The sequence below is a fragment of the Pongo pygmaeus genome, chromosome 1 (assembly GCF_028885625.2).
Source record: "Pongo pygmaeus isolate AG05252 chromosome 1, NHGRI_mPonPyg2-v2.0_pri, whole genome shotgun sequence".
Taxonomy (NCBI): Eukaryota; Metazoa; Chordata; class Mammalia; order Primates; family Hominidae; genus Pongo; species Pongo pygmaeus.
Genome location: NC_072373.2, coordinates 121,307,939 through 121,452,117, shown reverse-complemented (window position 1 = coordinate 121,452,117; position 144,179 = coordinate 121,307,939). Strand labels below are relative to the sequence as shown.

The window sequence follows — 144,179 nt, the reverse complement described above, 5'->3', positions numbered from 1 at the left end:
GAACTTCCCTGAACTTCCAGTCAGCCTGGGGTGCAGGATATAAGGACCCCACCTATGCCCAACAAGCAGTGGGGAACATCATCCCCTTTCCTCCTGATCCCCTCTGTCTGGAGCAGAGTGATGGCTTTCCTCCCAGTGAGCATGTACTCAGCATCAATCATACATGCTAAGAAACAGAGGGCTGAAGAAGGAGAGGAGCCTCTGCAGAGAAACCCACCCCCTTACAACTCCATGTCCTTGTCTTCTAGGGAGGAATGGGAGGGCCATGGGAAGAACCCTGGATATGAGAAGCAGCAGAAACCTCAGACAACATCCACGTCCAGGTCCACATTTTACAACAGAGAAGTAGTGATGCCACAGGGATAAGACTGAACTAAGGCCACATGGGTTGCTATTGACAACCCAGGAATTAGAATCCACCCACTAAGGCCTTTCAATAAAGATCGGAGAAAGCGAGAGGAAAGGCTCCAATCTGGAGGTCTCAACAGTCATGAGTGGTGGTTGGGTCACCTTGGCTAGGATAGGAATAAGGTTTTACAGATAAATATGATGTTGCTGCTGCTTCTTTGGTTGGATAAAAAAATAAAAAATATGTATAATTATAAGTATTTGTCCAAAGGTCAGCAGGAAAGAAAGGGAGTTTAAAAAAAGAGACTCAAAATGGAGTTAGCAAAGTGAGACCAGGGACTGTAACCATGGCCCAAGTTATTTTCCCTAATGCCCTGAAGTTGATTCCACATCTGGTTCCACTTTAAGGCATTTCTAGAAATATTCTCAATATCTAGACCAAGAAAACTCTGAAGTACAAAGTGAAAAGGATTGGTTTGTGTTTTACTACAGTCTCCCGTCCCACTTATTGTTTTCCCCAACTACATTATGGGAAAGGTTTCTTCTTAATATTTTATGCCAGTGTGAAGAGAGGCATGAAGAAGTACTCAAATACAATTTCTCACAGCATTTCAGTCTTAATTTGTTATTGTATGCTCTTCAGGACAGGGAGACCAATGAGTTCTCTTTGGGGATTTTGTGGAAGGACAATAATTGACCAAAAGTAAAATTTTCATGTTGCAGTGGTGAGACCATTCGTGGGCTATAAAATGGGTTTGGGGAAATGTAAACTGGAAGTTTTATTTTAAAATGCAAAAGAAAATACTAAATTCCACTATATGTAATATGGCAGGTATTATTTCTGTACATTAGGTGTTAATATCATGACTATTTCTTACTTATCTTGTATTCAAAATTCAGTAAGTGTGCTTCAAGCAGAGGCTAAAAGTCTAATCTATTAATTTTCTTGTTTTTCTTCTTGATTTTTTTCTATGCTACGCAAAGAGTACCATTGAGAGGGGACTACAGATCCCATCAAAGGCTGATAGAGGCTCAGCCTTTTCTGTGGAGTGCCACAGAATGTGGCACTTCCATGCTGGTAACCTGAGGTCATAGTAGACCAGGGGTCCTGCTCATCTTTAGCCACATATTAGAATCACATGGGAGCATTTTGAAACTACAGATTCTCAGACCACACCCCAGGCCATGTAAGTGAGAATCTCGAGGTATGAGTTGAAGGCATTCATCTTAATTGAAATCTCACCAGGTGCTTATTACATGGCAGCAGGATTTAGAGATACTAAATGGACCAGCCCAATTTCCCATCATTTTCTTTCCTTTCCCCGTTTATCTCATGACTGGCTTTGTTCCCAGTGGTTCTATGGATTTTAACCTTCTCTCTGACAATTTCAGTTAAATCTCTGTCTTATCAATTGGGCTGCACCAAAGCAAAGACTGTCCTGTAGACAGATTCTTGTCATCTAGTGTATGCATAAAGCTGGTCCTGGAGTCACTTTTCTCAAAGTTAATTCATAAAATGCTCTCTCATATACAATGGCCTCAAGATTCATCTGACTTGCATTTTAGACCCTTAACTGGACTTGTAGAAGTGGAAATGAGAATAAAAAGGAGAGAGGTTAGAATGATGTACCTCATGATGTATGCAGTTTTCAAGTCCTGCCCTCTGCATGTACTTTTGGAGTGATGTCCCTTTAGAATGTCATAAATGTTTCCCAGTTAACGTCAGCTCAAGTGAGTCCATGAGGTGAGAACACTGAGACCCTGGCAACTCCATCCACGTTGGCACTTGGCTGCACATCTTGGGCTAAAGACAAACCTGACTCCAGGCCAGTAGGGAACTCCCACCTGTGACCCTGGTTCTAGTTTAGTTTCCTAGGGGGACTCTTAGTGCTTAGTTTTAACACTTCTCATTCAGAGGAACAAGTGATGATTAAGAGTTGACTTAGCTGAGTTGCTCAAAAGAAGACTCAAGAGGAAAACCTATGTGTAAATGATGTATTAAAGCAATGATTTCTGCAGAAAGAGGCAACGAGTTGGGGATGCAGTGAGGAAAGGTAAATTTCCCAAAGGAATGTGTGATTCCAGGCAAACAACCCTGTGTTCCACAGCTTCAACTACGCACTTGGATGGGGACAAGGAGGCCTGGCTCTCCTGTGGCCATGAGAGGGACTCTCAAGACAGTCGAAAAAGGAATAGAGCAGAGTTCAGAGAGTAAAGAGGAGATGGGTACAGAAAGGGCCTGTCAGGGTGGGAGCCCATGGGACACAGAGGTAAGACCAGACAGAGGTTAGAGCAGCTGTTGGAGGGAACAAATGGGAGAGAAAAAGCAGTGGGAGAATGAGCTGTCACCATAGACAGAGAAATAAGAAGTGAGTGCAGCTATCAGCCATAGATGTGATTACCTCTGCACTCTAAGTGTGCAGGCCAGGGAATCTGAACGCCAGTCTCCACTTGCTGAACGGGAGTCTTCTTTTGATGATCTTCAGTATCAGGACAAGGGAGGCATGAATCTGGCCAATGACTTGACGCCCTTGTGTGTTGCTTGCTGAGCCTTCAAGTGCATCATCTTCCATCTGGGGAGGGTTCTTTATCCCCAGAGAGGGCTCTAAAACCAGCCCTGAGAAAAAAAAACACAGCCAATGGGATCCGCTGGCATCCATGATCTTACTGTGACTTTCTCTTCCACCCAGAGGACATGAAATCAGGAAAGGGGCCTTGGACAAGAAAGTCCAAAGGGTGAGGGGAAGCCGATAGAGTCACTTTAATACTTTCTTTTTTGTTGATCTTTCCTACATTACTCAGTAACGACAAGATTGCCAGGAACCAAAGGCACTGCCAATTCACAAAAATATTCAAGAAACTTAGGATTAAGAAACACAAATAGCTTCCAGGTAGATAAGGCAAAGGCAAGGAAATAACACTGTATGTAGGCTATGCTTTGGGGAGAGAAGAGATTACAAAAATCAAAGTTAAATCAGAGCTGGGTTCAAACAGGAGATGGGAACGGAAGGGCCTGGCAGGGTGGCAGCCCATGTGTCACAGAGGTGAGACCAGACATAGGTGACAGCAGCTGATGAGAGAAAAGAACCAGGAAGACTAAACCTAGAGAATTTACAAAAGTTGCATCATTATATGATCTACTACATATATATATACACCCTATATAGCATACACACCAGATATACATAGTCACACATAATAGGACAAATGATGCAAACACATATATCTGTACACATTAATTTAAAGAAAAAAATAGGGATTTGGGAGGGATTGAACGTAACAGTAGAGTCACTATTCTGGTCCATTGAAATTGGAAAAATAATTGGAGACAAAAGAAGAATGAGAAAGAATAGGTATGGGAGAAACAAATGACCTGGTAGACAGCAGGGAGAAATCACCAGGTGAAGGAAAATGCTAATGAAACGAAAGGCATTCACTCTGTCCTCTTACCTGGAGCCTGGTTCAGGCTCCGGACTCCAGGGAAAGTGAGCAAGAGGGAGTGTGTCTGAGCCAGTGGGGTGAGTCTTGGCTGGGGGTGTGAGAATCCACAGAGAAGCAAAAGAGAGTTCAGTGCTAAGAAATCAGTTTAAATAAGTTATCATGGCATGTGTCAGGGACTGCGCATCCCCCAACACTCCCTGAGCACCTTCCATGTGTCCTCTCCACGCGCCCAGATGGTGCTCGCTGTCTCACACAACCCTCCCTCCCCCTGAGGACAGGGGTTCCCTCATTCCTCAGCTGAGGGCATCGCCTGACAGATGAGCACCAGGCGGCCCCAGGGGCTCCAGGAGGAGATATTGAGTGGGATGGAGAGTGAGAAGGAACACGACCCAGGATTTTAAGGAAATCTGAGCAGAAATGGATCCCTGTGAGATGGAAACTGAGGACACGGCCACGGACATGAGTGGAGAATTTGAACTAAATGGAATTTCATAAAAGAGACTGATGTGAACACTTTCCATGTGAAAGTTGCCCTTTTATTTCAAAAAAAGCAGAAAAAACAGCAGAAGAAGCTGGACATGTCAGGAGACTGAGTGTGGGCCCAGGATTTACACTGTTACTCAATGTGCCTCATAGGTTGTTATTGAAAGTGCCTGACGGGAAAATTGGCTTCATGAGGGATGGGGAAGGAGAGGAAGAAAACTGGCAGAGGAGTCTGTGTGAGAAAGGAAAGGAAGAGGGGCCCTAGAAAGCAGAGATCTTCATAACTGCTCTACCTCAGAGGAGACATCGTCCGTGAAGTCACTTTCTAAGTGTAAATTTAGCAGAAAGATAAAAGGATTAGATAAACACCTACTCGTAGGTTTATTAGGCAATTCTTATGGAATCAGGCCCTTTGGAAATTATCATAATTAATATTCCCAACAATGATTGCTGGTAGATATTATTTTTCAGGTACCTCAGATGAGGGAACAGAGATATAAATAGCAAAAAGACAAAAACCTTGGCCAAAGTCAACAAGCAGAAAGTGGCAAACCCAGGACCTGAGAACAGATTTGGTCCGAAGCTCCAGGCCTTTGCTCACCTCACTGGGTTGGAGCATCGTGGATTTCAACTGGACCCTGAGGAAGCATGGGAGGCCCCATTCTCTCCTCCACCCACAGCACCGTGACCACCAACACCTGGATTAGAGCTTCATGACGCCGTTTCCTTCCCTACCTTGGAAGGGCCATTGGTTCCCAGAATCAGCATTGGCTGAGAAGCTGCAGGTGGTGGAGGAAAGGCCCCGCTGGGGCAAGCCATTCCCATAGTGGAACCCTTGATCCAGCTGTAGTCGCAGACAATTGGGCACCAGGGTGCTTGGTTCCAGCTGTGCCTGTGAAACTTGCACCTCTGACAGGTGGTGGCTCAAGTCTCCACTCCAAGTCCCTTGGGGACAGGCTGCCTCGGTGGGAGCTGAAAGGAGAAGAGGCTTCAGTAGGAACCATCTCAGTTTTCCCTTTGTTAAGCACTCCCAGAACACCCATCCCTGATGTCCTTGCTCTCAGTGAAGCCACCCAGTGACCCACGCCACACAGACAGACATCATGTAAATGCAGGCGATGTCACCTCTCCTGCCTGTGCCTGGGGACGCTGACATGGTAGGGGCCCAGGCTGGGGTGTCCCTGAGGTGAAAAACCTCTGCTTCAGCCCAGAGGGTTTTGATTGTCTAACAAGACCATCCTGATTATTCTGTTATTATTTATCTCTTTCCTGTGCCCAGAGGGAAAGTTCTAGAGAGGCCTCAGAGCACAGAGAGGAGTGGTTATTTTTCTCCACAGACAGGGGTGTAAGAACAGGTCAAGAGTTAGAGCTGCGAGGCTTTGAGAAAGAACCACGAAAAAGGGGGCTGGGATGCTACAGACCAAACACTAAGTGAGGCAAACTTTTCTGGGTTCGGGGACATTTTGAATTTCCCATTGACTATAATGGTTTGACCCCCTACACACATATCCATCCTATTGCCATATAGTGGGTGTCAGCAGACATAGGCAATGTAGGAGAGGGACCAGTCCCTTCCCGCAAATTCAGGGGCCACAAGTGCTACAGATCAGCATGTGCGCGGTTCCTTAGGAAGGCAACACAGGACACGATCCTCACATTACCTACTCCTCCAGTGGGGTTTGGGTGGCACCCCTTAAACAAATTATTTCCATTTCCACAGGGAGAGGAATACACATTCTGAGTGGACTAAGAAAAGACTTCCAATGACCTCACGCCAGTCCAGGTCGGGCTCAGGATGCGGACAGGGCCTGCAGACCGGATCCACGTTGCTGTGGGGCTCCTCTCTCTCCTCCCCTCTCTACATCTGCATTCTCTCCAAGGTTTTCTAAGTTTTCTTAAAAATGCCTCATTGTTCTCAGCTCTAACATGGAGATGCCACTGCCCACTTGGGAGTGTCCCTTGATCCCTGAATGGGTTATAGCAGGACAGAGCTTGCTTGCAAAGGGGCAGGGCATACAGCAGGTGCAAGGTCAGTGTGTATTTTAATTGTTTCATGAATCACTGTGATGCTAGAAAAGCATTTGCTTTTTTGAAACTCAGGGAGAAATGCAAAACGGGAAAGGGGATGGTCCCAGTATGAAAGGCACTTACTGACCAAAATAGAATAGAGGCCAACATTTTTGTTGCTAGTTTCTTTCTTTGTGTGTGTGTGACACAGGGTCTCACTTTGTTGCTCAGGCTGGAGTGCAGTGGTGCAATCGTGGCTCACTGCAGCCTCAACTAACCAGGCTCAGGTGATCCTTCCACCTCAGCCTCCCAAAAAGCTGGGACTACAGGTGTGTACCCCCATGCCCTGCTAATTTTTTTTTTACAGATAGGGTTTCACCATGTTGCCCACACTGGTCTCAAACTCCTGAGCTCATGCGATCCACCTCCTTAGCCTCCCAAAGTGCTGGAATAACAAGCGTGAATCAACACATCTGGGATTTTTGCTAATCTCATTACAACATAATCCAATATACTGGGGGACATCACAGAGTTACTTGCTCTTACTAGAAGATCATGTAATGTGTAAAACCCCTAACGATCCACATGAAATTCCCAGAATTGAAGTAAAAAAAAAGAGAATGAGCAAGAAGAAATGAAAATTGGATTTTCTTTTTACACATCCTGTGAAGCTGCTATCTCAAGGGGCGATTGCTGAGAGGATGGGTTTTCTGGACATCATGGGGACAGGAACCACTCTGCTTTGCTCATCGGTTAGGCCAGAACCTCATGAGGGACACTAGTTGTCGATGGTTTTCATGAGAATAGAGCACTGAGACCAAAACTTGATTGACACTACAAACCCCCACATGGAGAAAACCACTGGGGCTCTGCAGGGGATGCAAGCCTAGCCACACATAAACGAAGGGTCGCTGGACTGCGTCAGTGGAGGGAAGACACCTCAGAGGAAGTAGAGCCGCAGTCCCCAACCTTTTTGACACCAGGGACTGGTTTCATGGAAGACCATTTTTCAGGCACCAGGTTAGGGGGGATGGTTTTGGGATGATTCAAGCACATTACATTTACTGTGCACTTTATTTCTATAAATATTACATTGGAATATATAATGAAATAATTATACAACTCACCATAATCATAGAATCAGTGGGAACCCTAAGCTTGTTTTCTTGCAACTAGATGGTCTCACCTGGGGGTGACACTTACTGGGAGACAGTGACAGATCATCAGGCATTAGATTCTCATAAGGAAAACACAATCTAGATTCCTGGCATGCACAATTCACAATAGAGTTCAAGCTCCTGTGAGAATCTAATGCCACTGCTGATCTGACAGGAGGTGGAATCCAGGCTGAAATGCTTTCCCACCGCTCACCTCCTGCTCTGCGACCCAGTTCCTAACAGGTCATGGCCCCATAATGGCCCATGGCCCCAGGGCTGGGGGTCCCTGAAGAAGAGAATCTAGCTTGGGACACAGGAATCAGGAAACAGGCCTCCAAATAATTGGGCAAAACTCCCAACATATGTGGATGGCCAGAGAAGAGATAAGGACATGGAGTTAGCAAGATAATTTCAGAAAAGAGAGATGCCCTATCTTAAAGAAGGGGGTCTGTTATATAAATTTCTCCAGCTGAGCTACTGTGGCCAAGAATTTGCAATAAGCCCTCACCACTCCCTTCTCTGGCCTGTTTTGATAGCCACAGCCTGCTCCTGTGAGAAGGAGCCAGGTGACAGAGGAGGCACTTGGAACAGGAGAAGAGGAAGTTCTACCCAGTGGATGTCTGTGCTTAAAACTGGATCCAAGAGCCAGATTCAAAACAAGCTCAGTGTATAGAGCCTGCTGCAGAGATGGTCTGTCTCAGCTGCACAAGTTGCAGGAAACAAAACATATAGAGGCTGCCTGGGAGGACACTGGAGCTTTGTGACCTCCAGGGTGAAGTACTCACAGGCTACATCCAGAGCAAAGCAGGCAAGCTGATCCTCCAATGCGGACACGGTGCTGCTATAAGGCTGGTGGCAGTCAGACATGTCATGGTGAACTGAGGGAGTCAAGTAAACTTCATTCACGGAGTCCTCTGGGACTTCCTGCTCCTTCACCTCTGGCAGCTCCTGGCTGAGCCTGGGGTAAAGAAGACAGAAGATAAACACCAGAGAGAACCAACACCCAGCTGGTTCTATAGGGAGGCCCTCAGAAGGCCCAGAGGAAGCAAAGTACATTCCCCTGAGAGAGATACAACCATCCTTCCCTGTCTCGAGCAGGAGACAGAGCATGACAGGCTCTCAGTGCACTGGGCAGGCAATGAGCTGGGGAGGAAGCAGATGGAGGGATTCCTGTGGGGAACTGCCAGGACACAGTGCGTTCGGCACTTTTGCATACATTTTGTTGAAATTAGCATCAGTGGCCAAATGAATACAGGCTCTTGAGTCTTCACAGAGTTCCTGTATCCTCAACAGCTCTTGTTCTCAACATTGTAGCATGACATGATTTCTTTTCATTCACTTCCCTGCTATCGAATACTTGCAAACATGGTAATGCCAAAGAGGCAGACATCAGATGTACAACTCAACTTCACTTTAAACAAAAAGGACAGAAAAGGGGACTGCAGAAAATGTCTGTGACTGATCAGTTCAACAGAGTCAACTGAATGCAGATTAGAAGAATTGAAAGGAATTAATAAGGAGGAACTAGAAATACAGGTGTACAATGAAAACAGTCAACCTTATGAATATGGCATTTCATGGTTGGCTGAACAGATGGAACAGGTATATATATTCAGCACACTCTGATTTTCCCTGCATCTGAGACTCCAGATATCAACACTGAATTAACTGTGCATGATTCCTCAGAGTTACCTGGGGCATGGTGGGTCTTGGTCTTCTACCTCCTCTTGATCCTTTTTAATTTCTGTAAATAAATTCACAAAGGGACAGACAGATTAAGCAGGTTCTCCTACACATATAAACAATCCACTGTGCAATCCTAACATAGAAACGTCAGTTTCCTCAGTGGGAGAACAGGACACCGTGAGAGAAATATTCCAGGAGGCCTGAGGTCCTGTCATGAGAGATATGCCTTGGTTTTCTTCCCTGAGCCTAGGAATGCAATCTCCCTGTTCTCCCAGATCATTATCCCAACATCTGTCCTGATTTTGTGCAAACAGTTATGCAAATTTTTCACACCAGTTGAAGGCAAATACCCCAGCTGCTTTCTAGAAGGAAAACTGCAATATTCAGCCTTCAATCATCAAATACTCATGTTGTTCATGGTTACAAGGATTTTAGACCCTGAAATTAGAATGTAGGAGGGAATCTACAGACCCTTGAATGAAAATGAATCTTTGGTGATACAAAGAGACATTGGCTATTCATGACATCTAGGAGTGACAAGGCCCAATCTTGTTTCTAGAAACATAACAAAAGGTAATGGACTGCTCAGCTAAAACAGGATAACATCAAAGACATAGAGAATGAGGCTAGGTTCTTTGAAACCTGGGTAGTATCTTTAATGAAAAGTAGACAGAAACGCCACTGGCCTTGAGCAGGCATAGAATCTCATAGGACATGGTTGGGGAAAGAAACTTGTAAGGAACACAATAGCTGGCAAGACAAATCTTATTCAGATTAAGGGGCCTGACAGACACCTGTTGGGCACGTGCTGCATAGGTTGGTGTGAATTTGTCAATGTCGTGACAGTGGGCACAGGGTGACACAGGCATGGTCTGAAATGAGGAAGAGAGCAAAGCTCACTGACCCACCCCATGTCTGTGCTTCCAACTTGATTTTTGATGCTGATGCAAATCATCCTGTGTCTGTGAGTCATGCCCACACCAATGACACACCTCACTCCAGCCAGGGATGTGAGATGCAAGGATTACGGAGTCTACCTGGGACACCAGTTGGGGATTTATCATGTTCACAATGGAGTACTCACTGTCTACAAGAGCCAAGCTGACTTGCTTGTCTTCAAAACAGTACAAAGTGCTCCAGTAAGGGTGGTAGGAATGAGTCAGGTCAGGAAGGATGGAAGGAGTCAAGTAACATCCATCCAGTGACTCCTGGGGGACTTCACGCTTGTCCACTCTCAGTGGTCCTCTGCTGAGCCTGTAGGGTAGGAAGGACTAACAATTAATCCAAGGAGTTTCAGAGCCCTAGCTGGATTTCATGTGAGGCATGAGGGAGTGATCGCAGAAAACAAATGGGTCAACCCATTAAAGAGTTAAATATTCTCTTCCTCTTGGTGGGCACAGTGTGGTTGCCATGGGTAGGTTGCAATACAGAGAGAGGGAAAGAGAGAGATGAGAATGAGAAAAGCATCAGGTGCTCAGCAAAGTGGCCAGATGATGATTTTCTGAGGAAGGAGACTGAGTCTCTCTGTATGACTTACCGAATATCATGTCCCATAACAGTCATGACTTACTGAATATCATGTCCCATAACAGTGGCTTCATTCCTTTCTTTTAAATGATGTTAAATTTTATGTGTAGTGGCCAAGTAAACATAAGTTATGAGGCATAATCGTATCCTCAAAATCGCATGTCATCAAGTCCTCTTTCTCTCAATATCATGCACGGTATAACAAAAATTTTTTCTACCTAATTTCCTTGCCTTGAAATGCTCACCACTGTGCTAATGCAAAACAAGCAGAAAGCAGATATGGGTCTCAGGCTGGTTGACACCATAAGAAGAAGATACTCACTTTAAGGAAATCTGTGTGATTGATTAGTTGTTCACAAGGTGAAGTGGTTTTATGTACTGAACTTGCGAAGTTAATAAGAAATGGCAAACATTACAAGTTTCACAATGAAAATGTAAAACATGGTTAAAAAGGATCATTTCCGGTTGGCTGCAGAGATGAATTAGGTATATTCAGGACTTTCTGGTTTTCTGTGGAGATGAGTTTCACAGATACCAGCCCTGAATAGACAGCCCCTGATTTTTCTCAATTACCTGGGAGCAACTGTTTCTTGTCCTTTCACCTCTTCAAGATCATTTTGCTTTTCTGTAAATAAATTAAGAGAAGACCCGCCAGATGAACTTGATCACATTCATACATGCACAACCTTGTGTCCAAACCTACATAGGGGCATAAATATACTTGGTGTGATCACAGGCTATTGTGAGAGAAACTTCCCAGGAGGTCTCAGGGTGAGCCTTGTAAGAAGTCACTAGGTTTGCTTTTCTGAGTCATGGAGAAAATCTCCCTGATATGAAAGGTCATCATCACAGTCCCTTCTGTCTTGAGTCACAGCAAACTGTTAACCATAACCTGTTTACTAACAGATCCTGGGGATCTACTTTAATGCTTCCTGGCAGGTTACTGCAGTATTCAGCATGTTTCCTTCTGATAAGCTGTTGTCAGTGTTTTTGTAGAATTTACATTTAGAGGGACAGATTAAATCAAAAGAATCTCTAATGCTACATGGAAACATTGGCCTTTCATATGGCAGGGAGTTCCAGGGCCCAGCCTCCTTTCAGAGAAACATACAAAATTTAATAGTGGTGTTCATGTTCTGGTACTCAGAGACTTCTTAGCTAAGACAAGCCTACTAAAAGCGGAGGGAGTCCAGCCTGAGAGAAGTGAACGAGGGTAATGACAGCTCCAAGAATATAGATAAGGCTGCCAGTGGCCTTGGACAGGCAGAGAAACTCAGGTTGTTTGGGAGGGAAAATTAGATTTCATGTGAGATGACAGATTAAACCTAAATCAGGAGGACTGGTGGATATATCCTGCACCCATGCTACAGAGGTGGGTATGAATTTGTCAGGTCAACCTTGGGTACAGTGATTTGGCAATGGGGCAAAGATGAAAGACAATGTGTGGTTCTGGACTAGGATGGAGCAAAACTCTGACTTATAGGATGCCTTCCTTCAAACTCAATCCTAGAGCCTGGTTCTAACCAGTATATAAGCATAGAGTCTTCCTGAAGGTATGACATCTGTCATTATGGACAAATTGTGGGGTGCAAAGAATACGGAGCCTACCGAGGAAGCCAAGTGGGGTTTCATCCCACTTGGAATTGGAGTCATCCCTGGCAACATCCTGAGCAGAGCAAACTTTCTGTTCATCCAATGCCAAGAAAGAGACTTCAGGATGCAGGTAAGAGTTGGACTTCTCATGGTGTCTAGAATGAGACAAAACACATTTCTCTGGTAAGTCCCGCAGGACTCCCTTCTCTTCAGAATCCTGCAGCTTTCTGATGTGCCAGGTAGGATAGAATGACAGAAGATTAGACCAAGACAGATTCAACATCATAGTATCTCAGGTGATCTGATAGGACATAAAGGGAGTGGTCACAGAAAGCAAAGGGGGATCTCCTCCAAGAGAGAAAAATCTATCCTTCTAAATGTGGGGTGGAGTGTGACTGTCCTGGAGACACAGCAAACATGAGCAGCAGGTGCTCAGTGCACTTGCCACAAACGAGCGGCTGCAGGAAGACCCACAATCTCCCTGTAAACTAGCATCAAGCATCATGACTTGCAGCACTGAGAACTAACCCGGGACTTCACTTCCTTTACACAAATTGCGTTGACATTACATGCAGCATCCAAGTGAACACAGCTCTTGAGGCATTCCCAACACACAGATCCTGTGTTTTTAAGGTCCTCCCCCTTTTTTTTTCAATATTTTGACATAGTATGAAATTTTTATTTTTAATTTTCTCGACTGCATTCAAATACGTGCCAACATGCTGTGAGAAAACATACAGAAAGCATACACGCATCTCACCCTGGAGTAACCTCATGGGGGACCACAGGTGAGATCACGAAATCCCTGAGTTTGGTCAGTTCACCTGGTTCAACTGATTGTAGGTTCTTATGCTTGAGAGGGATTAAGAAATTGAAACCTATTCAAGTACCACAATAAAGAAGACAACATTGTTAAAGGGGTAATTTGCAGTTGGATGAATGGATGAGACAGTTCTGTTCATCACTTCCTATTTTCCCTTGATCCGTGGTGTCCAGATGTCACTATTGAACTAACAGCCCACAAATCCACAGTTACCTGGGGGGCACTGGTGGTTTCCCCTCCTCTTCCTCATGATCATTTTGATTTTCTGTAAACAAATTCAGAAGAGCAGGTCACAGTAAGGAAATCACACTTCCCACAAGAGCAAATAAGTGTCCAGTCATAGCACAAGAACATAAATATCCTCAATGTAAGAATGTGACATTTTGACAGGATCATTCTGACTTATTTTCAGAAGTAGATGTGCCTGCTTTCCAGACCCATAGGACAAAATCTCCCTCATCTGGTAGATCATAATCACCTGTCCTCTGACCTAAGTCTGTGCGAACAATTAAACAAAACTTTTTCCCCAAGATTTTCAGAAATTGCCCTAACCACTCTCCAGAAGTGTTGTTGCAATAGTGATTTATCTCATCATATATCATGGTCAATGAATGGTTAGAGAAATTTATATAGGACACTGAACTGATGGATAAATTCTAACAGTCCTTGCATAAAAAAGAGTCTGCGGTGCTACACAGAAACCTTGACCACTCATGGGGTGAAGAACTCAGGGCCCAGCCTTGTTTAGGGAAACTTATAAGCAAGATAAAGGTAGAAGTGTTTCTGTCCTGCTTTCAAGGTGACTGCTTAGCTGGGACAAGCTGACCTAAAGGAGACCAAGCCTGGGGCTGAGAACAGTGAATCCACAGAAACATCTCCAAATACATAGGCAAGACTGTCAGTGGCCTGTGACAGGCATAGAAACTCCATGGACATTGTTCAGGGACACACATCATTATTGCATGTGACAAGAGACATAGGAACCGAGCCAGGAGGCCTGACAGATACCTCCTGTACAAAGGTGGCTATGACTTTATCACACCTGCCTGTGGTCCAGTATGCTGATATTAGGGCCAGGAAGACAAAGTCCATGCCATGGGCCTAGGAGGAGAGGAATGTTCTCTGACCCTCAAATAACTGTGTTTAATATTCCATCATAGTTTCTCTCTTTCTTTCTTTTCTTTTCCTTCTCTCTCTCTTTCTTTCTCTTTCTTTCCTTCCTTTCTCTTTCTTTCTCTATCTTCTTTCTTTCTTTCTTTCCTCTGTCTCTCTCTCCTCTCTCTCTCTCTCTCTCTTTCTTTTTCTTTTTTTGAGACAGAGCCTCACTCTGTCACTCAGGCTGGAGTGCAATTATGGCTCACTGCAGCCTCTACTTCCTGGGCTCAGGTGATTCTCCCCCCTCTGCTGCCTGAGTAGTTGGGATGACAGGCACGCACCACCATGCCTGGCTAGTTTTTCATGTTTTTTGTAAAGATGGGTTTCATCACATTTCCCAAGCTGGTCTTGAACTCCTGAACTCAAGTGATTCACCCACCTGGGCCTCCCAAAGTGCTGGGATTATAGGTGTGAGCCACCGCACCCGGCTCCATTATAGTTTGTGATTCAAACCAATATGTATGTATATAGTCTGTCCTCAGAATTGATCTTCCTCAGCCTAGACAGAGCTAGGACGGACAAAGAATAGAGAGGCTACCTGGGAGAATGTTTAGATCTTCCTCCTCTTCATCATGAGAGTGTTCACTCTCTGCAACCAGAGCTGAGTCAACTTCATGTTCCTCAAATGTGATTTTGGTGCTCCTGTGAGGCTGGTTGGAGTTAGAAGGGTTGTGACTATTTGAACAAGTGACAGCACATTCCTCCAGTGAGTCCTGAGGGACTTCCTTTTCTTCAGTCTTCTGCACCTCCCTGATGAGCCCAATGGGATAGAGATGACAGAAGATTAATCCAAAAGGCATTGTACCCCAAGAAGTCCTAGCTGGTTTTGAAAGGAGGCTTAAGAGAGTGGTCCCAGAATGCAAAGGAGAGGTTCCTTTTAAGAGGGAACAGGCAATCCTTTTCTGTCTGCAACAAAGTGTGGCTGCCATAGGAACCAGAGCGGAAGACAGCAGCTAGTGATCATTGCACTAGGCAGATAGGAGCTGAGGAGGACGGAGACTCAGCTGTCTCTGTATGGTACAGTCTTGACAGCACACACAGAGAACCGAAACAGCTGCCACATGGTGTGTCTAAGCTGGGTTGTAGTTAACATACTGTGGCCATGGCTATACAGGAGTTTGAGCCATTGTAGACTTCACAGATGGTGTGCCTTCTAGAATTTTTTTAAATTTTAATATTGTGACATGAAATGTAAATTTTTTTGTCTAGGTACTATACTTTGTGTTCAACTTTGCTAGGTGCTTCCTGTTTCCTCTGCTTGTTGCCTCTCTGCTATTTATCTTTCCTAAAAAGAACCTAAAGACAACAGTGTAGAAAGCAGCTTTACATCTCATCCTGGCTTTCACTACAGGGGAGAACAGGTCTCCTCTGTGTGTGTAGGAAGTCCCTAGGGATGGCGAGTTCATCTAGGGTCATGCTTACAGGCACCATGAAGACGATGGACAAGCATGTTAACAGGGCTATTTCCTTGTTGGGTGAGCACATGAAATCAGTGCCCTCTGCAGCTTTCTTTATCCTGCATCTGGAATCTGTGACTACCTTCACCTCTCTTTTATTCTTTCTGAGACCTTTTTCATATTTTACCATCCATTACCTGCTCCTGATTATTCAGTGTTACCTAGGGGCAGGTGATTCCTGTACTTTCTCAACCTCTTCATCTTTGTCGTCTTCATCTTCGTCTTCATCTTCATCATTTTCTGCAAATACAGATGTGTCCATTGAAATATTTCCCACTTCACCCACTGCAAGCAGAGTGAGCCCTATGTGCACAGAGACATAAACATCTATATGTATAAGTCCACACTGTACTGAAAGCTCTCATGTTTTATCTCTAAAAAAATGCCCTGGCATGTTTTCCTGATCCATGAGGCAATGCGTTTCTGATCTGGAGGGTCACCATCAAGATGTGGCCAAATATTGAAAAGACCTTTTCCTCTTCATATCACTGGAGGCTTGTCCAGCCTGTCTCTGAACTCCAGCAGCTGTCTCCCCAATCCTGCTACAGATCTGATTCCCAGGCACAGGCTTTGTATACTGTCACTGCTTGCATTTAGAACCTATATCTTTCTCTTAGAACAGGACAAACAACCTTGTCCCACAGTATTCCATACATTAGGGACTTCATGGGCCCTCCAAGTGGCTTCCATTGTGTTAACCAGGGACAATCTCTCCATGGGGACTGCTCCAGTCTAAACCACTTCCTACCACCAAATGCTACCACATCCAGTGCCTTCTCCAACACCACAGAGCAAGGGGCTTTATCTCATTGTGAAATATAGTCATAAGTGTTCCCACATTTGAATGTGAGGGACAATTTGTTTGCCTTTACAGATTTAGAGCCAGAAACCTAGGAAGGATAAATTAATCAGTTGCCCACAGTTGCTAAAGACATTGCTGAAGATAGAGCCTGGGAACCTTCATTGTTAGTCCAGGGCTCTTTTCACTCTAACAAGCTGCCTCCTGTCACAGCCTCCTTCCTGTCCTTTAAAACTGGACGGATGCTGCCTCTTGCTCCAAAGACCACATTCTGTCGAGAAAGGAGGATACATTTGCCATTCTGTAACCTACCCCCTATGGGTTTCCCATCTCTGTTCCTACCCAAGAAATTCTGGTCATGTCATGGCCACAAATGTTTACTGGAAAGAAACACTACCCATAAAATTGTCATTGTGGAGGTGTGGAGGTCCGGGGACTTTCATAAGCCTGGAGCTGTGTGTCATCAGGGCCCGTGGCCACCTTACCTGGGCTCAGCTTGTGAACAAGGTGCTCTGCCAGCCTGTGCCCCTCAGCCAGCTGCTCTCAGAGGTCCTGACCCTGGGACTTGTCAGGGTCATCAGGAGAGAGGAGGGTTTTGAGATGCTTGTTCAGCCAGCGGGAGGCATCTCTCCCTTCCCGTAACTTCTCCCGTAACTGGGTCAGCTCTTTTGCCTGAGAGTGAACCAGGGCTTTATATTGCCTAAGGTGAGATATTAGAGAACATTTAATAATGGAAAGGGATGAGTGATCAGTTCTAATACTGCAACAGAGGTTTCTGTGAGAATGTCCTCAAGGAGACCTTCAAGCAGAAGGTCAGAACATGTTTTGGGAAATGCCTGTGGCCAAGAGAAAAATATATTAATAAAAAATATATATTACTAAATTTTATACATATATGTGTGTGTGTATATGTATATGTGTGTGTTACACACACACACACATATATTTTAAAGGCTCCCTCTATATAAGAAAGTGCTCCTGTAAGATCTTCAATGATGTTCCATTCATCCTTTTTTCTGCAAACAAAGCTGGTGTCTTCCTAGATCGTTTCCAAAAGGATGTCCTTCACTTTGGCCATGGACATTTCTATATGGAAATTCACACAGCGCATCTTGTCGTGACTAGAACTAAAGCCATGCACAGAAATGTGATCAGGTGTAAATAGGGTGGATTGGAAAGATGTAGGAAGAAAAAAATGACAGGGTCAAGAAGGCAAAACTGATTGAACGAATGACATGCCACAGGCAGTCAGGAGGTGATTCTAAGTAAGAGTGAATGGGGTGGTGATCACACACCATTTTGAGTGTGCTAAATGCTGCTGGGTGGTTCACTTTCTTTTAATTAACTTTGGTTATGCAAATTTCACCTCAACAATTACTTGTTTTAAAAAGAGAAAACAAGGTTCATGAAACAACTGCCACCCATAACTTACTAAGATGAGTGTTCTGTTTTATAAATATTTGTGTGACATGTGCCTGCCATGTAAATGTCTGCCCTTGTCCTGGCCCAGCTCAGCTCTTAGTTCTCGCAGCTGAGTTGCTGCACTTCAGAGATTCCCACCCCTGCCCATCTGCCTGCCCCCAACAGGGCCCACTCACCTGAGCTCCTCAGCTTGCCTGAGCTTCTCTGCCAGCTTCTCCATGAACTGCAGTTCATCCCTCAGCACAGAGTCTATGATGTCTTTGTACTCTTCACACTCTGAGAAAAGACAGACACGCCTGCCTCAGTGGAAGGCTGGATATGCTGCTGGGGTCACTACCTATAGGGCAGGTGGCAGCATCTATCCCAAGGATGAAAGCAGCCCCAGTACCAGGCTCCAGGCAGGCATTTCCACATCTTTATTTATCAACCTCTCAACTTTCTGGCATCTGATACTCCCCAACTTAGAGATGGGGAGAAAGAAACTCAAGGGCACATCAAGTAACTTGACAAGATGATTCACCTGGAACAAGGCAGAGTCATAATTTACAGCCCCTGAGGTCTGATTCTGAATCCTGGGCCACTTTCCCAAACCTTGCAGCCTCTCCTGTAAAACACTGCCCTGGGGCATGAAGTAATGATATCCTGTACAGTTGGAAAGACCCTTAGCACTATGGGACTCATGGTTTCCCTGGTACTGGATATTTCAATCACAATCATGTCAAATATGTAAAAAATCATATCTGAATATAATTGCATAAAATATGAGGCATAAAACCCAGAGGCTATAATAGAACTATGCCCAAATACTAATAAACTTTGAATTAAGTTAGAAACAGTAGAATGAAGAACTAATAGATAGTGTTTTCTCTGTGCCAAGAACTGTTCTAGGAGACCTAGAAGAAATAGATCATGTGAGTCATTGTAGCAATTTTCTGAGGTATGTATTGTTATTGTACCCAATGAACAGATGAGGAAACCTAGGCAAAGAGAAGATAGGCAACTTGGATGGAGCCCAGGAGACTGGCCCAGGGTCCCTGCTCTGCACACTACACTGCTACCTCCACAATGTCTCATGTGCCATCTTTCTTCCTCTTTAGGAATAAGAGCCTGTGCCCCAGGAAGCAGGACTTCCCTCTCACCGTGGTACTCCCTGCTCTTGATGCTGTCACTTATGGCTGCCACAATTACTATTAGGAGCAGTCTCCTCTTTAAACTCCTTAGAGCGGATGCTGTGTACTGTCATTATTTCCCCAGGCTGCCCAGAACAGAGCTCTGCCTATTGGGCCTAAAAGAAGCTTTAACTGAATGGAAGTTCATTAGTCCCAGACAGTTAGATGAACAGACTAGAGGTTATTTGTCTGCAGCATCTTACATGGTACAGAGAAGATTCTCATAAACATGATTTAGCCTCTTACTGAGGAAAACAGGTGGTTCCGTGCCTGTGTCAGCAGTCAATATGTTGGATTTTAAGTCTACTCTCACCTCACACCAGAATGCAAATGTGGAAAAGTTGCTAAATACTTTGTGCCTCTGTTTTCCATCCTTAACACAATGAAGTTAAAAACCCATTTCTATTTTCCTAGAAGTATGGGAAGGATGAAATTAATTTTGATGAAGAGATCATTCAGTTTCTCAGAGAGAAGACAGGTGATCATTCATCACGTTCCTGATGGTGAATCTATAGAACTTACTGTGTTTCTTCAGCTGGTTGGCCAGGGAGTAGGCAGTAGCTTGAGTCACAAGGAATTTCTCTTTGAGGTCTCGGAACTGCTGATTGCTCTCTGCCAGCTGGGAGCACAATTCCTGGTTGATTTCTAGGACGTTCATCTCTACCCTCTCGCTGGACAAAGGGTCGGCAGATACCACCATGCTGACGTTTGTGGCAGAAGAGGTAGAGCCAAGGACTGGGGAGAAGAAACCCAAACACATGATGGGTCAAAAACTAGTGAAATCAATTAGGTTTAATCAGGACTGAGAGATGACAACAACTGGAATTGTTAACTTACGGTTGAGAAAAAGTTGATGAACACGCCACAACACTTTAGAGTCCTTAACCGCAAAAACAGGGACCAGGATGCCTGAGCTCAGAGCTGAAGGCACTGCCTGTAGCTCCGACTCTGACAAGAGTGAGGGAGGTAGCAGCCAGCGTGCCAGGTAACGGTCTGCAGTTGCAATAACAGAATTAGAAGGTGGAGGTGTCATGGAATCTTAGGAGCCCTGCATTCCAATTGCCCAGGCTGTGCTGAAACACTAGGCCCCCTGGTCTCACCTGAGGGTCACTGATGGGGACCATTTCTTCAGCAGTCACTCTCAGTATTTGTGCACCCTTGTGACAATGCCACAGGCCCACCTCTTTCCCAATACGTCTAAGCATATTCCTCATTGTTCATCTCCTGTGTGTATAAAATCATCAAGGTAGGGATAGTTTCCCAAAAGGTTATATTTTCTTAGTGGTAGTCACGAAGTCACTTCACCTTCTCTAAGTTAAATCAGATCTTAAGGCTTTTCCACAAGCGAAAGATATCAAACTTTTAGACTGCCATGATATCCTCTGGGTCTTCTGCATTTTTTTCTGTAGCTACTGACAAGTGAATGAATAATTCATTTTTAAAAATATTTTCTCTCCTGGCTCAGTATTCCTCTTGCTGCATCCCATTGTTATGTTGTTTTCTTTTCTCTTACTGGGGCAGCATCTTGGCTTTTCGTTACACTTAAGACCAGTTTCACATCCCTACATCCATAGCTCTTCCTCTGTGTGTAGGTTGATTTGTTTTTTTAATGTCACTGAACACTCGTTTCATACTTGTCACTTACGAATGTCATTCTGGTCCCACAAGAGCTCTTTTCAAGGTATCAAGTGATCAGAATCATTTGTATATATCCCCTGAAAACATGTGTGGTCATGTATCTTGGGAAGTCTTGTAAACCTGATGGTATTTTGTTGTTTTTAGTTTTCCCACATATTGAAAAGAACAGGGCATTGAATGCTTCTCAGGGAATATTGTTGGAGATATATATATATATTGAGTTGCTCTAACACTGTTGATGTGTAGTTGCATTCCCCTAACAGAGCCTGGCAAGATCAAGCTCATGGTCGGGGTGGTTGGTGATCCTCAGTGTTCCTGTGTGGCAGAAGGTGAGTTTGAGATGAGAGGGATGAGTAGGGGAGTGTGCTCCCCCAAACCACCTCCTCACTTTCTCAGCTTCCATCTTCAACTAGGTTTTGTGAGGCTAGGACTTGGGAGATTGTCCTGTAGCCCAGGTCTCCTAAGTGTGGCTGCTGGACTTGCCTGAGTTGAGGGTGTGATGAGTGTGACCATGGACCCCCCAGCATTCATGTGGAAGTGAAGGAAGACGACTGGATCAATCCCAGTGGAAAGCGCGCCTCTCAGCAGCCTGCACCATCCTCCACCTACACTGTGTAATGACAGTGCTTTGAGATGTAGCAAGGGCTGTAAATTTATCTATTCTCTGGTGTCTCAGAGACCTGACATTCTGTGTCAGAATGAGAATCTGTCTAGTTTCTTCATTTTAAAAATGATGAAACTGCAGGTTCACAAAGTTACATGGCTTACTTGAGGTCACACAGGGATGTGTTTTGAGCCCTGCCAATAAAAGGAATCACAATAATTATTCAGTAATTATTTATAGAATCCATGTAATTCAGTAAATAGTCACATAATTCTTTATTGACCAGTTCGTACTAGGCATTTTGTTCAAAACTGTACACATACTTGGATATCATATTTTCATCATAATCCTTAAGGCAATATTATTATCCATAAGAAACAGGTAAGAAACCTGAAGAAGAGGGATAGCAAATCATGTATTTGGCCATATTTATATTTTTTGGTTTCTGTGATGCTGGAAGAATGACCAGAATGAGTCATGGGAAGAGCATTCATTCCTGTGTCATTTTCCAGGACAGAGGTGTGCCCTCCTTCAGCATTGGGACCAAAATTCAGAAGTGTCTGCAACCTTGCTTTAACAGTGTGGGAAATAACCTCTATTACCTGGACTTTCACTGGAACTTTGGAATATACAAGAGAAACATGAGACTTGGGTCTTCCCTTGGCTGTTTTAATTCACTCTTCTATTGAGTACCAATGATTCTCATTAAGACTTTTGCCTTTTTATAACCACAATATATATTTTATGGAGAAGTTTTTACTCTTAGCTCTATTTAGAATGAATAAATCTAAGCTCTGGTTTAGGTTTCATGCCCTGGACTTAATATTTTTTCTGATTTCTGTTTTGAGATTAAATTCTCATGTAAGTAGAAAAATGCTTCTTATTATTTATAAGAGCAAATTAGTTATTGGTTTGAATTTCTGAAGTCGAAGCACAAACTTTTGTTTTCAACCTTTTTCTGTCCCCATCAGCGCCACTCATTGTCTCTCAGTATGACCTGGCCGTGCTCCTGCACTTACCCTCGCCTTGCTGAACCATTTCCATGCACTGTCCAATTCCTTCAGTGATTCAGGCTTTTCCCAAAGCTCCTTGAAATGGGTCCAGGTCTCAGGGTGTCAGATACCTTCCAGACACAAAAGCAACCCATAGCATAGACAGCGCAGCTGGGTTCCAACCTCCCTAAAGTTGGCAGGGATGTCTCAGGGCAGGAAGGAAGGCTTTCCCTTTTTAGCGGGTCTTTTCTTCATGTCTCAGTGCCTCTGATCTAGTGAACACAACTGTCCTGAATGTGAAAGAACTTGCTAAATTTCTGGTTTATTTTTAGGTGGCTAGAACAGATTTATAAGACTTCCTTACTTACCCACGTCTGCTGAAGTTTGAATTCGTAGTAGTAGGATTTTGTTTTTTTCCTTGTAAGGTGAGCAGCTTGCAGAAGGCTGTACAAAAAGATGTAAACTTAATTTCTACTCAAAGCAAGCTTGAATTTGAAACTAGGGCTTCCACTGTTCCAAAGTTGGACTGTCACTGCCTCGGGCATGTGTCCCGAAGGGCTCGTGTCTCTGCCGTACTCAGGATCAAGTTAAGATGGAGCTCAGCAAGCCAGCTCTCCTTCACTTCTAGGTTCCCCCAAGAGTTTTCTCTGCTTTAGAGACTGCATTGAATATATTCTTGTTCTGCCTTTGTGTTTGGGCTTTGGAATGATGTGATGCAGCTCAGTGGTTCCCACCCCCAAGTTGATCAGAATAAGAAACACCTGGAAGGTCAGTGCAAATACAAGTTCAGTGTCCTCCTTGTAGGGATTCTGATTCAGCGCGCTCAGGTGGGTCCTGGAATGTTTGTTAACATGACTCAGATGTGCAGTCAGTTTGGGGACCCTCTGATACCATGGACCTGAAATTTTATGGGATGATTCTGTTTTGCTGATGAAGAAACCAAGGCACAGACAGTCTGTAACTCGCCCAAGTTCCCTTTGCTGTAAGTACTGGAGCCAGATCTCAGGTAGAGTCCCCCTCCCACAAGCCCCATTCCAAGTTTTCCAATTCAGTTGTGTGGTTCTTTCCAAGTAGGTGTTTCTCTCCCCTGTACCTCATTTCTGCCCCCAGTCTCAAAAAAAGTTTTTGAATTTAATTTGTTTCATCTAATAAATTTCCTCTTGACATGCTGTCAGCAACCTATTCTGGCCACTTACTATGTGGCATGCCTCTTTTTGAGACAGGGTCTCATTCTGTTACTCAGGCTGAAGTGCAGCGGTGATTACTGCTCACTGCTACCTGAAACTCCTGGGCTCAAGCGATCCTCCTGTCCGAACTTCAGAAGTAGCTGGAACTCTATGCACACATCACCATCTTGGCTAAGTTTTTAAATTTTTTTTTAACTTTTTTTTATTATTATTATACTTTAAGTTTTAGGGTACATGTGCACAATGTGCAGATTAGTTACATATGTATACATGTCCCATGCTGCTGTGCTGCACCCATTAACTCGTCATTTAGCATTAGGTATATCTCCTAATGCTATCCCTCCCCCCTCCCCCCACCCCACAACAGTCCCCAGAGTGTGATGTTCCCCTTCCTGTGTCCATGTGTTCTCATTGTTCAATTCCCATCTATGAGTGAGAACATGCGATGTTTGGTTGTTTGTCCTTGCGATAGTTTCCTGAGAATGATGATTTCCAATTTCATCCATGTTCCTACAAAGGACATGAACTCATCCTTTTTTATGGCTGCATAGTATTCCATGGTGTATATGTGCCACATTTTCTTAATCCAGTCTATCATTGTTGGACATTTGGGTTGGTTCCAAGTCTTTGCTATTGTGAATAGTGCCACAATAAACATATGTGTGCATGTGTCTTTATAGCAGCATGATTTATAGTCCTTTGGGTATATACCCAGTAATGGAATGGCTGGGTCAAATGGTATTTCTAGTTCTACATCCCTGAGGAATCACCACACTGACTTCCACAATGGTTGAACTAGTTTACCATCCCACCAACAGTGTAAAAGTGTTCCTATTTCTCCACATCCTCTCCAGCACCTGTTGTTTCCTGACTTTTTAATGATTGCCATTCTAACTGCTGTGAGATGGTATCTCATTGTGGTTTTGATTTGCATTTCTCTGATGTCCAGTGATGATGAGCATTTTTTCATGTGTCTTTTGATGGCATAAATGTCTTCTTTTGAGAAGTGTCTGTTCATATCCTTCGCCCACTTGTTGATGGGGTTGTTTGTTTTTTCCTTGTAAATTTGTTTGAGTTCATTGTAGATTCCGGATATTAGCCCTTTGTCAGATGAGTACGTTGCGAAAATTTTCTCCCATTTTGTAGGTTGCCTGTTCACTCTGATGGTAGTTTCTTTTGCTGTGCAGAAGCTCTTTAGTTTAATTAGATCCCATTTGTCAATTTTGGCTTTTGTTGCCATTGCTTTTGGTGTTTTAGACATGAAGTCCTTGCCCATGCCTATGTCCTGAATGGTAATTCCTAGGTTTTCTTCTAGGGTTTTTATGGTTTCAGGTCTAACGTTTAAGTCTTTAATCCATCTTGAATTAATTTTTGTATAAGGTGTAAGGAAGGGATCCAGTTTCAGCTTTCTACATATGGCTAGCCAGTTTTCCCAGCACCATTTATTAAATAGGGAATCGTTTCCCCATTGCTTGTTTTTCTCAGGTTTGTCAAAGATCAGATAGTTGTAGATCTGTGGCGTTATTTCTGAGGGCTCTGTTCTGTTCCATTGATCTATATCTCTGTTTTGCTACCAGTACCATGCTGTTTTGGTTACTGTAGCCTTGTAGTATAGTTTGAAGTCAGATAGCATGATGCCTCCAGCTTTGTTCTTTTGGCTTACGATTGACTTGGCGATGCGGGCTCTTTTTTGGTTCCATATGAACTTTAAAATAGTTTTTTCCAATTCTGTGAAGAAAGTCATTGGTAGCTTGATGGGGATGGCATTGAACCTATAAATTACCTTGGGCAGTATGGCCATTTTCACGATATTGATTCTTCCTACCCATGAGCATGGAATGTTCTTCCATTTGTTTGTATCCTCTTTTATTTCACTGAGCAGTGGTTTATAGTTCTCCTTGAAGACGTCCTTCACATCCCTTGTAAGTTGGATTCCTAAGTATTTTATTCTCTTTGAAGCAATTTTGAATGGGAGTTCACTCATGATTTGGCTCTCTGTTTGTCTGTTATTGGTGTATAAGAATGCTTGTGATTTTTGTACATTGATTTTGTATCCTGAGACTTTGCTGAAGTTGCTTATCAGCTTAAGGAGATTTTGGGCTGAGACAATGGGGTTTTCTAGATATACAATCATGTCATCTGCAAACAGGGACAATTTGACTTCCTCTTTTCCTAATTGAATACCCTTTATTTCCTTCTCCTGCCTAATTGCCCTGGCCAGAACTTCCAACACTAGGTTGAGTAGGAATGGTGAGAGAGGGCATCCCTGTCTTGTGCCAGTTTTCAAAGGGAATGCTTCCAGTTTTTGCCCATTCAGTATGATATTGGCTGTGGGTTTGTCATAGATAGCTCTTATTATTTTGAGATACGTCCCATCAATACCTAATTTATTGAGAGTTTTTAGCATGAAGGGTTGTTGAATTTTGTCAAAGGCCTTTTCTGTATCTATTGAGATAATCGTGTGGTTTTTGTCTTTGGTTCTGTTTATATGCTGGATTACATTTATTGATTTGCGTATATTGAACCAGCCTTGTATCCCAGGGATGAAGCCCACTTGATCATGGTGGATAAGCTTTTTGATGTGCTGCCGGATTCAGTTTGCCAGTATTTTATTGAGGATTTTTGCATCAATATTCATCAAGGATATTGGTCTAAAATTCTCTTTTTTGGTTGTGTCTCTGCCCGGCTTTGGTGAGGTCATGCTATGTTTCTCAGGCTGCTCTCAAACTTCTGGCCTCAAACCATCCTCCCACCTAGCCCTCCAAAATTGCTGGGATTACAGGAGTGAGCCACTGAACCTGGCCTTAAAAAGCCTTTTTTTTTCTTTCTTAATAAAAATACAGGACATGGAGGTGTGGAAAGATACCTCTCTTTATTACTGCTGTTATTATTACTTCTAAAGTATAATTCATATATCACAAAATTCACCATTTTTATGCATATCATTCAGCGTCTTTTACTATATTCCGAAGGTTTTGCAACCATCACCACTACCTAATTTCAGAATACTTTCACAATGCTGGAAAGCATACCTGTACTTACTGGCAGTCACTCTCCAATTACCCCGTTTTTGCAGTCCCTGACAAACACTAATCTACCTTCTGTATATATAGATATACTTGATCTGGGCATTTCCTGTATATGGAATAATGCAACATTGCCTTTTGCATCTGCATCTCTTACTTAGCACAATGTTCTCAGGGTTCATCCTTGTTGTAGCATGCATCAGTACTTCAATCCTTTTTGTGTCCAAATGATATTCCATTTTATAGTTAGACCACATTTTGTTTACCTGTTCATCAACTGATGGTGGTTTGGGATATTTCCACTTTTTCACTATTATGAATAATGCTGCTATGAACATTTTTGTACACGTTTTTGAGTGAATATTTGATTTTAATTTTCTTGGTTATATACCTAGGAGTGCAATTGCTGCATCATATATGACTTTATGTTTAAGTTTTTGAGGAACTGACAGACTGTTTTCCAATCTCAGTGGCTACAGCATTTTACATTCCCACTAGTAATATATGAGAATTCCATTTTCTCTGTAACTTTCCAAACATATGTTGTGTTTTTTTTAAAGTCACCCTTGTGGGTCTGAAGTGGTATTTCATTTTAAGTTTACATTTTCCTAATGAGGAAAAACATTGAACCTCTCTGTATGTGCTTGTTGGCCATTTGTATGTATCCTTTACAGAAATGTCTATTCAAACTTTTTTCCCATTTTTAAATTGTCTTTTTTTCTCACTTATATGAATTCTTTATATACTCTAGATACTAGAGCCTTGTTAGGTATATGATTTGCAAATAGTTCTCCCATTACATTATCTTTTCACTTCCTTGACAGAGTCCTTGGAAGCATGAAAGATTTTTTATTTTAATGAAGTCCGTTTATCTTTCTATTTTGGAGTTGCTTGTGCCTACTTAAGAAATGTCTAATCCAGAGTCACAAAGATTTGTACCTATGTTTTCTTCAAGACATCGCTTTTGGAATGAGAACTTTCCTGGCTTTTAGAGGAGGACAGACATTGTTTATTTATGCCTCTTGTCTATTACCAATATTTCCCCTGATTGGTGTTGATATGCCCACCACCCCCCCAGGGAGTATCCCGTGGCCTGGAACAGAGCTCTGGGGACTGGCATCCTTCCACTGACTTTGATGCTGATGAGAGCCCTGATCATGTGATTCAGCTGGCCTTAACCCGACCCACATGCACGTATTCCTCGGCGCATCTAGAGCTGAAATCGAGAGCCTCTGTGGGAACGCTTGGCAGCCCATGCTGTTCTAAGGCTGGAGCAGACTTTCTTAGTCTATTCCAGGTTGACAGGCCTGCAGGGGGTCCAACCCCTACAAGCCCCTCTGTCTGGAATAGACTGCTTTCATCTCTGATGTTAGAAAGCAGACCTGTTTCAGGGTTTGGGGAAGGTTGTTCGATATGAACTGGGTCCTCTCTAATTATTTTTACTGTATGTGTGACTTCTTCCTAGAAAGAATGGAAGAATGTTTACGTTAGAACATTTTATCTATTCTTTGTCAAATGTTGTTTGTCTGCGATTTTAAAGTAAATAAAGGATAGCTCAATGTAAATATATTCTTAATAATTAATTACGGTTGAAGTCCACTGCCGTGAGATCATATTTACTTCTATATAGGATCTATTACTTAGGAATTGTCCTGCTCCTGATGAGAAAACAGACTCAGAAAGATTACAAAATTTACCCTAGGCCACAAGTCTAGTGGGGAGAAGAATACGAATTAGAAACTAGTTTCTTTTGGCCTTCAAAGCTAACCTTATACCATTAGATTGAACTGAATGACAATACTTTTGCTAGAATAAGTCTCAGAGTTTGTGGTTCTGCATTGTGTTTCCAAGGAAACAGTATGTTGCTTTAATATTATTTCAAACTTTTAAATGTCAAACTCTTTTTTTTAAATAAAACTTTTTTGTGTTTGTTCTATTCCATTGTTTTTGTTTTTCTTTTTTTTCTCAAGGGATCCCTATTATTTATCTGCTGAATATCTGTTACCTATCTTCTGTCAATTTTTACTTTTTTGAGTGTTTGTCATCTGTCACTTTGTTTTATGCTACCAGCTATTCACTAAGATATAATTTGCATGGAGTAAACTACAAAAAAACCTAAGGGTACAGATTTATGACTTTTAATATAATTATACCTTATATAATAACACCCACATCAAGAGAGGGAACATTTTCCTCTATGCCAAAAAGTTCTGACATGCTCCTTGCCAGTCAATACTCATCCCCCAAATGAAGAATATATTCTAAATTTTGTCACTATCTTAGTCCTTTTGTCCCTTTGTGTTGCTATAAAGGAATACCAGAGGCTGGGTCATTTATAAAGAGAAGAGGTGTATTTCGCTCATAGTTCTGTAGGCTGCAGAAGAAGAATGGCACCAACAACTGCTCTTAATGAGGGCCTGAGGCTGCTTCCCCACCCTGCAGAAGATGAAAGGGAACCAGTGTGTGCAAAGATCATATGGTGAAAGAGGAAGCAAAAGAGAGAGGAAAAGCTCAAGACTCTTTTTAATAACCAGCTCTTGCAGGAACTAATAGAATGAGAATTCACTCACTACCTTCTCCTGAGGAGGTGATTAATCTATTCATGGGGGATCCACTCCCATAAGCCAAACACCTCCCATTAAGCCCCACCTCCAACACTGGGGATCAAATTTAAACATGAGATTGGGAGGGGACAAATATCTAAACTATAGCAGCCACAACAGATTAATTTTGCTTAGTTTTGTGCTTCATAACAATGAAATCATTCAGTATCTTCTCTTGTTTTGACTTCTCTTAATCAGTTGGATATATCAGTATGCTACCAATTTGTTTGTGTTTTTCTTTCATTTCATTTTGTTTTGGCCTAGTAATATCCTATTTATTGTATAATTATCACACAATTTGAAATCCATTTTTGTGATGGTAGACAGGTTTACTTGCTGGCTCTTATGCATAAGTAACTGAATATTCTTATACACTTCTTTCTGTGAATATACATACTCATTTCTCCTCGGTATCGATAGCTAGGGATGGAATTTCTTGGTGAAAGGCTGAAAATGGACACAGAGTTTTGCAAAATGGTTATATTATTTTACATTTCTATGAAAAATGTAGGCTATTTCCAGTTGTTCTACATTCCCACACACTTAAATTTTAGCCCAAAAAGACCCACAGTCTTTTAAATTTTAGCCATTCTACCAGGTATGTAGGGATACTTTGGTTTTCACATGCTTATTGGTCATTTGGATATCTTCTTATGTAAAGCACCTTTTCAGATTTTTCCACTCATTGATATACTGGGTTGTTTGTCATTTTCTTTGTGATCTATTGGAGTTATTTACATATTTTGAATGAGTCCATTGTTTCATATATGTACATGTGAAGCGTTGAAGTTGAGACCCTCTCTGAGAATGCCTGGCAGCCCATGCTGCCCAGAGTGGACTTCCTCAGCCCATGCCAGACAGAGGGGACCATAGGGGTCGGACCCAGTCAAGACTAATACATATATATATTTATATTAATATATATAAATATATTTATTTGAAACATGCCTATATGTTGCAAATAATTATTCTTGGTCTCCAGATAGGTTTTGCCTTGTTAAACACTAACCTATAATAAGCAGAAGCTTTTTAAAAATGAAGTACAATTTAATTGATTTCTTATTGTGGTCAGTGCTACAGTCTAAGAAATATTTTCTGGTCTAAGAAATATTCTCCTGTGTCAAACTATTCATGAGAATAGTTTGTATTTTTTCCTTTAGAAGGTTTCTAATTCTAACTTTCACATCTGAAGTTAATTTCAATGTATGGTAGAAAGTGGTTGTTACTATTAACTTTTTAAAACAACAAATATTATTTCATTCAGAAACTTTCTATTGAAAAGTCTCTCATTTCCCCAATGAAGGGCATTGGTGTCTTTGTTTCTAAAAAAATTTAAATAACTGTACATAGGGAGCGTATTTTTTGAATCTGTATTATTTTATTTTATTTATGTATACTTACACCTGTACCATAGCTTTTAAATTATTGCTCTAAAATGAGTTTTGAAATCTAGCAGAGTAAATCTTCCAACTTTTTCAAGACCAACTTGCCTATTCTAGATTATTTGATTTTCAAATACATTTTTAAATTAGCATTTACATTTCTCTAAAACTCCTACTAGAATTATTAATCAGAATTATGTTGATGTGATATCCTCACAAAATTGAGTCTTCCAATCCATGAACATGATATACATTTCTCTATTTACTCTTCTTTAATTTCTCTCACCAATAGCTTTCAGGAGCTTTGTATCTGCTTCATTATACGTATTCTTAGGCATGCAATGATTTTCGATATTAATCTCTATTATGTTTTATTGAATTTCATTTTCTATCTGGTAATTGCTAGTATGGAGATATTAAGATTATTAAATCAATGTTATAAAGGTATAAATTAAGTACAATAGACTGCAGCACTTTAAAATGTATAATTAAGTGCATGTTTACAAATGTATACACAAATGGAACAACTGCTATAATCAAGACGTGGGAATTTCCATAAGCCCAAAGTTTCTTGTAAGGCTTTGCAGTTCATCACTCTTTAAACCCTCAGCCCCAGGGAGCCAGTGTCACTTTAGGTCACTTTGCGTTTGTAACCATTTTCTGTAAATGAAATTAGACCTGTGTTCTTTTGTGTCTGCCTTCTTTCATGCATCATATTAATCCATCCGTATGAGCATTTTCATCAACAGTTAATACGCTGTAATTGCTGAGTAGTATTCCTTTGTGTGGCTACACCATGTTTGTTTCCTAGGCTGACTAAGAATCCCTAAGCCTAGTTGTGACGGTGACCGCATCTACCTTTAAACAAGGGGCTTGCAACTTAGCTCACACCTGGCCAATCAGGTAGTAAAGAGAGCTCACTAAAATACTAATTAGGCAAAAACAGGAGGTAAAGAAATAAGCAATCATCTATTGTCTGAGAGCACAGTGGGAGGGACAATGATCGGGATATAAACCCAGGCATTCGAGCCAGCAACAGCTACCCTCTTTGGATCCCCTCCCTTTGTAAGGAGCTCTGTTTTCACTCTATTAAATCTTGCAACTGCATACTCTTCTAGTCTGTGTTTGTTACAGCTCAAGCTGAGCTTTCACTCACTGTCCACCACTGATGTTTGCCACCGTCGCAGACCCACCGCTGACTTCCATCCCCCCAGATCCGGCAGGGAGTCTGCTTTGCTCCTGATCCAGTGAGGTGCCCATTGCCGCTCCCTAACGGGCTGAAGGCTTGCCATTGTTCCTGCATGGCTAAGCACCTGGGTTCATCCTAATTGAGCTGAACACTAGTCACTGGGTTCCACGGTTCTCTTCCATGACCCACAGCTTCTAATAGAGCTATAACACTGCATGGCCCAAGATTCCATTCCTTGGAATCCATGAGGCCAAGAACCCCAGGTCAGAGAACACAAGGCTTGCCACCGTCTTGGAAGCGGCCTGCCACCATCTTGGGAGCTCTGGGAGCAAGGATCCCCCCCACTCCCTGCCCCCTCCCCGCTCCCCGTAACAGAAAGACTGCCCATCTGATTTGTATGTGTTTAAACTTAGAAGAAACTGTTATCCAGATTTTCAAAGAAGTCGGACCATTTTTCATTCCCACAAGTATAAGACTTCCAAGTGCTTTATATCCTCACCAACGTGGTATTTTCAGCCTTTTTAACTTTATCGTTCTCCTGAATATGTAACAGTATCTCATCATTGTATTGATTGATCTCCCAGATGACTAAAGAGTTGAGCATCTTTTCATGTGCTAATTGACCGTTCATGTATCTTCTTTTCTGAAGTATCTATTCAAGTCTTTTGCCAAATCATTTCATTGTGCTGTTTATATTATCAGACTGCATTATATACATACTATTAAAAAATCCTTTGTTGGATATAAATATAGTATCTCCTATATTGTGGCTTCTTTTTAAGTTCTCTTAATGTTCCCTATTTTGGAGGTAAAGATAGATAATCATCAAAAAGGTGATTATATATATACATATAACTATATTCATGTCTAAGAATCATTAGTTAAACATATATGTAAGGATCTATTTCTGAATTCTCTCTTCTCTTCCACTGATATATGTTCTATTTTTTTCAACAATACACGTGATCTTTATTTCCATAGCTGTATAGCTTCTCCTGCTGGTGTAAAACATTCCTTCAGCTTCTCAGACTGCAGCAACCCTTTCCAGTGTTGACCTGCATCCTGTGTGTGTGAAAGGAAAAGGAGGTGACAGGACATGGGGGAGCAGGAGCAGAAAGAGGAAGGAGGAGTGGTGACAAGAAGGCTGAAGGACAGAATGAGGAGGAAGGGAGGAGTGGGGAGGCAGGATGAGTAGGACCAGGAGAGGAAGAGGACCAGAGCCTGAATACCAAGGAATCCATATTCTCAGCCCCAGAAGGGCAACCCTATCTCTCTGGAACTCCACTAACCTCATCCTGGACACACACAGACACACACACAGACACACACACAAACACACACACACACACACACACAGAGTTCTCTGATCCTCCAGCCACCTTTCTTTCTCTAAGAAGAGCCTCTCACCCTTCCTCTCATTCCTCATCCTGGGGATCCTTTCCTTTTCCACTGGGTCTTCCAGGGCTGGTTCACATCCTTCACCTGCAGCCAAACCCTTGCCTTGTGGTTCTGGAGAGTCCAGAGCAGTGAAAGCTCTCGGGAAAAGGAAGTGCAGGGCATGTGAGGTCACAGGGTCACCCTGCAGAATCTGAGTGCAGTTGTCCAAGGTCAGATGTCAAATTTTTCCCAAAGAAAATCAAAGAAGATCCTTGATCCAGGTCATTCTTTCTTGTGGACAATTAAGCTATGAAACCATAAACTCATGACCAAGTTTCTTTCTAAAGACCAAGATCAGCCTTAACAAGGGTAGAGCAAGTGTGGATGCAGATTACAGAAACTGAGCACTGAGCAAAACTTGGGCAGCTCCCACAAAGGCCCATGTAGAAGCTGACTAGGACACTGTCTAAGAAACCTTCTGAGGCAGTTCCAAGATGGCCGAATAGGAACAGCTCCAGGCTACAGCTCCCAGTGTGAGCGATGCAGAAGATGGGTGATTTCTGCATTTCCAACTGAGGTACCGGGTTCATTTCACTGGGGCTTGTTGGACAGTTGGTGCAGGACAGTGGGTCCAGCCCACTGAGTGTGAGCTGAAGCAGAGCGAGACATGGCTTCACCTGGGAAGCCCAAGGGGTCAGGGAATTCCCTTTCATAGCCCAGCAAAGCTGTGACAGATGGCACCTGGAAAATCAGGTCACTCCCACCCTAATACTGCACTTTTCCAATGGTCTTAGCAAATGGCCCACCAGGAGATTATATCCCATGCCTGGCTCGGAGGGTCCCATGCCCATGGAGCCTCACTCATTGCTAGCACAGCAGTCTGAGATCAAACTGCAAGGTGGCAGCGAGGCTGGGGGAGGGGCGCCCGCCATTGCTGAGGCTTGAGTAGGTAAACAAAGGGGATGGGAAGCTCTAACTGGGTGGAGCCCACCGCAGCTCAAGAAGGCCTGCCTGCCTCTGTAGACTCCACCTCTGGGGGCAGGGCATAGCTGAACAAAAGGCAGCAGAAACCTCTGCAGACTTAAATGTCCCCGTCTGACAGTTTTGAAGAGAGTAGTGGTTCTCCCAGCACAGAGTTTGAGATCTGAGAACGGACAGACTACCTCCTCAAGTGGGTCCCTGACCCCCGAGTAGCCTAACTGGGAGGCACCCCCCAGTGGGGGCAGACTGACACCTCACACAGCCGGGTACCCCTCTGAGATGAAACTTCCAGAGGAACAATCAGACATCAACATTTGCTGTTCAGCAATATTTGTTGTTCTGCAGCCTCTGCTGCTGATACCCAGGCAAACAGGGTCTGGAGTGGACTTCCAGCCAACTCCAACAGACCTGCAGCTGAGGATCCTGACTGTTAGAAGGAAAACTAACAAACAGAAAGGACATCCACACCAAAACCCCATCTGTACGTCACCATCATCAAAGACCAAAGGTAGATAAAACCACCAAGATGGGGAAAAAACAGGACAGAAAAACTGAAAATTCTAAAAATCAGAATGCCTCTCCTCCTCCAAAGGAAAGCAGCTCCTTACCAGCAATGGAAGAAAGCTGGACAGAGAATGACTTTGACGAGTTGAGAGAAGAAAGCTTCAGATGATCAAACTTCTCTGAGCTAAAGGAGGAAGTTCGAACCCATCGCAAAGAAGTTAAAAACCTTGAAAAAAGATTAGACGAATGGCTAACTAGAATAACCAATGCAGAGAAGTCCTTAAAGGACCTGATGGAGCTGAAAACCATGGCACAAGAACTACATGACGAATGCACAAGCTTCAGTAGCCAATTTGATCAACTGGAAGAAAGGGTATCAGTGATTGAAGATCAAATGAATGAAATGAAGCAAGAAGAGAAGTTTAGAGAAAAAGAGAATAAAAAGAAACGAACAAAGCCTCCAAGAAATATGGGACTATGTGAAAAGACCAAACCTACATCTGATTGGTGTACCTGAAAGTGACGGGGAGAATGGAACCAAGTTGGAAAACACTCTGCAGGATATTATCCAGGAGAACTTCCCCAATCTAGCAAGGGAGGCCAACATTCAAATTCAGGAAATACAGAGAACGCCACAAAGATACTCCTCGAGAAGAGCAACTCCAAGACACATAATTGTCAGATTCACCAAAGTTGAAATGAAGGAAAAAATGTTAAGGGCAGCCAGAGAGAAAAGTCGGGTTACCCACAAAGGGAAGCCCATCAGACTAACAGCGGATCTCTCGGCAGAAACCCTACAAGCCAGAAGAGAGTGGGGGCCAATATTCAACATTCTTAAAGAATAGAATTTTCAACCCAGAATTTCATATCCAGCCAAACTAAGCTTCTTAATTGATGGAGAAATGAAATACTTTATAGACAAGTAAATGCTGAGAGATTTTGTCACCACCAGGCCTGCCCTATAAGAGCTCCTGAAGGAAGCACTAAACATGGAAAGGAACAACTGGTACCTGCCACTGCAAAAACACGCCAAATTGTAAAGACCATCGATGCTAGGAAGAAACTGCATCAACAAACGAGCAAAATAACCAGCTAACATCATAATGACAGGATCAAATTCACACATAACAATATTAACTGTAAATGTAAATGGACTAAATGCTCCAATTAAAAGACACAGACTGGCAAATTGGATAAAGAGTCAAGACCCATCAGTGTGCTGTATTCAGGAAACCCATCTCACGTGCAGAGACACACATAGGCTCAAAATTAAGGGATGGAGGAAGATCTACCAAGCAAATGGAAAATGAAAAAAGGCAGGGTTGCATTCCTAGTCTCTGATAAAACAGACTTTAAACCAACAAAGATCAAAAGAGACAAAGAAGGCCATTACATAATGGTAAAGGGATCGATTCAACAAGAAGAGCTAACTATCCTAAATATATATGCACCCAATACAGGAGCACCCAGATTCATAAAGCAAGTCCTTAGAGACCTACAAAGAGACTTAGACTCCCACACAATAATAATGGGAGACTTTAACACCCCATTGTCAACATTAGACAGATCAACGAGACAGAAAGTTAACAAGGATATCCAGGAATTGAATTCAGCTCTGCACCAAGCAGACCTAATAGACATCTACAGAACTCTCCACCACAAATCAACAGAATATACATTCTTCTCAGCACCACAACGCACCTATTCCAAAATTGACCACATAGTTGGAAGTAAAGCACTCCTCAGCAAATGTAAAAGAACAGAAATAATAACAAACTGTCTCTCAGACCACAGTGCAATCAAACTAGAACTCAGAATTAAGAAACTCACTCAAAACCAGTCAACTACATGGAAACCGAACAACCTGCTCCTGAATGACTACTGGGTACATAACGAAATGAAGGCAGAAATAAAGATGTTCTTTGAACCAATGAGAACAAAGACACAACATACCAGAATCTCTGGGACACATTTAAAGCAGTGTGTAGAGGGAAATTTATAACACTAAATGCCCACAAGAGAAAGCAGGAAAGACCTAAAATTGACACCCTAACATCACAATTAAAAGAACTACAGATACAAGAGCAAACACATTCAAAAGCTAGCAGAAGGCAAGAAATAACTAAGGTTAGAGCAGAACTGAAGGAGATAGACATGAAAAACCCTTCAAAAAAATCAATGAATCCAGGAGCTGGTTTTTTGAAAGGATCAACAAAATTGATAGACGGCTAGCAAGACTAATAAAGAGGAAAAGAGAGAAGAATCAAATAGACGCAATAAAAAATGATAAAGGGGATATCACCACCGATCCCACAGAAATACAAACTACCATCAGAGAATACTATAAACACCTATATGCAAATAAACTAGAAAATCTAGAAGAAATGGATAAATTCCTGAACACATATACCCTCCCAAGACTAAGCCAGGAAGAAGATGAATCTCTGAATAGACCAATAACAGGCTCTGAAATTGAGGCAATAATTAATAGCTTACCAACCAAAAAAAGTCCAGGACCAGATGGATTCACAGCTGATTCTAACAAAGGTACAAGGAGGAGCTGGTACCATTCCTTCTGAAACTATTCCAATCAATAGAAAAAGAGGGAATCCTCCCTAACTCATTTTATGAGGCCAGCATCATCCTGATACCAAAGACTGGCAGAGACACAACCAAAAAAGAGAATTTTAGACCAATATCCCTGATGAACACTGATGCAAAAATCCTCAATAAAATACTGGCAAACCGAATCCAGCAGCACATCAAAAAGCTGATAAGCCCACCATGATCAAGTGGGCTTCATCCCTGGGATCCGAGGCTGGTTCAACATATGCAAATCAATAAACATAATCCAGCATATAAACAGAACCAAAGGCAAAAACCACATGATTATCTCAATAGATGCAGAAAAGGCCTTCGACAAAATTCAACAACCTTCATGCTAAAAACTCTCAATAAATTAGGTATTGGTGGGACGTATCTCAAAATAATAAGAGCTATCTATGACAAACCCAAAGCCAATATCATACTGAATGGGCAAAAACTGGAAGCATTCCCTTTGAAAACTGGCACAAGACAGGGATGCCCTCTCTCACCACTCCTATTCCACATAGTGTTGAAAGTTCTGGCCAGGGCAATCAGGAAGGAGAAAGAAATAAAGGGTATTCAATTAAGAAAAGAGAAACAGTACTGGATTCTAAACGTTCAAGATCAAGATTGGATCCCAATAAGAGCTCTCTTCCCAGCTTGTAGATGCACACGGACTCTGTGTCCCCACATGGCCTTCTCACTGTGTGTGATTTGTGGGAGGAGGGGTGGTGTGAACAAGCTCCCTGAGTTTCCTCTTAGAAGGACACTAATCCTATCAGATCAGGGCCCCATGCTTATGACCTCACTAATCTTAATCACTTCCTTAAAGGCCTTGTCACTATGTAAGTCACCCTGAGGTTAGGGCTTCAACATGTACATTCTGGAAGGCTATAAACCTTCAGTTCTGGATCCTCCTCAGCCTGCTCCCCACATTTAGGTATCAGCAGCTCCCAGCTCTGTGGGAGCCTCACAGGCACTGGATCATCAGGTTCTTCTCCCTCAGAGTTTCTCCTCCTCTCTCTGTTTCAGATCCCTCTGCAGTGGCACTTGCATTGTATTTCTTTATATTTTCCCCCTTCCTTGCATTCTTTTCTTCTTTCTGTTTTCTTTCTATGTAATTCTATACATGTAACATTAAGGCATTTGTCAAATGAAGAGACCACCTCATAATTTCTGCATTAATAAACACAAGTCTGCATTTATTGCTTCTTAAAGGGAGGGAGCTATGCTGATCATTCAGTCTCTCTGAGACTGGACTTAGAATTTGTGGAAAGTGTGTGGTTCAGAGACTGGTTAAGGGAACAGACATCAGTGAGCTTGTGTTGATTGGTTGGCACTCGGAGCTGCTCATTGGACAGAGTTGCTCTCATCTGGCTTACTTTCAGAAGTGAGGGGCAAGCACTGACTGAGGGGCTTGCGGAAATATGTTCACCGAGGTGAGTGGCTGTGGTAGGCAGAGTAAACTCCCCTAAAGGGTTGCTGCAACCTCTATAAGTAAGAGGAATTGGATTTCACTCTCCTGCCTGGTAAAACAAAGAAAAAAATAAAACAGACAAAATACACGAAAAGAATATTTTCAAAATTATGGATATCAGGCGAAAAAGGACATCAGGCAAAAAAGTAATCCCTGAAGAAGGGCCCCATACAGGTGAGCCCTATAATTGCTCTAACTTACTGCCTTGAGAGGGTTTCCAATTTAGGCACAGGGAGGGGAAAGTGAAGAGGAGCTCAGTGAGCCTTTTGAGTTGAGGACACTGAGCTGAGAGTCCAGGGAAGCCAAGATAGCATAGAGTCCATAGAGAGAGTAGCAGGGTGGAGCAAGCTGTGGAAACTAAATCAGAAAGAACTGCAGAACATGACCCAGCATGCAGCACAGTGCTGATCCATATGAGGACGCCACTCAGGTTCAGAGGAAAAATCATTTGAAAAGATTAGAGAGAACAGTGCCTGGAACTCATACAGAGCTAGAATCATGCCTATTTCCCAAAGGATGACTGAAAAAAAAGGCCTCATAATTCACAAGGCATAGAGTAGCGAACTCAGGAAGGTTTTGTCTCAGTATAAGAACTAATTACCCCTAGGCTGAGCACTGCTGTGGACCTCTTGAAACAAATCGTAAAAGCAAGACCTGAAATGATCAAACTGTTTGACAGTAACTTGACTGCCTTCCTTAACAAAACTCAAAGTTATAGCGACACAAAAATATGCAGCAACCAACAAAGTAAAATTCACAGTGTCTAGTTTTCTATCAAACTTTTGAGCCACACTAAAACAGGGAAATGACCATAATGAAGGGACAAATCAATCATGTTAAACTGACTCAGAGCTGACACAGGTGTAAGAATTACCAGAAAAGAACATTAAATCAGTTTTTTTTTTTAATATAACACAAAAAAGTATGTATTTCACTCTATGTGTATATATTTACCATTTTAACCATTTGTAAGTGTACAATTCAATGGCATTAAATACATTGTTGTGCAACTAACATCACCATTCATCTCCAGGACCTTTTTGTCATCCCAAATGGAAACTCTGTAGCCATTAAACAACAATTTCTCATTTCCCCTTCCCTCCAGCCATGGGCAAACACCATGCTACTTTCTGACTCTATGAATTTGACTGTTCCGGCTACCTCATATAAGTGGAATTGTACTGTACTGGTCCTTTTATGTCTGACTTATTTCACTTAGCATAATGTTTTTTTTTTTTTAATTTCTGAAGTATCTATTGATCATTCTTGGGTGTTTCTCGGAGAGGGGGATATGGCAGGGTCATAGGACAATAGTGGAGAGAAGGTCAGGAGATAAACACATGAACAAAAGTCTCTGGTTTTCCTAGGCAGAGGTCCCTGCGGCCTTCTGCAGTGTTTGTGCCCCTGAGTACTTGAGATTAGGGAGTGGTGATGACTCTTAAAGAGCATGCTGCCTTCAAGCATCTGTTTAACAAAGCACATCTTGCACCGCCCTTAATCCATTTAACCCTGAGTTGACACAGCACATGTTTCAGAGAGCAGGGGGCTGGGGAAAGGCCATAGAGCAACAGCATCCCAAGGCAGAAGAATTTCTCCTAGTCAGAACAAAATGGAGTCTCCTATGCCCACCCCTTTCTACACAGACACAGCAACAATCTGATATCTCCTTCCTTTCCCCACACTTCCTCCCCTTCTCTTCAACAAAACCGCCATCGTCCTCATGGCCCGCTCCCGATGGTCGCTGTCTCTTCGGAGCTGTTGGGTACACCTCCCAGACAGGGCAGCCAGGCAGAGGCGCTCCTCACCTCCCAGACAGGGCGGCTGGGCAGAGGCGCCCCTCGCTTCCCAGACGGGGCCGCCCGGGCAGAGGCGCTCCTCTCCTCCCAGACGGGGCGGCCGGGCAGAGGCGCTCCTCACTTCCCCGATGGGGCCGCCCGGGCAGAGGCGCTCCTCACTTCCCAGACGGGGCCGCCCGGGCAGAGGCGCTCCTCACTTCCTCCCAGACCGGGTGGCAGCCGGGCAGAGGCGCTCCTCACCTCCCAGACGGGGCGGCCGGGCAGAGGCGCTCCTCACTTCCCCGACGGGGCCGCCCGGGCAGAGGTGCTCCTCGCTTCCCAGATGGGGCTGCCCAGGCAGAGGGGCTCCTCACTTCCTCCCAGACCGGGTGGCAGCCGGGCAGAGGCGCTCCTCACCTCCCAGACGGGACGGCCGGGCAGAGGCGCTCCTCACTTCCCCGACGGGGCGGCCGAGCAGAGGCGCTCCTCACTTCCCAGACTGGGCGGCCGGGCAGAGGCACTCCTCACCTCCTAGACGGGGCGGCCAGGCAGAGGCGCTCCTCACTTCCCAGACGGTGTGGCAGCCGGGCAGAGGTGCTCCTCCCTTCCCAGATGGGGCAGCCGGGCAGAGGCGCTCCTCACTTCCTCCCAGACGTGGTGGCGGCCAGGCAGAGGCGCTCCTCACTTCCCAGAGGGGGCGGCCGGGCAGAGGTGCTCCTCACTTCCTCCCAGACGGGGTGGCAGCCGGGCAGAGGCACTCCTCACCTCCCAGACGGGGCGGCCGGGCAGAGGTGCTCCTCATCTCCCAGACGGGGCAGCCGGGCAGAGGTGCTCCTCACTTCCTCCCAGACGGGGTGACGGCCGGGCAGAGGCACTCCTCACCTCCCAGATGGGGCGGCCGGGCAGAGGCGCTCCTCACCTCCCAGACGGAGTGGTCAGGCAGAGGTGCTCCTCACTTCCCATATGGGGTGGCCGCCGGGCAGAGGCGCTCCTCACCTCCCAGACGGGGCAGCCAGGCAGAGGTGCTCCTCACTTCCTCCCAGACGGGGTGGCGGCCGGGCAGAGGCGCTCCTCACCTCCCAGACGGGGCGGCCGGGCAGAGGCACTCTTCACCTCCCAGACGGGGCGGCTGGGCAGAGGCGCTCCTCACCTCGCAGAAGGGGCGGCTGGGCAGAGGCGCTCCTCACTTCCCATATGGGGTGGCAGCCGGGCAGAGGCGCTCCTCACTTCCCAGACGGGGTGGCGGCCAGGCAGAGGTGCTCCTCACTTCCCAGATGGGGCAACCGGGCAGAGGCGCTCCTCACTTCCTCCCAGACGGGGTGGCGGCCAGGCAGAGGCGCTCCTCACCTCCCTGACGGGGCGGCCGGGCAGAGGTGCTCCTCATCTCCCAGACGGGGCAGCCGGGCAGAGGCGCTCCTCACTTCCTCCCAGACGGGGTGGCAGCCGGGCAGAGGCGCTCCTCACATCCCAGATGATGGGCGGCCGGGCAGAAGCGCTCCTCACTTCCCAGATAGGGCGGCTGGGCAGAGGGGCTCCTCACATCCCAGACGATGGGCGGCCAGGCAGAGATGCTCCTCACTTCCTAGACGGGGTGGCGGCGGGGCAGAGGCTGTAATCTTAGCACTTTAAGAGGCCAAGGCAGAAGGCTGGTAGGTGGAGGTTGCAGCGAGCCGAGATCACACCACTGCACTCCAGCCTGAGCACCATTGAGCATTGAGTTAGCGAGACTCCATCTGCAATCCCAGCACCTCGGGTGGCCGAGGCAAGCAGATCACTCGAGGCCAGGAGCTGGAGACCAGCCTGGTCAACACGGCGAAACCCCGTCTCCACCAAAAATACAAAAACCATTCAGGCGTGGCGGCGCACGCCTGCAATCCCAGGCAGGAGAGTCACAGGAGCCCGAGGCAGGGAGGTTGCAGCGAGCCGAGATCCCGGCAGTACAGTCCAGCTTCGGCAACAGAGGGAGACCGAAAAAAGAAGGAGAGGGAGACCGAAAAAAGGGAGAGGGAGAGGGAGAGGGAGAGGGAGAGGGAGAGGGAGAGGGAGAGCTAAATCAGTTTTTATAACTGTGTACTGTACATCCCCCAAATTAAGTAGACAAAAAAAAAGATATAAAAAGATTCAAGCTAACATTAAGAAAGAAAAACTGGGGCTTGGTGCTGTGGCTCATGCCTGTAATTCCAGCATTTTGGGAGGCCTATGCAGGAGGATCACTTGAGCCCAGGAGTTCAAGACCAGCCTGGGAAACATAGTAAGACCCCATCTCTACAAAAACTAAAAAGAAATAAAGAAATAAAAACTGTGATATCTGAGAGAAAATGTCCTGCAAGGGATTAACAGAAAATTAGAAAATAAAGAAAAAAATATTGTAAATGTTAAGGCATAGCAAAGAAAAGTAGCCAAAAAGAAATACTGAGAAAAAAAAAATAAAGGGAAAAGCAACAATGAGCTGTGGAGCAATTCAGCTGACCTCATATATGGGTGATTAGAGTCCATCAAAGACAAACACAGTGATGACAGAAAAACTTTTGGAAGAAATAATAATCCAAAACTCACCAAGCGAGGTGTGGTGGTACGTGCCTGTGGTCCCAGCTATTCAAAAGGTTGAGGCAGGAGGATCAGTTAAGCCCAGGAGTTTGAGAACAGCCTGGGCAATGTAGCAAGATCCTGTCCCAAAGGGGAAAACAACCCCCCAAAAAACAAAAATGTAATCCTACCAAATGTAATAAGAACTATAAATCCACAGATCCAGAAAGCTCACTAGGGCTTTCAGGCACTAGAAATATGAAGAAATGACACCAAGGCATATCAAAAATTGCTCAATGATGATTTTAAAAATCTTAAAAGAAACCAGAGGAAAAACACGCCTTATCTACACTGGAACAAAGATATTTTAAGGATGACATCAGATCTGTCACCAGCAACAATGCACACAAGAATACAGAGGAGTCACATCTTTAAATACTCACAGACTAAAATTGTCCACATAGAATTCTATATGCTGCAAAATTAGCTTTCAAAAAACAAAGGTGAAATAAAGATACATTTAAAAATATAAAATGTGAAAGAATTCATCACCAGCAGAACTGTGCCCCAAAAATGTTAAAGGACATCCTTCCTACAGAAGGAAAAAGGTATGAGATGGAAATCTGGGTGTCCACAAAACAATGTCAAGCACTGGAAATGGTAACACGTGAACAAATGTACACATTTCATTTTCTTATTTGTTAAAACTCGTTAAAAGACAATTGAGGCCCTGAGCAGTGGCTCATGCTGATAATCCCAGCACTTTGGGAGGCTGGAGCAGGTGGCTTGCTTGAGGCCAGGAATTTGAGACCAGCCTGGGCAACATGGTGAAACCCTGTCTCTACTAAAAATACAAAAATTACACAGACATAGTGGTGTGCACCTGTAGTCCCAGATACTTGGATGAGGTACAAGAATAATTTGAACTCAGGAGCCAGAGGTTGCAGTGAGTTGAGATTGCACCACTGCACTCCATCCTAGGAAACAGCAAGACTCGTCAAAAAAAAAAAAGAAAGGAAAATAAAAAGAAAATCGATTGTATAAACAATAATAGCAATGGATTGTGGAATTTTTTAATTTTTAAAAAATTTTTATTTTTTATTTCAATAGGCTTTTTGGGGAACAGGTGGTGTTTTGTTAAATGGACAAGTTCTTTAATAATTACTTTCAAGCTTGTGGTGCATCCATAAACTGAGCAGTGTACACTGTACCCAATGTGCAATCTTTTATCCCTCACCACTTCTCATCCTTTTCTCCCAGTCCCCAAAGTCCATTATATCATTATTTTGCCTTTCTGTTCTCATAGCGTAGCTCCCACTTATAAGAGGGAACATACTATGTTTGGTTTTCCATTCCCGAGTTACTTCACTCAGAAAAAATGTCTCCAACCCCATCCAGGTTGCTGCAAATGCCTTTATTTCATTCCTTTCATGGCTGAGTAGTATTCCATGGTGTGTCTCTGTGTGTGTGTGTGTGTGTGTGTGTGTGTATCACATTTTCTTTATCCACTCATTGACTGATGGACATTTGGGCTGGTTCCATATCTTTGCAATAAGCAAATTATGCCGCTATAAACATGCATGTGCAAGTGTATTTTTTATATAATGACTTCTTTTCCTCTGGGCAGATACTCAGTAGTGGGATTCCTGGATCAAATGATAGATCTACTCTTAGTTCATTAAGGAATCTCCATACTGTTTTCCATACTGGTTGAACTAGTTTACATTCCCACTAACAGTGTAAAAGTGTTCCCTTTTCACCACATCCAGGCCAACATCCATTATTTTTTGACTTTTTAATTATGGCCATGCTTGCAGGAGTAAGGTGGTATTGCATTGTGGTTTTGATTTGCATTTCCCTGATATTTAGTGATGTTGAGCAATTTTCACATTTGTTAGCTATTTGTATACATATTTTGAGAATTGTCTATTCATGTCCTTAGCCCACTTTTTGATGGGATTTTTTTTCTTGCTGATTTGAGTTCCTTGTAGATTCCTAAAATTCATATGGAGCCATAAAGAGCCCACCTAGCCAAAGCAAGATGAAGCAAAACAAAAACAAATCAGGAGGCATCATATTATCTGACTTCAAACTACACTAAAAACTCTTAGTCACCAAAATAGCATGGTACTGGTATAAATATAGGCACATAGACCAATGAAACAGAATAGAGAAGCCAGAAATAAAGCCAAATACTTACAGCAACTTGACCTTTGACAAAACAAACAAAAACATAAAATGGGGGAAAAACACCGTATTCAACAAATGGTGCTGAGAAAATTGGCAAGCCATATGTAGAAGAATAAAACTGGATCCTCATCTCTCACCTTATACAAAAATAAGCTCAAGATGGTTAAAGGACTTAAATCTAAGACCTAAAACCATAAAAGTTCTAGAAGATAATATCAGAAAAACGCTTCTAGACAATGGCTTAGGCAAAGACTTCATGACTGAGTACCCAAAAGCAAATGCAACAAAACTAAAGATAAATAGATGGAATTTAATTAAACTAAAAACCTTCTGCACAGCAAAATAAATAAACAGCAGAGTAAACAGACAACTCACAAAGTGGGAGAAAATCTTCACAAACTGTGCATCTCACAAAGGACTAACAACCAGAATCTACAAGGAACTCAAACAAATCAGCAAGAAAAAACAAATAATTCCATCAAAAAGTGGGCTAAGCAACATTCAAATTCAGGAAATACAGATAACACCACTAAGATACTCCTCAAGAAGCGCAACCCCAAAACACATAATCATCAGATTCTCCAAGGTTGAAATGAAGGAAAAAATGTTAAGTGCAGCTGGAGAGAAAGGTCGGGTTACCCACAAAGGGAAGCCCACCAGACTAACAGTGGAGCCCTCTGCAGAAATCCTACAAGCCAGAAGAGAGTGAGGGCCAATATTCAACATTCTTAGAGAAAAGGATTTTCAACCCAGAATTTCATAGCCAGCCAAGCTAAGCTTCATAAGTGAAGGAGAAATAAAATCCTTTCCCAACAAGCAAATGCTGAGGGATTTTGTCACCATCAGGCCTGCCTTACAAGAGCTCCTGAAGGAAGCACTAAATATGGAAAGGAGAAACCATTACCAGCCACTTTGAAAACACACCAAAATATAAAGATCAATGACACTGTGAAGAAACTGCATCAACTAATGTGCAAAATAACCAGCTAGCATCATGATGACAGAATCAAATTCACACATAACAATATTAACCTTAAATGTAAATGGGCTAAACACCCCAATTAAAAGATGCAGATTGGCAAGTCAGATAGAGTCAAGACCCATTGGTGTGCTGTATTCAGGAGACCCATCTCATATGCAAAGACACCCATAGGCTCAAAAAAAAAAAAAAGGATGGAAGAATAGTTACGAAGCAAATGGAAAGCAAAAGAAAGCAGGGGTTGCAATTCTAGTCTCTGATAAAACAGACTTTAAACCAACAAAGATCAAAAAAGACAAAGAAGGGCATTACATAATGGTAAAGGGATCAATGGAACAAGAAGAGCTAACTATCCTAAATATATATGCATCCAATACAGGAGCACCCAGATTCATAAAACAAGTTCTTAGAGACCTACAAAGAGACTTAGACTCCCACACAATAATAGTGAGAGAATTTAACACCCCACTGTCAATATTAGACAGACCAACAAGACAGAAAATGAACAAGGATATTCAGGACTTGAACTCAGCTCTGGACTAAGTGGACCCAATAGACATCTACAGAACTCTCCACCCCAAATCAACAGAATATACATTCTTCTGAGCAGCACATAGCACTTATTCTAAAATTGACCACATAACTGGAAGTAAAACACTCCTCAGCAAATGTAAAAGAATGGTAATCATAACAAACAGTCTCTCAGACCACAGGGCAATCAAATTAGAACTCAAGATTAAGAAGGCCACTCAAAACAGCAAAATTCATAGAAACTGAACAAACTGCTCCTGTACGACTACTGGGTAAATAACAAAATTAAGGCAAAAATAATGTTCTTTGAAACCAATGAGAACAAAGAGACAATGTACCAGAATCTCTGAAACACAGCTAAAGCAGTGTTTAGAGGGAAATTTACAGCACTAAATGCCCACACAAGAAAGCAGAAAAGATCTAAAATCGACACCCTAACATCACAATTAAAAGAACTAGAGAAGCAAGAGCAAACAAATTCAAAAGCTAGCAGAAGACAAGAAATAATTAAGACCAGAGCAGAACTGAAGAAGATAGAGACACGAAAAACCCTTCAAAAATTCAGTGAATCCAGGAGCTGGTTTTTTGAGAAGATTAACAAAATAGACTGCTAGCCAGACTAATAAAGAAAAGAGAGAAGATTCAAATAGACACAACAAAAAATGATAAAGGGGATATCACCACTGATCCCACAGAAATACAAACTATCATCAGAGAATACTATAAACACCTCTATGCAAATAAACCAGAAAGTCTAGAAGACATGGATAAATTCCTGGACACATACATACACACGCCCCCTCAAGACTAAACCAGGAAGAAGTCAAATCCCTGAATAGACCAATAACGAGTTCTCAAATTGAGGCAGTATTAGCCTACCAACCAAAAAAAAGTCCAGGACCAGACAGACTCATGCCAAATACTACCAGAGGTACAAAGAGGAGCTGGTACTATTCCTTCTGAAACTATTCCATACAATAGAAAAAGAGGGACTCCTCCCTAACTCATTTTATGAGGCCAGCATCATCCTGATAGCAAAACCTGGCAGAGACACAACAAAAAAGAAAATTTCAGGCCAATATTCCTGATGAATATCCATGCAAAAATCTTCAATAAAATACTGGCAAACTGAATCCAGCAGCACATAAATAAGTTTATCTACCACTATCAAATTAGCTTCATCCTGGGATGCAAGGCTGGTTCAACATAGGCAAATCAATAAATGTAATCCTTCACATAAACAGAACCAATGACAAAAGCTACATTGCTACATTATTCTCTCAATAGATGCAGAAAAGGCCTTCAATAAAATTCAACACCCCTTCATGCTAAAAACTCTCAGTAAACTAGGTATTGATGGAACCTATCTCAAAATAATAAGAGCTATTTATGACAAACCCATAGCCAATATCATACTGAGTGGGCAAAAGCTGGAAGCATTCCATTTGAAAACCAGCACAAGACAAGGGTACCTTCTCTCACCACTCCTATTCAACATAGTACTGGAAGTTCTGGCCAGGGCAATCAGGCAAGAGAAAGAAATAAAGCGTATTCAAATAGGAAGACAGGAAGTCAAATTGTCTGTTTGCAGAAGACATGATTGTATATTTAGAAAACTGCATCGTCTCAGCCCCAAAACTCCTTAAGCTCATAAGCAACTTCAACAGAGTCTCAGGATAAAAAATCAATGTGCAAAAATCAAAAGCATTCTTGTACACCAATAATAGACAAGCAGAGAGCCAAATCATGCATGAACTCTCATTCACAATTGCTACAAAGAAAATAAAATATCTAGGAATACAACTTATAAGGGACGTGAAGGACCTCTTCAAGGAGAACTACAAACCACTGCTCAAGGAAATAAGAGAGGACACAAACAAATGGAAAAACATTCCATGCTCATGGATAGGAAGAATCAATGTTATGAAAATGGCCACACTGCCCAAAGTAAGTTATAGATTCAATTCTATTCCCATCAAGCTACCATTGACTTTCTTCACATAACTAGAAAAAATGACTTTAAATTTTATGTGGAACCAAAAAAAGAGCCCGTACAGCGAAGACAATCCTAAGCAAAAAGAACAAAGCTGGAGGCATCATGCTACGTGACTTCACACGAGGCTACAGTAAGCAAAACAGCATGGTACTAGTACCAAAACAGATATATAGACCACTGGAACAGAACAGAGGCCTCAGAAATAACACCACACATATACAACCATCTGATCTTCGACAACCCTGACAAAACAAGCAATGAGGAAAGGATTCCCTATTTAATAAATGGTGCTAGGAAAACTGGCTAGCCATATGCAGAAAACAGAAACTGGACCCTTTCCTTACATCTTATACAAAAATTAACTCAAGATTGATTAAATAGTTAAACCTGAAACCTAAAACCATAAAAACCCTAAAAGAAAACCTACACAATACCATTTAGGACACTGGCATGGGCAAAGACCTAACAACTAACACACCAAAAGCAATGGCAACAAAAGCCAAAATTGACCAATGGGATCTAATTAAACTAAAAAGCTTCTGTTCTGAAAAAAAAAAAAAAAAAAAGAACAAAAAAAACTATCATTAGAGTGAATAGGCAACCTACAGAATGTGAGAAAATTTTTGCAATCTATCCATCTGACAAAGGTCTAATATCCAGAATCTACAAGGAAGTTAAACATATTTACAAGAAAAAAAAAAACAACCTCATCAAAAAGTGGCTGAAGGATATGAACAGACACTTGTCAAAAGAAGACGTTTATATGGCCAACAAACATGAAAAAAAGCTCATCATCACTGGTCATTAAAGAAATGCAAATCAGGCTGGACAAGGTGGCTCACGCCTGTAATCCCAGCACTTTGGGAGGCTGAGGCGGGCGGATCACGAGGTCAGGAGATCGAGACCATGCTGGCTAACAAGGTGAAACCCCGTCTCTACTAAAAAGAATACAAAAAATTAGCTGGGCATGGTGGCGGGCACCTGTAGTCCCAGCTACTCAGGAGGCTGAGGCAGGAGAATCGCTTGAACCTGGGAGGCAGAGGTTGCAGTGAGCCGAGATGGTGCCACTGTGCTCCAGCCTGGCAACAGAGTGAGACTCTGTCTCAGAAAAAAAAAAAAAAAAAAGAAAGAAAAGAAAAGAAAAAGAAATGCAAATCAAAGCTACAATGAGATACAATCTCATGCCAGTTAGAATGGTGATTATTAAAAAGTCAGGAAACAACAGATGCTGGCAAGGATATGGAGAAATAGGAACGCTTTTACACTGTTGGTGGGAGTATAAATTAGGTCAACCATTGTGGAAGACAGTGTGGCGATTTCTCAAGGATCTGGAACCAGAAATACCATTTGACCCAGCAATCCCATTACTGGGTATATACCCAAAAGATTATAAATCATTCTACTATAAAGACACATCAGCACGTATGTTTATTGCAGCACTATTTACAATAGCAAAGACTTGGAACCCACCCAAATGTCCATCAATGATAGATTAGATAAAGAAAATGTGGCACATATTCACCATGGAATACTATGCAGCCATAAAAAAGAATGAGTGCATTTCCTTTGCAGAGACATGGATGAAGCTGGAAACCATCATTCTCAGCAAACTAATGCAGGAACAGGAAACCAAACACTGCATGTTCTCACTGATAAGTAGGAGTTGAACAATGAGAACACACGGACACAGGGAGTGGAACATCACACACCGGGGCCTGTCAGGGGATTGGGGGAAAGTGGAAGGAGAGCATTAGGACAAATACCTAATGCATGCAGGGCTTAAAATCTAGATTATGGGTTGATAAGTGCAGCAAACCACCTGGGCACATGTATACCCATGTAACAAACCTGCTCGTTCAGCACATGTATGCCAGAACTTAAAGTAAAATTTTAAAAAAGTGGGCCAAGGACATGAATAGGCAATTCTCAAAAGAAAATAAACAAATGACCAGGAAACATATGAAAAAATGCTCTCAACATCACTAATTATCAGGGAAATGCAAACCAAAACTATAATGTGATACAACCTTACTCCCGTAAGAATAGCCATAATTTAAAAAATCAAAAAATTATAGATGTTGGCTTGAATTTGGTGAAAAGTGAACACTTTTACACTGTTGGTGGGAATGTAAATGAGTACAACCACTGTGGAAAACAGTGTGGAGATTCCTTAAAGAACGAAAAGTAGATCTACCATTTGATCCAGCAACCCCCCTACTGGGTGTTTAGCCAGAGGAAAAGAAGTCATTATGTGAAAAAGACAGTTTCACACTCATGTTTATAGTAGCATAATTTTCAATGGCAAAAATAGGGAGCCAGCTCAAGTGCCCATTAATCAACAAGTGTATAAAGAAAATGTGGTTTATGTATACCATGGGATACTACTCAGCCATAAAAATGAACAAAATAATGGCATTCACAGCAACCTGGATGGAGTTGGAGACCATTATTCTAAGTGAAGTAACTCAGTAATGGAAAACCAAACACCGTTAAGTTCTCACTCATAAGTTGGAGCTAAGCTATGAGGATGCAAAGGCATGTGAATAATATAATGAACTTTGGGGACTCCAGGAAAAGGGAGAGGAAGGGGGAGGGATAAAAGACTACACATTGGGTACAATATACAATGTTTGGGCGATGGGTGCACCACAATCCTGGAAATCACCACTAAATAACTTCTCCCTGTAACCAAACACCTCCTGTTCTCCAAAAGTTATTGAAATAAAATAATTTTTAAAAGGGGAAATTAGAAATTGCTTTGAACTGAAGGAAGGTGAAAACATGAAAATGGAGAAGGGAGATTTATAGCATTAAAAGCCTATATTTATAAAGCCTATATTTATAAAAGCCCATAAAAATTTAAAAATGATTTCAAATCAGTGATTTCTGCTTCTACCACAAGAACCTGGAAGAATAAATTAATCTCAAAGTAAGAAGAAAGTAAATTACAAAGATAAAGATGGAAATCAATGAAATAGTGTTGTGGGTAGGGAGTATGTTCTCATTTTGTACTATTAGCATATAGCAAAAGTTCATAGCAGTTTTCCTCTCTGCTGCCTTCTGTTAACAAAAAGGTTGCTGGGTCAGACCACACAAGATACAAATCTCCTCAAATCCCACCAAAAATTTTTGAGCAGCTTCTGTTTCGAGCAACCCCCTCATTCTGCAGCCCTCACTTCTTCCCCATGATTTTTTCCTTTTGTCACCCAAAATGTCCGCAGAGCTTCTTCCAACAAACTGACTCTCCCCAGACCTTTATATGGTGCAACTGGTCTCCTTGCACTACCTGAGAGGCAGAGGCTGCCTTCATTTATCACATCTACTATCTGGATTCTGCGGGAGCTAGCAGGGCCAGAGACTGAAAGCCCAGGAACCCCTTCCTCAAGCATGTGACATCGGAGTCACCACCTGCTCTAAGTAACCACCGGCTGTTGACTCAGATTGTTGCACCTCAACATGCAGTGATCGTCACAGGATCACAGGACACCCAACCCTTTGATTTAGCACTTTCCTGTCCTTACTTTCGTATCAGATTCGTATATAATGAAATGGACCCATTGTAAATATGTGACTCTATTTATATAGAGTGTCTCAGCCAGTACCATAATACACTTTTAGAACATTACCTTTACCTTCCCAATTTTTTCCAGTGCTGTTGTAGCGAATCCTACTCTCTCCTCCAGCCCCAACAAAACAATTAATCCGTTTTCTGCCTACAAATGTCAATCTTTCTGGACATATTACATAAATGGCATCAGACCATAGGCAGTCTTTTGTGACTAGCATCTTTCATTTAACCTAGTGTTTTATGATTCATCCAGGCTGTAGCATGTATCAGATTTCTCTCCTTGTTAATTGCTGACTAGAATTCCATTGTGCAGATAATACCACATTTTATTTATTCATGTAACAGTGATGGACGTTTGTTTCCAGGTTTTGCTATCATGAGTAACACTGCAACGAACATTTCAGAACAAGTTTTTGGTGGACCTATGTTCTTGCTTCTCTCAGATTTCTAAGTGTGAAATAGCTGGGTTATATGGTAAACTTATGTTTAACTTTTTTTTTTTTTTTTTTTTGAGACGGAGTCTCGCTGTGTCGCCCAGGCTGGAGTGAAGTGGCGCGATCTCGGCTCACTGCAAGCTCCGTCTCCTGGGTTCACGCCATTCTTCTGCCTCAGCCTCCCGAGTAGCGGGGACTACAGGCGCCCGCCACCACGCCCGGCTAATTTTTTGTATTTTTTTTTTTTTTTTTTAGTAGAGACGGGGTTTCACCGTGTTAGCCAGGATGGTCTCGATCTCCTGACCTCGTGATCCGCCCGTCTCGGCCTCCCAGAGTGCTGGGATTACAGGCCTGAACTACCGCGCCCAGCCGTTTAACTTCTTAAGAAGCTGCCAAAGTGGATTTCAAAGTAGTTCTATCATTTTACATTGTTACCAGCAATATACGAAGGTTCCGGTTCTCCACCTTCTCAGCAAACTTGCTGTTCTCTTAATTTTTTTTTTTTTTATCATAGCTACACTAGTGAGTGTAAAGAGGTATCTTATGTTGTTTTTACTTGCATTTTCCACTGACTAATGATATTCAGCACCTTTTCATGTGGCGATTACCCATATATATGCCTTTAGAACAGCATTAGACTAATGGTTTTACTTCATGTAGTCACTGCATTATTTCATTCTCTTCTTCATTTTTGTATTTTGTTTTTTTATATTTGTTATGTATTACCTCTCAAAAGCTCTAAGGATCTTCCATTGCTGATTATGCTAAAATTTAAGAGTGATTAAGGGGAACTGATTAATATGTTTTTTCATTTTTTTAAAAAAAAGTAAAATTTTAACATTCCTTTGATCATTCATCACTACATGTTATGGCTTAGTCTTTTTCTTATGTGGACTTATTTTTAATAGACAACATATCTTCTCTTGAGTAACCTTTACTTTTCCAAATCAACATTATGCAAAATTATATATGTATATACATATCATATGTACACACATATATACATATATACACACAGATATATGTGTGCATGTATGCGTGTGTTTCATCCGATGCACGATGGAAGACAGTAGCAACATTAGTTTAGTACAGAGTTTTCAATTTAGAGAAAAAATATGTCATGTGGATTAAAATGTTATTTTATATTTCCTTTTCAACTTTTATTTTCAGTTCAGGCAGTACATGTGCAGGTTTGTTACGCGAGTAAGTTGTGTGTCACTGGGGTTTGGTATACAAATGTTTTTGTCACCCAATTAGTGAGAATAGTATTTGATAGGTATTTTTTCCACCCCCACCCTCCTCCGACCCTCCACCCTCAAGCAGACTCTGTTGTCTATTTTTCCTTTGTTTCCAATGTGTACTCAAGTTTAGCTCCCACTTATAAGTGAGAACGTGCGGTATTTGGTTTCCTGTTCCTGCACTGATTTGCTTAGGACCTTCATCTATGTCGCTGCAAAGGATATGTTTATGCCTTTAAAAAAAAAAAGGCATAGTATGTTATGGCTGCATAGTAGTCCATGGTGTTTATGTATCACATTTTCTTTACCCAGCCCACCACTGATGGGCATCTAGGCTAATTCCATTTCTTTGCTATTGTGAATAGTGCTGTGATGAACATATGAGTGCATGTGTCTTTTTGGAAGAATAATTTATATTCCCACGAGTATATACCCAGTGATGAGATTGCTAGTTTGAATGGTAGTTCTATTTTAAGTTGCTGGAGAAATCTCCAAACTAATGTACACAGTGGCTGAACTAAGTTATATTCCCACTAGCAGTGTATAAGTGTTCAATTTTCTCTGCAACCTCACCAACATCTGTTATTTTCTGACTTTTAATAATTGCCATTCTGACTGCTAAGAGATGGTAGCTCATTGTGGATTTGATTTGCATTTCTTTGATGATTAGTGATGTTAAGCATTTTTTCGTATGCTTGTGGGCCACATATATGTCTTCTTTTGAGAAGTATTTGTTCACCTTGTTTGCCCAGTTTTTAATGGGGTTGTTGGATTTTTGCTTGTTGATTTAAGTTCTTTATAGATTGTGGATTTTAGATCCTTGTCAGATGCATAGTTTGCAATTATTTTCTCCTTTCTGTAGGTTGTCTATGTACTCTGTTGATAGTTTCTTTTATTATGCAGAAGCAATTTAGTTTACTTACATTGTACTTGTCTGTTTTTTCATCGCTGCTGTTGTTGTTGTAATTGCTTTTGGAAACTTAGCCATGAAATCTTTGCCAAGGCCTATGTTCAGAATGGTACTTCCTAGGTTTTCCTCTAGAGTTTTTATAGGTTTAGGTCTTACATTTAAATCTCTAATTCATTTTACATTGATATTTGTATGGTGAAAGGAAGGGATTCAGTTTTAATCTGCATATGGCTATAGCCAGTTTTCTCAGTGCCCTTTATTGAACAGGGAGTCCTTTTCCCATTGCATGTTACTGTCAGCTTTGTCAAAGATCAGATTGTTTTAAGTGTGATGCTTTATTTCTGTGTTCTCGAACCTGTTTCATTGGTCTATGTGTCTGTGTTTGTACCAGCACCATGCGTTTTGGTTACTGCATCCTTTTAGTACAGTTTCAAGTTAGATAGTGTGATGCCTCTGGCTTTGTTCTTTTTGCTTATGATTGTTTTGGCTTTAGGCTCCTTTTTGGATCCATATGAATTTTACAATACTTTTGTCTAATTCTGTGAAAAATGATGTTGGTAGTTTGTTAGCAATAGCGTTGAATCTACAAATTGCTTTATGCAATATGGGCATTTTGACAATATTGATTCTTCCTATCCATGAGCGTGGAATGTTTTTCCATTTCTTTGTGTTGTCTCCAATTTATTTCAGCAGTGTTTTGTAATCTAGTTGTAGAGATCTTTCTACTCCCTGGTTAGCTGCATTCCCAGGTATTTAATTTCTTTTGTTGCTATTGTGCATGGGATTGCCTTCTTGATTTGGGGCTCAACTTGGACATTATTGGTGTATAGAAATAGTACTGATTTTTGTATATCAATTTTGTACCCTGAAACTTGACTGAAGTCATTTACCAGTTCTAGGAGCATTTGGGCAAAGACTATGGGGTTTTCTAGGTATAGAATCATCTTGTCTGCAGAGAGAGAGTCTGACTTTCTATCTTTCTATATTAATGCCTTATTTTCTTCCACTTGTGTGATTTCTCTGGCTAGGGCTTCCAGTCCTGTCTCTACTACCGTGTAGATGAATATGAATAATTTCATATTCATCCAAAGTAAGCTTCATAGTGAAGGAGAAGTCAAATCCTTTTCAGACATGAAAATGTTAAGGAAATTCATTACCACCAGACCTGCCTTACAAGATGTCTTTAGGGAAGTGTTAAACATGGAAGCAAACAAATGTTACCTGCCACCACAAAAACATGCTTAAGTACATAGACAATGACACTATATTCTACCGTGTTAGCCAGGATGGTCTCGATCTCCTGACCTCGTGATCCGCCCACCTCAACCTTCTAAAGTGCTGGGATTACAGGTGTGAGCCACCGCGCCCGACTGATTGGTAAATTTTTTATTACTGATTAAATTTTGGAACTCATTACTGGTCTGTTCAGGATTTCTATATCTTCATGATTCAATATGGTGTGTATATTCCCAGGATTCATCCCTTTCTTCTAAATTTTCTATTTTGTGTGCACAGAGGTATTCATAATAGTCTCAGATGGATTTTTGTATTTCTGTGAGGTCATCAGTGATGTCACCTCTGTCATTTCTGATTGTGTTTATCTGGATCTTCACTGGATCAAAACCAATTTTGGTTTTGTTGATCTATGGATTTTCACATCTGAATTTCACTCAGTTGAGCTCTGGTTGTGGTTGTTTCTTTTTTTCTGTTAGCTTTGGGGTTGCTCTTGTTTTTCTAGTTCCTCTAGGTGTAAGGTTATTAATTTCAGATCTTTCTAACTCCTTGGTGTAGGCATTTAGTGCATAAACTTTCATCACTGCTTTAGCTGTGCCCAGAGGTTCTCATATATGTTTGTTTTCATTAGTTTGAAGGAATTTTTTAAAATTTCTACCTTAATTTCATTCCTTACCCAATGCATTCGGGAGCAAGTTGTTTAATTTCCCTGTAATTATATGGTTTTGAGAGATCTTCATGGTATTGTTTTCAATATTTATTGCACTGTGCTCTGACAGTGTGGTAGGTATAATTTTTTGAGGGATTTTTCCTGAATTTTTTGAGAAATGCTTGATGGCTGAGCATGTGGTTGATCCTAGACAGTGTCATGCGCAGATGAGATAAATGTGTGTTCTGTTGTTGTTGCATGTGGTAGTCTCTAGATGCCTATTAGGTTCATTTGGTCAAGTGTCAAGTATAGGTCATGAATATCTTTGTTTTCTGCCACTGTTCTAACGTGTCAGTGGGGTGTTGAAGTTGCCCAGTATTATTGTTTTGTTATCTAAGTCTTTTTGTAGGTCTTTAAGATCCTGTTTTATGAATCTGGGTTCTCCACTGCTGGGTGCCTGTATATTTATGATAGTCAAGTCTTCTTGTTGAATTGAACCCTTTATCATGGTGTAATGCCCTTCTTTGTCCTTTTTGATCATTATTGGTTTAAAATCTGTTTTGCCTGAAATAAGAATTACAAGCCCTATTTTTTCTCTTTGCTTGATAGATTGTCTTCCATCTCTTTACTTTGAGCCTATCAGTGTCACTGCATATGAGATAGGTCTGTTGAAGACGGCATACAGTTGAGTCTTGCTTCTTTATATTCAACTTGCCACATTGTGTCTTTTAAGTGGGGCATTTAGTCCATTTACATTCAAGGATAGTACTGATAGGTGAGGATTTTGTCCTGTCATCATGTTGTTAGCTGGCTATTATGTAGACTTCATTATACAGTTGCTTTATAGTGTCATTGGCTGTGTACTTAAGCATGTTTTTGTGGTGGCAGGTAACATTTGTTTGCTTCCATGTTTAACACTTCCCTAAAGACATCTTGTAAGGCAGGTCTGGTGGTAATGAATTTCCTTAACATTTTCATGTCTGAAAAGGATTTGACTTCTCCTTCACTATGAAGCTTACTTTGGATGAATATGAAATTATTAACTGGAATTTATTTCCTTAAGCATGTTGAATATAGACCCCCAAATTTCTTCTGGCTTGCAAGGTTTCTCCTGAAAGATCCACTGTTAGCCTGAGGAGTCCCCACTTTGTACATGACCCAAACCTGCTCTCCAGCTGCTTTTAAGATTTTATTATTTTATATTAACTTCGTAGAATCTGATGATTACGTGTCTTTGGGAAGGTCATCATGTATAGTACTTCACAGGGGTTATCTGAATTTCCTGAATTTGCATGTCAAGTTCTCTAGAGAAGCTGGGGGAAATGTTTGTGGACAATATCCTCAAATATGTTTTCCAGGTTTCTTGCTCTCTCTCCAATTCTTTCAGGAATGCCAATGAGTCGTAGGCTTAGTTTCCTTACAGAATTCCATATTTCTCAAGAATTTTGTTCATTTAAAAAATTCTCATATTTTTACTTTTGTATGCCTGTATTCATTTGAAGCAATGGTCTTTGAGCTCTGAGATTCTTTCCCCAGCTTGGTCTATTCTGTTATCATATTGTGAAATTCCTTATTGAATTTTTCATTTCCATAAGTTCAGTTTGGTTCTCTTTTAAAATGGCTGTTTCATCTTTCAACTCTTCAACTGTTTTTACTGGTTTCCTTAGATGGTGATTCAACCTTCTGTTGTATCTTGATGAGATTCCTTGCCTTCCAAATTCCAATCATATGTCTATCATTTCAGCTATTTCAGTCTGGTTAAGGACCACTGCTGGTGAGCTAGTATGGATGCTTGGAGGTAAGAAGAAACTCTGGCTTTTAGAGTTGCCAGAGTTCTTCACTCATTTTTTCTCATCTGTGTGAGCAGATCTTCCTTTGATCTTTGAAAAAATTATTCAAGATATATAGAAGAGATATGCTATTTGTCAACAGCATTTTTTTTGCAGGCCATTCCCAGGATAACCACAGGAAATTCTCACTGACCAATGTTACCTGACGGAACCTGTATGACAGTCGGGTTTTATAGAGCTAATGTTATCCAATTTTGGATAACATAGAACTAAACTTGTTTTCATACAGCTAAATTATCCAATTTTATTGTGTGTGATTTCTAGATGATATAAAGTTTTGCTCTCTTTAAAAGACAGTTTTCTTTTTTTTTTTTTTTTTTTTTTTTTGAGACAGAGGCTTGCCCTGTCACCCAGGCTGGAGTGCAATGGCACAATCATGGCTCACTGCAACCTCTGCCTCCTGGGTTCAAGCAATTCTTCTGCCTCAGCCTCCCTAGTAGCTGGGACTACAGGCACACACCATCATGCCTGGCTAATTTTTTTTTTATTACATGATCCTAGAGGCAGACACATATGTACAGCTTTTCTAAGTGCATAAATAGATTCCTGTTTCTCTTCAGACCAGTGGAGTTGACCAGCTTTCATAGTTCTCAATATGTCATCTCATTTTTTTTCTCACCTCATTTCAGAGAATGGGTGATTTAACTATTTAATTAAAAAAAAACGGGAAAAACGCAGCTTTGAGCTCTACAATATTGAGGCTTATTCTTTGTGGTCAAAAATTCTGAGGATATGGGGGATGTTATGAAGGCACGCGACAGATCGGAGTTATCTTGAGACACTTTATCTCAAAGGTAAGACAGCAAACACAGCTTCCTCCCCCCCAGCATAATTTTAGAACACCTTTGTTTTCAATAGATTTGCTCATTGTTTTTCTTCTCGCTTACTTTTGGGACCCTGTACTTCCTCCTGATGGCGATTTCTCTTCTTCTGCAGGTAGGATTGCTCCCACTCACAACAATCTCCAGGGCCCATAGAGCTAAGGAAATAGTTGTCTGGTGGTGGGGCTGATTCATTTAGGAGCTGCCCTACTGCTGCCATGTCCTACTGGGACCTCTTTGATCATCTGACCTCTTTAAATCATTATTTCACTTCAGCTCATCTGTGTGGATTGGGAGAAAGTTGGGTCATTGATAAGATGCATAACACAACTCTTCCTCATTTCTCCTAAAACAGGAGGCAGTATCTGCAATCTTCAGGAAAATCTTCATCTAAGCTCTGAGAACCTCCAACATGGAAAGAAGAAGAAATAAACAGAGGCTGAACTGCAAGAGCTGAAAGAAACTCACTCTGGGCCCTGCAGGTGGGACCCATTCCCTGGAAAAAGGAAGCTTCTCATTAGGGGCCACTAAGGACAAAGGTTAAAAAGTTTGACTCATTCTCTTGTTTTTGGGTTTTTGAGTGTATCTTTACTTTCACAACAAATAAGACTTTTATAGTATCCAATTCACATTATGATGTTCCAAAACACTAGATATTAATACTTTTGCCTTGTTGGGCCCATTCATCTATCAAATAGTAAGATTTATATCCCATTGTGTTGTTATAAGGAGAATGTATTATTACTATATGTTAAAAGATTTTCTTAAATCCAAAAACAACATGATTTTTCTTCTGATTTTAGAATAAATGAAAACATTACTGTTTGAGCCTACTATGTGGGGTCCTATGTCCCCTAGTCTTAGCTGATCCAGGCTGAAACCACAAAACACCATGAACTCAGCAATTTTAAACAATAGAAATTAATTGTTTTCAGTTCTAGAGTCTGGAAAGAACACAATGGAGGCACTGGCCAATTTGGTGTCCAGGGAGGGCTCTTTTCCTAAATCACAGATGTCACCTCTCTCTTATGATACAAGGCACAAGGCAGCTCTCTGGGGCCTGTTTTATGAGGACCCTAATCCCATCTATGAGGACTCTGTTTTTATAATCTATAACTCCCAAAAGCTCCTACTTCCTAATATGCATTACCTTTGGGGTTAAGATTTCAATATAAGTATGTGGGGGAGTGATATGGTTAGGCTTTGTGTCCCCACCCAAATCTCATCTTGAATTGTAATCCCCATAATCCCCAAGTGTCGACGGAGAGACCAGGTGGAGGTAGTTGAATCATGGAGGCAGTTTCCCTTATGCTGTTCTTGTGATAGTGGGTGAGTTCTCATGAGATCTGATGGTTTTATAAGGGGCTCTTCCCCGTTGGCTTAGCACTTCTCCTTCCTGCCACCTTGTGAAGAAGGTGCATTGCTTCCCCCTTCACCTTCTGCCATGATTGTAAGTTTCCGGAGACCTCCCCAGCCATGCTGAACTGTGAGTCAATTAAACCTCTTTCCTTTATAAATTACCCAGTCTTGGGCAGTTCTTTATAGCAGTATGAAAATGAACTAATAGAGGCAGACACAAACTTTCAGTCCATAACAGGCCCTGTGTGTCCTCCCGGGATACAGAAGAAAGGGGAACAGAATGAGGAGACACAATAAGGGAGAAATACAAGGAGACTTGAGGAGAGGGAGGAGGGTGAGCTGAATAACAAGATAATTCTCTTCCCTGGCCCCAGAATGGCTGCATCTTCCTCTGGAACACCTCCTGATCCTATTCTGTGCCCACATATCCCTCCCTGGTCTCTCATCCTCCATTGTCCTTACTTCCCCCTAAAATAGCCTCTCACCCCAATCCTTGTTCCCTGATACTGGGTCTCTCCAGGCTTAGGCTGTGAAGTTCCACATCAGGAGCAGGACTGTTCCCTCCAACTGCCCACCTCCCCAGGCCTTCATATGTCAACCCCTTATCTTGTGGTTCTGCGAAGTCTACAGTACAAGAATCTCCAAAATTAAATGGAAGTGCAAACCAGGCATCCTCATGGAGGGGCGGAGTCTCTCTGCTGAATCTGAATCCAGCTGTCCCAGGTCATTCCAGATGACAATTTGGAAAATATCCAGCATGAGTGGAACAGAGATGATGCACACAGAAAAGACAGTGATTAGGATTTTGGCACTTAACTCCAAATCATGTACACTGATTTGTTTTATTTTGTTCATGTACATTATATAATCTGCATACTTTGCTTTAGAAATGTTTTACCTAAAAAAGCCTTGTATTGTGGTTACTATGACCCTAGAATTCCACTGCTTGTTGTATAACCCAGAGACAGGTGTGCTCCTGTGCCCCAGGACACCTTTCAAGAACAACCATAGCCACATTGTGCCACAGACTGGAAACACCCACAAACTTGAAACAACCCAAAGGCCGTCATTGAGTGTGGGGCTGAACAGATTGTGGTATATTTTATTAGCAATGAAAATGCATGAATCTGTGATGACTGCTAAATCCATAGTTTTAATCATAAAAAAAGAAAAAAAAACAGGAACAAGAGGTGTGACAGATGTCTTAGGGAAGAACAGACAGCCCAGGAGTGGAAAATCTAAGAATCTCCACAAAATATACTCCAGGAGAGGGCCTGACATAGAGAAGAAACTATTGTGAACAAGTTGAAAATTGAATAGGACACCAGTGGGGCAAGGCAGAAAGAATGCTCAGAAAACGCTGGGGGATGGAGCTCTGAGAGGGCAGATTTCACAAAGTGCCCACAAACTAAAACTTCTAAAAGTGAGTGTATCATCTTGGAAGGTGATTATTGTGTTTCTTAGTCATAGTAACCCACAAAAAACCCGTGGAAGCCCACAACTCCTAAGCGAGGCTGAGTTCTGAGAACCAGACAAGATATGGCAATACAAAGGCAGCTGTTTTAAGCTGTTAACCTGAACTATGAAGCTTGGAAAACTACCCTGCCTTCTCCCACTTACTCCACTGAAACTTCTAATTCTGATTCAGAAATTTCCATTTCATTCTTCTATGATTAGTAAAAAGGAATATGCTCAGTGTTTAAACTAAGGTATTATGAGATAAAAACACAACAGTACCAACTTTCTTATAATTGAAAACTTACATGCACAAAAGTATCTGCTACAGGTATATGAAAATTGTAACCTAACATTTCTGCATATATTTTTATTAATAATTTTTTATTTCAATAGCTTTTGGGATACAAGTAATTTCTGGTTACATGGATGAATTGTATAGTGGTGAAGTCTGAGATTTTTGTGCACCCCATCACCTGAGTAGTGTACATGGTGCCCAATATGTAGTTTGTTATCTCTCAACTCCTTCCATCCTCCCCCATCTGAGTCTCCAAAGTCCATTATATCACTCTGTATGCCTTCGTGTACCCATAGCTTAGCTCCCATTTATAAGTGAGAACATACAGTATTTGGTTTTCCATTCCTGAGTTACTTCACTTAGAATAATAGCCTCCAGCTCCATCCAAGTTTTTGCAAAGGACATTATTTCATTCTTATTTTATGGCTGAGTAGTATTCCACGGTATATGTATACCATATTTTCTTTATCCATTCATTGGTTGATGGGCACTTAGGTTGGTTCCATACTTTGTGAATTGTGCTGCAATAAACATTGCCTACAGCAATGTCCAGAAGAGTTTTTCCTAGGTTGTCTTCCATAATTTTTATCATGTCACATCTTAAAGTCTTTGTCCATTTTGAGTTGATTTTTATATAGGTGAGAGATAGGCTCTGCCTTCATAAATGAATTAATGCCATTATCACAGGAGAGGGGTCCTTATAAAAGGGGGTGTTTGGCTTGCTTCTCTCCCTCTCTCTCACACACCAGTGTGATGCCTTTGCCATGTTATAAAATAGCAAGACGACCTTCACCAGAGACAGTCCCTCAGCCTTGGACTTCCCAGCCTCCAGAATCATAAGCCAAGTAAATTTCTGTTCTTACAAATTACACAGGCCAGGCATGGGGGCTCATGCCTGTAATCCCAACACTTTGGGAGGCCAAGGTGGGCGGATCACAAGGTCAGGAGTTTGAGACAAGCCTGGCCAATATGGTGAAACCCTGTCTCTACTAAAAATACAAAAATTAGCCGGGCGTGGTGGCACACACCTGTAGTCCCAGCTACTGTGGAGGCTGAGGCAGGAGAATGGCTTGAACCTGGGTGGCGGAGGCTACAGTGAGCCGAGATCATACCACTGCACTCCAGCCTGGGCAGCAGAGCAAGACTCCATCTCAAAAATAAATAAATAAATAAATGAATGAATGAATAAATAAATAACACAGTCTGTGGTATTCTGCTATAACAGCATAAAAAAAGACTAGGACAAGAACTCATGGTTGCTTTTTGAGTTCTGCAAAGGTTTATAACCCTCCTTTAGCATAGTATGACCAATATGCTATGACTTTCTCAGCTGCTTTCTCTAAAATAAATGGGTTAATAAACTAATTTTTTAAATATGCAGTCTGAGCAGAGTGAGAGTATCAAAACATCCAGCAGTGCCTTCAGAAACACGGGCTCTGCATGAAACTAGGGAAGTGGGCACTCTACTACAGTACTCTAGAGATCTGAGGGCTTACTGTTTTGCTTCTGTGGACTGAAAATACATTCCTGAAAGGATTCTGTACTTGTCCAGAGAGTTCTTTATCTTTCTGGATGAGGTGCAGATTTCTTGGAGTCAAAAATTTCAATAGGCACTTAATCCCAACCATCTCCCAGATGACATCTGCTATGGTCTTCTTTATATTTAATTCCTAGCCAAAAATCTTAATCATATCCTATAACATTCTACTACGCTCTTCTGGTGGTCTCTGGCTTAATTTAGCTCAAGTTCCACAATTCTCTCCACTCTCCTACTTTAGGTCTCAGGTCCTCTTCCCTTGTATACAAGGTTCCTAACTCTTCTCACCTTAATTGGGATGGGGCTGAGTGAAACAGAGTAACCCAGGGACCATGAGACAGAATTTTACTAATTTGTATCACAGGCCTGCAAGGTAACCCATGGGGAGGCTGATCTTTAAACTGTGCTGTCTGAGAAACCATACAGAAATGTGCCTCTGTGTTAAACTCAACTTCTGATACCACAGACCTTATAATATTATCCAGTTATTTTCTTCTCTGATGCTTAGAAAGTATTGCTGGCATTTCTTCATGATTCATTCTAGATTCAAGTCTCAGTGTTCATGTTACATTGTGATAACCATTTTTACATAAAGGTTATCTCTCAAGCATTCTCAGTATTTAAGAGCAAGAAGAGTATCAGTCAGGCTTGGACTCAAAGAGAACTGAGAGGCTGCACACTAAGAACATGGGCTAAATCATCATTTTTAAAGTTTTTTACAAAATATCCAAGTCACAGCCAAGATTATAGCTGACAGCAGGCTCTCATGCAAAATGAAGGCCCTGAAGGTGAGAAATGAGCACAATCCTTCATAAAGGGGGAAATGTTAGGAGATTTGCTTAGGGCACTTACCTCTCTAAACTTAGTTTCTTCATTTGAAAATCAGGATAATAATCTGAACCTTCTAGTAGAGTTGATAGAATTAAGCAAGAGAATCTTTAAAAGTGCTTTGAAAGGGTACCTGGCACATATCAGGCACTTAATAAATTTTAATTTTCTAATTTTAAAAAAGACAGATTAGACTTTGACCTCAATACAATAATCAAAAAGCCTAGACTTCTACCTACTCTAAAGATAAGTCTTTACTTAGAAGCCAGCATTTTCTAACTAGATCTATGGTAATAATGTCTGAATTGATCTCCTTGGCTCTACTATCTCCTTTTTTTTTTTAACTAGATGGATTCTTGCTCTGCTGCTCAGGCTGGAGTGCAGTGGCACAATCATAGCTCGCTGCAGCCTCTAACTATTGGGCTCAAGTGATTCTCCTGCCTCAGCCTCCCAGGTAGCTGGGACTCCACACATGTGCCACCATGCTAATTTTTTATATATTTTTTGTAGAGGCAGAGTCTCACTTTGTTAACCAGGCTGATCATGAGCTCCTAGCCTCATGTGATCCTCCCATCTAAGCTTCTCAAAGCATTTGGTCTACAGGTGTGAGCCACCACACCTGGCCCTATCTCTTCTTTCAATGGTTTCATTCTATTGTCAAAGTTACCTTCTTACACTAGAGAATGTTATTAGCATATATAATCCAAAGCCCCTATTGCCAACCTACAGCAGTAGCCTTGTAGCTCACTATATCTTCCTATATACTATACATTTTCAAATGACCAGGTTACTTGCAATCTTCCCAATATTCCATGAACTCCATTTTCATGTTACTGTTCAAGTTGTTTCATCAACTTGGAATGCTTTTTAAAACAAGTACCGCCATCACTCAAATTTCTTACACACCCATTCCCCAAGGGTTCACATAAGATTTACCTTTCTCTCTTCTGTTGATCTGTGGCTTAATTTAGCTCAAGTTTCACAATTCTTTCTACTCTCCTACTTTAGGTCTCAGCTCCTCTCCCCTTGTATGCAAGGTTCCCAACTCTTTCCACCTTAACTGGGATGGGCCTGAGTAAAATATTCCTCAAAAGTATCTTCTCTTTGTTCTAATTCCACATCAGTCTTCTTATTACCTATTAGGTTTCCAAGTGGTTTGACACTAGGAAACAGTGTGCCTTGGAGAAGGGATGAAAGTTCTTTGGTTAATGGAAAGTATTAAACACCACTATAAATTAATGGGTTTGCTTTGTGATCTATATCTCAATCCTGTGAGCAATTTTTGTTAATCTAGCACCAAAAAACTGATCATTTTAAGGAAATTAATAAGGTCAAACTTTTGGACCATCAAGGCTAAAAATCAAAGCCTGGACTTTAGTCAGTTGAGCCAGGCGTCCTTCATTTGAGGCCTGTTAGTGTCCAATCAGCCCATTACCACTGTCTCTCCACTAATTTATTTAATCCCAGGAAAGAACATAATTTTTTTTTATAAAAGTGAAGAGAAGATATTTAGGGCATCAAAGTTGAAGTAAGAATTGCTTCAACAACTATGAGATAATGGATTTAATATATAAAATTCTTCCATTCGAATGTGTTCAACCAGAAGATAAATAAAATTTGTCCAGTGTTGGATTTGTTATCAATGCCAACTTCCTTATATAAGCTGAAAATATGAAGAATTAAAATGAACCAACAGTGTTCACATTTACAAATAAAAAGGCCCAGAGATGTAAGAAAGATGTTGTCATTATTCCATCTAAAATGTGATAGAAGGAATTAGAAACCAATTTTCCATTTTGCTTAAGTAAAAGAAACAGACTCCAAATTATTTGCTATAACATCAATTTTAAATGCACTGATTTTTCTTTTAGTGTATAAAGCATTTTCAAGCTCAGCTTTTTTAAAATAAGTTTTCAAATATAAAAACATTTTCAAAGATAAACTCCTGTAACTGACCAAATGTTTTATGTTACATTCAAATCAAATCAAGAACAAATTTTAAGTTAGGATTCAAGGGAGAGTAGTAGAAAATGTAAATAGTATTCTTTGGATATTAAAGATTTTAAATTATTAAAGAACTTTATAAAAATTAGTATTTAATTTATGTATTTTGTAATAATGAAAAAATATTTTAACAATTATCTGACATTTCTTTCCTCTTAGGAAAAGATAACATCTCTTTATAACCCAGGTATTATCTTACAATTAAGTGATTATGGCAATGACAACAATTTTATATATCACTTCTAGGTTAATCCAAAAAGTGGCTTCACTTTTTCATAGGCCACACAGCCAACGCCTACTGCAGGGAGCAACTTTATGATGTTTGGGGTGAAACCCCTGTAAAATCCCAATTTTCCTTCTTTGGTATATATTTCTTGAATGAGCTGAATCATAGAAGTTGTTTTTCCTTTTTCCATTAGGGCTATAAATTGGAAAAAAAAAGTATAATTCAATATTTAATATTTATAAATTAAGAAAATCCAATGACAAATGAGAATTTACAGAGATTGAAATTACTTCAGAATATACCTCTCTCCCTACCTGTAGAATGTCTTGTGCTGTTCAATATGGTACCCACTGGACACATGTGGCTATTTAAATTTAAATTAATTAAAATTAAATAAAACTAAGAATTCATTGCCTCAGTTGCACTGGTAACAATCCCAAGTATTCACTTGGGAATAGTGACTATCGTACTGAATAGTATAGATATAAAATATTTCCATCATCACAGAAAGTTCTATTAAACAACACTTGAAAGTCTTTCACGAGGGACCTCAAAGGAGTATTTGGAATTGAATTTTACACAAATAGTTAGAGAGAGGAAAGGATGGGTGATGGGATGGATAGAGAGATTCTCCACCTGGAGAATGTAAATTAAAACCAAAAATCTAACTAAAAAGACAAGAAGAAAGAGAATGTAAAATAATATCACTTAACACATGACCTTTAAACAGTTTAGTCAAGAAGATAACAATAGGATTGTCTGGGGTTTTTTTCCTTCTTGAAAAGTGATAAAGATATTTTCTTAAAAACTAAATTCCTAACATTTCACTGAGACAAAACAGATATCCTCCCTTTTCTTAATATCTCTTCCTTAAGTAAATTGGAAAAAAAATTGAGTTCAATTCCACAAATGTATTAAGTTCCAGTTGCAGAATATGACAATAATAGCAGAATTGGTAAAATTACACGATCATATGGAATAACTCTTTATTTGAAAAAAGCATAATCTTTTCTATTGTTCTGCATGGTACTTTCTAATTGTAAACTCCTTAAAGAGATCATTAGTAACTGAGGAAAATGTGGAGAGTTCCAAACAATACTTTGAGAGGAAATAAAATCTAAAATGCACAAAAAGCTTTAGTCAGTAAAATAATAAATTCAGGATTCTTGCTTATCAATTCTACAGTTTTTGTTTTTGAAGTCATTAATTTATACTCATTTAAAACATAATTTTAAACTTATTATTCATTCATTTAAAAAAAAAACTCACCTGAAGCCTGCATGCGAGTTCTAATAAGGTTCACAGGGAAACTGGCTAACTGACCACAAGTATTAGACAACGTACTACATCCCACCAAAATCATTATCCCAGGATTCACAGAGTTTCCTGCATAATTTTCTAGCCAATAATTCTTCAAAATCTGGCAGAGAAGAGAGTAGTAAATATATTACTGTGCAAATACTATGAAATAGAAAACAAAACCTACTACTATGCAACTCTAAGTGGAATAAAGTTTTAGTAAGGTGGGGGCTATCCCTGTAGTTTTTTTTTTTTTTTTTCTTTTGTGAAACAGAGTCTTGCTCTGTCGCCCAGGCTGGAGTGCAGTGGCACAATCTCAGCTCCGCCTCCCGGGTTCAGGCCATTCTCCTGCCTCAGCCTCCTGAGTAGCTGAGACTACAGGCGCCCGCCACCATGCCCAGCTAAATATTTTGTATTTTTAGTAGAGACGGGGTTTCACCGTGTTAGCCAGGATGGTCTCGATCTCCTGACCTTGTGATCCGCTTGCCTCAGCCTCCCAAAGTGCCGAGATTACAGGCGTGAGCCACCGCATCCGGTGGCTCTATTCCTGTAGTCTTATCAGGGACAGGGTGCACTAATGTTTTCAAACCAACATATTCATTCAGCCTCAGTTTGAGTTCCCCTGTGTTTTGTTTTGGGTTTTGGTGGGTTTTTTTGTTGTTTGTTTGTTTGTTTTTGTTTTTTTTTGGGTTTGCTTTGCTTGTTCTTTGGTTTGTAATTCTATTCAAACAAAAACCTGGAGATTCTCACAGTGATCAACAGAATATTGTAGAGAGGAAGACCGCACAATCCACTCTAGGTTAACAAAATCACACTTTCTCAATTTTAAGAGTCCTCTTTCCCTATTTTCTTTTCCTTAAATAAAAGTGACTGGAAGAAATCAAGAAATATTGAGTTTAAAACATCACTAAGTGCTTCCAGAACTGTTTATTTATTAAAGGACAGCAACTTTACCATTATGCACTGCAATGATTACTATAAAATGTATAATTTGATGCTTTTGAAAAAAAAATTTTGAAATGTCTTTACTCAGTATGCATTTATTACAGTCATGTAACAATACAAAGAGAAATGTGTAATGGCATCTGGCAAATGTGTAAAGCAGAAGATACTGAACTGTAGAAATCGAAGAATGAAGACAGCCCAACACAAACAGCAGCAACAAATTTATTGTAATAAGATCATAGATGCAAGAAAACAAAAAGAAAAATAAATGCATGCTATAATATTCAATACTTTAAACATCTACGAAAATATGTGTACTTTTAAAAGTGCTAAAGGAAGTTATCTGTCTTTCACACGATGATGACACTACTTGCCAAAAATACCACTGGGCTTGTATCTAGAGAACTGTCCTTCCTCCATTGAGAATGAATTTATTCTAATCACACACCTTCACCTGGTTCTTATGACAAAATGGTATATATATTGCTAAGATGCTCTTCCTGAAACAGATGTATGGCCATAGAAATGAAATGATCAGCTGAAAGGGGAGTAAGCTGGCATCTTGCCTCTGCATTACACTATCAGCTTTTTTGTCCTATCTCCATCCTGCCTTTATTCCTCAAGACTCAATTACTCCTGTCCTCCATTCTCATTTTTACAACTCTGTGATAATATATCAGCTTTCACAATCTTACTTACACAACAGATTTTTCTGGGCAGTTAAAAAACCTGAATCCTAGGCCTCTCCTCAGGATAATTTTAAAAAATTTTTAAATTTATTTATTTTGAGACCAAGTTATGAGACTGGCCAATTTTTGTATTTTTGGTCAAGATGGGATTTCACTATGTTCTCAAGGCTGGTCTCAAACTCCTGGGCACAAGGGATCCAACCCCTCAGCCTCCCGAAGTGCTGGAATTACAGGCCTGAGCCACCGCACTCCACCTCCTTGGGATAATTAAATGAGAATATCTCATGATGTGGCCCAAGAATCCTATTTTTTTTTTCTTTTTTTTAATTTATTTTTTTAAATTTATTATTATTATACTTTAGGTTTTAGGGTACATGTGCGCAATGTGCAGGTTAGTTACATATGTATACATGTGCCATGCTGGTGCACTGCACCCACTAACTCGTCATCTAGCATTAGGTATATCTCCCAATGCTATCCCTCACCCCTCCCCCCACCCCACAACAGTCCCCAGAGTGTGATGATCCCCTTCCTGTGCCCATGTGTTCTCATTGTTCAGTTCCCACCTATGAGTGAGAATATGTGGTGTTTGGTTTTTTGTTCTTGCGATAGTTTACTGAGAATGATGATTTCCAATTTCATCCATGTCCCTACAAAGGACATGAACTCATCATTTTTTATGGCTGAATAGTATTCCATGGTGTATATGTGCCACATTTTCTTAATCCAGTCTATCATTGTTGGACATTTGGGTTGGTTCCAAGTCTTTGCTATTGTGAATAATGCCGCAATAAACATACGTGTGCATGTGTCTTTATAGCAGCATGATTTATAGTCCTTTGGGTATATACTCAGTAATGGGATGGCTAAGAATCCTATTTTTAAAAGATCCATATGTATGTGATTCTGATATGCATCCAGGATTGAGAACCACTGTTTTATCAGAACTTAAAATTATTACCAAAAACTGATTCACGAAAAAACACCAAATAAAAAATTATTACTAGAATACCAGATATGTAACATATAAAATGAAAAATCAAATAAAACCATTCAATTCACTCTTTGTCAGCAGCTGTTTTAATGAAAAGTCATTTATAACCATATTTCTACAATAAAAATTGTTGTTCCATATTTTCAAATCTAACATATAATGTCATATTATGAGAATAAACTCACCTCATAAACAGCAAGATCTATGCCTGCATAAGGTACAATGCCTAGCAAGTTAGGAGTATAACCTTTGAAAAAGGATCTGACACCTTCTTGTTTTAGAAGCTTCTTGCCACAATCAATAATCCCTGAATACTCTCCAGTTTTACCTATAGCCAGTCTGGTCTTTAGTACCTAAATGTAAAAGAATATAATAAAGATATATTGATCAGATTCACCCATCTTATCTAGCAATGCAGGAATTTGCATTATCTCATGATTTTTATAAATCAGAGAAATCATAAAAGAAAGCAATCGTAAACATGATTGTAACTTCTCAATAACTGGCTCTTACTTATGAACAACTGATACAGTACAGAGATATTTTAAAATTATTCAAGCAGGAAAATAAAATCAATCCCGGTGCCTTTGAGTGATATATCCATGCAAATTCCTTTAATGTGCTGAAAGGCAACATGTTCTGAAATAAATTCATTATTGCTTCAGAATAAAGAAAACAGCCAAAATTCAAGGTAAAACATATATGGTCATGTTAAAATAAAGAACCGGTATGAATAAAACATTCTACATATGCTTAAAGTACATACTCTGTATCATACTATTGTAACAGTGAGGCCCATAAACTGCAATTTTATATGACTTGGGCTCATTCTGTGCTCATAAAGTGTTGATATCCCAGAAGCTATAAGGACAATAGTAGGCCCAGGTAGGCTGTATATGATCAATATTCTATGCACAAGTTAATTCTCCTGATAGAGTCTCACTCCTTGTCATCTTAATTCTATTAATTTAAAGGTGCTTTATACATGCTTGGAGAAATGGCTCTCTAAAACAGCCAAGACATGTACCCCTTGTATCTAAAATAAAAGCTCAAATTTTTTTTAAGTATAAACTTTGTCTTGATTGAGAAAACTGTGTATCTTGATGGGGCTGCCTCAGAGTGGTCAGTAGGAAGCCTTTTGTTTTATGGACTTCTCTGCAGAACTAGACACTTTAGGTAGTCCCATTTTTAAAACTCTATCGTCTCCAGGGCAGTGCACTCTCCTCTTACCCAAGTAAATCTTTTCTGTCTGCTTCACTGGCATGTTTTTCTCCTCTCACTCCCTAAATTAAGGCCTTCTCAAAAGTCTTCTTCTCAGCATTTTTTAAAACATTACTTTTTTCATAGGCAATCTCCTGGCCTCAAATAACACCTCTCTCAGGTGACACACCAACACTTGAAATCTTAAGTCTCAGTATCACATTTGCAATGGCCTACTGAAAATCGTAACTTGGTGATCCTATCAACAGCTCCATTTAAATATGCGTAAATCTGAACTCATCACCTCTCTTGAGTCTGGCTCACTTCCTCCCGTTCTCTACCTGTTTTCAAGATGTAACTCAGATGCAACTCTCCTAAACACTCAGACACAGGACCCAAATAGAACTTTGCCCTCTTCCTTTCCCCTGCTTTCCACTTTTCGAGTTGACAGTTCTCAAGACAGCTCTATCATGAGTTAATTTCCCCTAGTCACTATCCTATTTCGAACTCTTATTATCAGTTCCCTGAATGATGGTAGTATCTTGCGTCTGGTCTTCCCATCTTTCTAGTGTTTTTCACTGTGTTGCCCAGGCTGGAGTACAATGGTGCAATCACGGTTCACTGCAACCTTCACCTCCTGACAGAGGAGTGATCCTCCCACCTCAGCCTTCTGAGTAGCTGGTGCTACAGGCACACTCCATCACACCTGGCTAATTTTTGTATTTTTTATAGAGATGAGGTTTCACCATGTTGCCCAGGCTGGTCTCGAACTCCTGGGCTCACACAGTCCACCTGCCTCACCCTCACAAAGTGCTGGGATTACAGGCATAAGCCACCACACCCAGCCTCTATTCATGTCTTTCATGAGATCCCCAGCTTGAAATAATTTCTCCCCTTCTCAATTTCCATAGCACTTTATATTGATCTTTCTATAATTTATAATTTTTATTTTAGATTATTATTGATGTGCATGTTTTATTTCCCCTTCTAGACTACAAGCTACATGGCCAAAAATCCCTGTATGACTCTTCTTTGGATCCTGCATAGCATCTAGCAAAATACCTTAAACTTAGTAGGTGTACAATACAAATTTACCCACTGAATGAATAAGTGATTCTATCAATCAATCAATCAATCAATCAACAAAATTTTTTATCTTCTTGGTTCATATACAATAATACCTGTGTCCTAAACAACAACAACAAAATCTACTGAGGCTAACTGACTTTTTTTTTTTTTTTTTTTACAGATATGCACCACCATGCCCGGCTAATTTTTGTGTTTTTAGTAGAGATGGGGTTTCACCATGTTGCCCAGGCTGGTCTCAAACTCCTGAATCAGGTGATCCACCCACCTTGGCCTCCCAAAGTGCTGGGATTATAGGCGTGAGCTACAGTGCCTGACCGCCAACTCACTCTTGATATGAGATTTTAATCCTATGGCTATAAAGCTACATATTGTACAAAATACTTATCTGAGATTCATTTATGAAAAGTTATAATTTGCATTAAAAGTATGACTTTAGTTAAAATTTTGTAATACATACCTCCATGGGGTAAATACAGGTCTGGGCAGTTACACCAGCCAATGAGCCAGATATAAATCTTTCAAGAATTCCTAAATGAACACCATCAAAACTAAGCAATTTCTTATACTGTATAAAAATATTGAAATGTATAATATTAGTGAAACAAGATATACATTGTTTCTATATTTATAACATTAATTAGTAGTATAAAATTATATTTAAAAGTATACTAGATACCCAATATTAGCACAACCTAGTAGAATTCCTTTCATTTTTATGCAATTGATTATCTAAGATAATAAGTAAAGCCCTTTCATTTAGTCTCTTCCTTTTTTTGTAGAATAAGTTGACAATATTAAATCACTTTATGCATATTTATGAATGTGCTATTTCATAAGAGGCATATAAATGACACAAATGAGACAGAGATCATATCTTTTACCTCTTTTCAGCACCACACTTTACATATAGAAGGCACTCAATATTGTTCGATTGCTGGATAGTCAAGAATAGTAACTTAATGTGAGAGGCTTTTTATTTTTATTTTTACAAGAAATGCTTTACTCCTTAGCCTAAGTAATAGCTAGTATATCACAAGAACACATGTGGAAAAAAAGAGAATGTAAATCTAACCCTTTAGATCAGGCTTCACAGGAACTAAAGTCAACTTTCATGGAGATTAAAACTGGAAAACCATTTAGAATCCAAGATAGCTCTAGTAAGCACATTCTTTATAATGAATAGTAGATATAGTATTCCTTTTATTCATTTATATTTCTTCCTTTTAGTAACAGGGCTGACTCAGCTACAGATTACATTTCCTTTTTCTCCTTCTTAGATAGGTTATGTGGCTAAGTGTCTAATTTTGGCTAATGAGCTATGAGGGGAAGTTGCATATACAAATTCTGAGACATCACCTTAAAGACACTTGTCTTTCCTCTACCTAGGAAATGGCAAAGACAGGTACAACCTTTGAAGCCAATTGTATTGAAAATGGCAGAGCTGTAATGTTAACCCTGTATCACTCGCCTCTATCTTATTGAAGTTACTGTATTTTGGAATCTCTTTGTTACGATAGCTTAGAATAAACCCTAACAAGTATAGAAATTTGTTCCTGGATATAGGGTGCTGCCATAACTGAAACCTAAAATATGTGGCACTTGTTTTATTGTTAGGACAGGACACAGATATTACAGGCTAAGAAGGTGATGACCTTTTTGATGTTTTATGGAAATGCTTGACTGAAATGCCTCCTGTGATAACTTTGAAGGTAGACTGTGAGCCTGAAGTTCTAGGAAAACTCATTGTAAAATCTCAGAATGTTGTTAGTGTTGTTTGCTCCTTGCTGCTTTAAGGAAGATCTATGAGACAATGCTAAAGCATTGCTCTAATTTATGCCTCAAGGCCTTCTCCAAAGCCACTTTACAAGCAGAAGTGGGAGGAATAGAGCTCTGCTAAGGGAGCTTTCTTTGCCTGGATTGAGAGTCAAGAAACATGGCACTTCAGATTTGAAAGGCACCTGCTTCTGTATCCCAACAGAAGAAAATAAGATTATACTAAAGAGCTTGGCTATCTGCAAAAATCAGATGATACTAAAGAGCTTGGCTATCTGCAAAAATCAGATGTTGCTATAATAGTCTCAAAGATCACTGATCACAGATCACTGTAACAGACATAATACTAATAGACTCTTGCAGGACAAGTCCTTTGATGACCTTGACAACCAAGCGCTTCCCTTTCTTGCTTGTAGTTCTCAAGAATAACTGTAGAATGTGCTGGAAATGCAACATCCTGAGATAGGGGAAACTGGCCAGACTAGCCTGGGCTCAGTCACCAAGCCTCCTAAAACAGGATATTCTACAGCACTAGCCCACATGCCAAGTTGCCGCTGAGTATAAAACCCAGAGCTGAGTGCCTTTCAGAGTCTCTCAGCTGCAGTGTAACATGGGACACATGTAGACAAGACTCCATCCACCCTGGATGGACTTCCTGAGCTTTGGGGGACTGGCTTGCCATGAATTCTACGCTACTGTTGGCCCTTGCTGCCTATCTATGAGTAATAAAGTTCCTTTGCTTAACTTATTGTGTGAGTGTTCTGTCTCACCAGAACCATGCAAGTGGTAGGGTAAACAATGCACAGTGAACCTGCTTCACAACCCTGAGACAAGGCATTGGAGGTGATGCTAGAACATACTGGTAGGGGACTGAGGATGTGAGAAGGGAATAGTGAAAGCTGATAAAGTATGTGTTACTAAGCAAGCTGCCATGATATGCAACTGGGTCTTAATCTTGTTAAGAACTTCTGGGAAATAATGTAGACCATAGACTTCAGAATTATCCTACCCAAGTGAACAAGGGCATTAGGGTATTTATCTACTAATGCCCATCACTTATTAGTGAAGGCTGCTCCCAGGGGCCTTCATTCCCTATCATTTCCAGCCTGCCATTTCCAGAAACAGAAAAGGCTCCAGAGGCCAGAGGAAGGCCCTAGGCAAATAGATTTTAGATGCTGGAAGGTAAAAGTCAGGTCACCTTTCACTGATATGGTAAAGCTCAAGGATACATAGGTGAGCACTTATATATATGATATTTTACTGCATAGTAGTAACAGTGAATGGGGTAATGATAGCAAACAAAAAGAGAGAAGAACAAAGCAACTGAAAGTTCAGATTACTCAGGGATAAAAGCTCATGTTACCCACCAAACAAAAAACTAGCCAAAGTTCTGGCCAAATGAGATAACAAATATCAAGTACAGCTTTGAGAACAGTTACAATAGTATTGGTTATAATTCCCTCCTGTTGGGTAGAGGAAACAGCATATGAGAAGGACCTGAAATAAAAAGGAGCACAGTGTACTAGAATAAGTGAAAAAAAAGCCAGTTTGGCTGCAAAGAAGAATGAAACTGAAGAAGAGGGCAGAGGCCAAGTCATTTTGCATCTTGCTAGTTAAAATAAGGATTTTAGATGTTGCAATTAAGAGAAATGAGTGACCACTGGAGGGTTTTAAGGTAGAGAGATGACATAACCAGATTTATCTTTTTAAGAGACTACTCTGGTAGCAGTGTGAAAAATGGATTGGAGATATGAAGATACCAGTTGGGAATCTATGGCAGTAGTCCAGGCAAAAGATGACTGGCCAGCAATACTGATTAAGAGATAAGAAATAATAGATTTCTGCATGTGTTAGCAAGATGGTGGAATAAAAGGTCTCAACATTAGTCCCCCACAAAAACAATGTTTAAACTACCTACCGATGAAAATAGCTTTGAGAGAGCTCCAGAGTACAATAAAGGAGCTGCAACAACCCAATGGAGCACAAAGCTGAGACTGACCACAAAGGAAAGCACAAGAAGCATTTTACCTTTGTCACCCTAGCTCTCAATCCTGTCCAGCTCTGCACCAAGAGAGATCTCCTAGGTCATAAATGCCCTCTGCACCAAGAGAGATCTCCTAGATCATAACTGCCCTCTGGTGGGAGGAAACAAGAGCAGAAAGACCCCAGCAGCCTTCACCACCAACGACTACCACAGCCTTTGCCAGTGTTGCCCTCAGCTGACAGCTGACTGAAGTACACACTTCTGTGCCCCACAACCAGAAAGTGCTGCCACTGTGCCCTGTCCAGGCCAGAGCCATGTACTATCCAGCACCTCCACACACGTACCCCCAGACCCCAGCTCTGCAACTGTTCCACTCATGCCTGCATTCCAAACATTAGCACCACCACTGCCCCACACATACTTGTGCCTCAGACTCTGATAACACACAGACAGTTTGGGTGTTCTATACTCCAGATCTAGGCACCACTGCCACTCTGTGTGTCCCGGACAATGGCACCACCACCACTATGAGTACCCTTGTATCCCAGACCCTAGTACAAAGAGGGATCCTCTCAACCACAACTTCTCCCCGTGAGTGAAAAGGAGAGAAGGGCATGCCAGCAGCCTTCACCACAGAGGACCTAATCAGCCCTCACTGTCACCGCAGGCACCTTTAACCTTGGTCGCCAGGGACCACTGCAGTCTTTGCTGATGTGGACCTAAGCTGATGGAGATGCCTGCAGTCTATGCTGCTATACTTCCCCTTTAACCAGAGCTGCCACACTCCAGCCATCCACACCCTCACACCCACCTGCAGGTGATGGTTTTCCCCCACCAAAGCCAGTCTGTAAAGCCTAGAAAAAGTAACTCTTCCTTCAAATGTTTAAATGCAAACACAAAGTTACAAAGAACACAGGAAAAAATCATGGAAACTTTTCATCACCAAAAGAATATAATAATTTTCTAGTAACTGGACCCAAAGAAATGGAGATCTACAAATTGCCTGACAAATAACCCAAAGTAATTGTTTTAAAGAATTTCAGCAAGCTAGAGAAACATATGTCAACCTGAAGACAGGTCATTTGAAATTATCCAGAAGAGAAAAAAGAAAAAAGAATGAAAAAATAAATTTTATGGAATTTATGGGACACCATCAAGCAAATCAATATATGCATTATGGAAGTTCCAGAAGGAGAAGAGAGATAAAAGGGGAGAAGAGAGATAAAAGGGAAGCAGAGAGCTTATTTAAAGAAACAATGGCTGAAAACTTGCCAAATCTTGAAAGGGAAATGGACATCCAGGTTCATGAAACTCAAAGATTCCCCAAACAGGATCAACCCAAATAGGAATACACTAAGACACTTTATGATCAAATTAAATTGCCAAGGTGAAAAACAAAGAGAATTCTGAAAGCAGTAAAAGAAAAGTGACTCATCATATATAAGGTGACCCTTATAAAACTATTAGTTAATTTCTCAGCTAAAAGATGTATAACAGCAGAGTGTGGAATGATACAGTCAAAGCACTAAAGAAGAAAAACTCTGCCAACCAATAATACTATACATGGAAAAATTACACTTTAAAATGAAAGAGAGACAAAATATTTCCCAGGCAAACAAAAACTGAGGGAGTTTGTCAACACTATACCTGTTGTACATAAATGCTTAAGAGAATTCCTCAAATTGAAAAGAAAATATGCCAAACAGCAATGCAAAAACATGTATAACAATAAATCTCACCGGGAAAGGTAAATACATAGACAAATATGTATTAATGTAACATTGTAATAGGGATGCACAAATTACTTTAAGTGTAATATGAAAGTTAAAATATAAAAATTTGTTAGCAAAATAAACTATCAACCAATCAACAATGGATCAACAGAGTAAACAAACAACCTACAGAATGGGAAAAAATTTTTGCAAACTACGCATCTGACAAAGGTCTAATATCCAGCATCTATAAGGAACTAAACAAATTTACAAGAAAAAAAAAACCAAACAACCCCATAAAAAAGTGGGCAAAGGACATGAACAGATACTTCTCAAAAGAAGATATACATGTGGCCAACAAGCATATGAAAAAAAAAACTCAACATTATTCATCACTAGAGAAATGATCAAAACACAATGAGATACCATCTCACACCAGTCAGAATGACTATTATTAAAAAGTCAAAAAATAACAGATGCTGGCAAGATTGTAGAGAAAAAGGAACACTTATACACTGTGGGTAGGAGTGTAAAGTAGCTCAAGCATTGTGGAAGACAGTGTGGTGATTCCTCAAGACCTAAAGATAGAAATGCCATTTGACCCAGCAATCCCATTACTGGGTATATACCTAAGGGAATATAAATCATTCTGTTATGAAGACACATGCACACATATGTTCATGGCAGCACTATTCACAATAGTAAAGACATGGAATCAACCTAAATCCCCATCAATGATAGACTGGATAAACAAAATGTGGTACATATACACCCTGGAATACTATGCAGCCATAAAAAAGAATGAGATCATGTCCTTTTCAGGAACATGGATGGAGGTGGAGGACATTATCCTTAGGAAACTAATGTAGGAACAGAAAACCAAATACTACATGTTCTCACTTATAAGTGGGAGCTAAATGATGAGAACACATGGAAACATAGAGGGGAACCACACACACTGAGGCCTATTAGAAGGTAGAAGGGAGGCGGGAGAGAATCAGAAAAAATAACTAATGGACACCAGGCTTAATACCTGGGTGATGAAATAATCTGCACAACAAGCCCCCATGACACACATTTACCTATGTAACAAACCTGCACATGTGCCCCTGAAGGTAAATGTTCAAAAAAAATAAAAAATAAAAACTTTTTAAAAATTAAAAAAGTTGTTAATGAATATACAATACAAAAAGTATCAAACTCTGATTATAAGAACACAGAATGAGAGAGAGAAGTAAAGTGTAGAGTTTTTGTATGTGACTGAAGTTAAGTTGTATCAACTTAAAATAGATTATTACAATTACAAATATTTTATGCGTCTCAAAGTAACCACAAAAGAAAAACTCTGATACACAAAAGATAAAGTGAAAAGAATTAAAGCAAATCATTGCAAAAAAAAATCATAAAATAACCAAGAAAGACAGGAAAAGAAGAAAACAACTGCAAAACAGACAGAAAACAATTAACAAGATGGCAATAGTAAGTTTTTACCTATTAATAATCACTTTAAAGGTAAATGCATTAAACTCACCAATCAAGAAACATACAGTGGCTGAATGGATACAAGAGACCCACTTTATATATATACATATGTTGGGTTTCTTTTCTCTTATTTTTGAGATAAGGTCATCTTCCTCTGTCATCCAGGCTGGAGTGCAATGGTATGATCATAGTTCACGGCAGCCTCAAACTCCTGGGCTCAAGTGATCCTCTTCCCTCAGCCTCCCGAGTAGCTAAGACTACAGGAAGGGCTATTTTTTTTCTTTTTGTAGAGATGGGGGTCTCGCTATGTTGTCCAGGATGGTCTTGAACTCCTGGCCTCAAGTGACCCTCCTGCCTCAGTCTCCAAAAGCACTGAGATTACAGGTATGAGCCACCGTGCCTGACCTCACTTTATATTTAAAGACACATATGGAGTGAAAGTGAAGGGATAGAAAAAGTTCATGCAAAAGCAACCAAAAGAAAGCATACATGGCTATACTTAGACAAAATAGACATCTCCAGAGACAAAGAATGACACAATATAATGATAAAAGGAGTGACTGAGCAGGAAGATATAACAAATATAAATACATGCGCACCCAACATCAGAGTTCCTAAATATATAAAGTAAATATTGACAAAACCGAAGGGAAAGATAGCAACACAATAATAGTAGGGAACTTTAATACCCCACTTTCAGTCATGGATAGAACCCCCAGACAGAATATCAATAAAGAAACAGGTGACTTAAACAACAAATAAACCGAATGGACCTAACAACCATATACAGAACTTACCACCCAACAGCAGCAGCAGAATACTCATTCTTGTCAAGCATACATGAAACATTCTCCAGTACAGACCACATGTTAGGTCACAAAACAAGTCTTAACAAATTTAAGAAAACTAAATTCATTCCAAGTATCTTTTATGACCACAATGGAATAACACTGGAAAATAATAAGCAACAAGAAAATGAAAAAATTCACAATATATGCATATTAATCAACATACTCTTGAACAACTAATAAATTGTTTCAAAACCAATTTAAACTCCAATTTCTTTCTTTTTTTTTTTCTTTGAGATGGATTTTCGCTCTTGTCGCCCAGGCTGGAATGTAGTGGCGTGATCTTGGCTCACGGCACCTCCACCTCCAGGGTTCAAGCGATTCTCCTGCCTCAGCCTCCCACGTAGCTGGGATCAGGCACCCGCCACCATGCCCGGCTAATTTTTTGTATTTTTAGTAGGGACGGGATTTCGCCATGTTGGATAGGCTGATCTCAAACTCCTGACCTCAGGTGATCTGCCCGCCTCGGCCTCCCAAAGTGCTGGGATTGTAGGCATGAGCCACTGTGACTGGCCAAACCCCAGTTTCTAAAAGGAAACCAAAAGAGAATTTTAAACATATCTTGAAAAAAAAAAAAAACTACAAGATATCAAACCTTACAGGATGCAGCAAAAGTAGTACTAAGAGGGAATTTTATAGCAATACATGCCTGGATGCCTGGATTAAAAAAAAAAAAAGATCTCAAGTAAGCAACCTAATATGAAGAAACTAGCAAAAGAAAAACAAACTAATCCCAAAATTAACATAAAGAAGGAACTCATAGAGATTAGAGAGTAGAAATAAATCAAATAGAGAATAGAAAGGCAATAAAAGAAGTCAATAAAGCTGAGTTGCTGTTGTTGTAGTTGTTGGTTTTTTGTTTGTTTGTTTTTGAAGATAAACAAAACTGACAAAACCATAGCTAGACTAAGGAAAAAAAGAGAGAAGCCTTAAATAACCAAAATTATAAATATGCCAGGCTTGGTGGCTCACGCCTGTACTCCTAGCACTTTGGGAGGCCAAGGTGGGCGGATCACCTGAGGTCAGGAGTTCAAGACCAGCCTGGCCAACATGGTGAAACCCCATCTCTATTAAAAATACAAAAAGTTAGCCAGGCATGGGGGCGGGCACCTGTAATCCCAGCTACTCCAGAGGCTGAGGCAGGAGAATTGCTTGAACTCATGAGGCGGAGGTTGCAGTGAGCCAAGACCGTGCCATTGCACTCCAGCCTGGGTGACAGAGCGAGACTCCATCTCAAAAAAAAAAAAAAAAAATAGTGGCCAGGCGCGGTGGCTCATGCCTGTAATCCCAGCACTTTGGTAGGCTGAGGCGGGCGGATCACGAGATCAGGAGATCGAGACCATCCTGGCTAACACAGTGAAACCCGGTCTCTACTAAAAATACAAAAAAATTAGCCGAGCATGGTAGCATGAGCCTGTAGTCCCAGCTACACGGGAGGCTGATGGAGGAGAATCACTTGAACTCAGGAGGCAGAGATTGCGGTGAGCCGAGATGGTGCCACCGCACTCCAGCCTGGGTGACAGAGCGAGACTCCGTCTCACAAAAATAATAAAAATAAAAATAAAATAAAATTAGAAATAAAAAGGAGCATTATGTTACAAAAATAAGGTTTATAAGAGACTGATAAGGATTATAAGAATTATATGCCAACAGATTGAATAACTTGAGAGAAACTGATATATTCCTAGGAAAATACAATCTACCAAAACTGAATGAAGAAGAAATAGAAAGCCTGAACATACCAATAACAAAAAGGAGATTGAATCAGTGATCAAAAACTTCCCAACAAAGAAAAGCCAAGGGCCAGATGACTTCATGGACAACTTCTACCAAACATTCAAACAATTAATACCAATCCTTCTCAAACACTTCCAAAAAGTGGAAGAAGAGGGAACACTCCCAAATTTATTTTATGAGGACAGCATCATGCTGATTCTAAACCAGACAAAGATAACACAAAAAAAGAAAACTACAGGCCAATATCCCTAATGAACACAGATACAAAAATCCTTCATAAAGTATTAGCGAACTGAATTCAATAGCACATTGAGAGGATCACACACTATGACCAAGTGGGATTTATCCCTGGGATGCAAAGATGGTTCAGTATACTCAAATCAATCAATGTGATACAACACAATAACAAAATGAAAGAAAAAAAACCACATAATCATCTCAATAGATGCAGAAAGAGCATTATTTAACATTCATTTATAATTAAAATGCTCAGCAAAATAGGCATAGATGGAACTTACCTCAACACAATAAAGTCCATATATTAAAAGTCCACAGCTAACATCATAATAAATGGGAAAAAAATGAAAGCTTTCCCTCTAACATCCAGTATAAGGCAAGGATGCCCACTCTTACTACTTCAACAAAGTACTGAAATCCTAGTTGAAGCAATTAGGCAAGAAAAAGAAAAGACATAACTAAAGAAAGAAGTAAAATTATCTCTGTTTTTGATGACGTGGTCATATATATAGAAAATTTTAAAGACTCATCTCTCCAAAAATGTTGTAATAAACCAATTCAGTAAATTTTCAGGATAGAAAAATCACCATACAAAATTCACTAGTGTTTCTGTACACCAACAATAAACTATCTGGAAAGGAAATTAAGAAAATAATAATCTTTAATCTTTTTTGCCATTCACAATAGCACAAAAGATTAAAATATGTAGGAACAAACTTAAAGAGGTTAAAGACTTGTACACTGAAAATTATAAAACATTGATGAAGGAAATTAAAGAAGACACAGATAAATAGAAAAACATCCATGTCCAACGATTGAAAGAATTAACATTGTTCAAATGTCTATACTACCCAAAGCTATCTACAGATTCAATGCAATCCCCAAAAATTCCAATGTTATTCCTGCCACAGAAATTAAAAAAAATCCTAAAATTCACATTAAACCACAAAAGACCCTGAATAGACAAATCAGTCTTAATCAAGAGGAACAAAGCTGGGAACAAAACCACTTTCCAGTTTCAAAACATACTAATTATAAAGCTATAATAACCAAAGGAGGATGGTAATAAAGACAGACAGCTAGACCAATGGAACAGAAGAGAAAGCCTAGAAATAAACCCATTTATCTACAGTCCTTTGATAAGATGCCAAGCACATGGAATGGGGAAAAGATAGTCTCTTCAATAAACAGTGTTGGAAAAATTGGATATTCACATGTAGAAGAAAGAGACCCTTATGTCACACCATATACAAAAACCAACTAAAAATGGATTAAAAACTTAAACATCAGGCCTAAAACAATACAACTACTAGAAGAAAACATAGGGGAGAAGCTTCTTGACATTCATCTGGGCGATGATTTTTCAGATATGATACCAAAGCATAGGTAGCAAAAGCAAAAATAAACAAGAGCAATTACATCAAACTAAATATCTTCTGCATAGCAAAGGAAATAACTGGCAGAGTGAAAAGGCATCCTACAGAATGGGAGAAAATATTTGCCAATCATATTTCTGATAAGAGTTTAGTATGCAAAATAGATAAGGAACTCACGCAACTCAATAGCAAAAGAAACAAACTGATTGTAAAATAAACAAAGAACTTGAGTAGACGTTTCTTCAAAGAAGACATACAGATGGCCAACAGGTATATGCAAAGCTGCTTAACATCACTGATAATCAGGGAAATGCAAGCCAAAACCACAGAGAAATCACCTCATACCTTTTAGAAGGACTACTATCAGAAAGACAGAAGATAACAAGTGCTGACAAAAAAAAAATGTGAATTAAAAAAAGAATTCTTATACACTCATGATGGGATATAAATTGCTATATCCATATAGAGAACAATATGTAGGTTCCTCAAAAAATTAAAAACAGAACTACCTGATGATCCAGCAATCACACTTCTGGGTGTATATCCAAAGGAAATGAAATCAGTATTTCAAAGGGATAATTGCACTCCCATGTTCATTTCAGCATTATTCACAATAGCCAAGATATGGAGGCAACCTAAATGCCCATTGATTAATAAATGGTTAAAGAAAATGTGGTATATAATGGAATACTACAACGGAATACATACAACCCATATGATGGACTATTATTTAGTCTTTAAAAAGAAGTAAATCCTGCCACTTACAACAGGGATGAACCTGGAGGACATTACGCTAAGTGAAGTAAACCAGATACAGAAAGACAAATCCTATACAATCTTACTTATATGTGGGATCTAAAATAGTCAAACTCATAGAAGCAGAAAGTAGAATGGTGATTGCAAGGACCTGGGAGGAGGGAGAAATTGGGAGATGTTGGTCAAAGGGTACAAAGTTTGTTATTCAAAGTGAATCAATTCTGGAGATTTAATGTGCAACATTGTGAATATGGCTAACAATAATGTATTGTACACTTGAAATTTGCTAAGAGAATAGAACTTAAAGGTTCTCATCACACATTTCCAAAAAGAAGCTGGTAACTATGTGAAATGATGGGTATGTTAATTAGCTTGATTTTGATGATTCCCTCACAATGTATAGGTATATCAAATCATCAAGTTGTATATCTTAAATATACTATTTTTAATTGTCAGTTATACATCAATAAAGCTGTAAGGGTAAAGAACAGGCAAAAAAAGATATAAGAAATAATAATAAAAATAAATAAATAAAAGAAATAATAGCATCCCTTGATGCCAAAGAATTAGGTAGTATTTTTTTAAGCTAAAAGTTTACAAGGAAATTTCTTACCCTTAATGGTGACATTTCTAAAATGTTTTGTGTGAAGAAAAGAGTTAATATAGCAGGACTAAAACTGCTATCTTTAGAAAAGACTGCCTGCAAAGTTGGCCCTTGGCTGGTATTTGGTAACTTAGATTTGGGAAGGGTCCCCATCATTCCCTGATAAGAATGGCTCGCTGTGCCTAAACTTTTTATGCAAGCAATATTACTTGAGCTGAATATCTGCTTTCCTTGTAGGTGTCTGAAATATTGGAACATGCCATGCAGAGGGTACTTATGTGAGCAACCCCAGTGAAACCTTGGGCACTAAGTCTCTAATGGGATAGACATTTCGTGTGTTATTATAACTAATTGCTGGAGGATTTAAGCATGTGGCATGTGACTCTACAGGACACTTGAAAGTTTACATCTGGTTTCCTTTGGTCTTCACCCTATGCACCTTTTCTCTTTGGCAATTTTGCTTTGTATCCTTTCACTGTAATGAATTATAGCCACAAGTGTGACTATACACTGAGTCCTGTGAGTATTCCTAGCAAATCACTGAACCTGGGGGTGGTTTTGCAGACCCTGACAGTCTAAAATATCTGTTAATTTTTTAGACATTCTAACCATTTTTCCAGCTTAACACATGACAGTTGACATTCACATTTGCCACACATTTCCATGGGTTATGTTTTATGTACAATTCCATGCATGCCAGTATAAGGCCCTCTTTTCTCTCCTAGTTCCAAGTAAGTAAAAGGGCCCATTATGTTAAAAATATAGTCTTGCCTATTACAAAAATAGAAATGTGCATAAATGCTTGTGTCAGATATTGTTCTAGGCACTTTATATACATGTTAATTCTTTTAATTCCCACAACAACCCTAATCATTATTTCTTCTATTTTAAGTTAAGGAACATGTAAGAAAACTGAAGCACACAGAGGTTAAGAAGCTTGCCGTATTTTGCATAGCTAGCAAGTGGTAGAGCTAGGATTAACTTAGAAAGCCTGGTTCCAGTGCCAGACCTTAAGTACTACCCTATAAAATCTCCCTTTTGAGTAAATCACTCATAAACTTTGGTATTTAACTACTATTAATCATAATTTACAACAAATCTCAGTTAACCACTTTAAGCCACACTGACATGTCCTACCAGTCTGATTGAGAACCTGTACTCTAACATATTATTAGAAACATTGTCCCAAGGTAGGAGAACTGGGACCAAGGACAGGATTCTAACTCTGACTGTATTGCCAACTAAATGTGTAACTTCAAGTAATTTATCCTCTCTTGCCTCAGCTTTTACATCTATAAAATGATGACACTAGGCTCTTAGTAACACTCAACGATGTGCTGTCACTATTCTGGGAATGATGCTATGGTCCCTATTCTAAACAAGCATACTATTTTTCCGGAAGACATTGTTTAAAACACAGGTTTTAAAGGAGAGGACACAAACTGGTTAAGTGGCAGAGGCTGCTAGTGGTATCCCAAGAATCAATCTTCCTTTTTTCCTAAGAAACAAAAATTTACAGTTGTACCTATTGTTTCCCAGCTAAAGACTATATAGTTAGATTCCTTTTCAACTAGATGTGTTCATGTGTCCAAGTTTTGGTTAATAATATATAAGCATAAGTATTGTACGTCACTTTGGGGAAGTGTCCTGCATGGAATGGGACATGCCCTTCTTTGCTTCTTCCCCTAGTTGTTGCCTGAAACTTAGATGTCATTGCTGGAGTTCCAGCTTAGAATCATGGAGACAAGGATCATACCCTACAGAGGGTAGACAGTGAGCTGGTTGCAGGTGAGTTTCTTTTCACCTTCAAGGCACTTCCATACCAGTCCTAAATTCCCTATCCCTAGACTTTGTGAGAAAGAAAGAAATTTCTATCTTATTTAAGTCACTATTGTTTGGGGTTTTCTGTCACATGCATCTAAACCTAATTCTAGTTTACTTAAGTGGTACAGGCAATAAATATACTAGGGCAGAAAGAGCAGACACCAAAATAGGTTACTTCTCAGGAAGGGAAAGACTTTAGTTCTTGAAATAACTTAGATATGTAAGAAGGAGAAAAAGGGTAACTCAATTAGAAAGAAAGTGTGAGCAAAATCAAGGAGACAGGAAAAGCACAACTTGTTAAGGTATAACAAAAAGATTCTTTTACTTGAAAAGCAATATTTGTCAAGCAGCAGTACTGGACATGTTAAGTAGGGATAAATTATGGAAAGTTTTAATGCTGGGATAAGAACTTTATAGAGGGTCCAAGAAGTAAAATACAATCTCTATTACAACTTAAAATATTACAACTTATTTTACCTGACCCCACACAACACTCCTCTCATGATAAGGTGCTCTGCTATGGGTTAAGGAAAAAACCTGAGTCCTCAAGAAAAATCTAGGGAAGTGGAAAGTGGGTTAACCAGAGAAGGTAGGCCTTCTAGACAGTAAGGAAACAAATGAGATTATATTAATAAATAAAATTGGGCAGGAGCAACTTCTGTTTTTTGCATCTTATGCGGCATTTCTTTCATTCTCTTTTTCCCCATAAGGTGGCGTGCCCTTGGAAAGCTATCAGGAATCAGGATGGGTCCAAAGGGAGCAGAAGTATGAAATGGGCTACTTCAGTCTGACTCTAGTCAAGTCTGGCACTAAATAGAGAAAAGGGTGTCCTTTGTTGCAGATTTTTGATCCACTCCAGCTCATCAGGGTTGAAGACAAGAAAGAAATTTGAAGCCAAAGTCCTGTTAGTAATAAACAGTACATTTATCTGGAGTGTCCTGTATGCCACCTGTGTATCACCATAAATAGTGAGGATGACATACTGATGATTTAGGGTCCAGGCCATTTTTTTCCATCTGTGCCTTACCTCACAAATAACAACACACATATTCCTAGTAATAATCATGAATACACAAACTGGTATGCTTCTTTTAAACTTTGCAACATAGTTTTCTTTTTCTTTTTTTTTTTTTTTTAAAGAAACAGGGTCTCACTCTGTCACCCAGGATGGATTGCAGCTGCACAATTACAGCCCACTGCAGCCTCAAACTCCTAGGTCCAAGCAATCCTCCCACCTCAGCCTCCCAAGTAGCTGGGAATACAGGAGTGTGCCTCCACATCTGGCTAATTTTATTTTTATTTTTATTTTTTGTAGAGACAAGATCTCACTATGTTGCCTAGGCTGGTCTCGAATTCCTGGGCCCAAGTGATCCTCTCACCTCAGCCTCCCAAAGTGCTGGGATTGTAGATGTGAGCCAATGTGCCCGGCCTAAATTGATATTTGCATTTAGATAAACACTTCTTAAATTTCAACATCTAGTTTTGATAGAATGTAAGGTCTAGAAGGCCAAAGACAGTGTCTATCTTGCTCTTTCATGTATTCCCAGACATAAGACCCAGCTAGCACATGGTAGGCACACAATAAATATTTAAATCTATGAAACTGCCAGAGTTCAAAACCTATTGAAAACAAGATTTTATAGATCTACATACTGCCTGATATCACTTTAAATTCATGACTACCGACTTCAACTGTACCTTCGCTGCCAGAAATCTTATTTTGTTTCCTCAATCCATGTGCTCTCCCACTCTCCTAGAAGACTATTTCATACCTTCTGTTTCTTCAAACATCCAACATGCCCTTGCTTCCCATTTCATGGAAGAAATTGAAGCACTAGGAAAAATGCTTCCACAAACCTGCTACAACTGTGTCCACATAGTAGCACTTCTCCTATAACTATGGATAAAATGCTTCACCAAGGCCAAACCCTTCCATGAGCATTAGCTCCCATCTCCTCTCACTCACTCAAAGATTTAAGGACAATCCCCTACCAACACACCCCTCCTTTCCTGTATTATCACTTGTACCCCCTCTGGTGGATTATTCCCCTAAGCATACAAACATCGCTTCTTCAATTTCTAGAAAAACATTCTCTTAATCCCATACCTCCTCCAGTTACCACTGCATTTCCCTTCTTCTCTTCACAGCAAAACTCCTTGAAAGAGTTGTCAATTTCTATCCTCTGTTTTCCCTATAGCCATTGTCACCACCTGGCATATCACATATTTCACTTCTTTAGTTATTGTCTCCCCCTACCTATATTCTAATACAAATCTGAAAAAGGAAGTCAGGTTTTTGTTTGTTTGTTTGGTTAGTTGGTTGGTTGGCTGGTTTCCTGTTTTATTTGCTATGACATTTCCATCACCTAGAAGAGAATCTGAACACATTAGGTACTCAAGAAAAATTAGTTAATAAAAGAAATACTTGCTGAATGAGTAAGCCAATCCCCATTTAAGTAAGAGATGTATGTTTTTAAGATGTGCATGCATTACAAAATATTAAAGAATGCATCATTCTTTAATATTTTCTTAAAATGTTGAGGTTCTGGTGACCTTATAAACAAGAGTCTACAAAATAAGCACTTTAATGCTATATGCTATAAAAATGTTTAAAGAAAGGAGAATTACTACAAGATTTTACAGTGAAGATGGAAAACTTGAGAGACACACAGAGCACTCTTGGACTCTTATGTGACACTAATATTTTATAATATTTGAAAATAGACATATCTCATCTAAAAGTGAATAATCTAAATGAGCTTAATAAATTTTAAAATTAAATGCATTTTTTCATCTCTTCATCACTTGACTAAATTAAGATGTTGATCCTCTATTCATTAACAAATGAACTGAAATTTCTGTAAAATTTTCAAATTTTTCAAAGAAAAAATCAATGATGAAATGTTTTGTGAAGACTTTCTGAACTGTGACGTTGAAATTAAAAGATCTACTAATAGATATCAGTTATGATAATATAGAGTAATTCATGGAACTTCTCTTGTAAACAATAGTAATATGAAAACACAAAAAATCAAATGAGAATACACAAAGTCATTAATATTTACATTGAAATCTACTGCTTGTGCACACTTGTTTTCTCTTTCATGAGAGTCTGAATTTTTGAAAATTAAATTTAAAATCTGATTTTTGTTCAAAATTCTACAGACAAAAATGTTTTACCTGTTCATAGGCCCCAACCTTGAGTGCCGTCTCTGGTGCAATTTTTAAAACATTTACACCATTTCCTCGCCAAAGGGAAAAAATTCCTCCTTCTTTCACCAACTGCTCAAGGCCACTAATCAATCTCATTTTCTTTGACTTTAAACTATGAACCTATAAATAAATAGCACATTTATTTACTTTTCAATTCATTTTACTGGCTTTATGGCATTGGTATTGCTATTGCTAATAAAAAATAAATATATGCATAAATTCATGATTTTCAAGATATTTTTAATTTTCCCTCAGAGACATCTAAAACTGATATATTAATATTTCTTGTCCTGAAATACATACTTTAATTAATCTAACACACCAAAGAAAAAAGGACAACTTAAAAAAATGGAAATAACTTAATTACCAGAGAATTTTAGCATAAACAAGATGCGTTGATGGTACAAATATATTACAAGATTATTAAAGAGTGCATTGAAATATGCAATGAGAAAAGGATAAATGAAAATACATCAAACTTTCAACAGTGGATAGTCCTGGGTGGCAAGGTGTTATGGGTTAATATGTGTCTCCCAAAATTCATATGTTGAAGTCCTAACCCTCATTCCCTCAGAATGTGACCTAGAGATAGGGTCTTTAACAAGTTAAAGTGACATCATTAGGGTGTGCCCTACTCTGACTGGCATCCTTATGAAAGGCAATTTGGACACTGAGACATGACACACACAGAGAGGAAACAATGTGAAGAGACAGAGAAGACCGCCTTCTGCAAGCCAAGGAAAGAGACCTGGAACAGATTATTCTTCACACCCCTCAAAAGGAACCAACCCTACCGACACCTTGATTTTTGACTTCTAGCCTCCAGAACCAAGACAATAAGTTTCTGTTATTTGAGCCAGTCAGTTTACGGAACTTTGTTGTAGCATCCCTAACAACCTCATACATGAGGAGTACAGGTCATTTTAACGTCTTCCTTTATCCTTTTCTGTGTTTTCCCATTTTTCTAGTGTGTTATCTTACAATAAGAAAAAATGCTATTTTTAAGAAAGTATAGTTAAAACATTAATAAAATGCCCTCCTGTCTATAAAGTAAGAGAAAAATCATAGGAGAACAAAGCAAAATGAACATTCTCTTCTGTGGGTAGAATAAATTTAGAAAACAATTTACTAAAATATTTACAGCCTTAAAAATGTTCATATCATTACTTAAACTAGGAATTTTTTAAACAAGTAATCTTAAATAGGAAAAAGATTAATAAATAATGGTGTTCATCATAAAATTATGAATAATTGCTTTAAAAAAAGGATGATTAAAAACCACCTACGTGTCTATGGATCAGAAAAAGTGATTAAAGTATCAAAAATTCCAACCCAGGGCTCTCTGAATGTAAAGTCTCTGCTCATGAATCATATTAAATTACCTCTGACCACAACACATATGTCTTCCTCTATTTCACAGAATTCTTTTCCAGTTATGTGAAGCTCACACAATAATACCTCTATCAATAGAGTGGACAAGTTTTAATGAACCCATTTCACTATCAAATATAAGGGTAAATGAAAGCTATGAGACCCAATCCAGAACAGCATAAAAGGGCAGCGACTCCTTCCTGCTTTCCATTCCTTCCTTTGCTTCTCATTATAGTACTCTCCTCACCCACTTCTAACTCACTTGTATCTGTCATCTTCCCTCCTCTTTTTTCCCCTATTTTCCTTTTCTTTTTTATGTTTCTGTCTCCCATCCTCTTCCTACTCTTCTCTATCCACCTCCCTTACCCCTTTCTCTTTTTTCATTCTTTTCAGGTCTCCCTATTTGCCCCCTCCCTAATCCACTGACTCATTTCCATCCCCTCAGAAAACTGAGTACCCTTACCCTGTGTCCTTACAATAGCCATAAATATAATTTTCTATCTTGCATACGGTGATTATGTGCAATTAATTGACAATTATTGTTTTCAATATTATCATCACCATCACGTAGATATGTTGTTTGTGTCTCTGTAAGGTCCTGGAGTATAAGAAATATGCTTTTTCATCTTTGTATTTCTAGCACCTAGCATATGATGGGCGCACGACAAATACATTGTCTTTATTTTTCCTCTTGGTCCCATTCCCGTGTTTCTCATCTCCCTACATGTCTCCATCTCTGTGTAGCACTGTATCATGTCTGTATCTTTCTCCTTTAAATTTCATTATTTAATTTTCTGACAGGCCCAGTTACTGAGGAATCTGTTTTATATTTCCACCTGCAACACAGAATTTTCAACTCCTGCTCTTACCTAAGGACTGACTGAACTGAGTCACCTATCTGAAAAGAATATAGACCACAGATGGAATCAAACATGCGGAAGGATGATGGGTTATGTGTCTTACCATCTAATGCCATTCAAAGTAATTCAGATAAACTGAATTAAAGGTTTATCTCCATGGGATGCATTAACCAGAATCTCACTCTATATTTATGTAAGAAATATTAGGCATGGGGGGAATAGTATTTACTCCCCTTGGTGCTCCCACAGTACTATGTGTATCATCTGTCTGGGTAGATAGCACTTATATCACATTTTATTATTACCTATCTAACTAACTATTGTCCAAGAAAGCTTGTAAATTCTCTAAGGACAAAAACTATGTCTAACATTTTCCTATAGTCCCTAATGCCTATTAAAGCAGCTAGTACATAATTGGCCCTAAATAAATATATGTGGAATTAATGAAGTCTTTTCCCCTGCAAAACCTATCCTTCTAACAACCTATATTTTCCATAAATGATATATTTATATAAGTTTAATTCCTAATTAAGATAAATCATTTTTTAGAATGAGGCAAAAGTATAAACTAAATAGTTCTTAAACATGTGACACTAAAGTTATTACACAATTAATTCACATTGTATAATAACTGTTCATAATGCATTACTAAAATGTCACCAACATTACCAAAAAGCAAAAGATAGTAAAACACCCACATATGTAAATTTAATTTGAAATTTAAGTTAATTAGGTTGTGGATGATTAATTTTTATATCCTTGCAGAGAAAGTATTCAGCAAATATCAAACTTTAATTGTGGATTCTACTTATGATAATTAACACATTAAGCCATGCACTATTTTATAACTACTGTTGACAATCCATTATTCAATGAAATAAATGTAATTAAACAAAATAAAATAATAGGCTCTAAACAACTCATTTTCTGCCTCTTGGAAATATTTTTAGTAATTAAATGGTAGAATAGAACCATGCTATTATGTTGGTGCCAGGGTTAGAGATAACCAATACAAAGTCTAATGGTATCTTCTCATTTCTTTCACAAATTTAGTTCCACTTTTGAAAAAAATTCTAATAGAGTGGTTCTATTATAATTTAAAATAAAAATTAACTTGAATACACAGTAGCTTCTTTAAGAAAATTAAATCTTTTAATATTGAAAATTAGCATTTACATTTTCAGGAAAATGTAAAATTTTAATGAGAAGTAGTATGTGAGAAAACATTTTTTTAAAACCTTTTTTGAAAGCTGCCAAAGACTTTTCAAGTTACTTTAACTCTTAAAGGGTAGGTAAGGCGAGCAATAAACCTGCATCATGACTTTCAAGCGGTCTAAAGGTGCCGTGCATGTCCGTGCAACCGCACTAGCTATTCCTGCTGACACCAAACGCTTCCACCAATCTCCAGACTGCTTTTCTTGTTCGGTAAATTCATCTGGAATAGCTATACTCTCTCCTATATCAATTAACTGATAAATAGGAAGAATTATTAGACAATAAAGAAAAGTGTAAACACTTGATACATTATAAGGGTAGCTTTCTACAAGGAGCAAAGATAACTTTTTACAAGGACCAAAAATCCAAAGATTTTTTCATGCCACTTCCTGTTACTGAAGATCAACAATTTTCTTAGCACCTGTACTACATCAAATGATTTTTAATAATGCATTAACATATAGATTTAATGTAAAATCAATTAAATTAGAGCAATTATTAATTTAAAATTCTCAAACTATTTAGTTAATCTGTTCTCTGAAAAATGTAAACCCTGAGTACAGGGATTACATCCCAGCCACTCATCACAATGTCTGCCACATACTAGGCAAGGAATAAATAATAAATATTCCTTGCTTTATTTCAAATTCTCTCAAACTCCTTTAATCACTTAAACCTAAGTCAAAATTCAAGAGTAGCATCTTATATGATTTGATTAAATTTCTTTATTATTGGCATTGGCTCCTTCTTCAAACGTCAGTTTCCTTTTTAAAAGTCTATACTCCAACCACTTTTGCATTTTACTTTATTTTCAATTATCATAGTTGCTTATGACAAGACGATCGAATTTTTCTAAATGTTGAGGCAATGTGGTTTAGTGCAGAAGTTAGTTTCTGCCCTCTAGGAATTTACAGAGTAATAAAAGAGATAGGAAAGGAAAAAAAGCAATTATAATACAGAGAAAATAAGTACAATAACAAGGGTAGCAAATAAAGGTGTCTTAAGAAGACAGTACAGAGGCTGGAGGCAAAGCAAGAGGCAGAAGACTCTACCCGTCATCCCCCTGCAAGGACACCAATTCAACAATTATCTACCCAAATAAAACACCCTCATAAGAACTAAAAATCAGATGAGCCCTCATAGTACCTGATTTTAGCTTTGTATCACTGAAAGAGGCAGTGAAGAGATAGAACAAACAGCCTTAAATCGCTGGCACCATCCCTACTACAGCCTCCCAACAGTGGTGGCAAGGTACAGGGAGTGTCTCTGGGCACTGGGGGAGGGAGAGCACAGCAATTGTGAGGCATTAAACTCAGTGCTGTCCTGTTAAAGAAGAAAGGAAAAGTGAACTGAACTCGGCGGACACCTACCCATGGAGGGAATAAGATGTATGTGTGTGCATGTGTGTGTGTGTGTGTGTGTGTGTGTATGTGTGCATATGTGTTTTTGAGACAGGGTCTCACTCTGTTGCCCAGGCTGGAGTGCAGTGGTGTGATCATGGCTGACTGCAGCCTCGATCTCCCTGGGCTCAGGTGATCCTTCCACTTCAGCCTCCCAAGTAGCTGGGACCACAGGCATGTGCCACAATGACTGGCTAATTTTTGTATTTTAGTAGAGATGGGGTTTCACCATGTTGCCCAGGCTGGTGTCAAACTCCTGGACTCAAGCAATCCTCCCATCTTGGGCTCCCAAAGTGCTGGGATTACAGGTGTAAGCAACTATGCCCAGCCAGAGGGAGCATTTAAACCAGCCCTAGCCAGAGGAGAACTGTTAATACCAATGGTACAAACTTGAGTTCCCACAAACCTTACCACCATAGGCCAAGCTGCACTGGGTCTCTAAGTAAACTGGAAATGCAATGTAGACCATAAGGACTTCAATTGCTAGGTGAATCCTAGTGCTGAACTGGGCCCAGAGACAGGACTAGCGGGACTCAAGACCTACTCAGACAGTAGCTGAGGTGGCTAAGGGAGGGCTGACATCAACCAACCCCTAACCCCAGGCTGCACATCTTATGGCACCAAAAGAGACCCCTTCCTTCCACCTGGGAAGAGGAGAGGGAAGAGTGGGGAGGACTTTATCCTGCATCTAGAATACTAGCTCAGCCACAGGAAGATAGGGCACCACTCAGAGTTTCAAGGCTCCTGTTCCAGGCCCTACCTCCTGGATGACATTTCTAGACACACCCTTGGCCAGAAGGGAATATGTTGCCTTGAAGGGTGGGACTCAGTCCTGGCAGCATTCATCACATGCTAATTGAAGAACCCCTAGGCCCTGAATAACCAGTAGTGATACCCAAGAACTATGTCAAGAGCCTTAGGTGAGCCTATGAGACTTCAGGTGAGACTTAGTATATTACAAGCTGTGGTGGGTACAAGGCAAAACTCCTTCTGCTTAAAAAAAGCATAGGGAAAAGTAAAGGAAACTTAGGCACTGGCATGGCCACAGTGGGGGAAGGGGGTAGAGCACCAAATGGGCTCTTTAGGCCCCTGATTCCAAGACTTGACTCTTGGATGGCATTTCTGGACCTGCTGTGGACCAGAGCTGACCTGAAAGATCAGGCAGCATTCACCACAAGTGGACTTAAGAGACCTTGGGCCTTAAGAGAAAATTGGCAGTAGTCTGGCAGTATCCCAGTATTCCCCATGGCCTGTAGTGGTGGTGGCCTTTGGAAAGGGGAGGGAAGAGTGGGAAAGACTGTATCTTGTGGTTTCACTGCTTTAGGTGGCTCAAAACAGAAAAGAGACTTTGTTAGTTTGGGGAAAAGTAAAGGAAGAGAAGAAGAGTCTCTTCCTGGTAATCCAGAGAATTCTCCTGGATCTTGTCCAAGACCATTAAGGCAGTACCTCTATGAGTGTGCAAGAACCACAGGGTTACTGGGTTTTGGGTGCCCTCTAAAACAGATACAGCTTAGATCACAACACTCAAGTTCTTTCAAATAACTGGAAAGTCTTCCCAAGAAGAACAGGTATAAACCAGCCTAGACAGTGAAGTCTATAATGAAAACCTAACTTTTCAATGCTGAGACACCAAAGAACATCTACTGGCATCAACACCATTCAGAAAAACATAACTTCACCAAATGAACTAAATAAGGCACCAGAGACCAATCCGGGAGAAACAGACATGTGACCTTTCAGACACAGATTTCACAATAATTTTCAGGAAACTCAAAGAAATTCAAGATAACACAGGGAAGGAATTCAGAATTCTATCAGATGAATTTAACAAAGAGATTAAAATAATTAAAATGAATCAAGAAGAAATTCTGGAGCTAAAAAATGCAACTGGCATACTGAAGAATGGATCAGAGTCTTTTAATAGCAGAATTGGTCAAGCCGAAGAATTAGTGAGCTTGAAGACAGGCTATTTGAAAACAAAAAGAAGAAACAAAACGAAAAAAAAAAGAAAAAACAATGGAGCATGCCTATAGAATCTAGAAAAACAGCCTCAAATGGGCAAATCTGAGTTATTGGCCTTAAAAGAGGAGATAGAGACAGAGATAGGAATAGAAAGTTTATTCAAAGCAATAATATCAGAGAACTTCTCAAACATAAAGATATCAATATCCATGTACAAGAAGGTTCTAGAACACCAAGCAGATTTAACCCAAAGAAAATTACCTCAAGGCATTTAATGATCAAAATCCCAAAGATCAAGGATAAAGATCCTAAAAGCAGCAAGAGAAAAGAAACAAATACTGTACAATGAAGCTCCAATATGTCTGGCAGCAGACTTTTCAGTGAAAATCTTACAGGCCAGTAGAGAGTGGCATGACATTTTTGTTTGTTTGTTTTTTTGAGATGGAGTCTTGCTCTGTTGCCCAGGCTGGAGTGCAGTGGCGTGATCTCAGCTCACTGCAAGCTCTGCCTCCCGGGTTCGCACCATTCTCCTGCCTCAGCCTCCTGAGTAGCTGCGACTACAGGTGCCCAGAGAGTGGCATGACATGTTTAAAGTGCTGAAAGAAAATAACTTTTACCCTAGAATAGTATATATAGCAAAAATGTCCTTCAAACATGAAGGAGAAATACTTTCCCAGACAAACAAAAAGCTAAAGGATCATCAATACCAGACCTGTTCTACACGAAAGGATAAAAGGAGTACTCCGGTCAGAAAGAAAAGGACATTAATAAGCAATCAAATCATCCGAAGGTACAAAACTAACTGGTAGTAGTAAGCGCACAGAAAAACACAGAATGGTATGACACTGTAATTGTGGTGTGTAAACTATTCTTATCTTTAGAAAAACTAAATCATTAACCAATCAAAAATAACTACAACTTTACAAGTCATAGACAATACAATAAGACATAAAGAGAAACAAAAAAAGTTAAAAAGTTGAGGCATGAAGTTAAAGTATAGAGTTGTATTAGTTTTCCTTTTGCATATTTGTTTATGTAAACTGTTAAGTTCTTATCAGGTTAAAATAGTGGGTTATAAAATAATATTTTCAAGTCTCATGGTAACCTCAAACATAAAAACAGAATAGATACATAAAAAAATTAAAACCAAGAAACTAAATCATATTACTAGAAGAAATAACCTTCACTAAAGATAGGAAGTAAAGAAAGAAGGATGAGAAGATCACAAAACAACCAGAAAACAAATAACAAAATAGCAGGAGTAACTCCTTACTTATCAATAATAACATTGAATGTAAATGGACTAAACTCTCCAATCAAAAGACATAGAGTGGCTGAATGGATGAAAACACAAGACCCATTAATCTGTTGCCCACAAGAAACACACTTCGCCTATAAAGACACACATAGACTGAAAATAAAGGGATGGAAAAAGACATTCCATGCCAATGGAAACCAAAAAAAGAGCAGAAGTAGCTATACTTATATCAGACAAAATAGACTTCAAGTCAAAAGCTGTAAGACACAAAAAATGTCATTATAATGATAAAGGCATCAATTCAGTAAAAGGATATAACAATTGTATATATAAATATATGCACCCAACACTGGAGCACCCATATATATATAAAGCAAATATTATTAGAGCTAAAGAGAGAGAAAGGCCCCAATACAATAATAGCTAGACTTCAACATCCCACTTTCTCATTGGACAGATCTTCCAGACTGAAAATCAATAAAGAGGCACTGCTCTCATGAAAAAAAAGAGAGGGTGAGTAAATAAAGCACCTTCAACTGAAACATCCAGGTACACACATTGAGATTCATCAAGAAAACAACTGAACACATGGAGAATGAAGAAAAGCAAGGCAAGATGACCATCCACCCAGGAGTGACATGGAGCCAATGGAGCCTCTCCTGCCCATGAAAGTGGCGAGTGAATGCGTGACCCTGAGAACCCATGCTTCTCTCACAGATCTTTGCAACGCTTGGGTCAGGAGATCCCCTCATGAACTCACTCCAACAGAGCTTGCAGTCTGACACACTGAGCTACATGGAGTCTTGGCAAAGCAGCTGCTGAGGCATACACAGAGCCACAGAAACTTCAGATACCCCAGCTTCCTGGTGAACGCAGCTGCAACTCCAGCAAAGTGGGAGGTTGGACCCCTCTACATACCCCTAGGAAAGGGACTGAATCTACGGGGCTGAGCAGCAAAGGTCTGCAGGTCCTGCTTCCAAGGCACCTCACAGGATAAGACACACTAGCTTAGAACTCCAGCCCGCCACCAGTAGCAGTGTTATATTTCCCTGACATGGATCTCCCAGATGGAGGGGTGGGCCACGATCTTTGCTGTTTTGCAGGCTTAGCCATTGTTGCCTTCAATGCAGCTACCCTAGAAAAAGTGGCCAAACTGCTACTTTTTACATGGATACCTAACCCCACTTTTCCTAATTGAGTGGGACCTCCTGACTGGAGTCACCAGCTACCCTCACCTGTATTTTCCAGCTGGCAGTGGTTCCCTGCCTCCCTGGGATGGAACTCACAAGCAGACAGACCACCATCTTTGCTGTTTCACAGCCTATGCTGTTGTTACCTTCAGGCTCTAGGAAATCTGAAGTGACTAGTGACTGGAGCAGGTCCCCCAGCATGGTGCAGCAGCTCTGTGGAGAAGCAGCCAGATCGCTTTTACATGAGGGTCCTGGATACCACTTCTCTTCACTGGGCAGAAACTCCTGACGGAGGTCTCTAACAACCTCCACTGGTGTTTTCCAGCCAGCAATAGTTTCAAACTGCCCTGAGATGGAGCTCCCAGAGGAACGGATGCACTCCCATCCTTGCTGTTTCTCAGCCTTAGCCATTGCTGCCTTTGGGATTTAGAGAGTCCAAAGAGACTAGAGACTAGAATGGAGCCCCATCACAGCACAACTCCTCATAAAAAGCAACCAGACTGTTTATTCACATGGGTCCCCAATCTTGTTCCTCCTCACTAAGCAGGACCTCCCAACCAAGATATCTATCCACCCCGCTGGTGTTTTCCAGCTGACAGCAGTTTCAAAAGTCTGTGGGACAGAACTCCCAGAGGGAAGGCTGGGCTGCCATCTTTGCTGTTTTGCAGGCTTCACTGTTGATACCTTCAGCTGCTGAAAAATCTGAGGTGGTTATGGACTGGAGTGAACCCCCAAAAGACTGCAGCAGCCCTAGGAAAAAGTGGCCAAACTCTTTATTATGTGGGTCCCCAATCCTCTACCTCCTCACTAGACAGGTCCTCCCAGACTGGGTCTCTAACCACCCCTGCTGGGTCTATCAAGCCAGTGGCAGCTATGCAACTCACTGAGACAAAGCTCCCAGTGAGAGGAGTTGGATGCCATCTTTGCTGTCTCCAGGCCCTGGAGAGTCCAGAGGAGCCATGGCGTGGTTTGGACCCCTAGCACAGAGCACTCATCTGAAAGAAAGGTGGCCAGACTTTTCTCCATGCAGGTCCCAGTCCTCACTTTTACTCACTGGACAGGGGCACCCGACCTGGGATTCCAGAACAATCCCCCTGCCTCCACCTGACCACTTCAATCAGTGGCAGCCCAGCAGTTAAAGGAACACCCACACACAGACACACAGAGATGGGGAAAAAAACAATGCAAGAACTCCGGCAACTCAAATGGCCAGAGTATCTTATGTCCTCCAAATCACTGCACTAGTTTTCCAACAGGCATTCTTAACCAGGAAAAACTGACTGAAATGACAGAAATAGAATTTGGACTATAGATAAAAATTATTGACATTCAGGAGAATGGCAAAACCCAGTCCAAAAACACAATAGAAACAATAGAGGAGCTGACAAATAAAATAGCAAGGAAAAAAAAACCCTAATTGACTTCATAGAGCTGAAAAACACACTACAAGAATTTTGCAATGCAATCACAAGTATTAACAGCAGAATAGACTAACTAGAGGAAAGAATCTCAAAAGGTGAACACTGGCTCTCTGAAATAAGACAGACAAAAATAAAGAAAAAAGAACAAAAAGGAACAAACAAAACCTCTGAAAAATATGGAATTTTACAAAGAGGCCAAATCTATGAATCACTGGCATCCCTGAAAGAGAAGGAGAGAAAGCAGCAACTTGGAAAACATATTTCAGGATATCATATATGAACACTTACCCAACCTCACTAGAGAGTCCAAAGTTCAAATCCAGGAAATGCAGAGAACCCCTACAAGATACTACACAAAAGATCATCCCCAAAACACATAATCATCAGATTTTCCAAGGTCAAAATGAAAGGCAAAATGTTATAAAGGCAGCTAGAAAAAAGGGCAGGTTGCCTACAAATGGAAAACCCCATCAGGCTAACAGCAGACCTCTCAGCAGAAACCCTACAATCCAGAAGAAATTAGGGGCCCATATTTACCATTCTTTAAAAAAAAAAAAAAAACCTTCAACCAAAAATTTCATATCTAGCTACATTTAGCCTCATAAGTGAAGAAGAAAAAAGATCCTTCCCAGACAAGCAAATGCTGAGAGAATTCATTACCACCAGACTTGCCTTACAAGTGCTTCTAAAAATCACACAAAATATAGAAAGGAAAGATGATTACCACTGAAATACCCAAACCAGACACTACAAAGCAACCACACAAACAAGTCTGCATAACAACCACCTAACAATGTGATGACAGGATCAAATCCCCACATGTCAATACTAAATGTAAATCAGCAATACTTGAATGTAAATGGGCTAAATGTCCCAATTAAAACACACAGAATAGCAAACTGGATAAAAGAGAAAGACCTAATGTTATGCTATCTTCAGGAGATCCATCTCACATGGCATGAGATCCATCTCACACCAAGAGGTTCAAAATAAAGTGATGAAGGAAAATCTATCAAGCAAATGGAAATCAAAAAAAGCAGGGGTTACAATCTTAATTTCAGACAAAACAGACTTTAAATCAATAAAGATAAAAAAATACAAGAACATTACATAATGGAAAAGGGTTCAGTTCAACAAGAAGATCTAATTATACTAAATATATGTGCATCTGACACAGGAGCACCCAGGTTCATAAAGCAAGTTCTTAGAGACCTATGAAGAGACTTAGACTCCCACATAATAATAGTGGGAGACCTCAACACTTCACTGACAGTGTTAGACAGATAATCAAGGCAGAAAATTAACAAAGATACTCAGCACCTGAACTCAGCAATTGACCAAAAGGACTTAACAGACATCTACAGAATGCTCCATCAAAAAACAACAGAATATATATTTTTCTCATTGCCTCATGGTACGTACTCTAAAATCGACCACACAATTGGACATAAAACAATCCTCAGGAAATGTTTAAAAAACCAAAATTATACCATCCACACTCTCAGATCTCAGGCTACAGAACAATAAAAATAGAATATGAAGAAAATTGCTCAATCCCATACATTTACATGGAAATTAAATAACCTGCCCTTGAATGACTTTTGGGAAAATAATGAAATTAAGGCAGAAATCAAGAAGTTCTCTGAAACTGATGGGAACAAAGATACAACATACCAGAATCTCTGCAACATAGCTAAGGCAGTGTTAAGAGGGAAATTTACAGCATTAAATGCCCATACCAAAAAGTTACAAAGATCTCAAATTAACCACCTAACATCACAACTAGAAGAAATAGAGAAGCAAGAGCAAACTAACCCCAAAGTTAGCAGAAGACAAGAAACAACCAAAATCAGAGCTGAACTGAAAGAGACTGAGACACAAAAAAACATACAAAAAATCAACAAATCCAGGTGTTGGATTTTTGAAAAAATTACTGAAATAGATAGACCACTAGTCAGTCTAATAAAGAAGAAGAGAGAAGACCCAAATAAACACAATTAGAAATTACCAAGGGGATGTTACCACTGACTCCACAGAAATACAAACAACCATGAGAGACTACTGCAAACACCTCTACGCACACAAACTAGAAACCTAGAAGAGATGGATAAATTCCAGGACAGATATACATGCTCAAGACTGAACCAGGAAGAAATGGATTCCCTGAACAGGCTAATAACAAGTTCTGAAACTGAAACTTGAAATCATTAATACATAGCTTTCCAACCCCCAGCTGCCCAAAAAAGCCTAGGACCAGAAGGATTCACAGTCAAATTCTCCCAGATGTACAAAGAAGAGCTGGTACTATCCTTACTGAAACTTTTCCAAAAAATTGAGAAAGAGGGATTCCTCCTGAACTCATTCTAGGAAGGCAGCATCTTCCCAATACCAAAACCTGGCGGAGACACAATAATAAAAGAAAACATCAGGCCAATAACCTTGATGAAAACGATGCAAAAATCCTCAACAAAATACTTGCAAATGGCCAGGCACAGTGGCTCATGCCTGTAATTCCAGCATTTGGGGAGGCCAAGGTAAGCAAGTCACTTGAGCTCAAGAGTTTGAAACCAACCTGGATAACATGGCAAAACCCCATCTCTACCCACTCACCCCCTCAAAAAAATATAAAAACTTAGCCAGGTACAGTGGCACACACCTATGGTCCAAGGTACTCAGGAGGCTGAGGCAGGAAAATTGCTTGAGCCCAGGAGGACAAGGCTTCAGTGAGCCAAGATCATACCACTGCACTCCAGCCTGGGTGACAGAGTGAGACTCTGTCTCTAAAACTATATATATATTTGCAAACTGAATCCAGCAGCACATCAAAAAGCTAATCCACCGTGATCAAGTAAGCTTTATCCCTGGGACGCAAGGTTGGTTCAATATATTCAAATCCATAAATATGATTCATCATATAAACAGAACTAAACACAAAAACCACATGATTATCTCAATAGATGCAGCAAAGGCATTTGACAAAATCCACCATCGTTTCATGTTAAAAACTCTCAATAAACTAGGTATAGAAGAAACGTACTTTAAAATACAAAGTATTGCACTTGTACAAAGAAGAGCTGGTATCATTCCTGCTAAAATGATAAGAGCCACCTATGACAAACCTACAGCCAACATCATACTGAATGGGCAAAATCTAGAACCATAGTCCTTGAAAACTGACACAAGACAAAGATACCCTCCCTCGCCACTCCTATTCAACATTGTATTGGAAATCCTGGCCAGAGCAATGAGGCAAGAGAAAGAAATTAAGGGCTTCCAAATAGGAAGAGGGGAAGTCAAACTATCCCTGTTTGCAGATGACATGATTCTATATATAAAAAACCCAAAAGTCTCAGCCTAAAAGCTCCTTGAGCTGATAAACAACTTTGGCAAAGTTTTAGGATACAGAATAAATGTACAAAAATCACTAGCATTTCTGTACCCCAACAGCATCCAAACCAATAGTGGAATCAGTAATGCAATGCCATTCTCAACTGCCACAAAAAGAACAAATACCTAGGAATATAGCTAACCAGGGAGGTGAAAGATCTCTACAATTAGACTGCTCAAAGAAATGAGACAACACAAACAAATGGAAAAACATTCATGCTCATGGATAGGAAGAATCAATCTTGTTAAAATGGCTATACTGCCCAAAGCAATTTATAGATTCAATGCTATTCAATCAAACTACCAATGACATTCTTCACAGAACTAGAGAAAAACTATTTTAAAATTCATATGGAACCAAAAAAGAGCCTACATAGCCAAGACAATCCTAAGCAAAAAGAACAAAGCTGGAGGCGTCACATTGCCCAACTTCAAACTATGCTACTGGGCTCTTGTAACCAAACAGCAAGACACTGGTACAAAAACAGACATATAGACCAAGGGAACAGAATAGAGAGCCCAGAACTAAGGATACACACCTACAACTATCCTGATCTTTGAAAAAGTTGACAAAAACAAGCAATGAGGAAAGGACTCCCTATTCAATAGATGGTGCTGGGATAACTGGCTAGCCATGTGCAGAAGATTGAAACTGGATCCCTTCTTTGCACCGTATACAAAAATCAACTTGAGATGAATTAAAGATTTTAAAAGTAAAACATAAAACTATAAAAATCCTGGAAGATAGCCTAAGAAATACCACTCTGGATACAGGAATGGGCAAAGATTTCATGATAAAGACACCAAAAGCAATCGCAACAGAAGCAAAAATTGACAAATGGGATCTAACTAAACTAAAGAGCTTTAGCACAGCGAAAGAAACTATCAACAAAGTAAACAGACAACCTACAGAATGGGAAAAAGTATTTGCAAACTATACATCTGACAAAGGTCTAATATCCATCATCTATGAGGAATTTAAACAAATTTACAAGAAAAAAAAACATATAACTTCATTAAAAGGTGGACAAAGGACATGAACAGGCACTTTTCAAAAGAAGACATACACATGGCCAACAAGCATATGAAAAAATGTTCAATATCAATAATATGGTTTGGCAGTGTCCCTACCCAAATGTCAACTTGAATTGTATATCCCAGAATTCCCATGTGTTCTGGAAGAGACCCAGGTGGTGGTAATTGAATCATGGGGGCTGGTCTTTCCTGTGCTATTCTTGTGATATTGAATAAGTCTCACAAGATCTGATGGGTTTATCAGGGGTTTCCACTTTTGCTTCTTCCTCATTTTCTCTTGCCACTGCCATGTAAGAAGTGCCTTTCGCCTCCCACCATGATTCTGAGGCCTCTCCAGCCATGTGGAACTGTAAATCCAATTAAACCTCTTTTTCTTCTCAGTCTTGGGTATGTCTTTATCAGCAGTGTGAAAAAGCACTAATACAATAAATTGGTACCAGTAGAGTGGGGCATTGCTGAAAATATACCTAAAAATGTGGAAATGACTTTGGAACTGGGTAACAGGCAGAAATTGGAACAGTTTGGAGGGCTCAGAAGAAGATAAGAAAATATGGGGAAGTTTGGAACTTCCTATAGACTTGTTGAATGGCTTTGCCCAAAATGCTGATAGTGATATGGACAATAAGGTCCAGGCTGAGGTAATCTCAGATAGAGATGAAGAACTTGTTGGGAACTGGAGTAAAGGTGACTCTTGTTATGTATTAGCAAAAAGACTGGAGGCATTGTGCCCCTGCACTAGAGATTTCTGGAACTTTGAACTTGAGAGAGATGATTTAGGGTATCTGATGGAAGAAATTTCTAAGCAGCAAAGCATTCAAGAGGTGACTTGGGTGCTGTTAAAGGCATTCAGCTTTATAAGGGAAGCAGCGCATAAAAGTTTGAAAAATTTGCAGCCTGACTATGTGATAGAAAAGAAAACCTCATTTTCTGGGGAGAAATTCAAGCCAGCTGCAGAAATTTGCATAAGTAGCAAGGAGCCTAATGTTAATCCCCAAGACCATGGGAAAAATGTCTGCAGGCCATGGCAGAAACATTCACAGCAGCCTGTCCCATCACAGGCCTGGAGGCCCAGAAGGAAAAACTGGCTTCCTGGGCCAGGCCCAGGGTCCCCATGCTGCATGCAGCCTAGAGACTTAGTGCCCTGTGTCCCAGCTGCTCCAGCCATGATTGAAATGGGCCAATACACAGCTCAGGCTGTGGCTTCAGGTGGAAGCCCCAAGCCTTGGCAGCTTCCATGTGGTGTTGAGCCTGCGGGTACACAGAAGTCAAGAACTGAGGTTTGGGAACTTCTACCTAGATTTCAGAAGATGTATCGAAACGCCTGGATGCCCAGGCAAAAGTTTGCTGCAGGGGCAGAGCCCTCACGGAGAACCTCTGCTAGGGCACTGTAGGAGGGAAATGTGGGGTTGGAGCCCCTAAACAGAGTCCCTACTAAGGCACTGCCTAGTGGAGCTGTGAGAAGAGAGCTAATGTCCTCCAGACCCCAGAATGGTGGATGCACTGACAGCTTGCACTGTGTGCCTGCGAAAGCCATAGACACTCAACGCCAGCCCATGAAAGCAGCTGGGAAGGAAGTTATATCCTGCAGAGCCACAGGGGCTGAGCTGCCCAAGACCATGGGAACCCACCTTTTACATCAGCATGACCTGGATGTGAGACCTGGAGTCAAAGAAGATCATTTTGGAGTTTTAAAATTTGACTGCCTCACTGGATTTTGGACTTACATGGGCCCTGTAACCCATTTGCTTTGGTCAATTTCTCTGATTTGGAACAGCTGTATTTACGCAATACCTGTACCTCCACTGTAACCAGGAAGTAATTAGTTTGCTTTTGATGTTACAGGCTCATAGGCGGAAGGGACTTGCCTTTTCTCAGATGAGACTTTGGACTGTGGACTTGTGGGTTAATGCTAAAATGTTAAGATTTGGGGGGACTATTGAGAAGGCATGATTGGTTTTGAAATGTGAGGACATGAGATTTGGAGGCACCAGGGGCAGAATGATATGGTTTGGCTGTTTCTCTACCCAAATCTCAATTTGAATTGTATCTCCCAGAATTTCTATGTGTTGTGGGAGGGACCTTGGGGGAGGTAATTGAATCATGGGGGCTGGTCCTTCCCGTGCTATTCTCATGATAGTGAATAAGTCTCACAAGATTTGATGGGTTTATTAAGGGTTTTTGCTTTTGCTTCTTCCTCATTTTGTCTTGCCACCACCATGTAAGAAGTGTCTTTCACCTCCTGCCATGATTCTGAGGCCTCCCCAGCCATGTAGAACTGCAAGTCCAATTAAACCTTTTTCTTCCCAGTCTCAGGTATGTCTTTATCAGCAGTGTGAAAATGGACTAATACAATCACTGACCATTAGAGAAATGAAAATCAAAATCATAATGAGATGCCATCTCACATCAGTCAGAATGGCTATAATGAAAAACAAAAAAAATAACAGATGCTGGTGAGGTTGTGGAGAAGAGAGAATGCTTATACACTGCTGGTGGGAATGTAAATTAGTTCAACCATTGTGGAAAGCAGTGTGGCAATTCCTCAAAGAACTTAAAACAGAACTACCATTCAACTCAGCAATCCCTTTACTGGGTATATGCCCAGAAGAATATAAATCATTCTAAGACACATGCACATGTATGTTCACTGCAGCACTATGCACTATAGCAAAGACATGGAAACAACCTAAATGCCCATCAAGGGCAGATTGGATAAAGAAAATGTGGTACATATACATCATGGAATACTATGCAGCCCTAAAAAAGAACAAAATCATGTTCTTTGCAGAAATATGATGGAGCTGGAGGCCAATATCCTTAGCAAACTAATGCAGGAAAAGAAAACTAAATACCTCATGTTCTCACTTATAAATGGGAGCTAAACAATAAGAACCAGTGGGCACTAATGGGACAATAGACACTGGAGCCTACTTGAGGAAGGAGAGAGGAGAGTGAGAGAAGGAAAAATAACTATTGGGTACTATCTTAGAACCTGGGTCACAATATGGTCTCTACACCGTACCCCCATGACAATAGTTTGCCTATATTTAAAAACCTGCACATGTACCCCTGAACCTAAAATAAAATTTTAAAAAAAGAAATCCATAACTCCTGTAAAAAGAAAGACCACAAACTGAACCTCTACTACATTATCTATTAGAATTAATAGATAGACAAATCAAGAATTTAAATGCACATAATAAATATAATAAATATTCTCCAAAATATTGGAGCTATACTGCATATTATTCACAAAATGCAGGCATTAAGGTATAAAGAAGAACCAAGTAGAAATATTAGACATGAAATATATAATAATAAAACCTACTGATGGAATAAATAGCCGAATGACTACAGCCAAACAATGGTCAAGTAAAGGAACTCTCCCAGAAAACATCAGGCAGGAAGAAAGGCACACAGATTAGAAATGAAAAGGTAAGAGACTGAAGATAGAACAAGAAAGGTTAACTTCTATGTAAGTCTTTAAAAAGTAGAAAAAATAAATGTCAAGAAAATATAAGAATAATAACCAAGAATTTTCCAGAATTGGAGAGAGATGAAGCACCTCATATTGGAAGGGCTCAGAGAACGTATCTGAGAAAAGCTTACCTAAATGTATTATATACATTATATATATAAACTATATATATATATAGTTTTGTTTTTGTTGTTGTTGTTGTTTTGTTTTCATTTTTTTTGAGACAAGGTCTCACTCCCATCACCTAGGCTGGAGTGCAGTGGCACTGTCATCGCTCACTTCAGCATTGACTTCCCTGGCTCAGATGATTCTCCCACTTCACCCTTCTGACCCTCCTGACCACCAGGCCTGGGTAATTTTTGTATTTTTTTGATGGGGTTGGGGTTTCGGCATGCTGCTCAGGCTGGCCTCCAACTCCTGAGCCCAAGAGATCTGCCCACCTTGGCCTCCCAAAGTGCTGGTATTACAGGTGTGAGCCACCACTCCTCACCATCCAAATGCATTGTAGTGAAATTTTAAAACATCAAAGACAAGGAGAGAAAAAGTTTTTTAAGTGTTCTGAGATAAAGAACAAATCAGCTGACCCTTGAACAACATAGGTTTGAACTATGTAGGTCCACTTATACAAAGATTTTTTGCAATAAATACAGTTGGCCCTCTGTATCTGCGGGTTCGTGTCTACAACCAAACAGACTGAAACTACAGTATTCATAAGATGTGCAATTTGCTAATACCAAAGGCTGACTTTTCATATACCAGGTTCTACCAAGGCAACTTCGGGACTAGAGTATGCACGGATTTTGGTATTGACAGCAGGCGTTGGGGTGGAGAGTGGGATCCTGGAACCATTGCCCGTGGATACTTAGGGACTACTGTACAAATAAGAATCCAATTGAGGTCATATGATGTAAGAAGGCAATGCAGTAGTATTTTCAAACCAATCAATTAAAGAAACTTTTAATCTAGAATTTTAAACAAAAATATCACTTAAAAGCAAACATACAAGAACAGTATCTATTGAATATCTCAGCAGACTTAGCGCCCAAAGACCCTCTTTGAAAACACTCTTGGAAGAGGCACTCCAGCAAAGAGAGAAATAAACCCAGAAGAACATTAGAAGATAAATGAGAAGTAAGGATAAATAAAGTAAGCTAAAATTTATTATTTTTTAAAAAAGGCAAATATACACACCATACACATGCAACTATATCCAGTAAAATCCACTAAAATTCTAGATAATACCAAGGAAATATGGGTTATGGCAAAAAACAAATGGAAGTAAGAGTATATTGAAGTACACCTATATTGTTTAAGAGAAGATACAGATTGAACTTGAGAAGAAAAACCATCATGAGAGACTGTTAAAAGGAACAACTAATCAAAAAGATATAAAATTCATGAACATATATACACGTTAACCACATAGCCTCAAAATATTTTCAGCAACAACCAGTGGAACTATAGGAAGAAATAAATTAGCAACTATACTTGCTAATTTTAAAATATTCTTCTCAGAATTTTATAGATCAAACAGAATAAAATTATAATGCATATAAATAATAAGGTTTAGCTTAATTGATTTATATAGAAATTTACACCCAACAAGCAAAAAATATACATTATTTTTTAGGACACATGCATAGAACATATTTTTTAAAACTGACCATTTAATAGGAAACAAAGGAAGCCACAATAAATTCCCAGGAATCTATATCATACCCTCTATAATTCCTGACTATATTTCAATATCATACATAACAAAAGGATATCTTTAAAAGAAAACCCTTGGCCAGAAAATTATGCACACACATAAAATAAAGATATTACCTAATTAATCCTAGGATTAAAGAGGAAATCTCAGGGAGAAGTTGTAAAATGAATGGTGCCTGAATGACAATAAAAACACTATATATCAAAACATATATGGTATCAGTTGGACCTAGGAAGGAAAAACTCATAGAATACAGGTACTAGTAGTTTGAAAAAAAGATAAAATACATCCTTCAGAAAACATGAAATGGTGAAAACATGGAAGCACTCTGTATTAGTCAGGGATCTCCAGAAAGACTGAACCAATAGGATGGATGGATAGATAGACAGACAGACAGACAGACAGATAAATAGAGAGATAGAGAGATAGTTTATTACAGGAATTCATTCATTGGGCTCATGCAATTATGGAGGCTGAGAAGTCCAAGACTGAGGGGACACATCTGTGAGAGCCTGCTTGCTGATGGGGACTTTCTGCAAATTACCATTCTTGTAGGTCAAAAATAGTTGGATGTCAGAAATTTCCTATAGTTCAACTAATAGATAGTTATCATTATTCTCATTTTACTGAAGAAATTGAAGCACAGAGGGATTCAATAACTTGCCCAAGTTACACAGACAATCATTGTCAGTGTTATAATTTGAGCCTAGGAAGTGTAGTTTCAGAGTCTGTCTCTTAACCAGCATGCTATACTGCACTGCTTTGTGGAAATTATCTCCATGGATGCAAAAAAGGCATTTAATAAATCTCATCATCAATTTATCATTAAAAAATATGTATCTGACTGAAAGTAAAGAGCAGTTGCCCAGGGATAGGTGGAAGAGTAGAGATTAACTGTAAACAAGTAACAGGAATTTTTGGGATAATGGAAATGTTCTAAAAATGGATTATGGTGATTGTTGTACTATTCTCTTAATTTACTAAAATAATTGAATTTATTTGCACTCTTAAAATGGGTGAATTTTATGTTATATAAATATGTTTAAATAATTATATTTTAAAAATTCTGAAAACTTCCTTAGTTTGCTAATAATTATAAGAACAACAACATAGTAAGCATCATATTTAATAGAAGAAATTTTAGAAGCATTTAAAAAAATTCTTCATGAATAAGAAACAATGATTGCCATCCCTGCTACTATCTAACACAGTACTGAAGATTCTAGCCAAAGATATAAGCTAAAAAGAATTTTTTTCATATGGGAACTAAAATAAAAGAAATAATATTGTTATTAAAAGAATATGGTCATAAACAAGGAAAAACAAAAGTATTAGGTGGCAAATTGTTATAATAAATAAGAGAGTTCAGCAAAGTACCAGATAGAAGATCAACTTACAAAAAGGAGTTTCTCAAAGCAGAAATAATCAGGTGGAAAATTTAATAGGAAAGAAGATACATTCACAAAAGTGGCAAAATCTATACAGCATCTAAGATTTAACCTAACAAAGAGTACAGAAGACCATTTCAGGAAAAAAAATGTAACACTCTGTTAAATAATATAACAAGAAATCTGAATAGAGATAATTTGATCATGTTTGTGGATAGAGTAACTTAAAATTATGAAGATACCTGTTTTACCCAAATTATTCTATAAATTCACTGCTGCAATGGACTGAATGTTTGTGTACTGCTTCACCGTCAATTCAAATGTTGAAACTCTCATCCCAGTGTGATGGTATTTGGAGGTGGGGCCTTTGAAAAATAATTACATCAGAAGCCTTCATAAGAAGCCAGACAGCTAGCTAGCTCCCTTTCCATACTGTATGAGGATGGCAAGAAGATGGCTCTCTGTCAGCCAGGAAAAGGGCATTCCCCAAGAACCCAACCATGCTGGCAACCTGATCTAGGACTTCCAGCTTTCAGAACTCTGAAAAATAAATGCCTGAACTTTAAGTAGCCCAGTACATATAGCAGCATGAACTGGCTAAGACAGAAATTGGTACTGAGAAATGAGGCACTGCAATAACAAGTACATGAAAATATGGAAGCAGTCTTGGAAGTGGGTAATGGGTAGAGGCTGCAAGAATTGTGAAGTACATGCTAGAAAATGTCAATGTTGCCATGATGGGATTTTAAAGGCAATTGTGATTATGGCTCAGAAATAAAAGAGGAGAGCTGCACAGAAAGCTTCTGTCTTCTTAAGACAGTATATAATTATGAATCATGTTAGTAGAAATATGGATGGTAGAGGCCATTCATGATAAAGCCTCAAATGGAAATGATGAAACATGTTATTAGAAACTAGAGGAAAGCCCATCCTTGTTATAAAGTGGTAAAAAACTTGGCTGAACTGTGTTTATGTTCTAGTGTTTTGTGGAATGTAGAACTTGTAAGTGGTGAAACTGGATACTTAGTGGAGGAAATTTCTAGGCAAAGTGTTGAAGGAGTGGCTTACTTCTTCCCGATCACTTATAGAAAAAGGTAAGAAGAGAGAAATAAGTTGAAGATGGAATCATTAAACAAAAAGGAACCAGAACTTAAATATTTGAAAAATTCTGAACTGTTAATGTTACAAAAAAATTTTTAAAAAGCATGTTCAGAAGAGAACACTAAGGGTGTGGTGAACTAACCACTTGAAAAGGAGATTCGTGTAAGTGTGAACCATGGACTTAATCAGCCATCTCAACAGAAACCAGGAACAGAGATGGGGCAATTCTAGCAGAAATGCCAGCTGAGACTACAGGAAAGAGAGAAAATAGGATACAATTAAGGAAGACCATCAGACTTCTTAGAACTTCAGGACTACAGGACTCAACCACTGAGCAGCAAACATGCACTATCCAAAACAAGAGAAGGACCCCAAAGGAGATTCAGAAATCCACAGAGCTGCCACTCCCACCATCAGCCCAGAGTGCCACGGGCTGAGCCAGAGAATGGGGCTGCCTCCACCTCAGTTTCAAAGGGTGGAACCAACACGCAGCAGAGCCATGGGGCAGGGCTGTTGGGACCCACTGGGACACCACCCCCACTGGGCAGAGGTATAAAAGAGGAACCATTGCCACCATGAGTCCAGAGAGTAGAACATCAAAATGATTATTCTTGAGCCTTAAGATCTCACAGAGCTTGCCTTGTTATTAACTTGCCTAGGATCCATTTTTCCTTTCCTTCTTTCCTCTTTCTCCCTTTTGGAATGGGAATGTCTCTCCCATTCCTGTATATTTTGGAAGCACATAACTTGCTTACTTTCACAGGTTCACAGCTGGAGAGGAATTTGCTTCAGGATGAATTGTACTTCAATTCTTACCCACATCCAATTTATGTGATATTTAGATGAGACTTTGTACTTCAGACTTTTAAAGTTAATGCCGGAACAAGTTAAGTATTTGGGGGCTGTTGGAATGGAATGGATTTATTTTGCATGTGAGAAGAACATGAATTTGGGGGAACCAGGGGCAGAATGCAATGAATGAAATGTATGTCTCCAAATTCATATATTGGAATCCTAATCGAAATGTGATGATATTTGGAGTTGTGGCCTTTGGGAGATAATTAGGTCATGAGAGTGGATCCATCATAATTGGAATTAGTGCCCTTAAAAGATGACACCAGAGGGCTAGCTAGCTCTCTTTCCACTATGTGAGGGAATAGAAAGAAGACAGCCCTCTGTACACTAGGAAAAGTGCACTCACCAAGAACCTTACTATATCAGCACCCTGATCTCAAATTTCTAACTTCCAGAACTGTGAGAAATAAATGTTTGTTGTTTAAATCACCTAGACCATGGTAATTTGTTATAGCGGCCCAAACCAAGACAAACGTAATCGCAATCAAGTTTCTAAAAATATACAGTTGAAATTAAGAAAATCAAAAATTCAGTTGAAATTAAGAAAATCTAAAATCTAAAATAAAAGTTCTTCTTTAAAAAAAAAAAAACTAGGCTAATTTTGATAAGAAAGATCCTTTCCCCATTGCTTGTTTTTGTCAGGTTGCTGAAGATCAGATGGTTGTAGATGTGTGGTGTTATTTCTGAGGCCTCTGTTCTGTTCCATTGGTCTATATATCTGTTTTGCTATCAGTACCATGCTGTTTTAATTAGTGTAGCCTTGTAGTGTAGTTTGAAGTCATGTAGTGTGAGGACTCCAGCTTTGTTCTTTTTGCTTAGAATTGTCTTGGCTATACAGGCTCTTTTTTGGTTCCATATGACCTTTAAAGTAGTTTTTTCTAGTTTGGTGAAGAAAGTCAATGGTAGCTTGATGGGAATAGCATTGAATCTATAAATTACTTTGGGCAGTATGGCCATTTTCATATTGATTCTTCCTATCCATGAGCATGGAATGTTTTTCCATTCATTTGTGTCCTCTCTTATTCCCTTCAGCAGTGGTTTGTAGTTCTCCTTGAAGAGGTCCTTCATGTTCCTTATAAGTTGTATTCCTAGGAATTTTATTTTCTTTGTAGCAATTGTGAATTGGAGTTCACTCATAATTTGGCTCTCTGTCTGTCTATTACTGGTGTATAGGAATGCTTGTGATGTTTCCACATTGAATTTGTATCCTGAGATTTTGCTGAAGTTGCTTATCAGCTTAAGGAGTTTTGGGGCTGAGACGATGGAGTTTTCTAAATATACAATCATGTCATCTGCAAACAGAGACAATTTGACTTCCCCTCTTCCTATTTGAATACCTCTTATTTCTTTCTCTTGCCTGATTGCCCTGGCCAGAACTTCCAATACTATGTTGAATAGGAGTGGTGAGAGAGGGCATCCTTGTCTTGTGCTGGTTTTCAAAGGGAATGCTTCCAGCTTATGCCCATTGAGTATAATAATGGCTATGGGTTTGAAATAAATAGCTCTTATTATTTTGAGATATGCTCCATCAATATTTAGTTTATTAAGAGGTTTTAGCATGATGGGGTGTTGAATTTTATTGAAGGCCTTTTCTGCATCTATTGAGATAATCATGTGGTTTTTGTCATTGGTTCTGTTTATGTGATGGATTACATTTATTGATTTCTGTATGTTAAACCAGCCTTGCATCCCAAGGATGAAGCCGACTTGATTGTGGTGGATAAGCTTTTTGATGTGCTGCTGGATTTGGTTTGCCAGTATTTTATTGAGGATTTTCACATCAATGTTCATCAAAGACATTGGCCTGAAATTTTCTTTTTTGTTGTGTGTCTGCCAGGTTTTGGTAACAGGATGATGCTGGCCTCATAAAATGAGTTAGGGAGGATTCTGTCTCTTTCTATTGTTTGGAATAGTTTCAGAAGGAATGGTACCAGCTCCTCTTTGTACCTCTGGTAGAATTTGGCTGTAAATCTGTCTGGTCCTGGGCTTTTTCTGGTTGGTAGGCTATTAATTACTGCCTCAATTTCAGAACTTGTTATTGGTCTATTCAGGGATTCGACTTCTTCCTGGTTTAGTCTTGGGAGGGTGTGTGCGTCCAGGAATTTAACCATTTCTTCTAGATTTTCTAGTTCATTTGCATAGAGGTGTTTATAGCATTCTCTGATGACAGTTTGTATTTCTGTGGGGTCCGTGGTGATATCCCCTTTATCACTCTTTATTGTGTCTATTTGATTGTTCTCTCTTTTCTTCTTTATTAGTCTGGCTACTATTCTATCTATTTTGTTAATCTTTTCAAAAAAACAGCTCCTGGATTCATTGATTTTTTGAAGAGTTTTTTGTGTCTCTATCTCCTTCAGTTCTGCTCTGATCTTAATCATTTCTTCTCTTCTGCTAGCTTTTGAATTTGTTTGCTCTTGCTTCTTTAGGATCCCATATTTAATAAATGCTGCTGGAAAAACTGGCTAACCATATGCAGAAAACTCCAACTGTTACACCTTATACAAAAATTAACTCAAGATGGATTAAGGACTTAAACGTAAAACCTAAAATCATAAAAACCCTAGAAGAAAACCTAGGTAATACCATTCAGGACATAGGAATGAGCCAAGACTTTATGACTGAAACACTAAAAGCAATGGCAACAAAAGCCTAAATTTACAAATGGGATCTCATTAAACTAAAGATCTTCTGCTCAGCAAAAGAAATTATCATCAGAGTGAGCAGGCAACCTACAGAATAGGAGAAAACTTTTGAAATCTATCCATCTGACAAAGGTCTAATATCCAGAATCTACAAGGAACTTAAACAAATTTACAAGGAAAAAACAACCATATCAAAAACTGGGCAAAGAATATAAACAGACACTTCTCAAAATAAGACATTTATGCAGCCAACAAAGATATGAAAACAAGCTCATCCTCACTGATCATTAGAGAAATGCAAATCAAAACCACAATGAGATAGCATCTCACGCCAGTTAGAATGGCAATCATTAAAAAATCAGAAAAAAACATGCTGGAGAGGATGTGGAGAAATAGGAACGCTTTTACACTGTTGGTGAGACTGTAAATTAGTTCAACCATTGCAGAAGACAGTGTGGAGATTCCTCAAGGATCTAGAAGCAGAAATACCATTTGACACATCAATCTCATTACTGGGTATATACCCATGCACACGTATGTTTATTGCAGCATGGTTCACAATAGCAAAGATTTGGAATCAACCCAAATGCCCATCAATGATAGACTGGATAAAGAAAATGTGGCACATATACACCATGGAATACTATGCAGCCATAAAAAATAATCAGTTCATGTCCTTTGCAGGGACATAGATGAATCTGGAAACCATCATTCTCAGCAAACTAACACAGGAACAGAAAACCAATCACCACATGTTTTCACTCATAAGTGGAAGCTGAACAATGAGAACACATGAACACAGGGAGGGAAACATCACACACCAGGGCCTGTCAGGGGGTGGGGGGCAAGGGGAGGGAGAGCATTAGGACAAATACCTAATGCATGCAGGGCTTAAAACCCAGGTAGTGGGTTGATGGGTGCAGCAAACCACCATGGCACATGTATACCTATGTAACAAACCTGCACATTCTGCACATGTATCCCAGAAATTGAAGTATAATAAATAAATAAATAAATAAATAAATAAAACGAATAAATTTTTTTTAAGATAAGAAAAATCAATGAGGGAAGGGGGACAAAGAGGAAGTATTTACTTTACCAGGTCAGTATTATACTACACAACCATAGTCATAAAGACAGTTCAATATTGGCATTAAAAAAGAAAACAATGAAACGGAAAAGGAAGCTCAAGAAAATATCCAAGTATTTATGGAAGCTTGATGTGTGAGAAAGGTGGCATCACAAATGAATGTGAAAAGAATTGAATGTGAAAAGAATTCAATGTTTAGTAGGGTATACTGGGAAAATTCCCTCTACATATAAAAATAATAAAATCAGAGCCCTGCTTTTAATCATATAGAAATGTGAACTAACAGATGCATTAAAGGCCTAAATGTAAAAGCAGAAACCATAGAACTAATAGAAGATATAGAACATCTTTGTGACCAAGAGGTAGGAAAGTACTTCTTAATAAGATACCAGAATTGTAAATCATTCATATTTTGTGGATTTACTTACCAAAAATCAAAGATTTCTGTTCAACCAGGAATATCATGGACAAAACAAAGAAACAACAAATGGCATACTAGAAAAAACATGTGCAAGTCAAAGTACAACAAAGATTACTATCTAGGATAAATATGTAACTCTTATGAAACATTAGGGACATGATAGAAAATCCATAAAAAACTAGATAAAGCATATAAACAGACAATTCATAGAAAAGAACATGTGAATATCTAATATTCCTATGAAAAGATGTTCAAAATGTACTAGGAATCAAGGAAATGCATGTTAAAACAATGAAATTCTACTTTATACCCAACAGAACAGCAAATACTATAAAACTGAATAATACCTAGTAATAATACATAAAGAAATGGGAACCTTCATACGTTGCTGGCAGGAGTGTGAATTGCTACAGCTAGCCATTCTGGAAAAAAAATACGGCAATATTTCATGAAATTAAAACAAAATTGAAACTGGATACCTTAGTAGTTGTAAAATGTACAAATGCATATTCCCTATGACAGAAAACTGTGTGAAATTCTCTAAGGTACATAAAACGAAAGCATTTTTTATGGGTGAAGTTGGAGAAAAAACGATGTCCATTTCTTGGGGAATAGACAAGAAAGAAGTGATAAGTGCATACTATGAGTATGTTAGGAGCAATAAATTAGATAAGAATACAACATCAAGGACAAATCATAAAGTCAGAAATCAGATGTGGTCTCTAGCACAATACTAGCTATACAAATCAAAAACACATGTGTGAAACAATACTACATGCTCCCTAAGAATATGTAAATATATAAATATCCAAGAACACAGATAAAACATATTAGATAAAATAAGTGCCTATTGTAACAACTAACATTTATTGAACACTTATGTCTTAGCCCTGTTTTAAATATACTAACTAATGTACTAATTTAATTCTCAAAACGTTTATCATTTTTATCCCCACTGTATAACTGAGGAAAATGCTGCACAGAGAGGTTGATAGAGCAAGTGGGTGGTAGATATGGAATTCAAGCCTAGGCAGTCCAGAGCCTGTGCTCTTTGCTTCCCCTACGTTCTCTGTGGAGAGGAGGTAAAAACTCAGGAGGGTAAATGAGAATAGTATGCCATGAATAAATAATTAACCCCCACACCTGAGATCTGCTAAAGGAAACAAAGTCTTCAATTACAAGATCTCCTTGTTACAACTCCAAGTCAAGTGCTTATATAAAATGAGCAGGCAGATTATTAAATATTTGACCCTTTCTGGTTCTAAAATTTTCAAATCCTAATATTTGACTTTACGTTTTCTATGATAGAAGACCCAATCAGATACAGCATATCTGTGAAAAAAGAAAAATATATTATTTTTCACTTTTCTAGGGCAATCTAAATACTATGTCATAGAAATTAATTCTTAACACAAAGTAGGCACTTTCAGCAGGTAGATTATGATTTTAAGTTCTAGACTTTGGCAAACAAAGAAACTGGTTGCTCTGTTTATACACACAATACTAATACCACTAGCTAAATTAGCAGAACATTATTAGGGGGGAAATATTGTAACTTTAGCCCCTGAGGCTGCAAGTATTGTAGGGGTTATATTATCATAACAGCTATGACATTTAGAGCAAAATAAAAACAAAGTAAAATACAAAGTAATCTTACAGTAGAACGCTTCCAGAAATGAATAATTTCAGTGATATTTGTTGCAGGATGTAGTAAAAAGTAGTACTTCCATTCATCCCAGTCTACTGTCATTGATCCATCACTATCCATGCTGAAATTTAAAAAAAAGAAAATAGTACTTGTAACATTTATATCAAAGTTAGTACCACTATAAAAATAAATACTTCTTAAATATTTATTGTTGGAGCCACTCCTTTGGACTTTGTGAAATGACTGTATTTTCATATTGTTATTTAAGTGGACTTTATTTATTTATTTTTTTTATTTGTTTATTTATTTATTTTTTTACTTTATTTTTTTTCTTTTATTATTATTATTATTATTATTATACTTTAGGTTTTATGGTACATGTGCACAATGTGCAGGTAAGTTACATATGTATACATGTGCCATGCTGGTGCGCTGCACCCACCAACTCGTCATCTAGCATTAGGTATATCTCCCAATGCTATCCCTCCCCCCTCCCCCCACCCCACAACAGTCCCCAGAGTGTGATGTTCCCCTTCCTGTGTCCATGTGTTCTCATTGTTCAATTCCCACCTATGAGTGAGAATATGCAGTGTTTGGTTTTTTGTTCTTGCGATAGTTTACTGAGAATGATGATTTCCAATTTCATCCATGTCCCTACAAAGGACGTGAACTCATCATTTTTTATGGCTGCATAGTATTCCATGGTGTATATGTGCCACATTTTCTTAATCCAGTCTATCATTGTTGGACATTTGGGTTGGTTCCAAGTCTTTGCTATTGTGAATAATGCCGCAATAAACATACGTGTGCATGTGTCTTTATAGCAGCATGATTTATAGACCTTTGGGTATATACCCAGTAATGGGATGGCTGGGTCGAATGGAATTTCTAGTTCTAGATCCCTGAGGAATCGCCACACTGACTTCCACAAGGGTTGAACTAGTTTACAGTCCCACCAACAGTGTAAAAGTGTTCCTATTTCTCCACATCCTCTCCAGCACCTGTTGTTTCCTGACTTTTTAATGATTGCCATTCTAACTGGTGTGAGATGGTATCTCATTGTGGTTTTGATTTGCATTTCTCTGATGGCCAGTGATGGTGAGCATTTTTTCATGTGTTTTTTGGCTGCATAAATGTCTTCTTTTATTTTTTAAGTAGTTTCAGATTTTCAGAAAAATAGAGATGATAACACAGAGAGTCCCATATGTCCCCACACTCAGTTTACCCATTGGTAACATTTTACATTATTATTGTTATAATTAATGAACCAATATTGCTACATTATTATTCACTAAAGTCCATACTTTATTCAGTTTCTTAGTTTTTAACTAATGTCCTCTTTTTGTTTTAGGATCCCAGCTGAAATGGCACATTCTATTTGTCATCACATCTCCTTAGGCTCCTCTTGGCTATGATAGTTTCTCTTTCCCTGTTTTTGATAACCTTGATAGCTTCAAGGAGTGCTGATCAGGTAATTGGCAGAATGCCCCTCTAGTGGAATTTATGCCATATTGCTTTTTAATTATTTACTTGTATGTATTTCTCCCATATTTTCCTATGATGTTTTGAAGGGAAAGACCAAGTCATCTGTGTATCTCCAACACTTAGCATTCAATAAATATCCGTTGAATGAATGAATAAATGGGTGAAAAGTGAATAAAACTGATTGAAGGGTAATTTTATATCTTTTGGCTCTTCAAATATTATTTTTACTTCTTATCCTCTTCTCCCTATTTATACCTTTTTAATCAAGTTTAAAACAACCTTTTATTTATGAATTTAAAGAGAAGACTCACTTTTTACCATGGAAAATTTAGGATTTACTCAATTTTTAAGCCTCTCAATTTTTTAAAAAAAGCATCAGAAGTTGTTTCATTGTGTCTGACTAAAAGGTGGAATTAGTGAAATGCTTTTTAAGTAGCATTCTTGCAAATACAAATTCTAAAAAACAAATTCCATCCTGCCAACAAAAAGATTAGTACAATTTCCAGTTCTAGCCAAGACAAAATAGTGGCTATAGAACTTAGATTGCCACTGTAAACCAATCTGAAACTGGACACAATATATGAAAAAACTGTTTTCAGGCATTGGTCTACAAACAGGACAGGGTTGTGATGCTTGAGAAGGAAACCGAGAAGTTGAGCTCTCCACTGATTCTCGTTTCCGGCTGGGGACACTCCAAATTGTAGCATAGACAAGTAGGAGCCTAAATAAAGAACGGGTGGGTAGAATAAACAAAGATTGGAGTTCAGGGCTGCTGAGAGGGCAGGATTTTCAGGTCAAATTTTAGACAGTGTTCCAGAAACTATACTGGTAACCTTGAATCTTTGGCCGAATACTAAGCTACACTTGACTCCATCAGCCTCACAAAAATAGCTGCTGGAGGACTGTGAGTTTATAGAAATTCAGTAGCTGAGCAATACTGGAGTTCAAAAAAGAAAGCAAAGATGGAAGTGAGGGCAAGAAACATTACATACAGGAGGAACTGAAAAAAGCAACCACTGACATCAGAGTCAGCTCTTGATAGCAGACACCTTTTTTTTTTTTTTTTTTTTGAGACAGAGTTTGGCTCTTGTCGCCAAGCCCAAGCTGGAGTACAGTGGCACAATCTAGGCTCACTGTAACCTCCACCTCACAGGTTCAAGAGAGTCTCCTGCCTCAGCCTCCTGAGTAGCTGAGATTACAGGCACCCGCCACCACACCCAGCTAATTTTTGTATTTTTAGTAGAGGCAGGGTTTCACCATTTTGGCCAGGCTGGTTTCGAACTCCTGACCTCAGGTAATCTACCTGCCTCGGCCTCCCAAAGTGCTGGGATTACAGGCGTGAGCCACTGTGCCTGGCCAATAGTAGACATCTTTAGTGACAACTTCAAAGTGCTGAAAGAAAAAAAAACTCAACCTAGAATGCAATTGCAATAAAAATAACCTTCAAAAATGAAGGTGATATAAAGACATTTTCAGGTAAACTAAATATTCCCTACAAAATTCACCTGTGGGCAATGTGCACCGCTTCAATCTGCTTTGCCTTATGACACTACATTGTAATCATCTGGAGTTATCTACTAGCCTGAAACCCTCAAGTAGGGACTCTGGCTTGTTCACAACTGCATCTTTTGTAGCTGGAGCTATGACTGACATTTATAAAAGTTCTATAAATAAATTTTGAATAAATCATTGCAATCAGTAATTCATAATTTATCTTAGAGTATGATTCAGCAGGGTATTTCCAATTTTCCAAAAACAGTATAGCAACATATAAGTTTGTGAGTAGTGGCTTATAAAATACCACTTGCCATATCAATGAAAAAAATCCATAGATTGACAACACTCCCAAGTTTTTATCAAACTTGTCCTGTTATTTCTTTTTTTAAAAAAGTTTTTTTTATTTTTAAGAAAGCTTATTTCTTGTTTAATTACTTATGAATACAGAACATATTCTGTATGATTCTAGTTCTTTATTAAAATCTTTTGCATTTCTTTTATGACCCAATGTATGGGCAATTCTTATAAATGTCCTATGTGTGCTTTAGGAAACACATATTCTTCAGTTTTTGAGTGCAATATTCTATGTATGTTTGCTAGGTAAACGTTAGTGATGGTATTGCTATATTTAATCTTTAATGGTATTTTCCATCTGCTTGTTCTATTAAATGCTGAGAAATCTGAGTTAAACTCTCTTACTATAATCATTGACTACTTATCTATTCTTTCTTGTACTTTCAATAATTCTTGATTTATAAATTTGGGCTATATTATTAAATATATACAAATTTAGAATTCTATCTTCTGGGTAAATAAAATCCCTAATCATTATAAAATGCTCCTTTTATTTTTATAACGTTTTGCTTTCTCCATCCTTTTTCTTCTAACACTTCCATTTACTTAAAAATATACCTCTTGTAACAGTATGTAATTAGATTTTGTCCACAGCAACAGCCAAAACCAGATTTACACTGTCAAAGACTTAAAATATTCTGTCAGATGTAAGATACAGATTAACAGGATATATTTCATGTTAAGACATAAAAGATAGAACCATAAAACAAGCAAGAAATAAGAAACTATAAGGAATTATCAAACATATTTGAAAAAGAACCAAATGACATAAACTTCTATAAATAAAAAATTGTTAATAAACTCAATCGAATGGTTAAGTGAAGAAAAGAGATAGATGAAGAGAGGAATTGAAGATATATTTGAAGGACTTACCCAGAACGCTGCACAGAAAAAGAAGAAAGAAAATATGAAAAAAGACAAAGAAAATGAAGGGAAAGCTGTATTTTAAAATATAAAGATTGAGAATTTTCCAAAACTGTTATAAGACATGAACATAGTTTCAAGAAGTACAACATTAATATTGAGGAAGTAAAATAAATAAAAAGAAAGCAAGACAGGCCTACTCACTAGATAAAAAGCTACAGAACCCAAAAGACAAAAAGAAGATCATAAGAGAACACAGAGAGAAGAGACAAATCCCTACCAAGGATCAATATAAAGACTAGCCCAATCTTCCATCTAATAGTGCAGTCTAAAAGCAGCAGAATAATATCTCAAAGTTCTGAGAAAAAATAATTGTCAAACTAAAACTGTGTATCTAGCAAAACTCTTTTCCCAGAACAAAAGTGAAATAGACATGCTTTCAGATGCTCAACAACTGAGAGTTAAGTACCAATACATTTCCACTAAAAGAATTTCCAGAGGATGTAGTTCATGAAGAAAAATTATCCTGGATGAGTAGTGTGGGACGCAAGGAAGAATGGTGAGTAAATAAGATGCTAAATATAAAAACATCAATCAAATTTTCTGTATAAAATAACAATTACAATATCTATTCAGTTTAAAAAGAAAACAAAACAGCATATAAATTAGGAGAGGAGTAACTGGAGCTAAAAGTGTTCTAAACTTTATTGTTTGAAGAAGGTATAAAGATTTTGTTTAACTTCAGCCTTTAAATCAAACTTGCATAGTAAAATTTTAAGCCTAACTGCTAACAAAGTATATAAATCCAAACCACTAAAAAAAGAATAAGAAAAAAGATGAGAAAAATTTTATAGAAAAGAAAGGAAAAAGAGAACCTTATAAATACTGTAAATCAGTATTACAATCAATCCAATTTCATTCAATCTCTTACAGAGAATATAAAAAGAGACTATTCCACAATTCATTCCATGAGGTCATTGTAATCTAAGAAACAAAATCAGATTAGGACAGTAGAGAAAGAAAAGAACAAGACAATTTCAGCCATGAACATAAATGTAAAAACTATGAGTGAAATTTTAGCAAATCAAATCCACCACAATATTTTTAAGTTGTGTTCATCCTAAGAATGTAAGGATGAATCAACAAAGAGAAAAATCTGTAAGTTAATTCACATTAACAGATTAAAGAAAGATATATATGATCATCTCACAAATCTAAACCCATTTGTAATTTTTAAAAGTCTCTTGACAAAACAGAAGTGAACTTTCTTAACATGACAGATAATAAACCGCTTTTAATGGTAAAATATTAGAAGTATTCCCTTTAAGATCAGGAAAAAGAGTGCCCGTCACTACCAAATATTTTTATTCAATATCATTACAGCAAGAATAGAAAAACTAATTAATCAAAGGTCTAAGGATTGGAAAGAGAGAAATAAAACCACCAGAATTCAAAGTATTATCTTTCAAGTAGTATCTTACATGGTAATTATAGCTTCTGTCTCCTCCACTTCCCCACACCACAATTTATCTGGTTCTTCTCAAGCTATAAACACATCTTGCATCCTTGTTAAAAACTGGAAGATCACAGCTTGAGGCTGTTTAAAGTCACAGATATCATCAAACATGTCATTCTAACCCAGTCAGAATCTAGTCTATGCAGAGGGCATATCAAGCACTAGACACTTGGCAGCATTATGGGCAAATCCAAACTGTTGTAATTTAAGGAATGAGCTAGCTGAAAGAGGGTTTGAAAAACCCATCTACCACCTCCAGAGGATCCTAGAGTTAACCAAAGTGCTCACTTTAGAGTTCTGACTCTCAAGCCCAAGGAAGTTTGAGAACCAGCATACTACTATCAAGCTTTTGCGCTTCACAGGGACAAGAGACAATGGCAGATTAAGAGTGAGTAAAAGGATCCAGACAACATAAGGTTTTCTCTTCATCTCCACCTTCCTCTACTTCCCCCTCCCTCCTGATCTTTTAAAATTTCTCCTTAGAATAAATTGTCTCTGTCCCTTTATATAAAAGCCTAATTGTTTCAAACATGGAATCCCTTCTTCAAAAGAAATCTTCCTGAAAGTTTAAGACATAAAACAAATGAATGCAGAACTGTTTGGTTCAAGCAATAGTTGGAAGCCAGAAACTCATTCTGATCAGTCTCTCCCTCCCTCCTCCCACAAATACACAGAGGGCTCCCTTAAGAACAGTTTGAAAAATCATTACACTAGTAGTATGTGTGATTTCATTTGGTTTCTGCTGCTTAAATGGTCAACCTAGGGAATGACTTTGCAAGTTGCTCTTAAAGGGATAGATTTCAAGTAAGATAGAATTGAGCAAATACACAAGCAGGTTTGTTTACCAAGTTATAGAATAAGGGGTAAAATGCCACATTTATAGCAATTAGTTCCTAACATCAAGTATAAAACACAAGAAAAAGTTATTAAAACTAAAGACAAGGACTGACCTGCTCAGAATTGTTTTTGCCTGGACTTCAGAAATATGCATACCCAGAGATTTCAAAGCAGCAATTATTTCTGAAGCATCTATTACTCCTTTAAAAATGAAAAAATGTCAAGTTAAAGTATCTGAAAAGACAATAAGGCATAATATACTTAGAATATAAAAGGCTTTAAAGGCCCATATGTTTTTGACCTATAATCCCATATCCACAGGTCAAAGCCTAACAAACTTTTTGGAAAATTGGTACCAAAGTTCAAATGGTGGCAAAATCTACCTTAAACAGATATTAGGTTAATTTTAGTCAATTACTTATCTAATTTAGTGTGAATATTCATGTTTCACTGCAAAAGTATTCATGCTTATAACTGCATGGTAGTGCCCCATAGTCCCTTGGAGTATTATATATCATATATGTACTGCACTACTTTTCTAAAATCCAAATTTTAAATTTCAAACCACATTTTGCCCCAGACGTTTCTAAATGGGATTGTAGGTCTATAAGAGATTCTTGACTATTATACCTACTTAGAAAGAATTGAAAAAGTCAATTCTGAAGATTTGATCTATGGGCCTGAAAATAAGGCCAGTCAATGTTTTATAAGATAAGCTTTAAAAGAAACAATTTACTTAAAATACAACACCAAACTCTTTTAACACATCGTATACTATGTTAAATAACTCAAATCAGTGAATATATTTAATATAAGCCTACTATGCATTTCACTCACAATGTTGGATGCTGTGAAGGGAAAATTAAATATTCCATATTCTCCTCAAACTCTAAAACACAAATCTAATCCTATCACTCACCAAGTCCAAAGAAACTTTGATTCCTCCCTTGTGTAAAGCAAGTAGTTGAGTATATCCAAAATTTTTAAATATAAGAACAATGTTTTAATGTAAAAATAAATTAACTTTAGTGTCTCCTAGTTGAAAAATACATAATGTCAAAAAGTTACTATAAATTTAGTCACACTTTTAATTTGTATTTATGAACTATAGCTGTCTATGCATACCTTTACCCACACGTATATGTATAAGATATTACTTATTTGGCCAATAGACAAAGCCCATTATTCATCTATAGAACCTCAGACTCTTTGCAATGACTCAAAGGCCTCCAGTATTTCAAGCTCCACAGAATGTAGTTTACTGGTCTATTACTCAATCTAGAAATCAAAGTTTCTTCAATAGGGGAGGCAGGATCCTCTGCCTTATATACCATTATAATCTTCAAATACTATACTCTTCAATTCAATTTAATAATTTTTAAAATTTGAAAACCTACTATGCAAATCACTATGCTACATGTGAAGGAATCCAAAAATTAATAAACACCCCAAAGGAGTTTACCAGTTTGTATAGATGCACCAATTACTTTAAAAATAATTACTGCTCAATGTTTGTTAATGGAAGAGCTATGAATAAACTGCAATGGAAGGGTAAATAAAGGAGTAAATAAGAGTCACAAATGAGGTACTATAAAGGATAAACAAGAAACCACCAAAGAAACAAAAACGATTTTAATAATAGGTGCAGTATGAGCAAGGTACACATATTTATTTAACTAAGATGTATTGCAAACTTACATATGGTATTAGAAACCAGGATAGTAGGTACCTGCAGAGGAGGGATAGTGATTTGGAGCAGGTAAAAAAGGAATGTTTCTGAGATGCTTGTAATAATCTACTTCTTAGTCTAGATGCTATTTTAATGCTGCATGTTTGCCTTGTGAAAATTCATGGGGCTTACATTTGTAATTTATTTATGTATTTTGCAGTATATGTTATATATCAATGAAATCTTCCAAAAAGTAGTAAGTCAGGGCCAAACTGAAAACGTCATTTAATCAGCTCTGACCTTGTCTGGTAATTTCCCAACTATGCCTTTGTTCAAGCTATTGTCTCCGCTCAAGAAACACTTTCTTTTCATTTCTGTTTATATATTAACCAAGTACAAATCTTAATTGTGCCTGGACACAATTAAGTTCTTCTTGTATCACTTTTATAGCAATGATCATAGTCTACCTTGTATATAGCTATGTACATCTTTTATTATTCCACCCAAAACTGTGTTTCTGAAGACTTTTGTTAACACAGTTCCTAGTGCACTAGCTCATATATAATGCTCAAATACTGTTTGCTTAATTGACTAAAATATATAACGTAATCCTTACCTAAAAGAACCTAGAATTCAGGCAAATATGTAGAAAAAAATTAGGTAATCCAATCCAGAACATAATCAAGGTCTATGGGCTTAAAGGGACATTTAGTGTTGTCTTTAATTATATGCAGTAAGCTTTCACTGAGAAGATGGAATTGAAATGAATTGAATGGAATAACAGTATTTAGATAGATGGAGAGGGGGACTGCAACCATTTCAACAATGTAATTCCAGGGAGAAACGCAAAATATTCTATTCCTGTACCAGTGATCTATTGCTAAGTTACAAACCACCCCAAAATTTAGTGGTTTACAAAGAATATATTTAGTTATGAATATGCAATCTGAGTTTGGTTCAACTTGTTGGTTCAGTTGGTTCGTTCTTCTTCTGGTCTTGTCTTGGTCATTCATGTAAATTTAATCAACTATTGGTTCAACTGCAGCTGGCCAAGATTACTTCAATCACATGTCTGCCACCTCAGATGAGAATATAGAGCAGTTAAGGACTAACTGGGTAGCTCTCTCCATGTGACCTCTCCAGCTGGGTAGCTATGATAGCAGCAGGAGGCAGACAAATTCCCAGGCAGAAAGGGGCAAGTCCCCGGTGAAACCCAACCGTCAAACCAAAGACAGCCTAAAGTCTGAAAACTTAGCTACCAGAGTCCATGACTGAAGCGAGAACTTCCTCAATGCCTTGTAGCCAATGAAATGGTAATTTTTCCAGGCCTGCCCATGGACAAATTAGCATGCACTCCCCCATTTGGAGCCCATACAAACCCTGGACTCAGCTGCACATTATACTACCCACTTTCAGGCCCACTCTCACACAGAGGGCCACCCGCTCTCGAGTCCCCTCTCTGCTGAGAGCTTTCCTCCTGTCACTCAATAAAATTCTGCCCTGCCTTGCTGACTCTCCAATGTCCATGTAAACTCATACTTCTTGGTTACAGGACAAGAACCCAGAGCCTGCCAAACGGCAGGAGCAAAAAGGGCTATAACATATTCCTGGCCAGCTCTCCGAGCTATAGGCAGTGACATGCTCCCATTTGCTGGACTATGGGAATGAAGAGCAACAACCCTTCTGGGGGCCCAGACCTCAGAATTCCCCAAGCCAGAGCTATAACATAGTAACCCTCCTGCCCAGCAATGGGCTGCCACCCCACGTGATGGGAAGCAGCAGCGGCAGGGCTAGGCCAGCCCAGGAGCCATGGCTGGAGCGGGGTGGTGGGACCAAACAAGCTGTGACAGGCCCCCATTTGCCAAAGTGGGTGGATTGCAGGAACAAATGAGCTGTAACACAAACAAGCTGTAATGTTTCCTGGGGTGCTCAGTGCTCAGTACTCCCAGAGCAAAAGGCTGTAACACCTCTTGAGGCTCTGCGGTTGCTGTCATCTCTGAGTTGTCAAGTGCTACTGCATCCCCCTCATCCAGACACTGGTGCCCAAGGTGGAAGCCATTCAAGGCAGCATGCCTGGACTAGTCATGGGCTAAGTGCAGAGCCAGCAAGTGTGGGATCCAGGCCAGCAGCACAAGCTGAATGCAGCCTGCCAGCCCAAGTGGGCAGAGCAAGCCCAGTGGGCACAAGCAAATTGGGCAAAGGTGCCATCAGACACAAAGGTTTCCAGCTGATGAAGAAGCACCAAAAGAGTCCTATGTCAGCTAGGCTTTTTTTCTGGTGGTTTACAGTGCTCAAGAGACAGCACTCAAGAAGACACGCCCCAATGTACAAGTACTTATATCAAGATTTGCTTATGTTCCAATGGCTAAAGCAAGCTAAATGGCCAAGCCCAGGTCAGTATGGCACACGGCAACATAAGGGCATGAATCCTGAGAGGTGTGGTTCATTGGGATATCTAATGTAAGCAAAATTATTAGCATTCCTAAGCTTTAGAGTTCTCAACTATAAAACATAGCTGCTGTGATGATTGTGTGAGATAAAAATAAGATGTAGAAGGTAAAATAGGTAGAACAAATATGACAAGTAGGAGATTCCAGTAAATGTTATTTCCTTTCCCACCATTTCCTCAATCCCCAAAAAGCTCTATCCAAAAAAGGACCTTAATGATGAAATTACATTTAATAATTACTTCATTCACATATCTGCAACAGCATTCCATGGACATTTTGGCTGAACAGAACAGGGGCTCAGAAAGTAATCACCAATCACTTTCTTGGTGATTAATATGGTTTGGTTTGTGTCCCCACCCAAATCTCACCTTGAATTGTAATAATCCCCACGTGTCAAGGGCAGGGCCAGATGATGACAATTGAATCATGAGGGCAGTTTCTCCCATACTGTTCTCATGGTAGTGAATAAGTCTCATGAGATCTGATGGTTTTATAAATGGGAGTTCCCCTGCACACGCTCTCCTGCCTGCCACCATGTAAGATGTGACTTTGCCCCTCATTCGCCTTCAGCCATGATTGTGAGGCCTCCTCAGCCATGTGGAACTGTGAGTCCATTAAACCTCTTTCCTTTATAAATTATCTACTCTCAAGTATGTCTTTATTAGCAGCATAAGAACAGATTAATACAGTGACAGAAGTTAACCAGGTCAGTTCACATGGGGCCTTGCATCCTTCTAACTAGTGAATTTGACAGTACAGCCCACATGCATCCACTTGCCTCTACTATTGGCATAAGGCCTGGAAATCCTTCTAGGCAATTGGGCAGGGGGCAGTAAAAATGAATCTTCTCCCATCCTGGCTAATACAGTGAAACCCCGTCTCTACTAAAAATACAAAAAATTAGCCAGGCGTGGTGGCGGGCGCCTGTAGTCCCAACTACTTGGGAGGCTGAGGCAGGAGAATGACACGAACCCGGGAGGCAGAGCTCGTAGTGAGCCGTGCCACTGCACTCCAGCCTGAGCAACAGAGCGAGACTCCATCTCAAAAAAAAAGAAAAAAAAATGAATCTTCTCTACTACTAATGTTTAACACATATAAATATGTGATGAACTGGGAGAGTCCCAAGAGGAACAATAATGCCTGAAAGGACCAGAGGGAGGAATATTAAATAAACTGAAAATGCTTACAATATAAAATTAAAAGAAAAAAGGAAGACACCAAACTATACATACAGTGTGACTGCAATCACATTTAAAGAGAAAGGGAGGCAGAAAGAAACAGAGAAAAAAGTCTAGAAGGAAACATTAAAATGTATCAAAATGTTAAAACTGATCTCTAGATAGCAGTGTTACAAGTAACTTTTACTTTCTTTCCAGATCCTTTTGTGTTTTCTAACTTTCCTGCAACCAATACATTTTTATAATCATCACAAAAATAGCAAATGTCATTTTTTAATTACCATAATACTTTTAGCTCATATATTGCAGAAAAAATGGAAAGTCCTACTCACTAAGCAAAGAAATTTTAAATTTAGAAGTCACAGGCTTCTCAAAAATTATTTTATTAAAAAGATGGTAACCACATAGGAATTATAGTACTAATAAATATAGTTTATGTATTATTCTTAGAAATTTAAAAATCAGTGCTGAACAACTAGTAGAAATAATCAAATCTTTGATATTAAGAGTAAATTAAAGGCTATTAAAAGTGCCCTTTAGACTGACAGTTATATTCATATTAAGTTAACTGTAGTTGTAAAAACACACATACCATCATTATTTTTATCCAGACTATTAAATGCCAGCCTCATTTTCTTCTCATGGTCTTGAAGATACTGCATAAATTCTCCAAAGTCCAATCCTAAATCATCGTTGGTATCTCCAGACTTAAAAATTATCTACAAAAGAAGAAGAAACTCATTGCACAGATGTATCATAAGTAAAGCCACTATATCATGTTAACATGTACACATTTCACTCATACTAATTATGATTTCCATTAGCATCCATTATCCTAGCTTTTCAGTCACAGCTACAGGCTAAGTATATTAAGTGATTTTTAAATTGTGCAATAGTAGATTAAGCAGCCACAATGTCATTTCATATAATTATAAATTTTATTAGTAAGTATTTACCTGAGGTAAACTATTAATGCCAAGTACCTGAAAGGGATAATGACACTTAGATACATAGCCTTTGCCATTGGAGACCTGAAAAATCTGTTAACTGAGAAAAAAAAATGTAGAATTCTAGCATGTCCCTCAGCATAATGGTTTGAGACTTAGCCTTATAAAGTGAGAGTTTATGTTCGAGTCCCACTGGAGCCTTATGCTTTTTTAAATAAAAAATTAATAATATTTTTAATGCACATCATATATATTTTCAGTAAACTTCTACCTCTAGACCATGTCTTTTTTATCTTCGGACCATCAATACCTAGCACAAAGTATGGCATATATAAGCCCTTAATACATTTTAATTGAATTAAAAAATAAATACTGTAAGCAACTGCCACTGTCTGACTAGGTGAGGTGCTAGGGATTAAAAGACAAGAAGATACAGTCTCTGCCCTGAAGGAAGTTACAGACCAGTAGAAACCATTCATATAACCAAAGACAATGTGTTAGCTGACATAAGGGAATGTATTCAAGGTACAGTGAGGTTTGGGGAGATTCAGGAGCGCCTTCACAGAGGAAGAGTGCTTGAGCTGAGACTTGTAAAGAATAATAGCTGGACAAATAAATGGGACAGGATGTTCCAGGAATATGTGACAGTGTTTGCAAAGAGACAGAATATATGCTAATTAGAAAAACATAATAATAGTGATAATAGTAACAGCTAATATTTATTGAGCACTTCTAAGCATTTTATATGAATGAATGAAATTTAATCACCATAACAATCCTTTTTCCGATTTGCTAAGGAGAAAATACAAGGGAAAAATGTAGAAGATAAGGCAGGCAAGGGAGAGACCATGAAAGGATTTCATGCCACAAAAAGGATTTCAAATTAATTCTGCAGGAATTTCCCAATGACTGGAGTACATATGGTGCATATGTGAAAATAGTTAAATAACACTAAATTACAGTGTGAGGAAATTATTCCTGTTCCAATTTTCTTTCAATCTTCTGATTACATCATGGAGAACATATCAATTTTGTGCTAAAATGCCTCAATATTGGCAACTTCTTACAGAAAAAATCAGAGTATAAGCCTCAGGCTCACCTTCATCAGACAATACAGACAATTCCCAACTTAAAACAGTTTGCTTACAATTTCTCAACTTTACAATGGGTTTCTTAGAGTATTAAATACATTTTGACTTACAATATTTTTAACTTATGATGGGTTTCTCAGGACATAACCCCATTGTAAGTTGAGGAGCATCTGTATAATAATTAGCCAGAATTTAATAATACTAATTTGTTTTCAATTTGTTTATTTTATGCTTACTTGTAATCTACTCATTTTCCATTTATGGCAATGATAAGTTTTTATTTTAAAATAAATTTCTTAAGCGTAACATCAGCAAAATGGTGGAATAGGAAATCTCATGCTCCACTTGCCCTCATAGAAAGTTCAACTAGGAACTATACACGGACCAGAACATCTTTTCGTAAGCTCCAATACTTGCAAACAAGCCTGAGATGTCTGTGTGAGCCAAAGAACTGAATGAAAACTGAATAGAAGAATAAGAAGACTTGTCTTACTTTGACCACACCACTAGCCTCTCCCCAAGTCAACACAACACTAGACAAATGATTTCTCTGGGCCCAGGGTTTCTACAGGGGAAAAGAGGACCAGAAACAGTCATCCAGCTTCCCTAGCATTTTGAGATTCTTCTCAGGAAGCCCAATCCAGTCTCATCTCACAGACAACAGTAAGGAAAATGGCATGGTTTGACCACTGGAGTCAGGTAGAAACAAAGAAAGGAGGCAGAAGTCATGGCACCAGCACCATGAATCTTGGTGATAACTCTGTGTTCCTGCCAGCTGTGACACCCAATCAAAGATACCAGTGAAGTTCATAGCCCACAGTGCTAAGCTAGTCACCTTCAGAAACACAGCAGGAACTAACTTGGGTCCCAAGACAGCTAGTCTTTCTTCCCAGCCTCAGAGGCTCCCAGTGACCCCAACCAGGCAGGGAGATGCCTACCTCTACCCATTTCAAAGAAGCAAAGGGACACGACCAGCTTGACTACATAAGTCAAGCAGCAGCCATACGCTACCAAAAGCCCATCCCATGGATTCACCCTTACAGGGAAATAATCCTCAATCATGCATTTCTAAGGAGCATTGCCCCTAGTCCCACCTATCACGAGCAGCAACTCTGCTTAAACTCAGAGCCCAGCTTACGGTCTTGCCCAACTAAAGAACCCAAATAGTGAAATTGTTCATTAAAAAAATACACTGTGACTGGCCTGACCAGAAGCCATCACAGTACTGCCTGATAGCAGAGCTCAGCCAGTGGTCTCATCAGATAGTGCAGCCCAGCCAGTATCTGATACCAGATGTTGATATCAGATGACATCAGAGCAAAGGCAGCATCTCAGCCAACTAAAGAACCCACAACAAGTTCCGCCTGCCAGTGGTGATCACCAGCTGGTCCTTCCAGAATCACAGGCTGGACTAAATAGTGAAGCTTTATCCCTGCCTCAAAACAACTTTAAAGGACAGAAGGAGGCTGTCTTGCAAATATGCAGATAACAATACAAGAACACAAGGATTACAAAAAATCAAGGAATCATAACACCTCCAAAAGAAAGTAATAAAGTGCCAATGATAGACCCCAAAGAAAAGGAGATCTATGAAATTACTGACAAAGAATTCAAAATAATCCTCTAAAAGATCAACACAAGAGTATACAAATATAACATTTAATGACATTTGGCAAAACAATACACAAAGTAAGAAGCTCAACGATGAAATAAAAACATTAAAAAGAATCAAGTAGAAATCCTAGAAATGAAGAATACAATGACTGGACTGAAAAATTCAGTAAAAATTATAAACCACAGATGCGATCTTTCTTCTGATAGAATCAATGGGCCAAAAAACAGAAAATTTGAAATTATCCAGTCAGAGGAACAAAAAAACAAAAGACTGAAAAAGAATGAAGAAAACCTACAGCAACTATGGGATACCATCAAAAGATCAAATCTGGCCAGGTGTGGTGGCTCACACCTGTAATCCCAGCACTTTGGGAGGCCAAGGCAGGTGGATCACGAGGTCAGGAGATTGAGACCATCCTGGCTACCACGGTAAAACCCTGTCTCTACTAAAAGTACAAAAAAATTAGTTGGGCATGGAGGTGGGTGCCTGTAGTCCCAGCTACTTGGGAGGCTGAGGCAGGAGTTTGCAGTGAGCCGAGATCGCAACACTGCACTCCAGTATGGGTGACAGAGCGAGACTCCGTCTCAAAAAAAAAAAAATAAATAAAACCTTTGCATAATAGGATAAAGGGCAAGAGGGCAAGAACACATATTTAAAGATACATTGGCTAAAGACTTCCCTAATTGGTTATAGATGCCAACATCCAGGTATAGGAAACACAGAGATGTTCAATCAAATTCAACTCAAAGAAGAGTTCACCAAGACACATAGTAATCAAACCACCAAAAATCAAAGACAAAAAATTCTGAGAGCAGCAAAAGATAAGAAACATATCACGTAAAAAGGAGTGCCAATACAACTATCAGTAGATTTCTCAGCAGAAACCCTACAGGCCAGGAGACAGTGAGATGATACATTCAAAGTGCTAAAGAAAATAACTGCCAACCAAGAATACTTTAACTGCAAAATTGTCATTCAGAAATGAGGCATAAAAACTTTCCCAGAAAAAAAGCTAAGGGAGTTCATTATCACGAGACCTGCTTTGCAAGGATTGCTAAAGGGAGTTCTTTAAGCTGAAACAAAAGGCTGGTAATTAATGACATGAAACAAATGAAAGCACTAAGCTAAATGGTATAAGTAACACAGATACATATTTAGAATATTCTGGGAATGCAATGGTGACAAAGAAATTTTATCCCTGGTACAAGGGTTAAAAGAAAACTATTAATAACTGTAGCTAAAATAAATTGTCAAAAGAAACACATTATAAAATGACATAAATTCTGACATCAAAAGCATAAAATATGGGGAAGGGGCCATAAAAGTACTTTCCTATGTACAAAGTTGAGTTGTTGTCAGCCTGAAACAGGCTATTACAAGTATAAGACGCTCTATGTAGGCCTCATGGTAACCACAAATCAAAAATCTTTAGTAGAAGGACAAAACAAAAATAGAAAGCATTCAAAGCGTTCCACTACAGAAAAATATCAAACAATAAAGGAAGATAGCAAGAGAGGGAGAGAGAAACAAAGTACCTACAAAACAAGCAGAAAGCAATTCACAAAATGGTAGTATTAAGTCCTTATCTATCAAAAATTACCTCGAATGTAAATGTATTAAATAACTGAATAGAAAGATATAGAGTGATAAATGGATTTTAAACGTCCTGTTTTTTAAAAAAAATTTTTTTAATCGAATGCTGCGTACAAAAGACTCTTCTTACTTTTAAGGACACACATAATTGAAACTATTTTAGAAAACAAGAGAGCAGGGATAGCTAAACTTATTTAAGACAAAATAGATTTTAAGTCAAAAATTGTAAAAATTGGCAGAATAGAAGAGAGAAATAGTTAGTTCTACAATATTAGTTGGAGAATTCAATACCCCACACTGAATAATGAATAGAATAACCAAACAGAAGATAAGTAAGGAAACAGAGAATTTGAACACCATAAACCATCTAGATCTAACAGGCATATACAGAATATACTATACAACAGGAGAAAAAATACACACTCTTCTCAGTGACACAGAGGACATTCTCCAGAAAAGATCATACTCTAGGTCACAAAACAAGTCTTAATAAATTTTAAAAGACTGAAATCATGTCAAGTATCTTTCTTACCACAGTGGATGAAACCGGAAATCAATGACAAAATGAAAACTGGAAAGTTCATAAATGGGTAGAAATTAAATAACACACTCTTGAAAAACTATGGGTCAAAGAAAAAATAACAAGAAAAATTAGAAAATATCTTTAGACAAATGAAATCAAAAGTACAAGATACCAAAACTTACGAGATATGGCAAAAAGCTGTACTAAGAGAGAAGTTTACAGAGATAAATGCTTACATTAAAAAATAAAAAGAAGAAAGATCTCAAATCAGCAACCTAACTATACAACTTAAGGAACTAAAAAAAAAGAGCAAATTAAATCCAAAACTAGCAGGCAGAAAAAATAAAGATTAGAACAGATATAGATGAAATGAGAAAAGAAATATAATAGAGAAAAACAACTAAATCATAATTAGTTCTTCAAAAAGATCAACAAAATCGGCAAACCTTTAGGTGGATGGACTAAGAAAAAAGAAAGATACAAGACTCAAATTACTAACATCAGAAATAAAAGTGGGGACATAACTACTGATTCTATGGATATAAAAAGGATTATAACAGAGTACTATATACTATATGCCAACAAATTGGTTACCCTAGATGAAATAGAAAATTCCTAGAAACACAAAACCTACCAAGAATAATTATGAAGAAATAGAAAGTCTGAATAGGTCTATAACTAATGAAGAGGTTGAATCAGTAATCAGAATCGCCCAAATGAAAAAAAAAGGCCCAGGATCTGACAGCTTCACTTGTAAATTCTACCATTTAAAAACCAACCCCACTACTTCTCAAACATTCCCAAATAAAATTTTAAAATTTGATTCATCCTATGAGGCCAGCATTACCCCCAATACCAAAGCCATACAAAGACACTACAAGAAAAGTTCAGACCAATATCTCATGAACACTGATACAAGAATCCTCCAAAAAAATGATAGCAAAATGAATTTATTAGAGTAAAAAGGTTATACACCATCCTCAAGTGACATTTATTCCTGGAATACAAGGAGGGTTCAACATTTTTAAAAAATCAATCAGTGTAATACATAACATTAACAGAATGATGGCAAAAAACACAAACATCGCAATTGATGCAGTAAAAGTATTTGACGAAAGTCAACACCCTCTCATGATAAAAGCACTCAACAAACTAGGAATACAAGAAAACTATCCTCAATATGATAAAAATTGTATGTGAAAAACCTGCAATGAACATTACACACATTAGTGAAAGACTAAAAGTTTTTCTCTAACATTAGAAATAGGCAAGTATGCCCACTTTCATCATTTCATTCAACGTAGTACTGGAAGATCTAGTCAGAGCAATTAGGTTAGAAAAAGAAATAGAAGCCATCCAATTTGGAAAGCAAGAAGTAAAATTATCCCTTTTTCAGATGATATGACTTTATATGTAGAAAATCCTAAAGACTCCACCCCCCACCCCCACACACACAAAATGTTAGAATAAACAAATTCAGCAAAGTGGCATAATACAAAAAAATCAGTTGCATTTCTATACCTATACCCTAACAATGATTAATCCAAAAAGGAAATCAAGGAAACAATGCCATTAAAGCGTCAAAAGAATAAAGCACTTAGGAGTTAACCTAACCAAGAAGGTAAAAGACTTATGCAATGAAAACTATAACACATTCTGAAACAAATTAAAGAAAACATTAATAAATGGAAAGATGTCCCACGTTCATGGGCTGGAAGACTTAATATTGTTAAGATGTCTATACTACCCAAAACAATTTACAGATTCAGTGCAATCCCTACCAAAATCCCAATGAAGAATTTGCAGAAGTAGAAAACCCATACTAAAATTCACATGGAATCTCAAGGGACCCCAAATAGCCAAAACAATTCTGAAAAAGAACAAAGCAGGAGGACTCACTTCTTGATTTCAAAACTTACTGCAAAACAAGAGTGATTAAAACAGTGTGCTGCTAACATAAAGACAGACATATACACCAATGGAATAGAATAGAGAGCCAAGAAATGAACCCTTATGCATATGTGGTCAAATAATTTTTAACAACAGTGCAAAGACCATTCAATAGGGGAAAGACAGTTTTTTCAACAAATGAAGCTGGGAAAACTGAATATCTGCATGCAAAAGAATGACATTGAACCCCTAATTAACACCCCATTAAAAATTAATTCAAAATGGATCTATGACCTACATGTAACTCTTAAAATTATAAATGTCTTAGAGAAGACAACACAGGGCAAAATTCTCAACAATGGATTTGGCATTGATTTCTTAGGTATGACATCAAAGGTACAGGCAACCAAAACACGACAAATTGGACTTCATGAAAATTTAAAACTTTGTACATCAAAAGTAAAAAGGAGACTCATAAAATGGAAGTAAACATTTGCAAATCATATATATAATAAGGGGTTCATATACAAACTATATAGAAAACTCCTAAAAATCAACAACAACAAAAAATAACCTAATTTGAAAATGAGCAAAGAACTTGGACATTTCTCCAAGAAATTATACAAATGGCTTTATAATTTCCAAAGAATTTATAATATTTATAAGATTTTGGAATTTGGATTCTTATAAATTTATAAGAATTTGGAAATTATAATTTCCAAAGAAGTTATACAAATGGCTACTAAGCACATGAAAAGATGCCCAGCATCACTAAAGAGGAGTCCAGATGATTTGGACTTCTAGCAACAACCAAAAAAAAAAAAAAAAAATCTCACCGAGAAAGAGCTTCACAGTCTTCAGATATAACTCCTAAAATTCAATAGGAATTATATCTGAAGACTGCTAAGCATTGACGGAGAAGAAATAAAATAATTTTTTTCTCTTGACATTCTGAAACTTCCATCTAAATAGTTTAAAAATAATCAAGTCAAGACTGGCCTAGAGAAGGAATGTATTCCTAAATTAGGTGAGGTTCTAAAACAATCAGCTGAAGTGTAAACCCATGGATCAAGATCTGACTTCCCCTAGACCTTGGTGTGGATGTCAAAAAGAGAATAGCTCTGGGGCTCTTATCTGTGCCTGTCGTTTGGAGACGACCCTGAAGCACGCTGCCCTGGGCAGAGAAACCCCTAAGAAAAGAGATGGTCCTTTACTTCTGCACAAAGGCTAACAGGGCGCCTGACGTTGTGTGCTGGTTCCATAAATGCTGAACGAGTCACCAGAAACAGCATCTCCCCAAAAGCCCCCTGGAGGTCTTTGTCACTAAGGAAAGTGGCTTTTTTTTTTTTTTTTTTGAGACGGAGTTTCGCTCTGTCCCCCAGGATGGAGTGCAGTGGCGCGATCTGGGCTCACTGCAACTTCCGCCTTCCGGGTTCAAGCGATTCTCCTGCCTCAGCCTCCGGAGTAGCTGGGATTACAGGCGCGCGCCACCACACCCGGCTAATTTTTGTATTTGTTTAGTAGAGACCGCGGTTTCACCAAGTTGGCCAGGCTGGTCTCCAACGTCTGACCTCAGGCGATCCACCTGCCTGGGCCTCCCAAAATGCTGAGATTACAGGCGTGAGACACCGCGCCTGGCCGGAAAGTGGCTATTTTAAGAAGATTGAGATTATGTTTCGTGGGGTCGCATTATTCTGCGTGACGAGGCTCACAGAGGAGAACCCCACCCTTACTCCAAAGGCCTTTGAAAGCAGCTCTGGAAAGGGTAGGGTTTGCTTCACCCTCTGCTCAACGTCTCCCCAGGCTGCTTGTGCCACCTTCCGGTCTCACCTCCTCGGAGTTCCGGTCAAACGCGGAGCTCCAGTTTCTCAGCCCCTCCTGGAGCTCAATGATGTCCACCACGCCGTCCCCATTGCGGTCCAGGTCTTCGAAGAGGATCCCGTAGCGTAAGTAGTCATCGTCATCCTGGCAGGCCACCGCCTCCAGCACGAAGTCCTGCACCCAGAGCAGCATGGCTGGGTTCAGAGGCTGCGGGGACCACTCGGCCACCCAGCCAGCACCGCGGCACTCGCCGCCGCCTCCTCGACGCCTGGCTGCACAAGGCGGGGGGTCCTGGCCGTCCGCCAGCTTCTGCAACCGTCTAGCAGAGCCGCCGCAGTTCGGAGCCCACGCGGGCCAAGCCACCCGCGCCTGCGGGCTCTCGGGCGCCACGGAGAGGCGGCGCCACCTTGGGGGACTTCTGGCCGAGGCGCCACGCGACAGTTGAGGCGCCAGATGTGAGTTGAGGTGCCAGACTTGAGTTGAGGTGCCAGACGTGGCGGCGTTGGGTATCCAGGACCCTTGGACGGGTGGTCGACGGGGGAGCCGAGGGACTTTTGGGGAAAGGGAGCGCATTCCCCAGCAGGCTCGAAAGGGCACTCGCGGGTGTAAGATTGTCGCAGTACAGACTCAGTGCCTGCCGGAAGTCACTGCGGCGGGAGATGTGGCATGGAGTGAGCTGCTTGACTTGCTCTTATGCCAGCATCCAGCACTCTAGTGCCACCCTTCCTCCCAGGAGGAACTGCACCTGGGAGTCAGGACCCCGGCGAACCCCAAAAGAGGTCTAAAGAGGGAAGGCCTCCTGAGGAGCCTCTGCCCTGTCCCTGTCTCTGTCTTCCCTCCTTGCCGGCCGAGCCCATGTTGGCAAACCTATTTTGGCCATCCTGGGATTAGACTTTTCATGTTCTTATATAACCTTTTTCCAGTTAACTGGGTTGGGTGCAGAAATACTTCTATCTCTATTAATAAACGAAAAATAAAAATAAATAATAAACAAAGGGAAGATACATACAGATTAAAATTAGAACATTTTTCCAAATCCAGAAATATGAAACACACATCATAACAGTTCCAGTTTATATGCCACATTTCTATTCATAAATTTTGTTCTAAAATATAGAGAAAGAATAAATAGCAAAATACTTTAAAGTAGATCTGAAGCATTCAAAGTATTTTTTGGTATGCATTTATTTTAAATCAATCTCTGATTTTTGTTATCTATAGGACTATTAAGGGATCCAGCTGCCATTTATTTTTCCTCTGTATTTTAGAATAGAAGTTCATATAAACAAATTTAATTTCTAATTCCTTGTTAATTATGAGGCATGATAACACATACTAATTTATCAAGATGTGCTTTATATTAGTCACATTTATGTGAACCTTAGGAGTTGATTATATATGTCTCAAATCTTTCTATTAATCCTATTAAGAAAAAGAGAGAATCTGACTAAAAATTAACTTTGGTTACTCAAATTTATGTTAATTGTGCATTTATATTCATTTCAATTTTTAGAAAATTTAACAACTTAATTCCATCATTAATCATTTATTAAGTACCCTATCCCAACCTGAGAAAATTAAATTTCTCTAATTTCACAGCAAATTCAAACATGGCATTTAACAAGAGGGAAAAAGATTGTATCAAATATTCTTCTGAATTTTAACACTTTACAGTGAGAGCAGATTTTAACTACATTTTAATAACCTTGAGAAGTATGTTACAACCCCAAATATTAAAGTAACTCCAAATCTTTAATTTATAAAATGGCAGAAATATCTGTGTCCTGAAAAACTGGAAAAATGGACTGATCTAATGTATTACTAGTTGTGTTATATTATAAATTATATAATTGTAGTTACATTTATTAAATCACAATTTTAGAACCCATCTAATCTTTATAATGTAGCTATACATAAACATCTTAAAATATCTTTGGCCTAGTCTCTCTCAACATAAATTGAAAAGATAGAGGCATAAAAAGCAGGGATAGATGAGAATACTATTCATCCTTCATATAAGTTTAAGACTGTAAAGGGAAGTTCCAGTCAGCCTTTATTCTAGTAGATCATTGCTTGAAAGTAAAGTATAAAGTACTTAGAGAAAAAAAGAAAAACTCAGTCTTTTTTAACACAAATTTAAGAATAAGAGCTCACACATTTTTCTGAATTACTTTGGTCACATTGGTGACTTTCCTGTAATGTTTAAATGTTAAAAAAAAAAAAAAAAAAGCAAGCATAGCTAAAAAATGTCTGTATCTCTAAATAAGAGTGCTCAGAAAAGGAATAAGAGGTCACCATTATTCCATTCACAACACTGGTAGGAGACTGAGGTATTCTGATGCCATGAAATTCTGTTTAGGACTTTCTATTTTGTTTTGTCTATTTTAGAGAAAGAAAAGGAGCCTAAATTCAACTGTTTTGCTATGAATTATGGTTTTAAATGCATGAGTTTTCTATTAGTGCTTTCAAACATTTTAAATATGCATATATGGTAAGGAGAGGTGAAAAAATAAAATAAATTTAAAATGCACATAAAGCACTAAAATGTTAGCTTTTTAAAATACAAAGAGAATTCAGATAAGCTTCAAAATATTCCAACTCTTTAATATGAAATACTAGGTTAATTATATAATT

General features: G+C 39.3%; 2 protein-coding genes across 3 annotated transcripts in view; both read right to left on the bottom strand.

Moving 5' to 3' along the window:
• Positions 1–20,063, bottom strand: part of LOC129040856 (neuroblastoma breakpoint family member 6-like) — a 20,298-nt gene extending 235 nt beyond the window's left edge. Inside the window, 14 exon segments of the mRNA XM_054495701.1 lie at positions 2,751–2,965; positions 5,008–5,244; positions 8,222–8,394; positions 9,129–9,180; positions 10,207–10,376; positions 11,223–11,274; positions 12,258–12,397; positions 13,279–13,330; positions 14,759–14,970; positions 15,839–15,917; positions 16,962–17,176; positions 18,075–18,174; positions 19,590–19,802; positions 19,905–20,063. Coding sequence (XP_054351676.1) covers positions 2,751–2,965; positions 5,008–5,244; positions 8,222–8,394; positions 9,129–9,180; positions 10,207–10,376; positions 11,223–11,274; positions 12,258–12,397; positions 13,279–13,330; positions 14,759–14,970; positions 15,839–15,917; positions 16,962–17,176; positions 18,075–18,174; positions 19,590–19,767 — 1,875 coding nt within the window. The 5' untranslated portion in view covers positions 19,768–19,802; positions 19,905–20,063.
• A 46,276-nt stretch (positions 20,064–66,339) lies between these two features.
• On the bottom strand, positions 66,340–142,211 carry LOC129012667 (mitochondrial adenyl nucleotide antiporter SLC25A24-like). 2 transcript variants are annotated; one of them, XM_054448591.1, is made up of 10 exons: positions 141,555–141,879; positions 132,658–132,784; positions 126,882–126,969; positions 120,225–120,336; positions 94,324–94,482; positions 90,750–90,902; positions 73,694–73,801; positions 71,133–71,300; positions 68,290–68,440; positions 66,340–67,215 (listed from the first exon to the last, which is right to left on the bottom strand). In XM_054448591.1, the coding sequence occupies exons 1-10, from the start codon at positions 141,735–141,737 to the stop codon at positions 67,037–67,039; spliced, it is 1,428 nt and encodes a 475-aa protein (XP_054304566.1). In that variant the 5' UTR covers positions 141,738–141,879; the 3' UTR covers positions 66,340–67,036. The 2 variants fall into 2 exon arrangements, with proteins under 2 accessions (XP_054304566.1, XP_054304563.1); XM_054448588.1 differs by lacking the exon at positions 94,324–94,482 and having other exon boundaries at positions 141,555–142,211.
• Positions 142,212–144,179: the final 1,968 nt, after the last annotated feature.

Excerpts from the sequence above, each read along its gene's own strand:
- LOC129012667 (XM_054448588.1), bottom strand. The coding sequence starts at position 142,118 with ATGCGCTCCCTTTCCCCAAAAGTCCCTCGGCTCCCCCGTCGACCACCC. Across the intron at positions 126,970-132,657 it reads TCTGGATAAAAATAATGATG|GAGTAATAGATGCTTCAGAA; the intron begins GTATGTGTGTTT and ends TCATTTTTAAAG. Across the intron at positions 68,441-71,132 it reads TAGATCTTGCTGTTTATGAG|ATTTTGAAGAATTATTGGCT; the intron begins GTGAGTTTATTC and ends CTTCTCTGCCAG.